The following is a 120,071-nucleotide window of genomic DNA, read 5'->3' as shown; positions in this document are numbered from 1 at the left end:
AGGCTGGATGATGCTACTGTGTCTGTGACAAGGCAGATCTGACTTGAAGGAAGCAATTGTTTGCCATCAAATTGCGCTTTGAAATGCTGTCAGAAACCAGAAGGTGAGTTTGGGGTTTTCATGGCGGGACTACTCGCGGGAGAAGCAGGCAAGTGATTCTCCATCACTTCGGATTAATGCAAGTAATTTGCGTTGATTGTTATAGTTTACAGGGTAAACTCTAAGGGTGTGGTGTGTGTTACAGGCACAGTATGTGGGTTGTCTCTCTGAAATGCTTCCAGGAGAAACTTCATTGTTTTGATCCCACAGACCTCCTGTCTGCCCGTGACCTTGCTGTTGAAGCCTCTCTGAGAAGCCTGACTAATGCACTGGGGGAAGAGGTACCACGAAACCAGACAAGCAGCCTACCCACAATTGCAGAAAGTTGCCTCTGTTCTTTTTCCATATAGCTGTTTCCCTAGCACGGACTGTTTGCCAGGAAAGTAAACGACTAGCATTTGCTATGTAGCTGTTTCAAATTCACATTTCATTGCTTTTCAGAATGTATATCGGAAATACCCTCAGCATTGTCTGTGTTTTCCTGCTCCTGGGTTCCTCTCTCTTCCAATTCTTTAATTTTTAGATTTCCTCCTGTACCCCCGTCTGAGAGAAATGATCGTTACAGAGTCGTTGGCTTTATCATACACAGACATTTCTTCTTCCTCGTGATCCTTACCTGTTTCATCTGAACTGACTTAATGACTTCTGTGTCACAGGTTTCTAACTCGCTTGGGAGGATTGGCTGTGTTGAGAATCAAAAGCTGTACAGCTGCAGGATGAGGAGGCTCCTGTCTTCAACTGTTTATTATCCAAATTTGTTTGAAAGGTGTAGAAAGGAGATGAAGACGTGATCCATAGTAGGCTACTGATGTATTTAATACTCTGCAAAGCCTCCACCACTTCCCCCGAGAGAAAACCACCCAATTCTTTCACTACTGTAGATGGTGTCAGCCACCACCCCTGGATTAACATGTCCTTCCACACTGACACCCTCTAAAAACCCTGATAAGTGGGACGTGTTTGCATGGATGGTATCTATGCTGCATTCAGGCATCTCTTGGTACAGTCCCTCCAAACATTTCCCTGTTAAATTCAGGGGGTTCCTCCAAGACTTGGAGGAGTTGGATGTTAGCTCGAACCGACCAAAGAGTGGATATTCTCAGCATGACCAGAGCCTTTGTTCTTTATTATGTCTCATGTGAACTGGCACATCTTCAACAGGGAAGGGGATTTTTTATTTTTTTATTTTTTAATTTTCCTTCCAGCATTTTCTTGCACCTTAAAAAAGGGAGTAAATTCTTTGTTCTGTAGTGCCCACATGGGTAAAAAGGCTGGGTGTCCCGTATCAATTCCTGGAAGGGCAGAGCTAGACAAAATGGTGGAAGTTGAGGATTTTACGTTAGTTAGTGCTGAGGGGCTTTCAAGCTCTTTGAAAATCAAGCCCTTTGATTTTCTTATCTCGCTTCTTCCTTTGGCAAGAAAAAGAATTATGCTTTGTGGAAAGGGACATTCAGAAAGATCACCGGAGCTGTACAAAAACACAGCCATCCATCCCTTCTTTGTCTCCTGTAACCACCTTTTTCCAAGCCTCACGTATGAATGTACATAAAGATGGCCCTTCAGTATGCCCTGCATGTCTGGTCTCTGTCCTCCAGGAGTGGGAGAAAAAGACTATGCTAGTTCCCCTCTTCACTTTATGTTTATTTACTTATTTTTTTCTTTCTTGACCCTAGCATACAGAATGTTTTTGGCAGAGAAATCTGAACCTGTGATCCAGAGCTTAGACTAGCAAGAACTGAGCAGCTACATGCTTTTGGCTTCCCTGCTTTGCAAATCAAAACATTGTATTAAGTCAGATAGAAATTAAGTTTTCCAAAGTGGCACTTGCTGTAGTTGGCACAGCAAGGGTTTGCCATCACAAAGAGGCAGCAAGTAGGTCAGCAAGATAAGCTTGATTACAAAATTTAGTCTGTGCTTAAAAGTTTGAGATGTGTAGTAGGGGAGTAGCTGCTGCTTATCGGTACTGGCTAGGGCCTCTGGCACATAAACAGCAATGTTTTGTTACAAGTTTTGGAACAACAGCGGAGATAAGTGATGCTGAGAATGACAGACCACAGTAGTATGAAGTAACAAGTTCCTGCTCACGTGCTGTATCCCAGGTAATTCACTACAAACTTCTCCAACTAACAATAAATACAGTGTGTAACACCTTGTCCGGTATATTATATATATGTATACTTTTTGTTGTTGTTGTAATGGCCTGTGTGTCTTCAAGAAATCAATATTTTCTGATAAATAAGTATTTTAAAAATATAATTAACAGTTGTGTTCTTCATTGTCATTCCACAGCTTTGTCTCCTTCAGGGATGTTTGTGTCATAAAATCACCAGCTACAAAGCTTGTTTGCCTCACAGTGGATTGAAAAGACATCAGCTAACAGCTGAGCGCTCTGAAAACAGGATTATAATGCATGCTGTGCTTGGTTTGAAAATCATTTGAATTGATGGTTTGCCCATGGCACTGATTTTCTCTGTCACAGTGAACTACACCGTACAAAGAAGAATGGTTTAGTGTCATTTTCATATAAATCAGCCAGGTCTCTGCTTGATGGGTATAAAATAATGCAGAGTATCAGAATAGCGACAGTTTCTGAAAATCAGCATATTGCTTAAACTGTTGTATATATACATATACGTATATAAACGTGTGTGTGTGTGTGTACACGGATGTATGTATGTGTATGCATGCGTGGGGGGGGGAGAGCCAATCAAACCTGGAAAAGTTGAGAAATGAATTTTATTTTGTTTTGTTTCCCTTCAAAAAGTTTAAGTTTCTCTGTTTTTCAAGTCCAAAGTGAATCGTGCGGTTTGTAAAGGTATCTCCTGGTTAACACAGCACTTGGTTTCCCAGGCAAGTTGGAAGAGCTTCTACCAAATACTTGATTAATCTACGAGAGACAGCAATTTATCTGCAGGGCGCACAGACTCTCATGAGGGAGGTGTTTGTCAGCTATCCTTGTGTAGTATTAGATACAATTTCAGTAGAAACATTGTGCAGGCTGTGTCTTTGAAATTAAGCTCACATCTGGCTTTTTGCCTTTTTATTAAATTGTTACACACGTGGTCATGGGCAAATCCTTAAGTTCCCTCACAAGTACTTACACTGAAGATGAAAATAAAATGTAGACTCTGTACGGTTAAGGGGGCTTGCCATAAATGAGAAATTTAAAGCTCTAATGTAGGGATATCAAACACTAATGACATGTAAGCGTAGACTAAGCCCCAAAATTCACTGAAGTCTGTCCTCACCTAAAAAATGTCTCCTTTTTCAGTGCCTGGAGTGTTATGCCAGTGAAGTGCTACATCAGTGCCCGATAGCTTGTGTGCTCTGTTCAGCCTAGGCATATTTCTATTCAGCAGTATTTTTGCAAGAAGCTTCTGCTTATTCACTAATACAAAGCACATAATATGCATTTAAACTGTATGAACCATTTTAATCAGGCAAGTTTAATGCCCCTTAACTTAGGGCAACTGCTGATGATTCGCTGTGGCCCACCAGAGTGCTGAGCCCATCTATTCAGAGCCGCTGGATTTAGCTGATCCTCCCGCCTCTGCCCCTCTGCGCAACTCTCTGATGATGTGGTGATTGCAGAGCCGCTGTGTTTGCTATGGCTGGGTGTTGCTAGTCCCTAAGCTACAAGTCTCAATTTCCACCACTGCTCTCTGTTGTCTCCCCGTGACCCGGGAAGGCTGTTTGTCAGCACTGCTACAGGGGCAAGACTGCAAAAACGCTCCTGGCCAATGTGGCTGAAAACACCGCATAAGGGGCCTGCCATGTGATAGCAGTGAACCTGCCAGGGTAGGCACCCGTCTTTGCACTGCCAGAAACTATTGATTGCTACAGGTCAGAGCTGGTATTTCACACTTCATCATCTTCGTACCTAAGATTAGCTTGTCTCGAGGTGCTCTTCTGCAGTTGTGATACTAATCCACAGCAGCGGGTCCCAAATTGTTATCCCTGATCCATTTGTGGTCAAGGATATTGGGGTAAATTACCCTGAAACCTCACCTGCCTTGCCAGTTCGGTTAAAACCTCAGAGCTTTCTGGTAAGGAGAGCCTTTGCTTCATGCTTGAGCACAGAGTAATCATACTGGGAAGAAAAAACAGTATCAGGCAACTGTTTGGCAGTGTGTGTTTGAAACGTGATCTTATTATTTATAAACTGGGGTTTAACCTTTTTAAATGTTTATTATTATGGCTCTAAAGATGTGCTGTAGAGTAGCATCACAGTTCTTGCAGATGTATTTGCTCTTGGCATTTAGGTTTACCTCTGACTGCTTTAATGGAAACTTGTTCGTATTTGCTTCTCCGAGGTGTCATTTGTCACACCAAAACAAGCACGCTCTAAATTACAACCTGGATTCTCTTCTGGCTTCTGCTTGCAGTCAAAAAAAAAAAAAAATGGTTAATTAGTGGCCTACCTTCAGAGCAAGCTGTGTGTATGGACTGGCTTCAAATAATGATACCGCTTCCACCTGCGCAATTGATTGTATCAGAACTGCTTTCATGCAACTCAGAGCATGGTTTGAGGTTGATGGGGTGTGACTGGAAGCAACATTGGGACTGTAAAATGCGAAACGAGTGAGAAAGAATGTAGGTTCATCACCAAACCCCAACCTGAGATCACAGAGACTGACAGTAAGTGGAAAAAAGAAAAAAGAAAACTTTGATTTAGAACCGGTAAAGAAAATTCTCAGAAGTCACTGAGACACAGGCTAAGGAACCATGTCGCTTTCAGAGTAAGATTCTAATTTTTAAAGTACTTAGGAGGTAAATTTGTCTCCCTTAGCATGATCAGAAAGTAATTTAGTAGAAACACTGTGCTAGCTTTATGCTGTAAAGCAGTTCTTAGCATCCCCTGAATGCCAAGACCTTGACGTGTTTGGTGCATTGCACCCCAAACAAATGCACGAATAAATAAAGCAGTGATCATGGAGAAGAACATAGTTATATGCTCTTACAATCTCTGAAAATCTCTGAAATCAGTGCCGACCCCCGGTCCTTTTCATGGTTTAGAAAAACAGGTGGCTGTTGAGAAGCACAACAGCGATGCACCTTGATCAAAATCAAGCTCTGCTCTGCGAGAAGGGACGCGGGTATTTGGTCCGTATCTGTTGTGGTGTGTCGCATCCGCACCCGCGCGTTAGACTGGGAGGCCCTCGGTGCCTGCCTCCTGTTTTGCAGATCCCCGAAGAGCGGTAGCAACTGACAGTGCTGGCAAACAAAGAGTTCTTGATATATAGCCGAAACACAAGCGGGTGGGCTCTCAGCTCGAGGCATGGATGGGGCTGGGCAGCTGTTGCGGCATCGGACACCCAGCCGTGTTTTATTGGAGAATAAAACACACAAGCCTGGCACGTAGCGGTCGCTGCCATGGGTTATTGCTGCTGTCACATCGCAGCCCTCAGGACGCAGGCTGTGTGCTTTGGTGTTACTTTTGTAACACCAAAAGACACAACGATTGTGTCTTACAGGAAGCAACGGGGCTGTGTCATCAGCGGGAACACGGGAAAAGACATTTTATTAAGAATAAAAGCGTCGTTGATTTTAAATCTGTTTTAACTGCATTCACAATGGAAGAGATTGGATGCTCCCCTCAGCAGCCAGCTTGGGACAAGGCAGTTGGCTACAGTAAGTCTGTTTTGACCCCAAAATGCCTCTCTTCCTACTCAGAAATTCAGTGGGTTCCCAAAAAACAATACCTTGCCACGAGAGGGGAGAAATAGAAAAGTTTCAGCAGAAAAGGAAAACAGGAAAATCACTAAAAAAGGACATAGAATTTGAAAAAAAAATAAATAAATATGGAAGATCTGCCCTATTATTCCAAATGAGAATTCAAGCAATGAAATCTGGGAGCAGTCCTAATACCAACCCTCAGTTTTATGAACATATTTTTGTTACCATTTTCTGCAACAATCAAAATCTCATATAATTATTCTTCTATAATTGCCTGCTTAACAGGTCCACTCGCAGACCCTTTGTCCACACCTCCTTCTCCCAGTGCCTCTCCCTCAACCAACTTCCCCCTTAAGCTTCTCTGCAACCTCAGTCTACTGAAAAGAGATTGTGACGAGTTCACTTTTCCCATGATAAGTCTGAAGTTCATGGAGCAACAGCAAAGATTGTCTCTCTGCTGTTTCTATGTACTATACGGCACAAAAGTCTGCACCAGAATTAGAGCTTTAATGGCTTGGAAAATAAGCCTAAAAATCCTTCCTCTCACCAGCATTGATGGATATGCTCATTGCAGCTTTTTGTTGCCATCACAACTCACCTGCACAGAATACATTTCCTGTGTGGATTCTAAGTGAAGACTTTTTCATGCAAACATAAAATCACTGTGCTGCTCAGGAAAGGAGAGTAAAATTCCTGTAGTCTACATTGCTTACATCATGGCATGCTTAAAGCAACACTAAAGCTCCTCAGGTCTTTGCCCCCACTGCCCCAAGGTGTCCCTGCACAGCTGATGTGCCATCATCGTCACTGGAGCAGTGCCCCAGTCCACCTCTGGCATCCCTAGCGCTGTTCTCTAACTCAGTTACAGCCCCCACCATGCACTAGCACCTATTTATCTAAATCTTCCCCAGCCAATCAGTTTCCCATTGCTAGGCGATAACCCAAGTTTCCCATTTTTATTCATCTTTTGTCCAAGCTGGCTTCCCTGTGAACTGAGATAACAAATTCGAGTACCAGGGAAGATCTTGTCCCTCATTCACTACAGGGTGATGCCTTTGACACCTGGCTGAGCTGATCCAGAGTTCAAGCAGGGTCAGCCCTCTTTGGGACATTACTTTTGCTTGTTTAGGTAAAGAGCTAAACCCTTCTCAAGGTGGAGGAGACTCCAGATCTCCTTGCAGATTTCTGAGCACCCCTGGAACCTCTTCCCTCAGAGCACCTGTGCTGCATCATATGCAAGGGAGCAAACCAAAAGGAACAAAGCACTTGGAAAATGCCACAGGAGCTGTAGTCTCATAGTAGGGTCTGTATTGGCAAAGCTGACATCCAAGATGACAGTTTTGAAGGATAGGAGATCCAAAATAGGGACCTATTTTTCCAAGATACTTGTCTGCAAGTGCAGAAAGACACTTGCTGGGATATTCAAGAGCTTTCGGCTGTAGAAGTCCCATGAGGATGCTGTGGTGCTGGGGCAGTACAGCAGGCACCAAACACTAAGGCAATCAGTGTAAGCACTGTGAATGTGTGAAAGCAAGGTGAAAAGAGCAAACAGTTCCTCTGCAAAAAGCACTGGGACCAACAAGGCAAAATTAAGTTTGATTTCTGCCAGAACAGCTCCGTAAATTTAGTGATGAGTTTACTACAGAGGATCAAGAAATAAAAGACATCTGCCCAAACTGCACGGGGTGTGATAGGAAGACGAGCCCAAGCCCCGTGTATAATGGCAGTTGCTGTACCCCACGGGTGGCACAGAGCACTTTCTGCCTTTATGCTGCTGTCAGGCTTGCTGCCCTGTGTAGGCACACATAAGCAGCCAAACCAGTCCCCTTGCTCCAGTCATGTTTAACAGGTCTCTTTAAGTGCACTTTTAAATTTAGTTGTGGCTGTGCAGGCTAATCAAATGCCAGCACTCACCTTCTCAGCTGCTTCCTCTGAACATGACTGTGAGCTGTTTAATGGAGCTAGGTGATCTTTAAGGTCCCTTCCAACCCAAACCATTCAGCGATGCTGTGATAACGCAACCTGACAATGATCGTTTTTGCCTGGAGCCCAGGGGAAACGCATTCACCAGTCAGTGGTTTACTTACAGCCAGGGCATTTCGCTACAGGCATTCAATGGACAGAACATCCTTCTTTTCTCTTGAGATTAGAAATTATGCGAAATACACGTGAGTTAATATATTTTAGTTTAAAATCCATATGCCGTGACTTTCTAGAGATTAACTTCAGGGTCAGAGAAGAATGTTTTCAGGTGAGCCTGATTGGGGTTCAGCTAGCTGTGACAGATGCAGTTCATCTGGGGGTGGGAGGAGGAATTGTGGAGAGGATAAAAGAGGCTTTGGAAGGCAGTGCAGGGTTCTTTCTCTCAGGGAAGCTTTCCAGTCTTTGTGCAAGTAACCTCCTGCTGTGCTCTGCACCGTATTATGCCCTCACCTATTCCTTTTAATCACTTTCTTCCTTTGGAGCTCTCCCCATCTGTGGACTTGAGGCCCTGCAGCAGCCCCCTAGTTATCCCCGGCAAAGAGGGGAAGGCCTTTTTGGGAGGAACCCCCTCGCCCAGGGTCCGCCGCCTGCCTCCGCGCCTGGCCTGGTGCTCCATCGACTGGGACCAGCTCTGCCTCCTGCAGCCCCTGGGCTCTGGGGGCTTTGGGTCTGTCTACAAAGCCACCTACCATGGTGCGACTGTGGCTGTGAAGCAGGTGAAGAAGAGCAGCAAAAACCGGCTGGCATCGCGGCAGAGCTTTTGGGCCGAGCTGAACGTCGCCTGGCTGCAGCACGAGAATGTGGTGCGTGTGGTGGCTGCCAGCACGTGTGCCCCTGCCAGCCAGAATAGCCTGGGCACCATCATCATGGAGTACGTGGGCAACATCACCTTGCACCATGTTATTTACGGCACCAGCAAGGCGTGGAGGCAGGGGGAGGACGAGGAAGGAGGGTGCGGCAGGAAGGCTCTGAGCATGGAGGAGGCCGTGGGCTATGCCTGCGACATCGCCACGGGCCTGGCCTTCCTCCACGCGCAGGGCATCGTGCACTTGGACCTGAAGCCTGCCAACGTCTTCATCACGGAGCAGGGGGTGTGCAAGATTGGAGACTTCGGCTGCTCCCAGAAACTGGAGGACGGCTTGTCCCACAGCCCCCACGTTTCCCAGCACGGGGGCACCTACACGCACCGTGCCCCTGAGCTCCTCAAGGGCGAGAGGGTGACGGCCAAGGCGGACATCTACTCCTTCGCCATCACCCTCTGGCAGATGGTCATGCGGGAGCAGCCCTACCTGGGCGAGCGGCAGCACGTGCTCTACGCCGTGGTGGCCTACAACCTGCGCCCTTCTCTGGCTGCTGCTGTTTTCCACGAGTTGCCCGTGGGCCGAAGTCTGCGGAGCATTATTAGCTGCTGCTGGAAGGCCAACGTGGAGCAGCGCCTCAGTGCTGCCCAGCTGCTGCCCAGCCTCAGGGCCCTTAAGGGGAGCCTCTAGGAAAAAAATGAAGATGACTCTTTTTTTATTGGCATCTCGTCTTTCCCTCCACCTTCCCTGCAAGCGTGATGGGTTTAGCCCCTCTGTGATCCAAAGACTTTGTTGCTCTTTTTATATTTAAAAAAAAAAAAAAAGGTTTGTTATAAGAAGATTACAAATAAAGACATTTAACTAGACTTTGGGGTTTTTTAAACCATGGAGGGGAATAGAGAGGCAAGGATCAAGATATTGGTGAATATGACTCTTTCTGGTTGCTCTCCGGTGCACTGCCTCATTTAGGGGGAAAAAATGGGGAATGGGACAAGCAAAAGAAATAGTTGTTTTGAAATAATAATAATTAAAAAAAAAAAAAAGACTGCTTTTGGGAGGTTTTGTACCTAATGTTTTTTGGTGTTTCCAAATATGAAATATGAATTGTTCTTTAGACTAATTCAGTTTTTGTATTTAAACTTTTCATAAATGAATGCAGAGTGTCAATGTGTGTGTGTGTGTTTTTTTTTCCTGTTCTTAGAAGTAGTTTTGTTGTTTTTGAATTGGAACATGGAACCTACCTGATCTCCCTGTTGACACAAGAGACCTTCCTGTCATTCTAAGACTGCTGAGTGTAAGTTGATAGACACATTAACAACCTGTGCTTTTATAAACTCTCCATGCTACCAGGTGTTTGTTGCGACTTGCTAGTTGGTATTTTGTAAACTGCAGTATCTGAAATATTACAAGAACATCTTGTGTGGAATAGAAACATCTTAGATCTTGGAGGTAAAATGGGAATTAAAAATACATATGTATGAGTTGTAAGGGAGATACATAGATACAAAAAAAAAAAAAAAAAAAACACGGATGAGGGGAAAAATTATGCTCCCTTCTTAATGGGTCAGTACCAGGTAAGACACTGAAAGCAGTGAAAAGGAAGACTTCTTAAAGCAGTGATAATGATACTTTGCCAGTGCTTGAAGTGTACATCATTGAACAATTCTCTGCTCGTGACTGCACTGTTTGTCTTATCTACTGTCTTTCCTAATCTGGTTGTAACATGTCTGGGAGAGGAAGTGCTCTAGGCAATGCTAGAGACAGAGAGCTCTGATCCTTAATTTATCAAAACCAATAATTATAGATCTGTCTAGATCTCAGCCCTTGTCTGGAACTATGAAGACCTGACTGCTGTAGCTAATGTTGTCATTCTGCTCAAAAACTCTACTGCTTTTTAAGACGGAGCAAGAGTGATGTTTCGGTCAAATTGTTTTTCTTCTTTCCCCTTCCTCCCCCTTGCTTCCATTCTGGAAAAAAATCCCAAAGGAATTGAGCCAGTTTCCTGGTTTCTGACACACATCTGTTCTCAGCCCCGTGAAATCCTGGAAATGAGCAACTATGTGAATTTGAGATGATTCTGTAGGTCTTTATGGTATTTGGGTTGTTCATTCATTGAAATTAATGTTTTATAAAGCATATCTAAGCTTAACTGTTTCTTGCTCTTCTGTCCCTCTTTAGTGGAACTATAAAATGCCTGCTTGAATTGAGGAAAAAAAAAAAGGTAAATGTTGGAATAATGGAATAACCTTCCTTTGTATTTTCTTTGTCAAAATGATTATGCTATAAAACCAGAACTTGTTTTTCATGTTGCATAGCTTTTTTTAATAAGCAGTAAATCTTATAAAAGTTATCATAATAAGCCAGTTACCTTTTAAAATGATTAGCTGAGGGCACATAAGATAAACTGTCAGATAAAGCCATTGGCATGCCTCACGTTAATATCAGACCTTAGAGGTTTTTGAGAGAATACCAGGTTTTTGGAGAATACCATTAAATTAAAAAAAAAAAAAAAAAGTTTTTAGTAGTTCCTAGATGCTCACAAGTGTTGTGTTTATTTTGCCAGTCTAGATAACATATTGATTAAGCTGATAGAAACTTGGTGCTTTGTGCTTATTGATACCACTGAGTCTGTGAAAAACACAGTGCCCTTCAAATTGTCTCTTATTCTTGATAGAAGAGTATTGGATGGCCAAGACCCACTCTTGAAGCATAATCAGCAATCAGCAGTGCAGATGTCTCTGTCAATTTTACTGGATTCTTTTTCAAGCTGGAGTAACAACTCTGCAAGGTACTCAAGGTGTAGGAACATCAGAAGCTCCAGTCACAACAATGTTCTCTCTTTTTTTTTTTTTTTATAGGCTTCACTCAGAAGGAATATAGAGTCACTGTCAAAACATACAGAGATGGGCTTAGAGAAGCCAAAGCCCATCTCAACGGAATCTGGTGAGAGATGTGAAGAGCAACAGGAAAGTTTTACAGGAATATCAGCAGCAAAAGGAAGACCAGGCCAAATCTGGGCCCACTGATGAGTTGGGCAAGAGAGCTGGTGACAAAACCTGTGGAGAAGACCAAGGTCTATTGTTTCTTCAACTCAGTCTTTAATGGTGAGATTTGCATTCAGGAATCTTGGGCCCATTGAGACCAATGGGAAGTTTGGAGCGAGGATAACTTACCTTTGGTAGAGGAAGGAAGAGGTTAGGGAACACCCAAACAAACAGGACACACACAACAAGTTCATGGGACCTGGTGGAGTGCACCCACAAACGCTGAGGGACCTGGCCGATGTCACTGTGAGGTCATGGTAATATCTGAAAGTTGTGGCTAGTGAGGGAAGCTTCCGAGGAGTGGAGGAAAGCAAATGTCTCTGCTATCTGCAAGATCATCATAGAGGAGGATCTGGGAAACTACAAGGCAGTCAACTTCACCTCAGCCCCTTGGGAAGTGGTGGAATGAATAACCCTGGAAATGAATCCAAGTGCATGAAGGACAAGAAGGTAATTGGGTGTAGTCAGCATGGATTTAAGAAGGGGAAATCATGCTCAGCCAACCTGGTAGGCTTCTCTGATGACATTATGGGCTTGTTAAATGAGGGGAGAGCAGCAGTTGTTCCTTATCTTGACTTCAGAGAGGCTATTGGCACTGTTTCCCATTACATCCTTAGGTAAAATGATGTCCAGCTGGGGGCCAGTCATCAGTGGTGCACCCCAGGCATCAATTATTGGGGCTGGTACAGTTGATTGTCTCTGTTAACGACCTGGATGATGGGACAGAGGGGATTATCAGCAAGTTTGCAGGTGATACTGGTGATACGCCAGGTTGCTGTGCGGTTATTCAGTGGGACCTTGCCAGGCTGGAGAAATCCGCTGATGGCAATCCTTGCAAGGACCTGCAAAGCCTGGCAAGTGGGACAGGAGAACCCCAAGCACCCGCAGTGGGGGCCAGGAGACTGGAAATCAGGTCTGTAGGACGGGCCCCGAGCTGACCGTGAGCCAGCGATGCGCCCTGGTGGTAGAGGAGGCCAACAGCAGCCGAGGATCTTCGTGGCAGCCAAGGGCAGCCCCAGCTCCTCCAGGGCATCCCCAGGAAGGGTGTCCCCGCTGCTCAGCCCTGCAGGGACGGGTCTGGGGGGCTGCTTTGGCACCTCGGGACTCCGCTGGAGCAAGGAGGGCATTGGGGGACTGGAAGGAGTGCAGCAAGGGGCCGCTGAGATGGGGAAGGGCCTCGGGGAGATGCTGGGGCTGCTCAGCACAAAAATGAGAGGGTTCAGAGGGATTTACCTGCTTGTGTAAAGGCTTGGGAGGGAATAAAGATGGAGCCAGGCACTTCTCAGCAGCACCCAGTGACAGGTCAAGAGGCGCAAACTGATGTACAGAAAATTCTACTAAAAATTAAGCAAAACTTTTCTTCCTGTGAGGATGGTCGAATGCTGGAATGGGTCACCCAGAGAGGTTGGGGAATCAACCTGGGAGACCTTGTTCAGAGCAAATGGACATGGCACTGAGCAGGGGGGTAGGCTAGGCAATCTCCGGAGGTCCCTTCCAACCTCAATAAGTCTGCAATTATAATAACACTTAGAGATGGCTGAGCTCCTGAGACCTCCTACAAAAATACTTCTAGCAAAAACCTATACTCTTTCCTCTAGGGACATCATAAATGCAAGGCACATTTTGATTCTTAGCAATGGCTTTGTTGTCTTGGGGGGTCAGGTTGGAATTTTGTGCTTTTTCTTTTCTTCACGCGTTAATATCAGTAGACCTACCAGAAAGTTTTGGCAGATTTCTCATTCTTGATATTCTGAAAACTATGAATTATTACATATTAATTATAAAATGATAATTCATAAAAAAAAAAAGTTAATTCCGTGAAGATCTTTTTTCCATCTATTCTTATATTTTTGTATTTAATCCACCGGAGTCTTATCCTCTGTTTTCTTCGTTTCAGGTTTCTAGAATATGCCAGATTTAGAAGCAAGAAGGCATTAAAACCAACAAGAGGAGCTGCACATTGCACTTTGCTCTCTCTCACACTTGCATATATCCGTATAAAATGCTAGAAGAGGACACATGATGCTAGCAGAGCGCTGCTTCAGACAATTGTGTTATAGCTCCTGTGGAATTCTGTTCATCTGAATTTTCCCCCAAGCCTGGAAGCTGATTTTTTTTTCTTTCTTTCCTTCCCCATATGTATGTATGCAACACGTGATGTTTCAGATGCTTAGTAAGTCACAGTTACAAGTAAAGGTAATCTTTAAGGGATAAAAACTCCAGGGATATCTTATTTGTTCTCCTCATTCCTGAAAGTGATCACCTGCAGCTTATCAACCATAACAAAGGATTTACTGAAGGCCTGGAGAAAGTGCTACAACCATTTAATTGTAGTTTACCAACGTCTTTCTGTACTTTCTGAGCATGAAATACTCATGAAGCCAGTGCACAGCTCATTTGTCCACTTCCAGTTTGGGTTGCAGAGGTCAAAGGAGGGAGGAATTTTTTTTATTACTGCTTGTGGTGGAAGCAGAGTGTTGACATCAGTATCACCTTGTCCTGACATAAAACATAAAAAGGGACATTGCTTTTTCTGTCTGTGGACTAGATGCCTCAGCAGGCTATATAAAGGCATAATGAGCTTGAAAGGCTGAACTAGCATTCTCATCCTGATCACCTCTGGGAAGCCTGGGACCCCACATTGCACGGATTCAGCCAGTGCAGCATCACTGGCACTGCAGTGCATCCAGAGGCTGTGCCCTCCAGCCTCCTGCCAGCCAGGTACGCCCTGTTGGGTTTAGCATAGGTCTCCTCAAATGAGTGTGACCACATCATCCCGACTGTGACTAGGAAGGAACAAAGCCTCAGTTGTCCTGATGGGTAAGTGTCAGGTGTCTCATGTCAGACCATTAACTAAGTTCCACAGCATGATAACCAATTTGTGGGAAGGATGAGAAGGGAGGAGAGAAAAAAAAATGGAAATATAACTTTACTATTCTGTATTACTTTCATCTTACAGTCATATAAGCTATTACTGAAGGTTTAGGACCTTTAGTTTCCAAGTAGATGTATCTACAGATATTTCATAACTTTTTTTTCTTTTTTTTTTCTTTTTTTTTTTTTTTTAAGAGGCATAAACTGCAGTTCCTATAGTACTCTTTTAGGGTGGTGTGGGAGCATTACTGTTAGACAAATTTGCTAATTAAGCAGGCAATGGTTATCTATTTCACTGTTACATAGCTTCTGGCTTCCCATCATCAGGAAGCCCCTGTAGCCCTGCTCTTGGCATGTTCTGTTTGCTTCTCTTTCCTTAGAGGCTTCTTCTGTGTCCACTTATTTCATATTCCTTTTTTGTTTTGTGTTGTTTTTCTGCTGTGATACTGTATCTCAGCCCAGAAAGCAAGAGGTAACAACACTATCTTCATGTAATAAAAACACTATATAATTAGGAAGTGGGGGCATCATTAATACAAGATGGGAAGCATGAAGATTGTTGGATTGCTTTTGTATTCAATGGTAAGAAATTCTGGACCTTTCTGAGCTGGACCACATTTCATATCATTTACCACAGACTCCAAATGCAAATAATTTCAGCAATCACAATCCAGAGTTATTTTTACACTCCCTATTTTTACCTTCATGTATTTTATGATTATAATCTAAACATAGGCATCTAGTTTTATTCTCTGCAGCAAAGCAAAGAAAAAATGTTTTTACAGAATACCACAAATATTTGTAAAATCAATGGGGGCTTAAGTGGATGCTTAATATTTGTATTGGTGTGGGTTTTTTGCATTATTAGCATCTGTGTTTATAAATGCCAGGACTAGAACAAAGATATAAATAGGGGTAGAAAATTAATGATTACTTTTAACATGAACTATATGCTGAATATTTTACTTGTACTTTATTTTAGTCATTCATCTGCTGCAAATATCTCATACAGCGTTCAAAGAGCCTCTTTCTATGCTTCACTTAACCCAGCTGCCAAATATTTGTCTGCCTGTCAAACGAACAGCCTTTAAACCAGTTAAAGACAGAAAATGGAACAACAGCAACAAAAGTCCACTGGCTTCTGTCCCAGTACGCCGTCAGCTCAGGATGCCATGGGACAATTTGATAGCAGAGGCACCATCCGACCTGGATTTGTCGGCGCACGAGGCTGAGTTGTTGCGCTCCCTACCCAGCCCGGCGTTCAATAGCCCGAGTGTTCGGCAGAGCAGGGAGGTGACTGCATTCGCCTTTGCAGGGCACCTGGGATAATAGGGTAATTCATAACTTAATAAATATTCTACTGCACATGTGCCAGGCTACAAAGAGCAAAGTAGGCTGCGTATTGGAAATGTAAATGTCCAGCCCTTTTTAAGTTATTCCCCCCCAAATGGGGCGGAAGGAAAAGCCAGTTTTATTTTCAGGCCATGTGTTTTGCTCAGCCACTTCAAAAATGGTGAAAGAGTTTTGATTCACATATGCCACCAGTGAAAGTGGCCCCAGAGACCAATATGGAAAGTTGCACCTTAACAGCGGTATTAAAAAAGCTGAGTGTTCACGTGGGAATTCACACACCGGGGAGGCTGTGTTTTCTTAATAGTAGTTAATAGTAGATATTGCGTAATACAATAAGTTTAGACAGATAGCTATCATATACTTTGGCCACAACCTTGTTTCTCTTATCCAATAGTTTCATTAACGGGATTTGCAGACAGCACAAAAGCCACACACGCAGTTTTTAAAGGGCTGTATCACTGTGTTGACAAGTCACCTGAATTTCTCTTTGCATATAAAGCAACAGAACCTCTCCAAGCACTTAAAATTCTACAAGCTTATATAGCTTTTGGGAATTAAATTATTAGATATTTTCTGATTTAAAGGGAAAAAATGGATGTTCTTTACTTCTAATATCTCCTTCATTTCAGAGGCTGCCGTTCAGAGGCAAACAATTTCTTTGATTTTTTTTTTTTTGTTCAACTTGATTATTTTCATATCGCATGTCTTATTTTATCAAGTTGTATGTTGAAGTACAAACTGTGCTTAGAAAAAGTGTCCTAACCATAAAAATTAGCGGTACCTGACAAAATCATAGCAAGGATAGCATGAAAGAGCCATTATTTGTGCAGGCAGACAAGGGGTGGCTGGAGGAGGCAATGAGGCAAACCCAAAACTCAAAAAAAAAAAAAAAAAAAAGCAATTTGATGCAAGTTTTTCAGTGACATTCCCCTTTGAAGAATCATCTTATGATGGTGTTTGAATTTCTGTCCCATATGCTAGAGGTACCTGCTCACTGGGCTGTCAGTGAAAGAAACAAAATTTCTATAATTTATAATACATTATGTACACTACGATTTAAATAGTAAAAAGCTCAATTTTCCATATCAAAGGTGTTTTTTTTCTTTTTCTTTTTTTTTTTCCAGGAAATGGGAGAAGTAGTCGCATATACATTTGTGCCAGCCAGAACAAAGTGGCTGGCTCTACCTCACACCAGGAATATTTCACAAGAGCGTGTTTGAAGCAGTTCTTCCTCTGAATGCATCAGGGACTCTCAGAAAGGAAATGTACCTGCTGCAAGTTGGCAGAAAGGAGGCCACTGATAGAGCAAAGTACAGGCTGGGTGGTCTTAGAAACATCTTCAAACAAACGAAACTATTGAAAGATGATGTAATATAAGTATTTTGTGCTTGAAAGAAAAACCTGAGATCATAATGCCGAAAAAAACTACAGGTATTGGTATTTATTTTTTCAGGGGGCATTGCTACCATACTCAAAAACACCAATGTATATTACAAAAATTAACTTGCCTAAAAATTGAATATTCTTGACCACCACCTTCTTTTGTCCTAATGCTATTTTTACCTCGGTTTTAAACAAGTAGGTGATCCTGCTCCCCTTGGAAAACCTCTTGCCAGAGTTTTCTCTGTGCATGGAGGTGGAGATGTTTGGGATGGAAGAGTGATCATGTGCACTCAGGTAGAGTTGTTCTTGCTACAATTTAAGTGATTGATGCAGGGGGAGATGTATTTTCTGCTTTTTAGTATTTTTATAATACATTTCCTGGGATAATAAAGAAGCAATATTCTGTAACAGTGATGTTTTACAGGCTGGTGTGAAAGGAAAAGTACAAGCCATGTTTTCATTACAAGGCAAATAGGAACTTTGGCTGTGTATTTAGGTCAAAGACAAGCTTTAATAGACTTGCTCTCGTGTAAGTTCCCCTAAACAGGATGGTCGAGTCTGCTGTGAAACGACACGAGAAACTCTACAGTTGTTGTTCCTGCCCCCCAACCACAACCTCATAATTTCCAAGTAGTAGGCTGCAGCTGCCGCTTTGCCACGTTAGCTTTATAAGAAGTCAGCAAGGCCTTTGAAACCCAAACTTCTTAATATTTGATGCCTCTTGGATCGCTTTCATGTTACAGCGTGGATCTGTCCAGCTGCTCTGAACCATCAGTGTAATGATTTCCTCAGCAGCTATTAATTCCTGTTGCTAAAGCACATCTTTAACACCAAAGGTATCTCATTTAGTTCCAGGTTCTAAGTTTTACATTATTCCTCTTTCTGTCGGTTTTTGAGTAATTATACTTCACTAGTTCACGCAGGGTCAGGTCACAACAGGAGACACATTACTGAATTTGGCTTTAGTTTTTCCTTTACAGATGGTAGGGTTGGGAAGGGCAGCTCTTCACAAGCCACACAGAAGTCAGCCTGATGCTGGGATGTAATCTAAATAAAACTGTGAGATGCAACCACTCTCCTTCTCTAATAGTCCTGGACAATCATGATGCCGATTCCCTCCTTGCTTTATATCCCCTCTTCATCTGTAGAAAGCATTTCCTAAAATTTTTCCAGTGCTTGCAAACATTCATCATCCGAAAAACAGATGATTCAGGAATATCGCAAGGAGGAAATGCACCTTGAAGGGATGAATAAAAACTTCAGGGAAAAAAAAAAAAAGTGATGCATTCTATGCCAAGAGGCGAGCTCGTCAGTCATAAGGCAGTGTGAGGTCCGAATCATTCCTGAAATTATCCCTGCTCCATAACAGAGGCAGCACAAGCTCTGTGAAACTATTCCCTTCTACTCCGTCTCACTAAAGAATTAGATTAAATTAAACTGGTCTTTCAGAGAAAAAAAAAAAAAAAGTGATTAGTGATTTCATAACAGGGCTCCAAAACAGTAGGCATCATGAACAGGATATACGTACTGCATGTATTGCTAAACATAATTACTGCAGCAGTATCAACCTTTTCTTCCTAAGGACAGACACCCGACCTTGCAAACACCCTGCTGCTGGTAGCTTGCCACAAAGTCTTCGCAGGAGCCAGACCTTGGAGAGAAAGACAGCTCCTAAAGCCTGTGTTAGCCCAAAACGTGTTGTGAGACTTTATACAATCGGTGCGTGCTGCTGATCCCTCGATGCTCTGAGAAGCCAGTGAGGTGAGTGTAGCAGCCAACACTTGGCCTGGAAGCTGCTTCCAGTTGCTGTGCTCAGACAGCCACGTGGATATTGGGAGATGGATGCAGCTTTTCAACACATGCTTTAAGCTATTGCATCTTCTTGAACTATTTTTTTTTTTCCCCAGGTAAATCACCCATTGTGACAAACAGCACCTAGTGGTACATCTGAAGTGGCAAAAACTGGACTGAAGAAGTAGTTTGGAATATGTTTTTGTACTTGGTTCACCTTTCCACGCATGAAGTCTTCCCAGGTGATTTCTAAAGTGGAAACTGGTTGTAGAAATACCATTTTGTTTCTGTTCCCACGAGGTCTGCTTTTACAGGGCTGCCGTAGGGGTTTTCTGCACAGGAATTGCACGCCCCCCCTTGGTAGCGTGGCCTCGATACTGACAGATGACACGGGAGGAATGGGAGTGTAAATGGTGCGTGTGAGCTGAATGCCCAAACCTGACTGTTTTCAGGGGGTGTTCGCCTAAAAGCTGATAATGCCAAGAGGAATCTAACATTAACAAAGTTTGCTTAATGCAATGATCACCCAGATTAAACAGCAAGAGCCTTTTGAGGAAAGAAGATAGCCTGAAAAGAGCTGTCCTCCCCCCCGCATTCGGCAAGCAACTGCCACCCACAAGGGGACCCTCAGCCACCAGCCGGGACCCCACTCTCTGGGGAGCAGGTGGGAACCCGGGGTACATTTTTGGCAGCACTTGGGGTGGCTACATGAGAACACGTGCCCACATCTCCAGCTAGCATTTAGGAACAGGGGGACCCGCACTCCCCACAGTGGGGAGTAAACCACACTTGTGGCCAGAGGCTGGGAGATGTGTGAATGTGTACATGGGACTAGAATTTGGGGAATTTGGCACAGCAGGATATTGAGGAAATTTGTAGGTTCTTGTTAGCACTTTGAAAGATTCTCGTACTGTCGTTTCTGTTGTACTGCTGACACTGATCCACAAAACAGTTCACTGATTACTGACAAATTACGTGTACTCTCTTATTTCAGTCCTCAGTGTTCAAAGGTATGTCCCAGTGATGTACCAGATTAAGCATCAACAGAAATGCTGTAGTATATTAGCTGTTAACTACCTTTCTTACTGTTATTCCTGTCAGAAGAACAAGGCAACAGGCTCTGACCAGGTCAATGATACTAGTAGCCAACTGCATTATCTGTATCTGTACTAAAGTATATGTATGCGAGGAAAGTGCTTGTGATGACTATGAAGATTGTGCTGCCCATTTCAAAAAGCCTCTTTATCATCAATATTTGTGGCTACATTTATCAACTATAAAGGACTCCCTCAAAGCACAATTGCTCTTTTTCTGAGCCACAGATCAAGTTCACTTTCTCCTCAATTACATAATAAATTAAAGAAAGCCTAATACGTTATTTTTTTTTTTAATATATTTTATATGGTGGAAGTGGCAGAAAATTTTTTTAAATTTAAATGGACAGGCTAGGTGCAGTATTAGAATTCCAGCTATGGGCCGGTGCTGATGCATTCTGTCCATCTGCCACCTGCAAAGGCTGTTAAGTCACCAACTACAGAAATCAGCCTTCAGAGAGGGTCTGCTTTCAGTTCTGGCAGCGTTTCTGGAAGAGCTTCAGTAGCTGAGGACAGAGTAAATACAGATATTCAGAATCTACAGAAGGATATTAACAGGTTCTACCTAAGCACTGAGCAAAGAACTTGTTGGAGATTTCTGAGATATGAGACAACTGAATAACTTCAAGTCAATACAAGAGGATCTGCAGATACTTGCAATTAAGACCAAGCAAACGCTGAAGCCTTTCCGAAAATGCTTGAAAATAGTTTTTATTGGATTGCTGCTGACTGGTTTAAGTACTCCGCTGCCTACTGATGATTTCCTGAGAAGCCGTGACTACGATCCTGCTTCACAGATATTTTATGACCAGAAGTTCAAATAAAATCTCGGTGTTCAAAGAACTTGGAGAAGGAAGTAATTTTCAAAGTAAAGAGGAATGTATTTCAGCAATATGTTAAAGCAAAGAGCTACAGGCTTAACCTGGCGTAACCCTGGCCCCAATTCCAGTGAGATGCCAGCATTGAATAATCACTATCAAAAATGACAAAGCAAGTTTAAGAAGGCTACTGTGAGCCCTGTCCAAACCATTCACAAGCCTTGACTTCGGGACTGGTTACTGTAGTACTTCAGAAGACGCTGAGTGCCAGCAGGCACATGCTCGTTCAGTTAGTCCTTCATCCACATGCTCGTAGCAGAATCTGCTCTTGATTCATGACCACCCCAGCACTAGGGGGAACCTAGGAGATCTCAGAGATGTGTTTGTCACATGAGCAAAGGAGGACAGAGGGTTAGACTGACAATAGACTTAATGGATTTAGATTTGTAGAATATCGGAATATTTTGGGGATAACTTGAATGTTAGCCTCAGTCACAGGGGGAAAAAAATCTTCCCAGGCAAAACTTGGCAAGATTAAATTCAATGGCAATAAATAGATAAAGAATCCGACGAGCATTCATTTATCAGAAAGTAAAGATGTTCAAGCTAAAATTAAGCAAAGAACCACAAATGATTACAAGAACCTAACTCCCAACACATGCATAGTTAATTAACAGGATGAAGTGAGTAATTAATTTGGAAGCATAAATTGCATCAAATTGGTTTTACTATAATCTGGTGGAAAATAGCTGGATAACAAAATATTCAGATCACTACTCAGGCTATTTCTGAAGGACAAGCTGGTCAAAGGAAAGAACAGTGATCTATGTATTAAAAAAAAAAAGTCATGAATAGACATGGGAAAATATTCTGATTGACAAATCATGAAATTAGGTATTAAATAGCTTCTGCTACAGGCTATTTGGTCATGTTAAAAGGAAGGCTTGCTTCTTAATCTTTTACCTTCTTAGTTATGTGATATAAGGAGAGCACCGTATTTATTACATGTACTAACTCAAAATTTCATAGCTAAACTGAAGTGGGCACTGGCTGGGAGAAAAACCTGTATTAAAACAAATATGTAACCAAAGGGAAAACAGGCATAAAACAAAACAGGTATTACATGCTAAAAGCTGTAGAATATTCAGAAGGTAAGCTGTAAATTACATTGATGTTGGATATTTACCCATGTGAAAAGCAGAAAGGAGTAATTAAAAATATATATATCAGAGAAAGCAGAAAGTTTAGGTAAATTTCTGTTCTGGATTTCTGGCAAAAAAAAACAATGTATTAGTATCAGAAAATTCTAACAATAACTAAGGAAAGCCTTAAACATAGGAATTGAAGTAAGGCATTTTTTAAATCAGCAGCTCCAGATAGCTTGCATCCAAGAATTTTAAGAGCTGGCAAAGGAGACTTGTGTGCTGTTAATGTGGATTTTCCATAAGCTTTGAGAAATCTGGGGAAGCTCAGAAAAAAAAAAAAGTCTCACAGAAGGCTGAGGTGGCGCCAATATTAGAAAAACATAAGAAAGGAACAAAATCAGAAGTTTACTGTCAACCCTGCATTAATCCCAAAGGGAAAAAAATAAAACAAAAGAACAACTGAATCCTTGGTAGAGGAACAAAAAATAAATGACAACACTTAAATAACACAGATCAAATACATGAAACACACTTTTTGACTTTATTTCTCTTACCATTAGGGCATATGTTTGGTAGACAGTAGGAACAGTGTTGATCTAACAAATTTGTACATGGGCTTATTCAGTATAGCACCTAGAAACTGGCTTAGCTGTTCGCATGTAATTCAAGGTAAGTAAATAAAATTTAAGGTTACAGGTGTGTGTCATCAGTGAGGAATTGCTCAGGTGTCTTTCTAATTGAATCCCACTGGAATTAGTACTTGACAACCAAGCTACTTAACATTTTATTGGAAATAAAGTTTACTAATAATATTCAAAAAGCTCTAAGTAAATAGCGTAGCAAGACATCTGATTTGGAATCATCTGGATTACTGGAAAAATCAAGTGCTTTAGCATGATCGATGTGAGGTTATGTATTTAAGAATGATGAATATAAAACACTTCCAGAATGGAAAACTTCCTCAGGAAGTAGTTGGAACAGCTGATAACAGCGTAAACATGGATTCCTTATGGATAATTGAGTTCAAAGTTGTTAATGTAATTGTTAATCAGATCAGAAAACAAACTACCAGAAACAAAAGCTGCTTTCACTGCAGGGAGGAAGAGGCCGGAGAAGCAGGACTATCACCAAACAGATTTTCCAAGTACGGATTGCAATTGGCAAGGGAAGTTGTAACAGGATGACTACTTCTGTATTCATGTTTATTGAAGCTGCTTTATCAGAACACGCCATCAAATTCAGAAACAATGCATTAGCAAATAAGGGACTACAAAGAGCAAGTACAAGCGACCCCACTGCAAAACAAATCCAGAACTGAGCGATGCGGTAAGTGGCATATAAAAGTTATGCATCTCATGGGAAATTTAAGGACCATTTGAAGAACCATGAGGTATTTGATCAGGGAAAAAAAATATATATATATATATATATTAATAACAGTGTGATAGGTGAAACGAAATTTGGATTAAAACACCAAGCAGGCTTTTTTTGAACAGATGCAGTAATTACACAGCTTCCAAAGGTGGCGGTAGTTTTGCTAACGTTACGCACGTCTGCGATTACTGGACAAAATGCCCACAAATAGGATTGATATGCTGTTTTTAAGAGCTGATTGCTATGATCTTACTATCACCCATTGTTTCCTAAGTTATGATAGCCGTTTCTCCATCAGGTAAGTAGCAACACATGCAAGACAGGTATACTTTGAGCAAGCAGCTTTGCAGCTGCACTTATCGACGTCCAGGCCACACCAACGAGTCCTCCCATCAGGAAAACATCCCTCTGGAGCAGAACCTGAAGGAAGGGAGTTCAACAAACAAAATTAATTAAGCTCCTGGACCCGGGGGGGTGAGGAACGAAAGCAATATTTTTGCTTAACCCCCCTCAAAGCTTCATCTGCCTCTCCTCCCGGGGGGCAGCAGAGGCGGGGGGGCCGCGCTGACACCCCATTGAGCACCCCAGGACCCATCCCTATCCCCCAGCACCACCACCACCGAGCTCCCCGCCGGTTCCGGGCGCTGCAGCGGGGTGAAAGGTCCCGCAGCTCCCGGATGGAGGCGGCGCAGCCCTGCACGCCGGCGCCCCGCCCGCTATATAAGCGCAGCCCCGCGGCCGGGCCTTCCTCTCGCCGCCGCTCCGCTGCCTCCTCCTGGCTCACCGCTGTTCGCTGGGCCCCGCACAGCCCCGCCCGGGAATAAGTCGGCCAGGAAGGCCCCGCTGCCGCCATGGTGAGGCGGGGAGGGGGACGGAGCCCGGCGGGGCCGGGCGGCGGGGGCACGGCGCTGCCCTCCCCGCACCGCGTGGCCGGGGCTGGGCTGGGAGGGCGCCGCGGTGCCAGCGCCTGATTTTCAGCCTCTTTTTTTTCCTTCAACTCGGTCTCCTCAGTTGCTAGGGTTATGAAATCCTAAAGGTGTTTTATTTTGAGCCCAAGGGGGTTCAGTGCCTGGGCGGTGGGTGGTGCTGGCCGTAGGGTTTGATGCTTCCACCCTTTGACCTTTTAGGCGTTTAAGGACACCGGCAAGGCACCCGTGGAGCAGGAGGTGGCCATCCACCGCATCAGGATCACGCTGACGAGTCGCAACGTGAAGTCACTCGAGAAGGGTGAGCGAGGCCTTCTTCTGATTTAACTGGGCTAGCTTTTTAAGCAACACCTGATATACACGATATATCGCAAAATGCAGTGTGTCGAAACTAGTTGGAATTGGATCTTAGCATCCGCCTGTTTGTACGTGACTGCAGCTAACGAGGTTAGTTGCAAGGATCTAATCTGTTTTTTAAGTGAAATTAGTTTTAGGGTTTTTGCATTGTACTGAAAATGCACGTCCTCGGCGTTAATGTAAGAGCGCCCGTAGTTATAATGTAATGTCCCGCAGTTCTTCTGGGGATTTCAGATCTTACTGGTGGAAAGTAAGAGCCAAAAGGCACGGGTTTCCTGGCTGATATTCTGTCATTCTCATTGTTAAGCGGTCAGGTACAAGTTTAACATTCAACCAGGAATTACTTTGTCTTGTTTAGGAACTGACTTTGCCAGTATGCTGTAAATATTGCAGAATCAGTGTTTGCTGCCGGCTCCTTGGGCTGCTAACAGCTTAAATCTAGCTGGATGTGTGCAGTGAGAGCTGCTGGCTGCTGTTCCAGTGTGGTTCTGTGCACCTGGGGTCAGCCTCCCGCTTCCATGCAGTTGGCTATGAAGAGAACTCCTAGACGTGAATCACAGTGATCACTCTATACGCTATTCCGAGCCAACGTAGCTTTTCTAAATCTTCACTTAAAACAAACAAACAAAAAAAAACACCTGAAACTCTTTTTTTTTTGTATTTTTCAGTCTGTGCCGACTTGATCAGAGGTGCTAAGGAGAAAAACCTCAAGGTGAAAGGACCTGTTCGCATGCCCACCAAGGTGAGGAAACTTCAAAGATGGGGAAAATCACTTTTTTTTTTCTGTAAATGAGCACTTTTTTTTTTTCTGTAAACGAGCACTGACAACAAATTTTAGAGAAAAAGTTATGATGAAAAGCAGTACTACTAAATGAGGGCGATATTGTGTGACTTGACAAGGTGCTTTGACACTGGGGACAGCTGTGTAGTAGTGCCATAAATGTTGAAAAGGGAAAGGGGCTTCTGCGTGCCTCAGCCTGATACCCCGTGTTTGTGGTCTCGCTGCAGACTCTGCGCATCACCACCAGGAAGACCCCTTGTGGGGAGGGTTCGAAGACCTGGGACCGTTTCCAGATGCGCATCCACAAGCGGCTCATCGACTTGCACAGCCCTTCCGAGATCGTGAAGCAGATCACTTCCATCAGCATCGAACCGGGTGTAGAAGTCGAAGTCACTATTGCCGATGCCTAAAAGATGGTCATCTACTTTGAATAAAGCCGACTTACAAATTTTATTGGCAGTGCGTTTTTATGCTTGAGCCCAGAGTCCTTGGTAGTCCTCTGATTTTCGTGAAGAAAGGCAGCAGGAATCATAATCAGTGTGCTTTGGAGGAGGACTGCGTTTTGTTGGTCCTTGATGAACACATCAGTTGCAACATGAGGAAGATGAAACTGGGGCGTCACAATTTCTTTAGAGTTTGGTGACTATGTGGACATGCACAGCACTTGAATCCTTTATGGGAAAAAAAAAACATTTTTCAGTAATTTAATTTTGGCTGAAATCACAGACAAGCAATAGCATTAAAACTGATCCCTAGGTAAACTACAGAGTCTTGATTTTTTAATTTTTTTTTTTTTTGCTATGAAAGGCTGAACTAAAGCAGCACTTTTTCCCCCACACTTTTCACAGTTCAATAGTTGGGACTGTTAAAAAAAATCATTTGTGGTGATTATGTTGAATTTAGCAAGTTATTTCTAGACTTGTTCATAGAACCACAGTCAAGATGAAGCCGTGGAACTCTAATTTTTTTGAGGTTTAGATTTTTCATAGATTGAATATTAACAAAGTACAGTTTACATTTTACATTGCTTTTATGTAAAGCAACAAAATACCTATTTGTTGCTACTTGGGGCTCTCAGGTGCGTGGTTGTGTGAGCTTGGGTTTATTTATTCTGCAAACTAAATTGTGATTCTTCAATGTACAAGAGGGAAAGCCCTGAGTCAGGTAATGCCCTTCATGCATTTAAGATGAGGCTGCCATTCTGGCTTCTGCCCTGAGCACATGGGAGAACTTTAATTAAAGAAGCAGCAATGAGGACACAAGTTTGTGTGGAGAGCCTCATGTTTCATTTACATTCACCAAGACCAAAACGGAGGCCAAAGCTTCAGCTTTCTTTGCCAAGGGATGCAGGAGACCACTTGTCTTAATTTCATTAAATTTAAAGCCTTCCTTAGAAGGGCTCTGTTTTAGCAGGCTCAAGAGCTGTGGTGAACTGAGGAGGTGAGAAATCTTGTCATGTTTATGTGTTGCTAGCCTGCTTCCTTGGGAAGAGCTGTTCAAAGAAATGTGTCAAGAGAGGGCAAAAAAACCCAGTGTCTTCCTGAAGGTCCATCTCTGGTAATGTTTCACAAATGAGCTGCCTGACAAATATTTTTAGTCTCATTTTTAAAGTCAGTTGTGCCTTACAGGGTGCTCCAAAGAGCGTGGTTAGGACGTCATGACTTGGGTCAGGTTAGAGGGGATAAGCAGGCAGGCAGCAGACTAACAGGGAGCATTACTGGATGACTTCTGTGTGTGATTATAACTATATTGCACCCAACTCTTCCTCACTCTGCCTAACCCAGTACCCTGCTGTCCTAACGCACCGGGAGGGATGCGGAGGGCTCACCCGGGCACCTCACTGGGTGCCTCAGCCCCACAGCGGCCGGAGCCGCCTCACGATCGCGTCACGCGCTGCCCCCCCCCCCCCTTCCCGCCCCCCCAACGCCTCACGCCGCGCGGCGGGCGCCCCCTGCCGCCCGCACCTCTGGCCCCGCCTCCTCCCCGCCAGCCAATCAGCGCCCGCCTCCCCCCCGCCCAAAACGCTCCCCGCGCGCGTTCAGGGGGGGATGCTTCTGGCGCGCGCGCGGCGAGGTAGCGGCGGTTGGCGCCCGTTGGGCGCGCGCGGTGCTGCAGCTTCCCGCCCTCGCGGCTTCCCGCCCTGCGCGCGCCCCCTGTCATGGCGGGCGGGGGGGGGCTCGGGGCTGAGCCCCTCACGGTGTGGGGCGAGCCTGAGGGGAAAGGGGCCGGGGTCCGGGGCCGTCCGTGTGCCACAGCCCCTGGGTTCCCCGGTACAGCCCCGGTGTGTGCAGGGCTCCCCCCAGCCTTGCTCTGGGCACTTGGTTTTCCTCAGAAGGGGCCGGTTTTACGCGTACCGCCCTGCTCCCTGGTCTTTTTCCTGCGTGTTTTGGCTTGTTCTGTGAAAAAAAAAAATGATATTTTTTGTTGATTATATGCACGCTACCCTGCTCTCTTTTTTATTCCTATGTATTTTGGCTTGTTATGTGGAAAAAATATATATATATATATTATATATCTTTCTTACAAGTTCCTTTGTACAGAGCCATGGATGACGAGGGGAAAAGCTGCATCCCTGCAGAATTATCTGATATGTTGGAATCAGTTTCTTTTCTGGACCTGGTGGGTAAACCCTCACCTATGGAGTCAACAGTACTGTGCAACCCAGAGGAGCAGGAGGTGCGGGTTGGTTTTGTAATGTGCCCTCCTACCCTCTCTTTAATTCATTTTTCAGGCTTTAGTTCAGGCAAATATTTCTGCAGTAAGAAGTGCTCTGTCCCCAAGATGTGTTTGATTATTCTGCTTGCTCCTCATCACTTACAAATAGGTTATAACCTGTAGCAAGTGCAGGTGGTCGGTACTCAGTGGTGCATGCTAAGTTTTTGAGGAAGAAGTAAAGGACTTCAGTAATTGCACTGAATGTAATGTGACCCTGCTGTTCCTATTAATAACCTAAAAAAGGATACAGATCCTTGTTGAAAGTTTCTTAGGTGCTTGGGAATAAGAAGCTTCAGTGCTCTGCTGTAGCTCATCTTTGAAGATGGTATAACCACAGCTGCTTTTAGGGTAGCAGGTTCCCTAATTGACTGCACTCAGGTGGCTTAACCTGGTACACTGAGTGTTGTGCTGGTCATGGGAAGGCTGTGGGGAATTGGTGAGACTTTGGTGAATCACATAGCCAAAAAAAAAGCAGGGCCTTTGAATATTGGTGTGAAAGGAGGGAGTGTTGGGGTCCCTCAAAATCTTCCTGTCACTGTCGCTTCACTTGGGTGGGGGACCTTTGTATGAGGAGCAGTGTGGAAAAGCCTGTATTAGCAAGTGAATGTTGTTACTGTGAGGAAGGTGGTGGCAAAGAGAAGTGTGGCAAACTGCCACACTCTCACTTCTGGAAGGTGAGTGTGGCAGTTTGTTACCTGAACACGCTCCATGCAACATGGAAGTGCAGAAATATGGAGCAGCAATTAAAAACTGCAGCTTGAATTCAATACTGAGGGAGGCCAGAAGGTGGAGACAGTGCATTTTGCACCTCCCATAGCTTCCTTTTTTTTAAAAAAAAAAAAAAAAAATAGTATCTGCTTCATCATAGAAAAGAACACAGAGTTGTGGGGTGACGTGGAGAAATGGGGTAACTTCAGGGCATTAGGAGGTCAAGAAGCAAGTGACAGCTCAGGGTGTGAACCTCACAAGGAAGGAGAAAGGGAGGCTACAAGATAAAATAGGAAACAGTGCACCAGAGATGTGTGCTGGTATGGTTTGGGGCTGTTTTATTTAAAAAGAGGCCGTTATAACAATGCATCTTGTTTGTTTTTTTTATGAATAGGCATACCAACCTTTGAAAGTTTTCTTGAGGGTGAGGCCCTTTTCTGTAGCAGAACTGGAAAACCACGAATCTCAGGTTGGTTGCAGAGCTAAGAAATATTTTTTTTTCTTCTCCCCCAAATAGATCTGGTATTGTAAGCTGTGACTTTTTTTTTTTAAAGCCATGTACTTCTTCTGAATAGAATTAGTGGACACCTGCATAAATATGACTATCACAATTTTAATTAATTAATTAACCATACCTCTATCTCTTGTGAAACCCCATTGGTATCTTATTTAAAAGTTGTGGTCACTCTTAGCTCTGTATGTGGTTCAAGAAATGAAAGTTTTCATGCAAGGTATCATGTACTTCTAGGAATAATACATGTGTTTGACCCTTGAGTTTCTTGGGAATGTCCAAAATGCCTGGTCTTGGTTGATTTCCCAGTCTTCTTCCTGTCACTTTTTTTCTGTGACTGTTACAGTTACAGATCTTACAGTTTATTCTGTCATTTTTAGATGCTTTGGTGTTTTACACACACATGTGCACATGCAAACACAGGAGTTCTCCTCATTCCCCACTCCCCCTTGTAGACACTGCTGCACACAGCTGCCCTGGGAGGATGAGGTCTCTGCAGTGTGTCTGTCAGCCCTGATCTTTGCAAGGCCCCATGGGCTTTATAATTTGTACCTGACCTGTTTGAAGAAGGATCTAATACTTGTTCTGATTTGCTTCTTGAGATTTGCTGTTTCCTTTTTTCCTGCGTGCTCTAGCGTTTAATCTGCCAGAGGTGAAACCTTTCAGTTTTTTTCCAGTAGGATTTTTTCCCCAATTTCAATGTAGTTTTCCCTAGTCAGTTCTCGTTGACTAATATGCAGTGCCACAGTATTTCCTATTTGGTGTCATTCAGCCATCTGAGCTGTATGTAAAGATAAATTGTTTTACAAAATCAAATTGTTTTACAAGTTATCTCTTAACCTTCTTTGGAATGGGAAACTTCTGAATGCCTGACCATCAGTGAAACTACTTACATGCTTTTAAAAGCAGTGAGGGAGGAGAAAAGTAAGTGCTGAAAACTATTATTTTAGAGCTTTTGTCTTCATGTAGATAACAAAATTGTTCATCTTCCAAGATATTAGCTGTACAGTCCATTCTGAATGGTTTGAAGGCTTTCTCAGCCCCCCAAAACTATGAATGTTCGCAAAACCTCAGGTTAACTGATCACCTGTTGCTTATAGATATAACAATATATGCAAGCAAGGCATAAGAGCACAGGATGAAATTCTGTTCTTGGTACAACTGGCAGTGATCCTACTCTCCTATCGGTGACTCTGGAGGAAGTTGTGCTGCAGATACGGACATAGATCAGATGGTAGGAAGAAATTATTTACTGTGAAGGTGGTGAGGCGCTGGCACAAAGAAGCTGTGGGTGCCCCATCCCTGGGGGTGCTCAAGGCCAGGCTGGATGGGGCTTTGGGCAACCTGGTCTGGTGGGAGGTGTCCCTGCCCATGGAATGGGGTTGGAATCAGGGGATCCTTAAGGTCACTTCCAACCCAAACCATTTTATGATGCAGTTGGTATGTACACTGCCAGAAACGGTCCAACTCATGCCAACGTAGCTATGGGGTTAGCTGGGGTAGACAAAAACAGGGCATGTTACCAGCTGGATTTCAGCTCTGCAGTTCTGACTGCTTCAGGGCCTCTACTCACTATTTCTGTGAAGCTGATGGCACGTGCTGCTGAGGTGGGATCCTTCTGTAGCTCATTAGGATTTAGCACAGCTAACCTGCGTTCCTCATCCTGCAATGTGGAGGGGATGCTAGAGAGCACAGGGGCTTAGAGCCTGGTGCAGTGAGTAAATGAGTGGTCTAAATTCAGTACCCAGCCTCTCAGAGCTGCTAAACGAGTTGTCAGACTGACTTGTTATGGAGACTGCTAGGCAAAGCAGTCCCCCCTGTACTCCGTGCTGCACATGGATTATTAGTGTGGCCAACTCTGCACACAGATGTCAGATTTAGCTACAATTGATGATCATTGCTGCTGATGCTTCAAAACACCGTCAAGCTATACTGACAGTTCAGTTTGTGGTTTTGGTAGCCTGGCTGGTGTAAAATCCATTTTCCTGTCATATTGTATTCCACATTTATCTACTTATGTGAGTGCCAGGTAACTGTATCCTGCCTTTTACTTAGTTGGGAAAAAGCAATCAAACTAGACTTGAAACTAATTCAGGTTCCTTCACTACTGATAGCACCATCTATCAATCAAAGGGTATGCTTCAAATTTCCTGTACTTCATTTATGCTATTCATAACTTGTTTCACGTTGCCGTTTTTCCACTTCAATCATTTTAAGGTTCCCTGTAGCTTTGTTTTCATAGCTTTTATACTGCCAGCCCCAGTCACAAAATAGTAGGGTTTGGAAAGGGCTGCTTGGGGTGGGAGGTGGGTAGGGAGGAGGGAGAGGAAGGGAAAAAGGAGAGGGGTGTGAGAGAAGAGGGAGGGAGGAAAGGAAGAGTGGGGGAAGGAAAGGAGGTAGATAGAAAGGGAAAGTGAGGAAAAGTTGGTGGAAGGGAGTCCAAGAAAAAGATTAAAGCTCTTAGAAGGCTCCAGATGATTGCCTTAACTTTATCTGCACCCTGGTTTTCATGTGAAATGACTATCTCCACCTCAAAAGATTATCTATAAACTTTGCAGGTGTTCATTACTGTGGTAAATGGATGAAAACACTAGCTTTATTTACATAGGTTTTTACCTAAATAATTTTGTGATGTTTTGGTTTATCTTGTCTTGATTTCTAAGGGTTGTGTGACTATTGAAGATCCCCAGACAGTAATTCTTCATGCACCCAAAGAGTCTGCTGCAATGAAAAACAGCGAAAGAGGGATTGGTCAGTCTGTGCACAGGTTCACCTTTTCTCATGTAAGTGAGCTTTTCTTGGTTTTACTTTAGTTTTAGTTAGTTATCTACTCCAATGATAAAAATTGGAGCCTTTCTCCTACATCGTGCAATTTGATTTTTTGTTTTTTGGTACTGTGGCATTAAAAACCCAGCAGACTGCTTATTATTTGCTTACAGGCTGTCAAGAGAGCTGTATTACAATGAAGTTTCTTATTAGATGAGACAAGGAAGCTTCTTTGGCAGCTCTGTTGTTTTCTTTGATTAGATGCCACAGGCGCTTCTTATAGGCACAAACTTACTGTGTTTCTGCTGTTCCTGCAGATGTCCTCATCTGGGAAGTGTTACAGGAAATTACATGTTTAAAGGGACTTCTGTAAGCTTGGGTTTAGGGACTTACTTCTGAAAGAACAGCAGCCTAACAGCTTAAACCTTCTATAATGGTGATAAATTTCTTAATTCTGTTACCTACTTCAAAAACTTCTGCTCCTACCATATCAGTAGAGAAACAATTCCAGGTTTTGAGTCATTTAGACCACCCTAACTAATAATCTTCTCATCAATTGTTGGTGGCTGGTGCAGAGGAGGAGGGAGCTGTGCATCACTAGCAGAGCTGTTGAAGGTATCCATTAAACAGTATGTGCTGAGTAGTATTCTGAGCAGTTTATTTTAGAAGTAGGATTTTATTTTTTTTTTTAATCTGAGTATCTCCAAGAATTTAACAGACATTCTGCAGAAAACCAAGCTGATATCACCTACTCAGCATGCTCTGAAAAACTAGTTGCTGCTATTCAGTGTTCAGTGCTCTGGTATGTTAAACTTCTGTGTGCACATAGCACTCATTTATTCCATTCTCTTCTCCCTTCCCCAAGGTGTTTGGACCAGAAACTACCCAAAGTGAATTTTTTGAAGGCTCAACAAAAGAGATAGTAAGAGCGTGTGTTAATGGAGTGAATGGACTGGTGTTTACTTATGGGGTTACAAATGCAGGCAAGACATTCACTATCCAAGGTATAATGTGTTTGCCAAAAAGCACCTGCATCAACCAAGTCAAAATTCAACGAGAAGCTTGTACAAATATCTAAACTTTGATCTTTCCTTATTTTAAGGAACTTCAAAAGATTTGGGTATTTTGCCTCGATCACTTGACATGATTTTTAACCACATAAGGGGAAGACAGTATCTGAAGATGAACTTTAAGCCATATTTGAGCAATGATGTTAAGAAACTAGAAGATGCACAAGTTAAACAAGAGGAAGCCATTAAAGCTGCTCTTCTTGCATCGCTGAAAGAGGTCGGTGACCAAATACTTCCTTATCACTGTATGAAGCTTCTTAAATACTTGATATCAGGCTAGTCTTCACTGATCTGTTTCCCTATTGATTCTTTAGATTTCTCTTAATCTACAGTATGGATTCTTTATGAACTTTGGAATAATAAAGCAGCTGGTGGTTTTGGGACTCGGGGTAAACTGCAAGAACTTCCCGCAGCAGCACACAGTTCAAAACAAAATCTGTTGCAAAGCCAAAGCCTGGACTTCCACAGAGGGGCAGTTCTCCAAGTGGTGGCACAAAGCCCTTGAAAAGTCTCTGGAAGAACTGACCTTAAAACCTGCTTCTTGTTGTTGCTAACTGAATCTTCTTTGGGGTCAGGTCCTCAGACAGCTTCTCTGGGCAGTTGCTCAAATTCCAGTGCTAGTTCAGAGGAGGTGATGGCAACTCTTCAGCAGGAGCAGCAAAGAGGAGGAGTCTTTTCTGGTGGAATATGATATTAAGGCAGATTAAAAACTTGTAAACCTGTGGTTTAAATATGCAGTTTCATATAGAAAATTCTCTGTGGCATTTCATTTTACTTGCTGTTATCAAAATGATTTTCCTAAAAAGGATTGCAGCCTGCTTTAGGGGATTTTCAGTATCTTACTGATCTCTGAGTCAATCACAGGATGGCTTGGGTTGGAAAGGACCCTTAAGGATCATCTAGTTCAACACCAAGACTGTAGGTATAACAGCTCCAATAGCAGAGACCTGTCTATACCTAGTGAGTTCTGTTACTTGCAGGGTAAGAAACGGCTCTCACCCAAAAATGGGCACCCTTGTATGCTTGACTGTTCTATACCTGGAAGTCTGCAAATTTGCACAGGATGTCTGGCTTTTTTTTCCCTTATTCACTGATCATTTACTTCTGGTAAATCAGAAGTAGGATTCCATGTATTTAATGCCAAAATCTAGTAGGTTCAGCTGATTATGATTCAGCAAATCTGAATGAATTCTGGGAAGTATAGAAGTAACAATTGCCTGGGTTTTCTTTTTTCTATGGCCTTTAATACCAACATTCTTATTCAAGCACTCGGTTAGCTCTGAAAGAATATCCCTCTTTGACTCTAATTCATATATAAAGTTCCACTCTAAATTCTATTGGTTAATTTAAATTCTGCAAACCGAACTGGGTCAGGCTGATTAACTCTTGAGGGAAGACCTCAGATGAAAAATGTAGAGGGTCTGAAAATTGCGTATTTATTCTGTGAGTCTTAAAAGCTCGCTGGTACTTTGTGTGTGTTCCTCTGCAGGAGGTGAGTTGTCTTGTTGAGGGTCTTAAAGAAAAATTGAGATGACTAGGTGAAATAGTGGGTAAAGATTATTATTTTTTTTAAATCTTTATGCAACCTACCAGCTTACAAGAAGGAAGAAGCAGGAACTCAGGATCTAGAACAGGAGGTCGCATGCTGTATTTTGAAGATAACACCATACTTCACAAACATTCCTTTCTGTTAAATCACTCTCTGACTTTGCTAATAGTTTAGTTACAGTAGGTGATCTAGATGCTGATGTGCTACAGTGAAAAGCAAGCAGGACTCCACCATCAGGAAAAAAAGGTAAAAATGCACCTGGAAAATAACGCGTACCAAGAATTTGCTTACATGTTACAGTGCTTCCATACTGATAACTCAGCTGTCCCCCGTCCTGAAGGCGTGCTTCGTGATAGCTTGTGAATAGCATCACTGTTCGGATGCTCGCTCAGGCTTGTAATCTGAGAGCAGATATGGTTTGGTGGGCTTGGTTTTGGTTTACAGGGATTTCTGTAGGCCCTTTTCCCAGGCTCAGTTTACAAGTCATGCAGAAAGAATCTGCTGTTCCTTTCGTTCTGTTTAAACTGCTCTGAATTACCGTAATACCCTTGTATTTAATGTTCTGCTGTTTGTTTGCTATACAGTACTGCTGCAAAAACTTGCTTGGTATACTTTGCACCCTGTTTCTTTCCCTTTTACTTGTCCTTTTTACTGGGTTAAATATCGCTTTTTTGCGGTATTAAAAGCTTCTTTACTGACACTCCTATTCCCACCTGTCCTCGTACTTGCTATTAAATGTCAGCCTCTGTCACTGGCAAACAAAGTCAGTTCCTGTTCCCACTTGTTTTCAGTCAGTTGTAGTATCCTTCCCTGTAATCTTATGGTTTGAAGAATAGTACAGAATCATGGCTAATTCACTCAGGTTTAAAATCTCATTACAAAAACTTTGTTGTTATCACGTGCACAAATATTTTTTACATTCAGTTTTTCATGGGTGTACACATGCCATACATGTCTCTCCCTGCTGTAGAATTTCTTTGTACTTTACAAAGGGAATGAATAGAGTCCCTGCTTGTGGTTGTACTTGTAGCTACTCAAGCAACATAAACATCCTGACAGTGCAGTCTTTGTAAAATGAACGCTTCTAAATCAATGGCAATGAAATTGCATGCTAGTTGCCTTTTAAAAAAGGCAAGATCTGGTTTTGTACTTAAGATTTTAGATATACCAAGTGGGTACCATAGGCATCAGTAGGCAATCCCTAGTAAACATATCCCTGCACTCTAATAGTTAGACTATGGTGTGATTTTTTTTTAACTGCTTTTTTGAATCTGTTCCTCTCTTCTGCTGTTGGATAACATCCATTTAGCTGTGGGTTTGGGGAAATGCATGTGAATGCCCTAACAAGAACTTACACAGGTGTATAAAATATGGGGTGGCAGGGAGGGAAGTGCTACCTGGAGATGCAGGAATCTCTAAATAGTAGCAGATGCTATTTCTGTTATACTTGTTGTCCTAGAGATAATTTGAAGCCTATGCTTTGACAAGTCTTGGCAGGTCTTTTTTTTAATAATTTTCTTGATGTGAAGAAACTTAGCAAAGGTATACACCACCTAAAATGTGCTGTTATCTATATGGAATTTTTTTGGCCTTTTTGTTTTGTCACAGGCTGTTGGTTTACCAGATCTTTAAGTCCTTTAGGAATCCATCACTTCCATTTGGTGTGAGGTCTTAAAGTAAGCTTGACACATGCTCACAGACTTGGCACAAGCCTATGACTTCTATTTGTGAAGTGCTGCTTTTGCCTGTCCTTTGCTCCCTACCCAGCCATCTATCCCTGGAAGAGGCTTATTTCTCCAATTTGGTTGACCCAAAATACTGTTCAGACTTCTCCACTAGTTCATAAAGGTGCTCTGGGCAGCCACAACCTGACAGATGTCCTTGTTTCTCCCTAAACTATAAGGTGTCTCCTATAATAGCGGCAAGTGGCCTCCAAGACACATTGCTTTGAGCAGCAGAGGGCGATAATTCTTGTGAGGAGGGAAAGAATGTTTGCTGATGTGAGTTCAGTATTGTTAGAAACATTTCTATCACAGCTGGAGTAAGGGTGGCTTAACAGTTTATGCTAGTTCAATATTTAAATCTCAAATACTAGAATGACTGTCCTGTTTCACTTCTGCTGGTCTAGTAACCTGTTCATTTGGATGTAACAGTCTCTTGTTTCCTCCAGGAGACGGAAAATGTCTCAGGTGCTGTTACAAATATGTGTCATGTGGAGCTGACTCCTTCCAACTATCCTTCAAAAAATCAGCCTTCTGATCCACTAGGTAAAGTGGAAAATGTTTTTTTTGGGGGAAAAAAAATGAATAGAAACCCTGGAATTTAGGAATATAAGTGGGTATCTGTTGGTGGATTTAAAAATCTGTGCTGCGCTACAAATTAAATAAAGGTATCCCTTTACCAAACTTAAATAGCTGAATTCAGGAGAAAGAGTAACAATGTAAAATGTGTTGTGATAGCTTTGCTCCTTTTTCTGGGGGGAGAGGGAGATCCCATTCTGCAAAGTTAAAGGATAATATGCTGAGAGCTTGCAGTAGAAGGCGAATAGCTTAGAACTTGTGCATGTTCTGGGTACATGCTGTGAAGTATGAAGGTTTTTGGGTAAACTCAGTTATCCAGTACTTGTATCTCATTGTAAAATGCATATACACAAACCTCGTTTTAGAAGGTTCTATGTATTGCCTCAACATGAGAAACTAGTGAAACTCTTAAGACTTATTAATATGTCACTTGACCACTAAACTCGTTTTCTTTTTTGGCCAGCAGAGAAGAACTTTGTTCCACTTGACACACATAGGACCAATACAGAGCAAAGAACACAAGCATCTGTGTGGATTTCCTTTTGTGAGATTTATAATGAATATGTGTATGATCTATTGAGTGTATTATCTACATCTAAAAACCAGAAGCGTAGAGTCTTAAGGATTTGTGAGGATCAAGGAGGCAATTCTTATATTAAAGGTAACAGTACTGCTTATGACCTCAGCAATTTCACAGAATGTCTTTGGAGATCAGAAGTGTAAAAGGTCTCTCTCTTCACAGACCTAAAGTGGATTAACACTCAGAGCACTGAAGAAGCCTGCAAGATACTAAAAATAGGAAACAAGAACCGAAGTTTTGCTTGTACTAGAATGAATGAGCAATCAAGTAGGAGGTTTGTTCCTCTCTTTATAAGAATATTCTCTTTTTTTTTTCTTTCAAGGGCAGGAGGAGGGGAAAGGAGGAGAAAACTTCAGAGTATCTGTGAAATTAACCACTATTCAACATTAGCTTAAGACTTTCATTGATTCTGGTTTTATTATGAAATTCTTTCTGGAAGAAAGCTTGGACAAGTGTAGAGAAGCCCTATGACTTCAACAATATCTGGACTTGGGTTGCCATTCGTGGCTTTGGACAACCAAAAAGATCAAATCTCATCTATTTTTGAGTACTATCAGGGCTATAGATTTTAACAAGTGTTAATGACTGATTGGGGAGGGATACACAAGGACTTTAAAGGAAAAGCTAGATAATTCTGCCAAGAATTATACTGCCAGCATGAAACCTGGAGCCTGTCAGTAGGGAATGTAGGAAGGAGAGTCTTGCAGTGCCTTTTGGTGCTGCTAGATTGTTGTTCTGTAGCTGAGTTTTCTTGGGATCTTAAGATTTAAGACCCTAGCTCTTAGCCAGCTTTGGGTGGGAAGTTAGGGAGAGCCTCGTTTGATCAAATGGGAAGAAGTTAATAAAATAAGGTGGTATACTTTATGTTGAAACTGCCTTCCTAATGGCTTTTAGAAGTCCTCTTACTAATTTAAATGTGGAGGGGCTTGCTGCATATTCAACAAATACAACCATAGTGTTACTAAGGCTGCTTTTTCTCTAAAAGCAATAGTTATACATTTTGTGTTAGTTAATGAAAGCTTCCATCAAATTTCAAGCTATACTTCCACATGAATTTCACTAAAGATTATAGTGCAGAAAAGAATTGTGTGCTTTTCTGGCAGAGTTTTGAGCTTAGCATATAGTATTTATTTGCTCAAGGGAATACACAAACTTCGGCTTAGCTTGTTTCCGAACTGTGCTGTCTTTTTTTTTTTTTTTTTAAAAAGAAACTTCACTCTTTAATTGTGGGTTGGTGTTGAGGGCTAAAATACCACTTTAAATCTTTACTCGATCATTTTTTTTCCTATCGTACGTGCTTCCTGATTTACTGGATTTTTCTTTTGGTTTCACTCAGCATATGTCCATTGTCTTGCCTTTGTACCTCTCTGTCTGAAACAGAGTAACTATGGCATTTCAAGTATTAAAAATTCAACCTGGAAAATTATTCTTAATTTTGAAACCAAACAAATAATTGTGTATGTTGAGTACTAGAAAGAATTACAGGATTGTCAAATCTTAACTTATACCCTGACCTATTCATTTTTAAGAAGTTAATGCTTCAGATTCACTGAGTTAAGATACCATCTAAATTTTGTATACCAAGTGGCTACCTGAGTACTCACTTTCTGATCAGTAGACTTCAGGGAACTAGCTTTTTTTTTTTTTTTCAAGACAGCTTCCAGGTTTCATGCAATATTTTTCCTTCCCCTGTATAGAAAGAAATGAAAAGTTCCGAAACTTATTAACTTAATAAGTTAAAACTTATTTCTGCTTTTTGCTGCTGGATGAATGCGTTGCAAAAGTAACTACTGTAAATCAGTGAATTCTTGTTCTTTCGCACTGAATTTTCTGTAGTATACACATTTTACTTTGCTTCAGTGGCTGCTTAATTGTCATAATTCTAGTTACTAAAAAGAGCTTCTTTCCATTCCAGTCACAGTATATTCTCAATCCGGCTACTAAAGCTAACTGATGAACATCAACCACATGTTCTTGGAGTTTCAGAGTAAGTTAATGCTTCAGTTGATTACCAGAACATAAATGTTTCAGCATGCTTATACCTTATCAGATTTTCTAAACTGGTGAACTGTGTTAATACAAAAAATGATTAATATGATTGCTGAGAAGGAAATCAGAATTGCACTGGCTGCATAAAACAGACTGGACACGATAGGGCAACACTTCTACTCCTGGCCCTCTTATTCTGTGAAGGCTTGGCTGAGGGAACCTGTTAAAACTGTCAGTAATACATATATTTAGGGGAATATCTTATGTAATGTGGGGGGGGGGGGGACAAAGCACTACTCAGTAATACCACATGAAAATACTCAGGTCAGCAAAATTCAGATGTTTGGCTGATAGAAGCCAACCTCTCAAGTCAGGGAGCAGCAGCTAACACTGAAGACCCAAGGTGCAAGCCGTACCGGTTTAGGGGTTGAATAATTGTGGCTGCTCATTTGGTGTACACCTGGAACACAAATTCAAGTCCATTTTCATTCAAATGAATGTGGGTGACATGCTCTGGGTCTGCTCTGTGGTGTAGACTGCAGTAGGAGGGGATCAAGTGATTTGCTTTGAAACTGTTCTCATCTAGAATGCTACTGTAGGTGCACCTGGTGAGAGCAATTACTAAGTCCTTACACTTCTGATTTAGAGAATGTGGCCTAATATTTTGGCTGCTTAAATGGATGCTCATTTTTTTTTCCCCCTGATTAATTATCCATTTAGTTTGACATGGAGGAATGAGGGCAGTCCTGCAACGGAATGTATTAGTTCATTCATAGCTCCTACTGATCCGTCTCTGCTGAGCAGAGATAGTAACAAATACACCGCACCATGCAACAACACCTTTTAGTATCAGATGTTGCTGTGATTAAAAACTCTTAAAATCACCTGAGGAAATGACTGCTGCCGCATTCCCAACCACTTCCTGTCTGGCCTATTCTGCTGTCAAAGCTTGTAGCAGCTGTTAAATGAATGACAGTTTGTATGTTGCTTAAGCTTTTTTTCTAAAAGCTGTTAATCTTGTACTGAAAAGGATAGAGATCATAAGATACTTGAACTGTGTGTAAGGCTACAATGTGACTTTACTAGTATGTGTAGTACTAATGTGCACTTCAAATGTGTCAAAGGCTACTATCTTATGAAGTTATTATAAAAATAAATGTATAAGTGAGCACTAGTTGGGTTATGTAAATTATCGAAGTTCCAGATCTTCCTGAATTAAAGGAGCTCTCTCTGTAGTAAGTAAAAGTGAAATTCCTTCATTATCCAGGCTAACTTTCTGATTGTAGCCTGCTGTGTCACAAGGGACGATTCAGTGGCCTGACTTTAGAAGCACGTAATTGCTATAGCCAAGCAAACAGCTCTGAGGTATTCTGGGAAAGGCTTCTGGTAGCTTATTTGCTGAAAACCACTTGTTCTGCATCCAAAAGAGGCAGACTGCATTTTTTTGAAGCATACTAGTATCTTCTGTCCTTGTGTTGCTTGAACTGTGGAAGATGGACAAAGTGCAAAACTGCTGCATTTCTCTCGTCTTCTCTGGAAGAACTTACGTTGTTATTGCCACAAAATTTAAGCTCCTGAAGTGATTTTTTTTTTGTAATGTAAGAATGCCTCCAAAGTTTTAAATGAAGCTTACAAGCAGTCTTCCTTAAGGATGCTGAATAGACCTTCTCAGGAGCAGCAATTTTATTCAAGTATCTTTATATACGATGGGAAAATAGTTCAGTGCTGTCACCCTGAATACCTCGCGTAGTGCCTTCTAGACAAGGTACATATTAATAAGTACAACTTATTCCATGATCTAGGTAGGCTGACATGAGTTACATTTATAACTTAGATGTATAAAGAAATAAAAGACCCAAATTCTATTTTTATACTGTTTAGAAACATGTTTGTGTGTTCTGGATAATTCTTGCATGCAGGTTGTCTTTCTGTGACTTGGCTGGATCAGAGAGGTGTAATAAAACACAAGCCTTTGGAGACAGACTAAAAGAAGCAGGAAATATTAATAATTCTCTTCATATCCTTGGAAAATGCATTGCAGCACTGAAGCAGAATCAAAATCCAAAGTAGGTAAAGAGTTGTAAACAGCACACTGAGGGTTAGGTTGAAACCCTAAGCATCCCTTTATGCTTCTATGAGGGATTCATGTGGTAAGAGGAAAACGCCAATCTGTAAAATCTTGTTGAGCCTTCTTTATTGCAGATGTCACTGGAATACCTGAATTTAACATTTTCTTTAAAACTGTGGAGAACAAAAAAAAAAGAGGGGAGGATTAGTAGTAGCAAGACTACCAAGCTTTTTCTTAGTGTTTTCATATAAGCAATATACTTCCTGTAATTTTTTTGAGGTGGAAGGGAATAAGACAAAACAAATCATACAGGTGGACTCATCAGACAATTGTACAGATGTTCTGTACTTAGATACTGGTACCAGCCAAAGTGGTTTTCTAACATGAGGGAACAGTGATGCAGTGCAGACACTTTACTTCTCAGCTTTAAATACTGTAATTTGTTGGAGAGCTTATGAGAAAGGAAAGACCTTGATCTTTAAGACAAAGTGGTTTACGTTCAAATATGAGCATCTTACTTGATCTCTTTCCTGAAAGAAAAACGGAATTAAGCCAAATTACAGTATCGCACAAGCCTTTTCACATTTTTTTTCACATTTTCATTATTCTTTTTTTCTGTGAGGATGAAGCCAAGCTATATTCCATTCAGAGAGAGCAAATTGACTCGTCTGTTTCAGCCGTTCTTTTGTGGAAAAGGCAAAGCTTGTATGATTGTAAACATCAATCAGCATGCTTCCACATATGACGAAACACTGCATGTAATGAAATTTTCAGCTATAGCCAAACAGGTAAGGGTGCATCTAATTTCTTTGCTATTCTGCAGTCTGCACTGCTAGCATTTTGTGGAATGATCACATAGTATGGACTTCAGTGTGATTAGGATTGCATGTGTGTCGTATTAGTTCTTGTCCATACAGTTTCTCTCTAGAAGGCTTCCAGTAGTCTGGCCTGTCCTGCAACCTGTTTGTGGTAGCAAGACAAGACAGCTGCAGCTGTCTGTGGCTTGTTGAGGACTACACCACAGACACTGTGGAAAGTAGTCTGGGCAGTTTCAGATATGACTGGTTATGCTGTGCATCTGAGGAAGTGCAAGATTAAATTTAAAGCTTTTGATGAATTGTTTAATTTGTGTGCACTTAAGCATCTGTTTGCACAAGCTGACAATTGTTCAGAAATTTTCTAGATGGCTAGTGGTGGTAGTAAAAGAAGTGTAGCTTCACATTTTGCAGTTCAGTCTAGTCAAGGTCTCTTGTGCCTGTGTTGCTTCTGTTTGACTAAATGCCTTCCTCTTTGTTATTACTTGCTTTTTTTTTTTTGTAAGTTAAGTCTTGAAGGTAGTGTGTTCTGTTCCTTCTGCAGGCCTTTTAACAACAACAACTACAACAGAACTTCCTTTGAATTTGCATACTTCCATGCTTTCTGCTAGCTCTGCTCCCATTCAATTCAGGACTTGGAGCTAGTGTCTGGCCTTAAGTTCACTCAGTTTCCATAGAAGCGGCTTCTTTTAGGTTGTAGGATGGTGGGTGATTCTGTTTCATGGAAAAAAGTCCATCTCTAGTCCATGGACTAGTTATACCTCTCAAGTCTGTAATAGCATGTCTAATATCATCTCAGATTTTTCTAATTATCTTTGGCTACAACTCTTATCATAAGATATGAGGATGCACTGAGGAGACAAGCTTCTTTAATATGCTGTCCTATGAGATAATTACTTATCATATTTCCCTAACTAGGATGAATTGCTGGATCCTGGTTGTAGAATTTCAGGAAAGCAGCAAATGCATTAGGGATTTGCTTTCAATTTTTCATCAGCTTTCCGGGAAACTATGCTAAGCTCTCTCTACTTCAGGGGGAAAGGGAACACCTTTCTAGACAACCACACCAAGCTTGCTAGTAGATAATCTTTCCCATTTTCACTTTGCTACAGGACTGAAGTTTTATGTTTCTATAAATGATTGACTGCTAAAAGCCATGTAAAATGTTGTTAGTGTGCTTGCAATCATTATTGTAAGTACAACATGTTCATGCTACTTCCTAGCATTCTGATTTCTGCAATGTTGAGAGTGCTGATGTTGTGTTCAACTCTGGATTTTTCAGGTAATCCAGACAATCCTGCCCAAAAGTTTAGGTTACTTCCCACCAAAGTTAGTCGGAGGCGATGGCAAACCTATTGTACGCTTTGATGTGAACGCATCTTTAGATGACCTTCCTGACTGTACTGAAGCCTCCTCAGAAGAGGAAGTGGACATCACCATTCTGAGTCACGAGGTAGATAAACATCTACTCAAAACTGAACCTAGGAAAGCCGTTGCTATTAGCTGTGATATTAGAAACTTGCTGTAAAAGGTGTGCTGGCAGCTGTATCAAATGAGAACTGCTCAGTGTTGAGTAAACCTAGACCTAAAGTGGTCTAGCTCTGAGGAAACAAATGTTGTGGGAGGTCTTCTGTGGCTTTGCAGAGAAGCCAAGTGCTAAAATTTAACTGATGTCACAATGAGACAGGTAAGGAAGCGGTACATCTGTTTAAAACACAGTGGTGTTTAGTTGCTTGTGCTCTTTTGGAAATGGCAGGAGCAAGTTAAGATGTGGCATTTTAAAAAACAAAGTTGTACAATCAAGTGGTAATTAACTGATTAATATTTACTGATAAATATTTAAATTACTGATTCAAATTACTGATTAATATTTAAATGCCAAAATGTACCAAACCAAAAATATTATTGATAGCATAAACCGTCAAGATGGAGGGAGACTGGCTTTGCAACAGAAGAAAATAAAATTTGAAAATATTTAATCCTTGGTGCAGCCCCCTTGAAAAGAGGCTTACAGAAATGCCCGTTGTGAATGTTCATCTGTATTAACACATCTTTTTATTTGATGTGCATATTGATATGGACTTCTAGTTTTTCTGAACTGAAATATGTTAAATTTAGGATCTGTTGAAAACTACAGAGAGCCTAAAAGAGAAGCTAGTTGCAGAAAGGCAAAGTAAACTCCTTCTGGAGGTGAAGATACGTAAAGAGATGGCAGAAGAAATGTTCCGACAGCTGCTGGAAACGGAGGAAGCCTGGAGGCAAGTCATGCTACAATCCTATTCAAAACTGAATTCCACATATATAAAGGCATACACTTACATACATGCAAGACATGCATGCTCATACTGTTCAGAGAAGTTAAGGCTGACTAGTTTCAAAGATTCAGATGAAAAGAGAAGAGGAACATTAAAATGAACTTTTACAGATCCGCCTCTTCCTATGTACAGGGAGAAAGTAACGCTGCTTTCTGATGAACTTTGTAACTTGCAATTACTGCAGGCTGTCCTGCCTTGTTATTAATATTTGGTAAATACAGAAGACTGTAGGTACCAGACTGAGGCTTGTGATTGCTCTAAGGCAAGCACTTGGTCACCACATGTTAATATACATGCGTGTGCTTCAGGTGGTTTGAATTGTATCTCTTTGAACTCTCCTTCTGCCTTCTTGATGACTTTTGAACTTATCTTACTGTCTTATAAGTTACTGTGGCTGTCTGCATTAATGTTACTAACTCGGGGATTTCTTCAAGTGTATCCAGATTGTTCAAGCTGAATTTACTTCCTATTAACTCATCTCTTCCTGAAAATGTTTTTTTGCTGTTTGAGTTGCTAACAAACACTAGCCCAGAGTTAAGTTGCCAGATGAACACTATGCTTTAACACCTGTACTGCCTTCAAGATTGCTTGGGTGCCTTTGGCCAAACACATGAAGCTATTAGTGATACTTATCTGTTGGGCTGATGTTCAGTCTCTGCTGGGACAGATTTTAAATTGTGACAAGGCTAACATGTATTTTCTATAACTTGAAATAATAAAATAAAGCATTTTTTTTTTGCTTTTTCATTAACATAAAAAAACCTGCCCACATCCCCAGAAATAGGCTTCAAATATCAGGTCTGAGTGTAATCATAGCTACCATTACATGTTGGTGGATTTTTTTAGTAAAACTTCTGCTTCACAGGTCTTTCAAGACGGTCTAAACCCCATACTTGAAAATATTATGCAGACATCTGGCTTCTTAATAGTCATGCTAACAGCAGTCTTCTGAAAGTGATGTAGGAGGTTTTCAATGCCTCAACTGAAACTGAAGCAAGGACTGTGCTTGCACTCAGAATTAGATTTCAGGTTGAGCTTTTTTTTAACCTTGTTAAAAAAAAAAACTTGAGCATTTGGGATTCTAACTGGTTGTAGTTCCTGGGTGCCTGCTGAGTGGTGTCTGTGTGATGAGAAAGGGTTTGCAACTAGGCTTGGTGAGTTAGTTGACACAGGTGTGTCATGGTGATAGAGTATTTTAATTCCTCCTACGCATCGATTTCCACTTGTTTGAGTGCTTATGTCCCACTGAAGTAAGCTTGACACTGGCTTACCACTTCTGCAGCTGTAAAATACCAAGTTCAATGTCACCGGAGATTCAGGCACTTGAGCTGTGAAGTGCTTACGTCGTATAATGTGGTAGACCAACGAAGTACCACACAGATATTTTTACTATTAGCCACTACTATTATGACCTTCAGCTTCTAAACAAGAGCGATGTAGTTTGTGCTGAGATCTGTAGCTGTGTTTAATAGTTCTCATGGAAGAGAGAAAAAGATCAGAATAACCACAGCAAGTCTGAGATCAAGGGTTGAATACATACTCTTCTATAGCATTCTGTTTGGTATTAACTAGAAGTTATGCCTTGATGCAGGTCTGTAAGATTATTGAGAATAAAAAGGAGACAAGGGAGGAGAGTACTTCTGTCTTCTATGTTTACTATTTATTATTAAATAAATAACTTTGGTGTTGCAAGTTGAACATGTTTATCCAAACTGTAATAGCTGTATAATTCGAATATGCTAAATAAACAAACATATCCTTCTCAGCAACCGCTTGGAAGATCTGAAAGACAGTTATGAAGAAACACTGGAGAGCAAATTTGAAATGTATAAAGAGGCCATCAAGAAACACGCGTACATGTGCGCAATGGAACAAATTGAAGACCATTATGTTCCCATAGAAGAATTTATAGCTGAACAAGAGAAAGTTGAGGTATGACTTGATGGCTGCTAACAACTGTGTGCTGATAAGCTAGCCTCGTAACTGTAAATAGTGCTTTTTCAGACTCATTCAGGAGTTCTAAATGCAACACTGAACATTCAAAATAACTGTAGCAGTTCAGCCTACCTATTCTGATGCCTAAATCTGTCCATGGGGATAGAGATGTTTCGTCTAAAATTACTGATAGTGTATACCTAAACTTCCTACTCTATGAAAGCCCAGTTTGCTTAAATCTTTCTCTGTAATGCACTGACTGCAACACCTAGAGGGGTAGTGTATGCAGCAGTCCGGCTGTGTGAATATCCTTGGAATTGCAGAGTGTAGAGTAAAAAGTTGGTCTGAAAGGGCAGATGGGCAATTTAGTATAGGATTGCTATTTCAAAGATAATGGATTTTCTGCTCTGAAGGTCTGTAAGGGAGGATTATGGAAAACGAAGCAGTGATGAGAAATAAAACTTTACACAGGAGAGAGCTTACTCTGAATGTGCTCCCAACTAGGGCTGCTCAGTAGTTGGTGTCAGGAAGTTACTGTTCGTTTGCACAATGTAAAGAGTGTGCAGCTTCTCAGAACTGCATGAGTATGCTACCTGAGTGATACTTCTTTGTAAAATCTTTCATACTTATCTGGTATGCAAGTGTTATTTTTGCACGTAATGGCTATTCTCCTCAGATGGTTGCATACCTAATTTTCCTACCAAAACATTACCAGATCAAACTCTGTGTAGGTCTCCTTGGAAACAATTGTCGATAATTCTCTAGATCAGTCCTGTGTGACTTCTGATTTCTTTTGTTCTAAAACAATAGTGGATTAAATGTGTTTGTTTCTTTTTGTTGCTGTTTCCGTTTGTGTTTTTGTTGATGTTTGGCTTTTGTAAAATAAATGGAGATAAGTCGTGCTGCTGCTAAAAGATAAGATGTAGTTTACCCTTACATGCTTAATTCAGGCTGGCAGATAATTAAAAAATGGGCAAGCAAAATAACTGACTCTTACCTCCAGTTCAGACTGGAATTGAGGGTGGACATGATGACTCAGTTACCAGAACACTTTTTGTCTACTGAGACTGTTTATATGTCTGCCTAAGCCATAGCTATACACCATTTTGGGGGGAGAAGTTTTTAATAGTGTTCTCTGTAGTTATATCTGCCTCTTATGCAGCTGCATGGCCATTATAAAGGAAGATACAAAGCCCAAGGTGGTCTTGGTAGAAAATTAGGTAAGGTTAAGTGGAAGTTTAGACAAATTCTACCATGTCCCTTTCTTTTTTCAGGATAGAGAGAGTAAAATATTGCAATTGGAAAGACAACTTGATGAACAGTCACAGAAATTGTTGGCTTTGGGAAGTCCGAATTCAGATATACTGACTACTGAAAATGGCACGGAACTCGGTAGGAACCTAATCTGGATATTTGTTGTTCCAGCTATTTTTGGTTTTGGGTATAAAATCAAACTTATTTTTGTCTATAGATCTTGCAAACAAGATGATGAAGAGAGCCAATGAAGGACTGCAGAAACAATGCACAGAGAAAGATGAGGTAGCTCTTGCTTAATATTTAACAAATCTGGGAATAACAGTCCTAAATTCTGGCATGGCTTCAATGCTTTAAGACCCTTGAGAATCCTGCAAATGAGTGTCAAGTTTAGAAAAGAGTTCTTACCCGGTTGTGGATGCCTCTTGTCAAAGGTTGGCTATGTTCTGGCATTACTGTGGCTTGTAGAGGTGTCTGCTACTCTGGCAAGTCATGTGGCAAACATAATATGAAGTGGAAGTAGGGGAATATATGGGCTTGTACTGTAATGTGTTGTAAACACTGCTACTGTGGCCTTGGTGCTTTCCTTCTGGAAAAGGTGCCTGCTCGTACACAGGGGAACACTTTAAAAGAATCTGGTAGATGTTTAGATCTAGAGCCAAAATAGTGCCTTAAACCCATCCTTGCTGTGAGTACTGAATTCTACCATCTACCTGAATAAGGGGTGAGGTCTCAGTTCTTTAAACAAACAAGATTCCTCGGCTCTGAATGGCCTGTAGAGGTGGAAATATGAGCTTCAGGCTGTGTTATGGAAAACAAAATACTAATCATTTTTAGGTAGGCATTTTTAGTCCACACCTCAAACAAACTTATTGTAAGGCCTGTGTTTAAAGAAGATGGGGGAGGAGGGAAGAGATGAACCTTGCTCCTTTCACTAATAGCAAATAAGAGTAGGGGTTGGAGAAACAGTTCCAGCTGGTTCTAATAAGGCGTGTAAATGGAAAGTGAACTTAAATCCCTTTCTATTGAAAAAGTATAATCCAAAAATAACTTTTTCCTTACCAAGTTTAATGTCTCGTTTTATGGCCCTGGCATTTGTTTTCCACTCCCATCCTCAAAAGCTCTGCAACATTTTCCATTTCCTATGTCAATTTCAAATTGTGATGCTAGAAAGCAAGTTCGTCTTCTATGCTTGATTTGAGGATTCAATATTGATTCTTTTGCGAGGCTGGAAAATGTCAGTCATGGGATTGCTGCCTGGCAGTAACTGAAGTGAGCATAGTTTAATGCAGCTGCTTTCATCAATGCCCTTCCACTGCTTTGCTTCACAGTATCTGTGCATGTGTTAGTGACTACTCGTTTTCCCTCCCACTCAGCTGTTAAATACAGGGCAAAGGTTTTCTGATTTAGCAATGTAGATGTTTCCCCTACAACCACGTAGAATTAAATCATTGATATAATATTGCTGGTTCTGACTCTTTTCCCTCTCAAGACTTCATCTACCAATATAAGAATCCATCTTCTTAGCAGAAAGGTGAAGCCTTCTGCTGTAACTGTACTCCAGGTCAGAGCACAAATAATATTAATGAGATGAAAGCATTATAACAACTACCCTTATGGAAAAGGAGCAGACAGTTCCAGAATTCTGTACTGCTGTTCTTTGATTGCCAGGTCTGTGCAATCAATGTGCAATTTCATCACAATGGCCCTTGAATACTCCAGCTATATTTTTACTAGAAATGATGGGTTGGGACATGACAGGTTGGAAGTAGCAGTCTTTATCTTTGCTGCTTTGATCTCACAGTTTGCACTGCTCAGTATTAATCAGAAATGCTTACAGTGTCTGTATGAGTTCTAGTCAGAAACCAAATGCTAATAAAATGTGGTGTTGAACTGCAGTGTGTATGGGTTTTATTTTCAGCTTATAAAGTCTCTGAAGCTGAAAATACAGAAATTAAATGAGACTCTGCTAGAAGCTAATGAAGGCTACAGAAAAATGGCAGAAGAGAACAGCAGACTGAAGCATACAATCATGCTCAAGGTTTGACAGCCATTTAAAAACAACTTTACCATGTTTCTGCAGTTACATTCAATGTTTCTGCATCTTTGTACATGTAAAAACACTATTCAGTCTCACTAACTGCTTTTGATTTTAGCATAATGATTTTGCTTATTTCTTTGTTTTGCATTGTTCCATTCTGAAATTCCTGAACTTACAACCCTCAAGTTTCACTTCTTGGCTTTGTAGCTTGTAACACAAGGCTCCTAAGACTCCTTTTTCAATTTAAGTAATAGGCTCAGCTGATAGGGAAACAGTGCTGACACTTCTTACTAATCTAAAGATGCCCCAATTGGTTGTCAAGCACAGAAACTACTGCTTGGAACACTTGTGGAATCTTCTCCCCTGTCTAGTCATGAAATGTTCTCCTGAGGGAGGGCAAGCAAGCTAGTACACTAATGTTAGCACAACAAAACCTAAAAATTTTTGGCTTGAAAGCTGTACTGGCACTCCTGCAGAAGTGCCCAAGCTGGATAAGAGCTGTGGGCAGGTAAAATGCTTAATATTTCAAAAGCTTCATAAAGCTGACAGCATCTCACCTCAGGCACCAACTAGACTCCTAAATAAAAAATGAAAAACTTGACCTTTTGACATTTTGCACCAATGCCTCATATGTAACTTCCAAATGAAATAAGACAGGTATCAGACTAAGTGTTTATTTGAACATTAAATTACTTTCTGCATAGTCCCAAGTCTGAGCCTGAAAATAGTTCATATTGAATTTCATTTTTCTTGATTGGTTCTAAGGCTTAGAAAGGTGTGTCTTTCTAGCCACAAGGACTAGAGAGCATCTTGAAGACTGTGCTCTGCCCACTCAATGGATTTATTCAGTCCTGGTTAGCAGACTTATAACTGAGTTTTGATCTGACTGGTTTTGCTTTAGTAATTATTTTGTGGCTTAAGACTGGAAAGTCTTCTTTATTTTTGGTTCCTTGAACAACTGAAATTCTTTGCATGGTGTGGCTAAGCATTTTACTGTAAGCTTCATCAGTCAGGCTTAGTCTCTAGATCTGATGGTCCAATAGTTTGCTGTTCTCTTAATTACATAAAAGTAATTCAGAAGAAATGGCTATGGAATAGCCACTTAGCATAGTAATCACATGGGTGTTTGAAAATAGTAAAATAGAAATATAGAAAAAAATAGAGAATAAAGTTATATGAAAGACTTTGGAGTGTTCATGCACCTAACACAGCTGTATGCTCATAGGATCAAGAAATGAATAATCTTCAGAACTGGGCTAAACGTGTTCTTGAGCTTGAAGAAACAGTGTCTTCCCTGCAAAAAGAACTCGAACGCAAAAAGCATTTCTCTGCTGAGGAACCAAAACAACAAAAACCCCGGAGAGGTTTGTTGGCTAACCTGAAATCCACGGTAGCAGGCGCTGCTAGTACACCTCTTGGTAAAGGCTGGGGCAAGGGTGAAGACGTTTCAACCCCTTCAAGAAAACACGTACTGTTTGCTCATAAACCAAAAGAATAATACTTGATTAATGAAACATGCGATTACTGGGCTGCTTCATCAGTCTTTAACCAGTTGTTAACCCAAACTGTTGTTAGCTGCTTTTTTCTACCCTGAGATGCCATCCTTACAGTAACATTAACTAACAAATGTTTAATGCAAGCCTTTTTAAATCATGTTGGGTCAAATTTAGAGCTATGTAACTGTAGACCTAAACTTCTGCTTTTACTGTTGATATGGGGATGGGATTTGAGATGTATATCAATATATGAAAGTGTATATATAACTTTAATTCTTGAGTAACTGCTACTGAGGCCTTCTGTACTTACAAATGTGATTGCGAAGTGGGATGTTCCTCCTCTGATTATTACCTTTTAAAATTAGATAGATTTTTATTTAGATAGATTAGATAGATTTTTGTTTTTGTTGCTGATTCCTACAAATCAGATAGCTTGTATTTTTATAAATTAGCTTGATTCTTCAGAAAATACTGTGGCTTTGACCTGAGAACTACCCTCCTGGGACTAAACTGACCAGATTGTTTAACATTTGACCTCATAAGAGATAAAATGAGGTCTTATCTGGCTTCTTGCTATTTTGTGGCTAACTTGACTTTGTAAAGGAACTTGTTTTAATATTGTTTGACTTCCCACTAAGGACATGTATTAAACTCTGAAAAATCTATTTATAATAAAACTTTCAATTATTAGATTAAGCTCTGACTGTTCATTTTATAAAGGTGAGAAAATCAATGAAACCAAAGAAAAGGTAAAATCATGAACTCTGAGGCAGAGCTTTCATAGCGATTGACGAGTGGTGATGATGAGCTGAAAGAATCACAGCTCTGCTTGTTACCTACCTGTAACTACAAACTCAATGTAAGAGCAAGACTGGGGCATGATAAAACTTGAAGTAGCTTCCTCATGGCGATTTCAGTCAGTGAGTGTGAGGTTTTCATTAACTACAGTGAAAATACTATGTCTTTAAGGACAAAAATACTATGTCTTTTAGGACAAAGCAGAACCTGTAAATAAATCAAATTCATCAGTTCCTGATGCTTATTGGTAGAAGAGAACCCAGTTTGGAGAGAGTCTTCCCCTCATGTGGAGTCGCTAGGTGGTGCAGCCTTCCTGTGTGATACTGCAACAGCCCTTTGCATGTGAGTGCTCTTACCAACCAGTTGCTTGAGTTGGTCTGCTTGAATGCAGTGATAAGTAATCACTCTGGTATGCCCTTAACCCGTCTGAAGAGGTAGGACTTGAGCCAGTGCAGGTCTTGTGTTTTTGAACTGTTTCCCTTAAATATGGGTTATCTCCAGGGTAGAATTTCTAAAATATTATTCTATTTCCACACAAACTATTCCAACTATTAAAAAATGTTTTGGTGTAGTGCTACAAAACACTGAGTGCTGATCCCTTGAACAAGAAGGCTACTTAGTACAAATTGCTCTGGACCAGCAATGGTCAAACAATAGGCTAACACTAGAAACTTACTGTAATATCACTTCAAATGATTTCATGCTGTGCTTTGATGCTCTGTCGTTTGTCTGAGATTGTATACTAGCACGTTTGCAGCACGCTATCTGTAATCTCTTATTCTCTGAGCAAATGGCATTTCCATGCACCTTCCTGCTTCCTGGATCACTTCTGTTGGCTTCAGGTTATTGGCTTCAGGAAATGGTTTGAAAAACAAAGTTCTAGTATCTCTTAAGCTTTTTTCCTTAAGCTAAAACACAACCTGTAGTGAAACACTTACCAAGCTTTAGCTGTAATCTTTTTCAAAGGGTTGCAATGGACTGGTACGTTAAAGAATTTTGAGAAGCTGTTTTAAAGGGTATTTTAGAACTAAACCTTTTCTTCCTGCCTGCTCAAAAGAAACCCAAAAAGGGCTGCAGAAATGGGTGGTTCAACCTGCTTCAGCTTCCCAAGACTGAATAGATATAACACATGCAGAGTCCATCAATATTTACCATTCTAAGTTACCCTTCTGAGTGGTAATAAGCAGAGGCTCTTATCTTCCATGTGCAGCTACTGCTATGGACAGAGTATGAGGCATTTTTCCCCAAATTACTGCTGTACGACTCATTTCAGACTAAGCGTTTATTAAAATTAAAAATCACCATACAATAGAAACAATATTTACATATTTATCTGATAGTCTGCTTAACCAGCGTAGTTTGGCTGAAGGAGGCCAATGGAAAACAAAAGCAATGATTGTTTATGCTGCTGAACGTTAGCTGCAGGCACACCGAAGCAAAGTACCACTTGCCTAAATAATTGGGGTGAGAGGTGGCAAAGATGTGCTGGGTTTCAGTGGTAGGAACAGTGTCACCAAGGAAAAAAGCCCACTTATACTGTAGTTGCATTGTAATTGCACTAGCTCAGCTGTTTTGGTAACTCATTCAGGTAGAACAATTTGATACAGAGAGCTTAGCAAACTGCGTTTCATTTTTATGAATTACAGATTTAGATACTGAGCAACGATGTTATAGTGTTACTGCCATATAACTGAATATCCTACTGCGTATTTGACAAATTGGTTTTGACTGTGCTAGAGCTAGTTTTAGCTTTAAAACAGCTTTTATGTTAGTCGATTAAAGCAGCAAAAATACAAGGAATACTCGAATAATCACAGACCATTAGAAATTACGATTAAAATATTTTCACGGGTAACATTCTCAGTGACTGCAATAAAAGTATGAACTTCTTCAAATTCCTGTGCTTTCCCCTTGATGATGACTTTGGCCTTGTGGGAAACCGAAGGTCGGACACAGAGCTGGATATGCTGCTGCTTCTGCTGTCGTGTACGCGCTTCTGCATCTGAGAGGGCTGTTGCGTTGCTTTGAAAATTATTTTAAACTTAATACGAGTGACAGAGCAGTAAAACAGAATCATCTTCAATGTAAAGAATTACATACATAACCCTTCCTTAAAGGAAATCATGACAACATTTAGAAAGTCTTACAAGAGGTGCCAGTACTCCCACTGCGACTGCGAAATAACAAGGATACAAAAATAATTTTCACACTGCTGCATTTCAAAAAAGGTGATTTAAGAGCAACACCATGTCTTAAATCTGTAAGGTCTCCTTCGTGCCTTTTTCTTTCGAAGACAGCTGTTCATGCATCCCTTTTATAAAGGCCTCCTTGTAATGTATTCCATGACTGATCCTGAGAAGGATTTGTCAGACTGTACAGGTGCATGGTCGCTTTCCTTTTGCCTCCCTTCCCACCCCAAAAAGCTGACTCGGTTTGGTATGTTTCTGCAGCTGCAAAACACAGAGCACTTAAGAGAACTTCAACCTCTAGAGGAATTCTTTTAACCAAAGAAAAGCGTGATTATTTCGCTGCAGAATTTGTCTTTCCGTCAGCATCTCAGCTTCCACACTTGGTTAAGACATCCAAGCTCACAGAGTAATTGGTTACAGCAGTCTGTCCAGGTAAGTCTGTGACAATGCTCCATGTCAGCAGGAAAAGTGTTCTTTGTTCTATGGCTGCTGTTGGTACTGCCCTTCTGTTGCTGTGTAGAAGTCATCGAGCACGCTCTGTAGATAATCAAACGTCGGTCTCTCTTCTGCCTTGTCTTTCCAGCACGTTTTCATGATGTCGTAAAGCTCAGCTGGACAGGTTTCCATACGTGGCATCCGGTACCCACGCTGGAGAGCAACCATCACATCTGAATTGCTCATACCTTTAATAATAATAATAATAAAGGTTTCAATGAATAGATCTCTTAACTCCTTATGAAACTATTTGACTTGATTCTGTTCCCCGGATCCCTCCTGTTTTTCCTGCTTTCAGAGGTGGTGAGATCCACAGCCAAAATCCCACCCTGGCCAACTGTGTCACTCTTCCCTCTTTGGCTGCAGAGCTTCAAACCTGCTTGTTCCACACCGATGGAGAGCAGCACGCCTGCTTCACCACACTGCCAGTGCCCCACGCCCATGCACCCTTCAGTGTAGTTACACACTCAGATTTTTCTCCTACATCAACTATTGTGCATCTGCTGCTGATTGCAAGATAGTGCACATCACCGACACCGTTAGATGCAACAGGCAATTTCCTCTCCCTCTTGCTCATGCTATTCCTGTTGTGCAAAACCATCTCATCGCTGAGATGGGCTTTGCTTTGTTTCCCTGTTGTTGCTCTCTTTCTGAGAAAAAGAACAGTAACAACCAGCAGCGCATCCCGAGCCTCACATGCCTCTCTCACGGACCAGCCCCAGACTGCACCCTCCTGTTTTTTTATCTTCTTTTTTTCCTCCTTTATGTCCTTGAGAGCTGGGTTCACAGAAGGATTGCAACACCTGCTCTCAGAAGGCAGCCGTGCATGCGAGGTCAGCTATGCCAGGGCCGACAAGAAAACCACTTCCTACCCCAAAGCCTGCCTTTCAGCTCGCCCCTTCCTCTGCATATCTTACACAACTCCATGGGCTAACTATGCCAGCTTTACCTTCTCCCAAGCCAGCCTTTAAGCTTTTTGTACCTCAGACAGGGCATGCAGGAAGCACCTGTGTTTCAGCCTGGACACTTGCCATCAGTGAGGACTTTATCTCTACCCAGAAGGGTATCCTGACCCCACAGCTGCTGGCTGCTCCTCTGAATAAGTTCCCCAAATGGTGCAGCTCTGCCTAAGACTACCATGTGGTGTGTTTTTTTTTTAACCTCTGGTTAGGTGAATGTGTGACATGCAGTGCTCTGACCGACACCAAGGCTTGCAGCGGAGGTGCAGGTGTGCTGCTGCCCTGGGCACGCGGTGATCGTGCAGCTCCACCACTGCAGAGCACCACACGCATTGCCGGAGCACCAAGGCTATGATTTAAGCCACTTGGCGGCTAAGGACACATTTGAATCACAACCAAATGACAAATTAATTCAGTATAACTCCTTTGATTATTCAGGATGACTTGAATTAAGGGGATTTTCCTTAATACACATGGAAGTTCTGCCAATCACAATATGCACACCGTAAGACCAAGCCAATTTTTCCTCATTTAGAAGAGCAGGCACCACTACAACAGAACATAGTGGATCCTTGGATCCTCTTTCCCTTCATTTCAAGAGATCTGTGCAGGGTAGGATTAATTTCCCCAAATAATTTGACATTAACTATAGGACACTGCTCCAAATTCCCAAAGGCTGGAGTTCCTTCAGTTCAAGCCTTTTGGCTTTAACCTCTAGAAAAAACATCAGCCATGAAATCTGGGTCTGAATCAGAGCAGTTACTTTGGGCCCATCTTTTGTATTTTCAAAGTTTTGCTTTGGAAGGAGGAGTGAAGTTTTCCTAGCACTGTACATGCTATAGCAAAAGAGTATTTTGAAGGTAGCAGTGGAATAGGATGTTTTCACAGAATAAGGAATTACTGCTATATAAAGTAAAGCCAAAATAAATATAGAAAGAAAGCCAATGAAGTATTTTTACAAGGAACAATGATCTGACTGCTTGGGTTTAAGTACTTTATAGGCTTGTGCTTAGATCTAGTGTCTTTAGGATTGTTACTGTATTCTGAATGCTGCGCACTGTGTTTCAGCTAACTTGCAGAAAAAATACCTGTTAAATAACCATTTAAGTTCATAAGACCAAAATGAAGAGCCTTTTATCAGTATTGCATACCAGGTACAGCATCATGAACATCCTTATGTATTTAAAAAAAACAAACAGAGAGGTTTATCTGTCTACCCAACACATGATGTAGTACCCTCAGAATAGCTACTTGTTTAACTTCTCCACGTTATTTTTTTTCTTTCAGCTAGAGAGTCACCTGTTTCACCAAAACTATGTCCTAGTTAGTAAAAGACATCCCGCATGCATATTCGTTACACCTTATATGCTAGCAAAGGATTAACTCTGAAGATTTGGTACATGTGTGTTAATTTACACTGTGGTATCTGTTAAGGTTCACAGATAAAAGATTTCCTTATGTTACAGCCCGGGAAATGATGTAAGCACAGCAATGTGAAGGAAAAATCCCAGTGTACCGAAAGTGACACATGTTGTGAAGAACAGCTGATATAACTGGAATGCAAACATGGCTCGTTCCAATAAATTACATATTGTGTAATCACCTGGAAATTAGGTTTTTACAACCAATTCGACCTACTTGCCTACAGAATCAGACACTTGTTTCGTATTTCAGAGGTAGTTCCTGAAACTGTAGTCCCACTAATTGCTTTGAATTTCTCAGGAAGAGAAACAGCTGTTGGAATTTAGGAACAAAGATCACAGAAGTTCCAAGTTTCTTGGCTGGAAATGCTTCCTACCAAGCTGCCTGCCTAGATTTTCTTTGCTAGCATTAACTACTTGTCAGCTACAACTCAAACCGTTTTGTATGCAGCTTTATGCTGAAAGCTTACTAGATGCTGAAGCTGGTTAATACCTGAAAATAATATTTTGAAGTGTTCCCATTAGAACCGAAAAATCAATTTACTGTTTCTACTCCAGCGGCTGCTACTCACAACCTATCACTGGGCTATTCTTGCCACGCTGGGGTAATTTGCCCAAACCTGTCACATTTCTTCATGTGAAGTAAATTGGTCATCCACTTATTTTGCTGTCCTGCTGGTTCTCCAGTATCAGCTTTCTGCCTATTAGGCTACTTCAGTTTAGACTTTTATTTAAAATAGACATACATCCCTCTTGCAGTTGAATGCAAACTATTACAAGCAGTATGCAGTGAAGAGGCTTCCCCTTCTAATCGCTGGCTGACAAATTAATTCACGGTGTATGGCTTATTTATGATACTCATAAAAAAACACTTCCACATTAAAAAAAAAAACACTATTGCCCAGGCTTCCCCTAGAAGAGATGTTTTCCCACAGTAGTACAGTGTTTGCTGCACCGACTGATTTTGTTCTTAAAATAAAAATATGATGTGTTTTATGGAGGTAAAGAGACAGCAGACTTAGCTACAGAATTAAGTATTGGTTGGGGTTTTGTATTTTTGTAGTGCTGGTTTCCAGGTGAGCTTGTAGGTCTGCTTGGGGAACAACAATTTTTGAGGCATCCAGAAATAACCTTGTGGGGCCACTTCAGCATGGGCTAGTGTCTGGATGCACGGGCACGTGCTAATGGGAAATAAAGTCTTGCAACTGTGGGAAGAGCCATGAATTACCCTGCTGCTGACAGCTTCCATCTGATCTTTCCTTGGGGACCTGAACAGCTTTTTTAGACTAAGACTGGGAGGACCAGCTGCTCAGTCACATATTTTATAGCCCTTACCTAAAAAATGTTTAAACATTTAGCTATGCAAGCAGCCCTATCACCTCCTGAAGTTTAAGGGGGCTGCTCTTGAGCTTAAGTGCTTCCCTGGACTGAAGCCTTGAGGAGAGATAAGAACGTCTGCTTTGGCTCTGCCTCCTGCACAGAAAGGTGATGTGTTCTCCCCTCACATAACATCAAGCTGGCTGCCATCAACCTTTCTCCGTCTGCTTGAGCCTCATGGGAAGTCTGGTCTCCTGTTCCCACAGGTGTTAAGCCTACTGTCACGGCAGGGTTTGGGACTCAGGTCACTCAGTTCTGTCGCTTCAACATCTCTGGTGTTTCAGGATGCAGTTTCAGCTGCTCGTGAAGTGGTGGTAAAAATGGTTTCACCATTTAAACAGCAAGAGCTGCTGCACTGGAAGTGCTGGGAAAGCATTGCTTGAATATATAACATCTGCTCTCCCTTTCCTGCCTGTAAACTGCCGGATCCGAAGGCTTTATCTCAGGAGTTACTCCGTCTGTTAAATGGAGGTGAGCAGGCCAGGTGAATACAGCTGCACTTTCTCCATTCACCCACAAGATAAGAGAATTTAGGTTAATTTTTCACAACCTCAGCACGCTTACGTGAATGCACCCTGCTGCCCTGAGTTAATCAGCTATGCCTGAGATGTGACAGATTCATACACACAAATATCTTTTATACGAGCTATTTCTATGCATTGGAAACATCACTATGTATTTTGTCTAACAAAAAGAAAAAGGAAACATGAAGCACATCGCCATTTCACAGCTACCTTTATAGCCACTATTGATGTACTCCCCTGCAGTCTCCGATCTGAACCATGGGAACAAAGAGAAACTATGCCAAGTGGTACAGCAGCACTGCTTTAGGCTCTGTTTCTTGTTTGTTCAGATTAGCTCATGATGACAAAGTATTAGTGCCTGCTTGCTTGTGAAAACACACTTTAGTACTTTCACATATTATGGTATTAAAAAAAGAAGCCAGTAGCTTACACGGTACCATTAAAACTTGTACTGTGTCCTCCTCGTGACAATGCTTTAGCCTGTGAAGTGGAGATCTCTGGCAATTACCACTATTCAGCTGTAAATTCTTTTAAATATATAAAAATGAGTCCTCATTCATGGTGCTGTTAGTCCATTTACTAAAATTTATCCCCACAAGGCACATGGCTTACGCATATGGTGATGGTAGCTTTCCAAAACACTGCCATTACCTGCAAGACATTTCCCAAATCACCGGTGTTGCTACTGTCAGATGCCAGCTCTTTCCCTGGGTAATTTCTTTGCCTTTTAACACTGCAGCATAACTACAGAGCAATGGTATAATCATGTGTCCATACCTGGATAAGGAATCTTTCCATATGTGACGATTTCATACAGGAGAATCCCAAATGACCACACGTCAGACTTAATTGTGAAAGATCCATAGTTAATTGCCTCCGGTGCTGTCCATTTAATAGGGAATTTTGCACCTAAAAGACAAAACAGTCTCAGTCAGTCAAAGGCAAATTTAAACACTGTATCAGGCCACTGGAAGGATTTAAGAGACTTGTCTATGGTACTCCTAGAACAGCAAAGTTACCAGCAACTCCTTCTATGCAGGAATTACCAGAAGAGAAGTGCTGGAAGACACATGTTGCCATGCTGCATGTCCTGCATTAAAGGTGCAAATGAAATGCTGAAAGTTACATAGCACCATAGCCTCTCGGGTATTGTGAACTTTTGCTAAAATGGCAGCAAACATTTTACCTTCTACCAGTGGTCAGGGAAAAATCCTACAAATTCTGTTTGTTGGGCTTTATCCTGGCAGGAGCTCAGCACCACATTCACTCCCCCCAACCCCGAGCAGGATGGGGGGGAGAATTGGGGTGAAATTAAAAAAAAATTCCAAGCCAGACCATGAGCAGCACAACTCCCCCCTTTTTATCATTCCTTATGATGCCCTATGGTATGGGACATCCCTTTTGCCAGCCTAGGCCAGCTGCCCTGGCTGTGTCCCCTCGCAGCTCCTGGTGCACCCCCGGCCTCCTTGCTGGTTGGGCAGCACCAGGAGCTGGTAAGACCTTGGTTCTGTGTAAGCACTGCTCTGAAACAGCTAAGACATCAGTGTGTTATCAGCATTATGCTCATCCTAAATCCAAAACACAGCACCACGCCAGCTACCAGGAAGAAAATTATCTCTATTCCAGCTGAAACCAGGAAACCATCAGCTGGAACTTCACAAGACTTAGCTAACTTCTACCATTTTAAAGAAAGTCCATCTAACTTCAACATGCACTTTAACATACACCACACTCAGTTATTTCTAAACAGCCATAGATGCAAAAGGAGTAGCAAGTCATATATTAATATATGTCTTTTGTGTCTAAATAACTGATTCCAAAAAATCCCATATAAATGCAGACTCAATCTAGTTAGAAAAGAAACCCTTAAGCAGCCATTGCTGGGGAATATTACTTTAGCTCTTCAGGCAAAGAAGAGTAATGCAAACAGATCCTGGTTATGCCCTTTCTACCCTGCTCTGTCCTGCTGGCACAAAATACCAGGTAAGCTAGATAACTACTGAATGCCAGGAAACTGATCAAAGAAACCCAGCATAAGGAATTTATAACATGAAAGGATCATTTAATCAATATACAATGTCCAGAGCTGGCTAAAAAAACACAGGTATGGGTTCTGTTCCTCTGAAAGCTGTTTAATCATATCCTTCCCTCTGAGCTCCCATTGAATTAGTCACTGGTTACCTAGTGACTTCTGAGTAGTCCTTTAATCGTCTCCCTTTAATCTCAACTGTAATGCATTGTTCTCTTTCTTCCGCATACCTTGGTTCTTAAACTCTCATCCTACATTACCACAGTTTCCACCCAGCCAGTGTGAAAACATGAGGTAGTGTCCTTAAAACGAGAGCAGGACAGCCACCCAACAGGAATGCTCAGAGAAGCTTTAGGGCATTTACTCTAATGCAGTTTGTGCATGGGAACATTAAAAAAAAAAACACGGAACTTTTCACTACAGCTAATAGACTACGCCCTTCTTAAAACATTCTGTGACAATATTAGCAAAACACATATAGCAAAATACAGACAAATCTTTAATAGCATGCTTTCCTCTCTCACCAGTCCTGCCCCTGCTGCAGCATTACCTCCTGGCCGTGTGCTGAACAGGGGGCAAAAAAGGAGCATCCCTATGCACAGGAGTGATGCTGCTGAACACACAAATCAATGCTGCAGCTCCTAAAGCAGCTTCAAAAGATAACCAGTTTTGCAAAAGTTTCCCCCAACAACTACAACTACCAGGGCTGCTTCCTTTCTGTAAGGGAAGGGAGGTGCACGTGGCACTTAGGATGTGAACAGAAAATAATTTTCATAATTTCTCAGCATTTAATTCAGTGGGATGGAAGCTGCGGGTCATTTTAAAAGTTGTTGGCATTAGAACACTAGTTAGTTTTTATGGCATTTTCTGTCCTTGGTGATCATATTAATTTTAAATACAGCCTCAATGCCTCCCAGAGACTGAATTTTTAAAGACAAAACAAAACAAAACAACAAAAGAACATACCTTCTCTTGCTGTATATTCATTGTCTTCAATAACTCTAGCTAGTCCAAAATCAGCAATTTTGCACATCAGTAAGTCCGAAACCAGAACATTAGCTGCTCTCAAGTCTCGATGGATGTAATTTTTCCTTTCTATGTATGCCATTCCTTCTGCAATCTGTAACAAACGAAACAACTGTTTTGGTATTTCAGCACAATACAATGCCATCGGCAGGCCAGGCCTCCCTGTTCTTTCAGTGTACCAGCAAAGTCATGTTCACTGATTCATTAACAGCAACTTTGGAGCATTTTGTACGTGGAAATTAGGAGAGGTTGACTGCCATGCAAAATGTACGTGTAGATCCAGTCCTGCAAAACGGTACTTACAGTGGCAGCTTCAAAAGAATAGTTTGGATGAATAACAGCCAGTAGGATAAGATACCCAAATCAAAAATTTAAATGAAATGTTCATAAGATTTCTACTACAATATTCTCTTTCCTAATTTACTAACCAGTTTATTTTTAAAATAATAAGAAAATGGAAGAAATTAGTAAGTTAAATGAGGGACATGTTCTTTTAAGTTTCATTAAGCAACAATGCAGAAAGTTTTTTAAAAGAAAAGGAGACAAAACAAAAGCAAACAAGCAAACAAACAAACAACCCACCAGCTTTCTAATTACCTGAAATTGCCTGGGAAATTACTAAGACAGGTCAAATAACTTTATGCACGTTTTCACCTCCGACAACATCTACCTGCTCATACATGAGGAGCATTTGGCAACAGCAAGTAGTCAGATACTATCACAAGTAAATTTAACTCGCATTTCAGCAACCAAAATTAATTTCCAAATCAAATTGAAGGTGATTAATGCTCTCAAAATACACACTGGGGATGATTACCTCAGCATTTGTCCAGACTGCCCTATTTCCCACCCAAAGAAAAACATACTACTTTTCAAAAAAAAAAAAAAAAAAGTTTCTCAACTCAGAGCAGTAAAAATTTTGTGTCATTAGTATGCTATCCAAAAGTTTAATAGGAGCTAGGAAAAAAATAACACCAGACCAGTGCTTGGGAGCTGTCAGTATTTCTTTTCCCTGTGAGATTGCTGGTGCCATTCCCATTTAAGTCCCACAGGATAACTGTGCCAGAGACACTACTCCAGAATTTCTGCAGGTGACATGTCTTTGCCATGCACATTATTTGGGGAACACAAGCTCCCAGATTTGTCAATGAAGCAGCAGTGAAACGTAAGGGCCCTTTTCACCCCAGTTCCTACCACACTCATACACAAGCTCTTTCCCCTCCATCTCAGGAGAAGACGAGCACACAGACACCTTCCCCATGCCAGAGCTGCACATTTCAGCTGTGCAGTAAAGCAGACACGAGCACCTGACAAAACTTTAAGAAAACATTCACACCACTTCTGCTTATCAGTTTTTAAAAAGTCCCCAAGGGATACACCACACGCACGCAGCACTGCCCCTTACAGCAGTGAAACCCCGTTACCTTCGTTCCTCTTTTGTTGTTCAGGCAGTGGAACACACAGCCACTTTCCCTCCCACCTCCTGCCACTAAAAAACTCTTCTTACAAACCAATATATTGCCACTTCTTCAGGGCAGTCTTAAATTTCACTTACACAACACAAGGGGGTTCTTACACTAAACAAGAAAGAAAATCTGTGATGATGAAGAAAGTGAAGAACTTCTGCATTTCATATTTTCTAGAAATAAGTAAAAGGTATTTTAAATAATGAAGGAAGCAGCTACTAGTGAATAGTCACCACAGAGTCTTACTAGAGGCTTAAAGGCTACTCACAAAATAGAAGGGTAGCATTTAAATCTCTCCTCCACATGTGATGATTTGGGTTTGGGGAAGAAGGAGAACTGAAAGCGAAAGCTTTGCTCTAAGATCAGTGCTGAAATGGGACCGGCCAGCTTGGCAGATGCGACTGAAACGCAGACAGGTGCACTAATGCCACTGTGAAAACGCAGCAACAATCAAGAAGGAATCAACTTTCCTCTTACTTCCCTGCACAGATCCAACAGTTGGACTAACTGCTGGCTGGTGAATGACAAACCATTTCATGGAAGAGAAGTTTGTGGCCGTGATTCTCAGTTTGCAAGCCCAGCCAAGCAAAGCCATTGGAAAGACCTTTCTATTTCCTGTTCTTTGTGCCAGATCCACTGAACTTATCATCTGTTAGTCACAAACTAAGAATGTGACAGCAAACAATTCACTGTGTTTTCAGCAAATACAAATTACGTTTCCATGCAATTCCAGGGCAATGGTTTTGACCGAATTGAATCAGAGAAATTCAAAGAAGCCATGTATGTACAAACGTTTGGGCATGCAAAAAAATTCCCAAAAATGAGTGGGCAAGGAATTCTGATTAACAGGAGGGGAAACACAGAAAATCAACAACCGAATTCATATATCCAGTTCATGTTAAGCCCTTGTGATCAACAAACAAACAAACAAACAAAAAAAAAAGGAAAGAAAAAAAAAAAACACACCCCAAAAAAAACCCACAACAAAACAACCCACACAAAAGGATTTTTTGATGAAGGAAATGTGTGCCAGAGCCCATGCAATAACTCTTTCTGATAATTGTTGGGTTTTCATTGCCAAATAGTATGTTAGATGTAGAGAGATCCACGGGAACAAAAGCAAAAGAAAGCACTCTTTCCCTCTCTTTTAATGATCATTTGTACCTGTCAAGGCTGTTCGGTGACATGCTAGTGAGGAGCAGGAAAGGAAAGATTATTTGGGCTCACAGGATAGTTTTCATGGCCTTTAAGAGAGGATCCTGCCTACACTGCACTGCTGCTACTCAAAAAGAAACCGGTTTTCTCATAACCTGTAATGAACTACTGGCATGCTTCTAGAATTACCTAAGCTAAATTATTTAACAATAACAATAATAGAAAGCAATCACTAAATAGTAGGAATTATGTACACAATGTAAGAATGACAAGGAACCAACTAACTCCTGGAAGGAATAAATCAGCCCGTAAGACAGCCTCCAGACTGTAAATCCTTAGCTGAAAGTCAGACGATAAATAAATGACTCGGAGCCAACGTTTTGCATACGGCTCTGTCACTGACGTGGTGATTTCAGCTAGCTGTGCTCTTTTCTCTCAGTTTCTGTTCTTTCTGCCTGTAAAGCATGGTGATTACTTATCTTTCCAGAATGCTTGTGGGTCATCTCACAAACAACACTAAAACTCTTTCAAAATATTTGAAGAAAATGGTAGGAAAAGCAGGGAGCAAGCAATGACGCTAAAAGAAGCATTACATGTGTTCTGCCCAGTCCTTCACATCTTCTGAAGGGAGAGGGGAGAACCTAATAAACCACCATCTCAGGAGAGGAGACTGCTCTCACAGCAAAGCTACACTTTCTGAAAATGAAAACCTCTTGGTCACAACTCCGAGGCTGCATTGATGAAGTGCCACAGCTGAAGCTAAACAGCACATACAGAGATGGGCAGTTATGTTCTCTCTCTCTTTTTTTTTTTTTCCCCAAAGTGTGAAGCTCTGCCAATCATTTTATTTTAAATTTTTCCCTACAAAACTGAAGAACTTCTGGATTCCTTCACAGCTCAGCTTTTCAATTGAAAGACATGTTTCATTTCAACTTTCATTCCAAGGCCTGTGATTCATTTTTGCAAGAGTTATTTCAAACGAGACATGTTTTACATATTGTTTGCAATGCTGTTTATTAATGCAGAGAGAGGATTGCAGTAACATCTGTAACAGATTCCACTTGTGCATTTGTAAGCCGTGTGTAAAAATGTGGAATACTAAAAAGGCCAGATGGGCTTGTTCGGGGTTAACCTGATAGGATGTTTTTATATCATGCTGAGAATATATATCAAGTTGAGAACGAAAACTGGGTGATGGGGATCATGAAACAGATGGGAATGAAAATGAAACATAATGAAAGAATGGCAATATGAAGACTTCTGTTTATCCTAGGAAAGCAAACTTTAAACAACTTGGAGAGTTGGCAGGTGCAACCTTATGGGAAAACAGTCTCAGGAACAACCATGCCAGCAAGGAAACAACAATTACAAGTGCAAGGGCAAACCACACATTGTAAAGGAAGTGCTCAACAAGAAAAGGTTGGCCAAGTTTTACATGGCTTGAAACCCCTGAAAATGATACAGTCAAATTATAAATTGTAAAAGAATACCCAAATGTGACAAAAATCAGAAGAACTCACCCACAAAACATTCTGCAAATAGAAAGTGTAAGCAGGGAAAAATTCTAGAGGTGCATTTGTAACAAGATGTGCAACAAAAATATTTACATTAAACAGATGGGGAAGGCTACATGCAAATGACACAGAGAAGTTTTTAAATGCCTGCTTTTGCTTCAGTCTTCACTAAAAGCATCAAGGATGCACGCATGGCTGACATGAATAACAAAGGGGTAAGAACTCAGGGTGTAAAAAGGAAACTGGGCTAGAACAGTTTTGAAGGATATGAGTGTTTATGAAACACCTGAACACTGTCAGTAAATCCAAAGTCAAAGAGCGTCTACTCACCTGTAAAACAGGGAAGTAAAATACGGAAAAAGAATAAATAAATTAAAGTGATGAATCAGTATTCAAGGTTGCACCTAGTTTGTATTTGGTTACAAATTAAATCAATTCTGGGGGGAAAAAGAAAAAGAAGAAGAAGGAAAAAAAAGGAAAAAAAAAAAAAAAGAAAAAAATAGATACGACCTATGATGTTATGATGTCCAAAAGACTAAGAAACACCATGCTAAATCATCCCCACTCTCCAGACCTATTTCATCTATAATTTTTAAACCAAAATCATCTAGAAACAGTTACTTTGGGGATCATTTAGGTACTTTTAAAAGGCTTTCCTTTGCATGGACAGATGGGGCTTTTTTGTCCGTTCAGGATCTGTACGTGTGAAAGCTACAGGTGAAAATGCAACCCATAGACGCCAGGGATTTGTGAATAAAGGCGTCTTCAATGATCCCTCTGAATTGCTGCTGCCTGCTACACAAGTGATTCTCACTCCCCGGGGCTGCTCTACCACTGAGGCTGCATCTGAGGGCTCAGCAGTGAGCAGGACATCCTGGCCACATCCCTTTTCCTTTGCTGGGCTGGGCGGAGGGTGGCTGCAGAGCTGCTCTCACTGCAACCCAGCCCAGGCCCGTGGCCCTGTGGGAAGCTCCTGCTAAAGCAGGTGAAGCAGCCTATGTAAGCCAGAGTACATAGGAAATCAGTGAAAAGCGGCTACAATGTGAGGGACTATCCTGATTAGGTTTAAGAAGAGGAAGTAATGTAGCATCTGCTGAGGTTCACACTGCTTTAAATTTGGTAATTCCCAGTTCTTAGGGAAGAGTGTCAGAAAAAACAGCCTGCGGTTTTGGAAGGTTTAAGCAAACACATGCTATTGACCTGGATAAGACTTTATTTGGTCTAGGGTTAACCAAAACCAGATTCCTTTCAATGATAGCCAGACATGTAATAAAATACAACACACTTGAAGAATTTGAAAAAAGAATTCATCCTCACATCATTAGGGTACGTGCCTATGAAGAGGGTATAGACCCTCTGAATATGAAAGCTGTTGAGAAACAGAAACATTTTAATTCTTCAAATGATAATTAATGTAATACCTATTTTCCATTTGCAGCAGAGTTTATCCTAAAGGTGGGTCAGGAAAGGCTGCAAAAATGTACTCCACTTTCTCCAGTCAAACAGCTAAGTAGGTAAAGCAGACCCACATGGAAAAAAAAAGAGTAATTATGTACTGGAATACTAGAGGGAATCATTATTATAATTTCAATATTATTATTAGTCTAATGGCATTGTAGCCTTAAAAGGCAGAAAGAAGAGGATAAGAGTTGCTAACAAAGTTGTAGGTCATGGAAGGATTAATGGAAGTATCAGTGCTGCATGGAAAAGACTGTTTTTGTGATACAACTGACCAGTTTGAAAAGTATGACATGAGTATGTTCATTAATAATCGATATAATTTTCCTAAACACAGCCATTATGCACGTGTATGCTAAGCAGCAGATAACAGATTCGCAGAAGAAGTAGGAAGAGTTTATACATGCAAAAAGTTCACTGAATTTGCATCATACATTCTTAGCTGACCTCATAAAAGCCTGAGTTCAATAACTGGAAACAAAGAATTGGAAGCTCTTTGGGTAAATTAGCTGTGGGGCAAGACAGGAAACAACTACTAAGATCCAGTTTGCCAGTCACCCTGGTGATGCAACAGCCAGGCTACTGCCTGTAAATGACAGAGGGGAATACGAGCAGCCTGCACGCTGTGTGTTTTGGTCTGCTGCCTTAGCAAGATCTGGCAGCAGAAGTTGTGGACAAAGCAATGAAATTCGCTCACGCCCAAGCCTGTAACTGGGAACCGACAGCCAGCAGCACCTTTGCATTTCCTCAGCCTGCTTGCTGAGCTGAGAAGCAGAAGTACCAGGAACTGCTCGTAAGTTGTGTCAGCTCGTGACTGCCAGACCAAGGAAGTTACAGGACCAGACGGTGAGGGTGCTGGGCTACTTAACGCTTACCAAGCAGTGGTCTCATAGGCTCTACGTACAGGGAAACAGGCTCAGATGGTGGTTGCTCCGTGTACCTGACTTTGTTCCTGGCATATATTAAAAATTCACAATTCTGCTGAATTCTACAGGGGATGCCTCCAGTCTATTTTGTATTATAGCAGGCAGTACGTGCTGAAGATATGTTTGCAAAACTCAGCTTCTTTTAAAACACTCTCATTACAGAGACTGCTAGCATTCATCTCTAGTGGCCAAAATTATCTTTGCCAGGGCATAACCAACCCTAGATTTCCCTAGCCCCTACTCATACACACTAATTAAAACACAAAAGAGAAACCTCAGCTCTTCCAGAGGGCGGATTGTTTGAGAAACAGAGCTGGATTGCCTTCCTAGCAAGCATTTTCTTACCATGTTTTCCAAAGACCTAATTTCACAAATTGGGACTGCTAGTACAGCAAAATACAGAAATTAAAAACAAAACAAAACAAAACAAACAAACAACAAACAAACAAACAAACAAACAAACAAAAAAAAAAAACAGAGTCCACAGCTATACACTGAAGTCACCAGCAGACTTAGGTCCACCTAAATCCTCCTCCATTGCTGTTAACAACAGCAATTGATGCGTGCAGATGCTCAGATAACAAAACAGCAGAATCAGTACAGCAGAGTAGTAGTATATTCAATTACTTGCTAAAAAATGCTATCTTTTTACAAGATGTTTATTTCACCCATGGGAGCACTCCTAACTTTTTTTTTTTCCAAAAGCAGAATATTTTATCCACTGTAAATACAGATTTCTTTCAAGACTGTTCAAGGCAAAGACTTCATGAATTCAGAGAGTGAAGCACTGAGTAGCCATCTGGCAATGCAAACGCCAGCTCACAGCAGTCTTTAATAGTGAAAAAATCAACTCCATAAGCGGGTTCATGTTTAAGGGCATTACATTTTTCAGCTATCTGTTAGTCACACAGCCACAGCCTCCCCTCCCTTTCTCTCACTCCCAGTCCTTCCCTATCAGACAAGGCCAAAGGTGACAAAGGCCATTTCTCTACATAAAAAGGCAATGTATTAAGTGGAAACACTTCCTGACCATTTTCATGACGCTGAATCACAAGTCCATTGCTAATGTATTGTTCCGCAATGGGTAAAGTTTCAGAACTTTTTGTTGCAACATAATTATTGTGTGGACACATGCGTGCAGGCACACCAGCTGTGCAGCGTGGCTGTGAGCAGCTCAGCCTTGGGAAACATCACAGGCATACAAGGGGAAAAAAGAAGACAATCCTCAGCTACCACTCGTTGCATTTTCAGTCTTCCTGAGAAGCTTGGATAGGCAGGTAAACTGCCTTACCAGAACAGTGTGATTAAAAAGAAATGCAGAGCTCAACAGTGCATCAACCAAGGCCAAAAAAAATATTCCTGATCTTATTTTAGTTCACCGTGAGTTTTCTCCCTGGACATTTATAGTGTATAACTGTCAGAGGCAGAACACTGCACTATAGGCACCTTTGATACAGTCCTTGACACGTAAATCACTTTGGGGTTTCTCTCTAAATTTTTTCTTATGATGTGGAATAACTTGTATATTTTGAGACTATCTCCATGGTTTCACAACCAATGATATTTCGTAATAAATACCAAATGATATTTCACAAGAAATATTGATTAGATTTTATTTACTTCACAGGAATTTACATATGAATTTGAAACTAACATTACTCTGTGGAAGTTAACATAGAAGTTTGACTAATTGATCTAACCTAGGAAATTAAGACGACACCACCAATGAATGCTGCTTGGAGGCATCTCATAAGCACTCACTCTACAGAACTTGTACACTTTCACTTCACTTCTGTTGGAAATGAAAACAGCCTTTCCACAAAGGAAAGTGACTGTGTACCACTGCCATCTGAGTAGATCACCAGCAGTATCGAAGAGGGAGGCCTAACTTCACAAGTTCCCTTTGAAACACTTTGTTCCTCTATTCCTTCCTTTCAAGTAACCATATTTACTCAGACAAAAACATCTGAAAACTAAATTCTCCTTTAATGCGACAAAGTTTAGGATAGTTTCCCATTCTGAGTTTCAGACCTGGAGAGAAATAGAACCCCTTAATTTTGAGCATATTTCTTATAACATACCTGAGCAGAGAAGTCAATTAGCTTTGGAAGCAACAATTTACTTCCTTCATCACTCTTCAGAAAATCCAGCAAACTTCCTGTTACAACAGAGAAAGATTAAGTCAGCATAGCTTATTTTCAGAATAAAGTTCCCACTAGGTCCCCGATTTTCTGAGTCACGGACGTTTTGCAGTGAATGGTTTTCATGTATTTTCAAGCCAACTACAGTAAGCCCATCTCTTTACATGACCTAATAAGAGTAACATTCAAGACAGCATGGCAGGTATCCAAGTTTTGTAATTTCCCTGGGTGTAGAAAACTCACATCAGAGCATACCTTAGTTCAGTGGTGCTGAATTGGATAATTACCCTAATCTACAGGCTAGTGGGAAAGTTCTCTAGGAGAATCTCACTCATTAATTCTTTCAAGGTGGTAAAGAATAAATTGCTGAATGGTAGCTAGCATTTATGAAGTCATCAGCAGAACTGCTTGAAAACAGAACAAAACAAACAAAAACCCTACTAAGACAATCTGAGAAGGAAACCTCACTTATTTTGTGTAGTGATAATCTAATACAGTTTGTTCCTTTCTAGTAGTGCAGCAATCTTTTCAGGAACACTCATCACTCCCCTTATTAAACAAGTATTTATCAATTCAAGAGCTATATAAGACAATTTCTAAGGTTTTAATTATTGTCTTGTTATGACACCAAAGTTAAGTATTAGAACCCAAAGGAACCAGAGCTATTTTGAGGGTTGTGCTCTGCAACTTGAATAATTTTAAAAAGTTACATTTAAGAAATCTGTTTTAAAAAAAAAAAAAGGTTATTTCAAAAATGCAATAATGAATCAGAAAATCAAACCCTTATGCCTCCTCTAAGCTCCCTCACTTTATATCAGAGCATACAAAAGAAAAATGTTAAAATCCCAAATTTTCCTTTTCTGCTGCTTCCTTTTTAAAGGATGGGCACTGACTGATGAACGATTAATAAACACAAGTGTTTACTAAAACCCCACTTGCAGATCCTCTGTCATTCTCACCTTTTGCCATGAATTCTGTTATAATATAAATAGGTTCTTCTTTGGTCACTACAGCATAAAGCCTAACTAGCTTGTCATGCTGAAGTGTTTTCATGAGGTTGGCTTCCTCCAGAAAGGCTTGCACAGACATCGTTCCCGGCTTCAGAGTCTTCACAGCCACTTTTGTACTGTTATGATAATAACCTAAAAGGAGGAAATACGTTCAGTGCACTTGTAGTCACCCTGCACTGCGCAGCACCCGAACTAGCAGGAACCCATAAAGCCGGTGAGGTTAGATTCCATTAACAGCTAGGACCCTGACAACAAGCAATCACATGTAGCACAAATATTTATGCTAAAATTCCTTTATGTTTTGCCAGTGATACACTGCAGTCAATTATAATCAATTATAATCAATTATCATCAATTTTCTACTTTTTATGAATGGTTTATCTGAAAAAATAAAGAAAGCAAGCTTTCATTTATAAGTAGGCCAGGAGAAAATAATAAAACAGTCAAGAGACGTTTTAATAAACATCCACATAAACTGTCTCAAAAACTAAGAGAGCCTATGGATTGCAGAGCGTCTTTAAATGCAATGGTTAGAACCATTTTATGCATGCCAGTCTCATGCTTATAATCTTTTCTTTAATCCTCAGTACACAAAATGGAACTCTTCAGAAAAGTGCAACCAAATGAGCATTCTCGTGACCATCAGAGATATGCTGGCAGGACTGCAATCCTGCAGTGTTCAGAGCAAGATTTAAAACACGATAATTCCTTTCCACATAGCACATGCCAAGAGTAGAACGAATCACGGCTGTTTCATTTCTCTGTTTATCAAACCTTGTAATGTAATACTCTGACTATATAAAATGCAATTATCAGTATATATAGATTAAAATAGCATTAGATAAAATCAAGAGAATAGCAAGAACTGATCCTAAAGTTTATCTTGTAAATTTTTTTTTGTTTGTTTGTTTTTTAAATTTGAAAAGGAAATGAAATAGGAAAGAAAATAAATAAATAAATAGAAAAAGAGAAGGATATAAATGCAACATCTTCACTCCAGATTTAAAGATAGCTCCAGTAATATCAAACTGCAGCCTTTTGTCCCCCTTACTATACACATTTCAACACTGCAAGAACACTTCTTGGAGAGGTAAAGCTTTTGTGATTCAAGAGAAATAACCTCGGTTACACATTCAGTAACAATCCAGACAGCACTACCACAGTGGATGTACCTCTAAATTGGAGCCTGCAATTTCTGTATATTACTTATTGCCTTAATACAGAAGCTCAGTGGCAAAGCAGGGAAATAATTTCCAGGTCCTAAGTAATTGCTCTAATCATTGCACATTTTATCACCTTTTTTAAAAGAAAGATCATCATCTGAGAAAAGACACAATAACTGTGAGCAAATATTCAATTGCATGATTACTAAATATATTTTTTCCAAGCACAGTATGATCAGAGCATAACACAGATATGCCTCTAGATGGTCTAATGAGAAGAAATGACAATAACAAGTCAAATTCTGCCATTAAAACTCAGGAATACAATTTCTATCCATGAAAAAAGGACATTTATTAAATACATCTTTCTGCTTAAAAAGCAGAAGGCTCATATCTGTAGTTTGTAATATTCTACACCATACCCTGAATGAGAGCACCAGTTCCACTCCCCATTTGTTGAATACTCTGTTAAACATACTAATTAATACCTTTACTTCTGTGGGACAATTCTATCTACACTCTTAACATTGACTATATAACAGTATCTTACATTCACTAGAGATTCATCAGACTAGGTTTCTGCTTACAGAAAATTTGCATTACGAACAACAAAAGCCTCACCCAATACTGATGTTTTCTGCAGGAAAATAGTCTATCCTCGTCCTCTGGTGGTAACATACAAAACAAAGTAGCATGAGAGCATTAGAGACATTTGATCCTGATCTGTCTCTCACTCATTTATTTCATCAGGTTTTGGGGGAGGTGGCGGGAACGATACACCACCAGTGAGGAAAGGTGGTTGTGAACTCTAGGGATTCTTCAGCAAATGTTATGATGTCTATAAAAAATGGACCCTTGACAGCTCAGAAAAACTGGAATTTGTTTTACCTCTTTCCCCCACCCATTACACGTAAAGCCTTCACAGAGCATGAGGCCCTACCTCTTCAGCTAAGCTGGTGTCACCTAGCCACCTGAAAGAAAACTCCCATCATCTGTGAGCCAGAAGTGTCAGAGCACGAATAACACATGAAGAGGAACATTATGTTAGAATATCGAGCTAGACAGACACGGAGCAGGCAACATCTTTTCAGTATGCATCTGTACTACCAAAGCTTAATGTCTTAGTCCTCAGGTCACGTCACTTATGATTACTAAGAGGACCCCACACTCGGTTTGTCATGGTATTCCTTGGCATGTGATATGAATGAACTGATGCTCACTTTGCCACCTAAACATGAACTCAAAAGGACAGATAGATAAACAATGAAATTCTTGCTTACATCTAGGTCAGCTGACATAAAATTCAGATTCTTTGTAACTAATATTCAGCTCCTGTACGTACTGTAAAAATACATCTGTGATGCTGATGAGATGTACTAGCCAGTTTTCTTGGTTCATTTTAGATGTCTTCATGAAAATAATAGTATTTCTGAGGTATGGTTTACTCTGATTTTAATAACAGCTGCATAAGAAAATACACCCCAAAATGTTTGTTACTTATATTCTAAATTGGGGTTTACAAAATGAGAGAATCTTTTACACCTGAGATGCAAGCAAAATGAGTCTCATTAATAAAATACACCGTAATGGCTCCATTTGGCTTGTTAACTTTTCTCTTGTCCCTACTTGAGAATTCTATTCATGGATTATTAATGTCACAGAGCATTATGGTTCACATCATATCAATGCACACTAGGAACAAAAATGCATAAAACATAGACCCTACTCTTACAGTGCTACCCTGGTTCATCAGTTTACTAAAGAAGATGCCCAAATAAACTAAACTCCATAGACGAAAACCCTTTCATACCATGGCAGGAAGCAAGTCCCTCAGCAGTTTAGGCTTTTGTTAAAAATTAGATATGATGCGAGGAATAATAGGCAAATCTGAGGAATCTGACAATTGTTTACAGAGAGCTATGCTCTTCTTACATGTATGAATAGAACCCCTCAAAAATTGTGTTTTGCCCATTTCTTTTGGAGTTAAATATGGTATTTTCACAGGCAGGTTGCCAGATTTTCACATGGGCTTATTCAGGCCAAGCTGTGATACAAACTCATAATAGGCAATAAGTTGAGCCTACCAAAAGCATTTCTGAACAGATCTCCAGGACTGAAGATGGACGGCTTTGTGAACAAGTCTACAAGAGGCAGCTTTCTCCTTCACACTAATTCCCTATAAGGTTATACTGGAAACAACCTGAGCTAATGAAGTGTGATACTGTTAGAAGTCAGACAATGTCTCAGGCTATTGCAGCTGCAGGAGGTACAGTATTTCCAGGATGCTGTCTGGAAAGAGTCAGAATGATGGCAGCTTCTCTGCATCCTATGGCACATCAGCACATCACTCTTCCTTCACCATCTACACCATAGAACGGTTTGGGTTGGAAGGGCCCTTAAAGATCACCCAGTTCCAACCCCTGCCATGGGTTCCCACCCACCAGACCAGGTTGCCAAAGCCCCATCCAGCCTGGTATTGAACACCTCCACGGATGGAGCATCCACAGCTTCTCTGGGGAGCATGTGCCAGTGCCTCACCACCCTCTGAGTAAACAATTAGTTATGTCTAGTATAAATCTCCCCTCTTTAAGTTTAAAACTATTACCCCTTGTCCTATCACTACAGGCCCTGGTAGGAAGTCTTTCTCCATCTTTCTTATAAGCCCCCTCTAAGTATTGGAAGGCCACAATAAAGCCTTCCTTGGGCCTTCTCCAGGCTAAACAATACCAATTCTCTCAGTCGGTCTTCACAGGAAAGGTGTGCCAGGCATTTGCAGACCCTCTTATGGACCTGCTCTAACAGATCCATGTCCTTCTCGTGCTGGGGACCCCAGAACTGTGTGCAGGACTTGAGTAGGCACAAAGGAGTAGGCATGCAGATGTTCTGAGTGATGGCATTTGTCTTCCCAAGAAACTGTCACATGTGAAGATGTCTGAACAACCGCCTGACATTGGGAAGTGGCAAATAAATTCCTTATTTGTCTTTGCTTGTGCAGCAGCTTTTGCTTTACCTTGTAAACTACCCATATCTCAGACCATGAGTTCTCACACGTTTACCTTTCTGAATCTTTCCTGCATCCCCCCCGGGGGCAATAGACTGAGTGGTCTAAAACATACATGTGTTATCAGCATTATTCTCATCCTAAATCCAAAACACAGCTCCATACCAGCTACTAGGAAGAAAGTTATCTCTATTCCAGCTGAAACCAAGACAATCTTCTCTAACATATGCTAGCTTTCTCCAAAACCCAAAAGTACACGTGCAGGAGCAGGATGTCAGCTTGGAAGCTCAAAAAATACTTATTGTTGAACTAAAAAGACTATAAGAGATTCTGGCAAATCTTCACATTGCAGTAACAATATTGTCTCTATCTTCCCATATACTACAGAGTGGTTAAGGTTGGGAAGGACCTCTGGAGACCATCTGCCGAACCCCCTGCTCAAGCAGGGGCACCCAGAGCAGGCTGCCCAGCACCACGCCCAGGTGGCTTCTGAAGATCTCCAAGGAGGAGACTTCACAGCCTCTCTGGACATCCCGTGCTTGGTCAACTATCATAGTAAAGAATTACTTCCTGATGTTCACATGGAACCTCTTGTATTTCATTCTGTGCCCACTGCTTCTTGTCCTGGCACTGGGCACCACTGAAATGAGACTTGCTCTATTCTCTTTCTACCTTCCCTTCAGGTATTTCTAGATGCGGATAAGACTGAACCCGTGCCTTCTCTTTTCTGGGTGAAAGGGTCCCAGTCTTCTCAGCTCTTCCTCAGAGGAAGAGATGTTCAGGTCCCTTCAACTTCTTCAGGGCCCTTTGTTGGTCTCTCTCCGTATCTGTCTTGTTCTGGGAAGCCCAGAACTGGACAAAGTTCTTCTGAACCAAACACTGTTCCCTCTGAAATCAAAATCCTTTAGCAAGCAGAAGTGTATTTGGTATTGAAGCTATGGAATAGTATTTCTCATTCGTACTATTACCTAAACATAATTTTACTCCAGATGAGGTAAGTAATCAGTCAAGTCTAACAAGTAGCTTATTTCTCAGTATCTCTGTTTAACTCCTGATGCCTCTGGTTAGTCATCACTACAATCAACACTGTTTGTTTATATCCTGCACAGGTGACCTGATAAGTGTTTTTCAGCCTGAACCTCCTTGGCTTTAATATTAACCACGCTCCTGATTTGAAAGGATCTGTACTGAGCAAATCAGCTTCTCTCGCTTCAGAAATGAAGCAGAGAAGAGGAAACACAGTGATCACTTCACAGTACATTAATTTTTCTCACAGTGCGACAATTCAGATAAAAGGGTTAGGCCCAATTTAGATGTCAAAATAACGACACAAATAAGAGGAAGCATCTTGAACCAGAAACACCCTTTTAAAGTTTTACGCCTTTGTGTGTGTATGCAGAAGTAGTCACTTCCCATAATGATCTACATTTTCAAGCAGGTGATAACATTCTGCCATGAAGTCTTCCACAGCGTTTCAATGTCAGTTAATTATTTCTTGGCCTGGTTTATCAGGAAGAGAAAAACTGTACAATGGCTGACACCTGTCTCAACTGGCAAGTAAATTGTCATTTACGTATAACACAGCCAAAGGCTTTCTTAAGCCTTTTGTTGTGAAGGCAGATGAAAGGCTGAATTTGTCTTATGTTGCATCATGGAGATGTGTCGCTGACATTTTTGCATAATTTGTATCAGCAGATTGTACCTATTAGAAAACATCTCTTCAAAACAACGAAATATCAAGTGTGTTCCTGTTAGACTGCTGCACTCCTGTGGGTCATTAGAGTACCCTTTGCATCTGTTAATAAGCTTAGGGATATGCTTCTAAGTTTCTTAAAAATGCCCCGCTTGTAGAATCATAATAATACCAATAATAAAAAAATGTTGTAATAGTATTAAAAAGATTTTATTGCTATCCAAATATAACCTCCAAAAAGGAGACTCAGGGAGGGGTTAGACAATGATTTGACCTGAAGAAACATCATGGTGAAGACTTTGGAAGGAAGATATAGTTTATCTCAATTAAGTCAAGTAAGATGGTAACTGTTAACATGTGTGTAACCAATGAATTACACACAGAACACATAATATGCTTCCCAAAAGAATACTCAGACCCCTGAATAGGCAGCACTTCAAAAGCAAGAGAATTAAAACATTTTTGCAGAACACGATTAGACAGTGGTCGTAGCCAGGGGAAGCCATTGAGGCTGAGAAAATAAAAATGTTTTTAAACAAGCAAGGTTAATTATGATTATAATAATTAACACTATCAGTTTTAGCTGGTTATATATTAAAATTTACTACTTGTAAGTCTTACAACGCTCTCATTATTGGGGACCTGCATGATAGTTCAAGGCTGGGGGTGATCAGTCTCTTATCTTCTACCTACATCAGCCACCTGCTTCCTGAGTAGCAAGCTCCAACAATAATCTTGTATTAAATATCTCCTTTTTTAACCAGGTTATGGTAGTCCCATCCATTATATTTCAGTCTCTTCTTTTCCAACAGATGTTAAAAACTTTACACATAATTTGCTATAAGGCAATTTGTTCCATGTCTGTGTCAGGTGCCTTATCTTTCACAGATACTCTCTCCTATTATTTTTCCTCATGAGAAGGTGTATTCTGAGCCTGACTGTTCTGTTTTTACAAGTATATCAGACAAGGCTTGCGTCCACCATTATTCTGAGTGATTCTTAAACTGTACTTCTTTCAGCAGATTTTAATATTATTTTCAAAGAAATAAACTTACCCATCCAGACTTCTCCAAACTGACCAGCTCCAAGTTTCTTCACTAATTTAATTGATTCCCGTGGAATTTCCCATGCATCTTTATCCCATGGTTTTTGTGGCTTAGGACAAATACAAGCTTTTTCCAACCTTCTACACAAGCCATCTGATTGCTCTGTTTTTTCGAAGGAAAAACAAAATATAAAATCCATTTCAATCCATTGAGTCAAAGACCATTTGATTTAGGTGTGCATTAACCAGCTCAAAATAATTTTCAAACAAGTCAGTGCCTATGAAAATGTAATCTTTTTAGTGCTTTCACACAACTTTAAGTGCTTCTACAGTTTGAAATTCAGGGACAGATTTAATAGAGAAGTGCCACACACATCAGGTTATTTTGTTTTAATACAGTTTGTACCAAATAACTATAAGATCTGATTGCTAACAGAAAGTACGAAGACGCACATTGGTGTCAGGCTTGAAATCTTTATTCTGAATCTGTCCTTAAGTTTTCTTATGCTGTGTCGTTTTAGATGTGTGCACACATAAGAATGCAAGCATAAGTAGGTCACAATTATTTCTTCTCCAGTCACTTACCACCTATAACTTTAATACAAATGTAAAATAATTCCCAGGTTTATAAACTGTGCAGAAGAATTACCACGCATATCTAACAACTCAGAGAAATGTCATGGCCAAGTCTTTGGCGTGGCTTTGAAAAATGAATGTGATTTCCTGTCTCACATCTTTCTTATTCTATGTCTTCCCAGTGACAAGACAAAAAATATATATTTTGGAGTTACCCACCATGAGGTTATACAGAAAAAAAGGTCACTTTTGTAGCTAAAATATAGGTGGAAACTTGTTCCTATCCCCCTCCTTTTGTTAATAATAAATGTGTACATTCTCTGTAGGTGTAATTTTCTTTTACAGCCTTCAAAACTCCATTGATGAAATAAATAAATAAATCTGTAGGGAAAAAAAACTTCAACTCTCAACATCAAATATAAGAAGACAGTTAGAAGTCTATACCTATTTCTGCTAATCGTGATTACAAATTTAATCTCAAATACAGAATTTGTTTCCAATGCAGTCAATTCTTACTATAGTTTCACATCATCATCACTATGGTGAGATGTTTCAGAAAACTATTCTTTATTTTACAATGGTATGCAACAGAGCAAGGAGTGTTAGGTCTGATTATATAACAACCTTACTTGGGTTCCAACAAGTTTTACTTTATCTTCAATAACATGCACGTCTGAGTTATTTAGAAAAAAAAGATGAAAAGGTCTGAAACAAAACAAGAAAGCATTTATTTTCCTTCACAGGAAATAACGACTGTATTCTATTAAGTAATCCACTAATGGATTTAACTTACTTTGATAATGTTTGATCATATCATTGATGCTGGGAAAAGTTATTCTTGGAGAGATATAAAACCCTCCATTGTCTAGACTCCTAATTTTGTAGTGCTTAATGACATCACCATGTTGCGGATCATAGTCTCTTATGGACAAGGAATAGCTGCCTGTGGATAAAGAAAGAAAGAATATTAACAGATAACAAGTCTGTACTGTCCGCACGCACAGCTGAGCTCAACAAAGTTACCTTGTCTACTTTTTTTTTCCCACTCTTCTATTTCCTCAAATAACATTTTGCAATCAACATGAGGAAGTTAGCCAACAGCTGGTTCTGAACCAGTTACCAAAATGCTTACAGTCAGACTTTCTTTTTCAATCTTATTCAGTAAACTTTAGAGTTCCATAATTCAGACAGCTCCATGATTAACACACACTTCTGCATAAAGTCCCACTTTTTGAGTGGAACCACCTGGGAAAGGAACTCCACAGTTGTCACACTAATGAGACAGGAGCTAAAATTTGGAGATCAGCATCTTGGAAAAGGAACACACTGGGGGCCATGGGCCAAGTAGCAAAAGGATTGTTTAGAAATGGCTCGAGGCATTGAGGAGAGAAAGAAGACCTCTTAATACTTGGGATCCTAACCTCAGCTAGGATTTAAGATGGAGCAGCATAATATCTGTCCTAAACTACAAAATTCTTGATTTCTTCCACTTATACAATTCTTGTCATCCATTTTGAAAGGACAAGAAACTGCCTCAGTTCCTTCTCTTTCTCCACATGCAGATCCAGTGACAGAAGAAGCCAGAAAGAAATATTTTATGGGTACTTTGCATTACTCCCATCACTCTCTGCTGAATTTAGACCTCTGTCTTCATTTGAGACTAAAGAAAGAGTGATGTGGGCCCATTACAAAGAGCTACCTAGTCAAGAATTATTGAATTATGTTGGAAAAGACTTTTCAGATCATAAAGTCCAGCTGTTAACCTGACTTACAGAGTCCCATCACTAAACCAAGTCCTAACATGCCATGTCCTAACACCTCTTATTTACCTCCAGGAGTGGGGGACTGTTCTACTTCCTTGGGCAGCCCATTCCAGTGCTTGATCTGCAATGTTAGGGCCAAAAAACTACCCATGTGGAGAGGAAAGACATATGATCAATTGAAGGGATTAGCATGTCTTCCTCTGGAGGGTCCAATGTTAGAGTATCCAACTGAAGCATCCAACTAGGACCCTGTTAGAATCAAGATACTGGAGGAGAACCATCTTATGTTCTCTGTCTCAGCTGAAAAGTCTGGAGCTTTTATTAAGCATTTCAGTACAAAGAGCTGTGTAGAAATATTTATCAAAAAGGTTTTTTGCTTATTTATTTTAAAACATACTACAAGGCAGAAGAGTCTCATTATGCACTAACTATATTTTAAAACTTGGAGTGATGGATACAGACCCAATAATGAAAGACTTTATTGTAAAATGCAGCTTAGGATATTTACAACTAAAATTGTCCTTTAATAAAAGAATCACAAACATTAGGAAGGAAAAGGATCTTTTCATGCACTCCTGCTTTTTCTCAGTGTAATAAGCCATATATATACAAAACCACCACTGCCACCATGCCCCATCTCAACTCAGTAATTTGTAACTCTCCTATCTTTCTCTGGTGATTTTCTCATCCTTCTTATTCCTAAGTAACTACAGTAAATTCAAACAAGACACACTGGAGTAACTCATTACCAAGTGCCACTTGATGCAATTTTTTGTGAAGCCAGATCACGTGTTTTTAACTCTTCTATCAATTCCAAAATCACCCATCCCAAAGCCTACCTTTTAATGTTTCACTTTCTCTGATAAGGAATGCTCCAGGAGCATTTCCAGGAGCCAGGAGTTGCCTTTCAGCATCTTTTCGGGTTATGTCCTTGAAGAACCACCTGGAAAGTATGTCAAAGAGTTAGAACCTTTTCCCCTCACCCACAAAGGATGCAACACCAGGGTGAAAAATAAATTTGCCCCTACTGAGAGGACAGAGAACTTACTCTTCTGTTTCCAAGGTGTTTACTTTTGCTACATAGTTGCTGGGAATGAAACCTTCTTTTTTTGTTATGAGAGATTTAGCTTTCCACCATTCTCCCAGCCTAGAAAACAAACAAACAAAAAAGATAGTACTAAAAGGAAAGCAGAGTCATAAAGGGTTGTTAAGGTTCCACTGTGCTGAGAGCTTTGCCTGTGCCAGAAAGCACAAAATCACCATTTCTCTGTACTCAAGCTCCTCTTAGAAGCCATTGGTTCCATCAGATCAAAGTTTGGTCATTGTCACCAAGGACAGCTGTCAGGCCCTATCAAAACTACACATACTTTTATATTTTGACTTATAAGGGATCTTCCTTAACATTCATAATCTCATGTTATGAGCAGGATATAAAAAAATTAAAAAGGGATTTAGATAAGTCCAAAGAAAAACTACCATATAATCAGTACTATCATACTTACTCCTCAATAACTTTTAGTTTTTCTCCTTTTTTGAACGACAAGTCATCTTCATGAAGGCCATCATAAGGATAAAGAGCTACAACAATGACTCCATGCTCTTCCGTATCTACAAAGGTAGAAGGCCAAAGGAATGGTCTCATTATCTCACAGGCTGACAAAGCATAGCACACAGGCAGTAACATTTGTAGGAAAACATACCTTCATTGGCAAATATCTGTCCTGGTAAAAGGTGTGCCTCTGTATGTGCCTACAATGAAATATGCCTTTAATTAAGCAGTTTTACATTTTTGTGACAAGTCTACATTACAATCATACATTATTCAGTTACTTTAGTATTATCCTCTATGTCTTAGATTAAAAGGAAGCATTTTGCAATCATTTCTGACCATTCTTCAAAAGCAAATTAGTGTGGAAAAATATAGCAAGTCCCAACTAGATTCAGAATTGAACTGCTCAGACCTCATGAAAGTGCAAAACTAAGCTGTGGGGAAGTTCACATTTTGTGACTTCTGCTAAACAGGCTTAATGCAAGGGAACTTAACAGGACAGTATCACGTTGCCAGTATGAGGAGCTGTCATGCTAAAGAACTACAAGCACATCTACACTTCTTAGGTTCTGCAGGATGAAAATTGTAATTAAGAATAAGTGCAAATGGCAATTGTGATTCATGCACATTGATCCAGAGTCCACTGTGCCAGCTGGTGACATGCACAAAAAGGGTGTTAGTCACACTCACAGAGAATTAGGTCCCTGAATAAGGACAATTAGGAAATACCATTTCCTCAGCACAGTAGAGAGGGTGGGGGAAAGAGGAACTAGCAAATCTGAGAAACATCAAACCCCCTTAATACCCAATGGGATTCCCCTTCCCAGCACCCTTCCTTTAGCTAGTTCCTCTTACACCACAGTTCTGCACACTTTAGAACTGCATCCATTTTGCTCCCCCTCAGTTCTTACCTACACATCTTGTGCGAGGTAAAATACTGGCCTTCAGTGAATAAAAGGAAAGTTGACTAGGAATGGTAGAGGTAGAGAAATAAACAACTTCTGGATCCCACAACTATTAATATACAACACTGATAAAACACAACTAAAAAAAAAAGTTTCTAAAGTTACCTAGCATTACACTACAGACACAGCTGTATCTAGATCAAAGGTCTCCAAGGATTAATGTTTTCATGCAGAAATTATGATACGTGACGAAGTAATTAATCAATTTTTTTTAAAGTGTTAATTCTTTGAGGGTGAACTGCACAAAGCCAAATTGTAGACTAATGATTAATTTGGATCTCTTCATGCATATGTTTTGGATTGAAATTTAAGCTATGCCAGTCATGCTTTGATCTTGCTACTGGAATTCTCCCCTGAGACTATCTACTTACTGGCCTTTGCTGTTTATTGGACGTTGGATCCCTCACATAAATAGTTCGTTCAGTTTTACGTACTGGTTGATTCTTCAAATCTAGCCCATCTCCATGCAGATTGTCTTTCCTTTTTGATTTTATACATCCCATATTTCCTGTTGGAATAAAAAATGTATTAAACAAAAACATTATGCCATAAGCCAAGCAGTTTCCCATCCAGTCACCTGGTTTATGTAGCAAAAATTTACTTCCTTTCCATACACAACAGTTTACTGGGAGAACAACTTAATGTTAGGAACACATGCTGAAAGTTTTATTTCTAATGCAAAGGAAATAAATGATTTCTTGTCTCAGTCCACAGTTGAAGTAAATATATCAAAATATTCATTTCCCATTCTAACACTTTTATATTTATCATATTTTCTCCTCAAACACCCCCCAAACCCTTTCAGTTTTTCTGATTTTTCTGTGAACTTCCAAATAAATGTAAGAGCAAATGTAATTACTGTAGTGAAAACTTGTTTCGGTGTTTTAGAGAGAAGGATGCTTCGTAAAATGTAGGAAATATTGCAGAGTCTCTAGTGTAGCAGATCTTCAGGAAAAATATTAAATAAAAAAAATCCACTCCAAATGATGAGAACCACACCTGAAGTTAGCAGTTCCTGTGTCTCCCCACTTTATTTTGTGTATGCCAGTCTAACAGGGAGCTCAGTGTGATTCAAATCTCAGGTGAGCATGGATGATTTGTGCAGTCCCAGCTCCCTGGCAGATATGCTGCTGCTGTGCCTTTCAGCAGTGAATTTCCTTGTTCAGATGAGCCTGTTACAAAGGTCTGAAATTGACCATAGGTGTGTCAGTGATGATAAACCACCACACAAATATTTATCCTCCAATATAATTTAGAAGAATAATCCTCCTCTCAGGCTGTGCATCCATGCTAAATCAGATGAGATACAGCTGCTAGCATGTACACGACTGGAACCTGACTGCTAATCCCATGACGTAATTACACTGTACTTCAGCAAGCACATATACAATGTTATCTCCATGCTCCTCCCTCAGAGGATAGTAATTATACTTACTCTTGAAAGAATCCACTATGAATGCTTTACAAACCTCTTTTTCCTTCGTCTCTCCCTCCTTTCAGGTCAGTGCTCTAATGCTAGGTTTACAGACATATTTTCTCTTGCAGGCACACACTCTCACTCCCCCTGCCCTAATTAATCTTTAAAGCCAGTTCTTTGAAGAACAATGTAAAACTTAAAAAAGGGCTCAGTGCATATGCAGGCTCAAGCAAACCAGCAGTAAATGAAATACACCTGGAGAAGCTAAAGCAGATTGCTATGCCCTACACATCTCACTTTTACCTCCATCGTTGTGAAGAAAAGGTTATCACAGCTAACAGTTATAGTAGAGGTGCCTACTTGTAGACTGTTTCAGCAGAATGGCACCTTAAGCACCCTATCCCTGTAGGCAGAATTAGCTGTATTGGTCTGGGTCTATATTAAGACTTGTACTTTTGTAACAATACTGGCAATAGTCATGACACTAACTGACATTGCTATAATAAAACAAAGCCCAGATGCAGCACTCCCACGTGGCACCTTCCCACATCACCTTCATTTCGATCTCCCCTCCTGCTGTTGAGGAAGCACCACATAATGACAGATGCACTGTCCTGTTCGTGGGCTGAATGTTTTCTTCTAAAAATAAGAGGAAGGCATTTGCTGTCCCCTCCAATTTTGCAAATTATGTTACCTATTGTCAACAAATTTTGGCTGTCCGTATAATTTCAACAGGGATCTAGTGAACTGTGATACTGGTTTACAAGAAGCATGAGAACTCATTGCTCCCCTTTTTTTCTCTTGAAGTAAAAGGAACCACACAGAAAATCAATAGGCACTGACCAGGCACCACCACCCCACACATGCAGAGCATACGGTTTCCTCTTCCTGTCTGTCAGCACTTCATTCTTCCTCTACTTGCTTGAAGGCCCTGCGGGGCACCTTCAGCCAGAAGCTGCCCTTAGAAGCCAAAATCTTTAATGCGTAATATTGGATTGTGAAAATGCCCATTGGGAGATTTTCCAAATGCTCAGTTCTATGTGGGTTACGTGCTAGTCATTTTGAGGAAAATGGGAAGGATTTTAATCATTTATTTTTAATAGTTGTGGATATATGGATGACTTGTTTCATAGTAAGGGTTCATAGGAAATTTTTGTACACCCATAGGCATGCTTGTGTTTGCATGCTCTCACCAGACAACTGGAAGCCCAGTGTTTAATTACTTGCTGTATCTGCAAGATCAGGTGTATAGCCATCTAAGTGCTAACCTTTTTTGCTCTTAAATAATTCTGCTTCTACAGAACAAACAGCTAAAGTTGAGGACATAAGGTAATTTGATCTAAATTGCCTTTGCCTATTGCTGTAAGAAAGCTGAAGATATCTTTAGGGACTGCAGCTCACACAGTGCCAATGTAAACTCATAGAAAAGCATTTTCACTCTGACTTTTCTGCAGCTTAAAGCACATGAACAGTAAACCCATTGTGAGGTTCTTCTGGTAAGCTCAAGGTTAGCATTTGTTTGTGACAATGACAACAAGAGATCAGTAATACCAACGTGCAGGTGCCACATAATCCCACAGAAGTAAACTCAATGCCAAGTGAAATAGCACAAATACAGCATGTGAAATAATACATGTGATGCACCAAAGAGAGAAGATCCTGAGCCTCATCATGTAGAACTGTTTTCTTTTTTCCCCAAGGAGATGAAAACCCTTAGTCCTCACAGAATTTGGCTAACTAAAATGCTAATGTAGATACATCTTGAGACTTTTAGCTTCCTTACAAAGCAGGCCTCTCATTCTTGCAAAAGAAACATAGAAGAAAATGCAATGGCATAAAACAATGTTTAGTACTTAACATATATATATATATATATATATCATACACTTAACTGCATTGATGTAAAATATAACTTTCTGACATGCTATTTCTGAACAAGGATAGGCAGACTGTGGAGAAAACGTATAAAGAAGTTGAAAAAGTATTTCAAGCACTAGAAACCGGATCAATGAGCACATGTTCTTTTGATACTGTGAAATGAAAGATTCTTGAACTCTTCAAAGGCCACAAGATCTTATACTTCTACACATGCTAGCACTCTGTAAAGCTGCATATGCTGGGCTCCAGACTTCACATGTAAAACTCCACAAGCTCAGTCCTACAGCCAAAGCGAACTTAACTATCTTAGTTTCAAAAGCTTCTGCTCAATGACTGACTGCAGCAGTCACTGCAGTATATACACTGAAGGGTATGTACTCAGCTTGTTTCATCAGCAATGCCAGATGCAATGCCAGTACCACAATATTACACATTTTTACTGAAATCTGATCAAGTTCTTTCCCAGGGTTTTGGGAGTGGTATTAAGGATTTGTAGAGCTAGCATAAACAGCAGGCACGGATGGGAGAGTTCCCATCAACACACATTAAATAATGGATTTCAAAATACAAAATGCTATGTAATTACCAGAGCTAATCACAAAAATTCAATCCTAGCACATTACACATTCAAAAAAAAAATATCTTTGAAATATAAAACGTGTATGTAGTATACATCTTTCTTAGTCTGTAGAGTACTCATAAGGAAAATCTGAAGGGGGAAAGTTCAGTCATGCACGAATAAAATATTTTACTTAGTGTAAAATGTTTATTTGCATAGCTCTCTCTTCCTGTATCGCAATGAACATCAAGGAAGTGTTTTGAGCAGATATAAAAAGAAAGAGAGTATGGTAAGTAAGAAAACAATACAGCATCATTACAAATGACACTATGTTATTGTTCTTCAGAGATAAAAATAATTATGACACCAAAGGAAATGCTATCAGTCTCCACTCAGACATTTCCCATCCAATACTTTTTCAATACAGAAAATGCTACATCTCATCCATGCTTTTCACTTATTGTCCTGTCCCTACTTCTAGACATAAAACTCTTTATAAAAGTTAGCAGCTATGTTATATACATATGTAAAAAAAAAAAAAAAAAAAAAAAAAAGAGTAATAAGTACTCTCCTAACAAAAAGCATCATATCATATAACATTGCTGAAAGATAAAGACACATACTTGAATTAATATCTGCAGCACGGTGATAGCAATCCAAGTTCAGGCATCCTTCTAAAATCCACAAAACTATCCTTACAAACACAGCCAGGTTGTTTCACAGACTCTGTCTAGAGAGACATTTGCCTTGAATTTTTCCCACTGAATCCCTTATTATCTTCCCCTATTTCATCTTGCTACAGCAGCACTTGAGTCTTTATTCCAGAATAGATTGCTAGGGTATCAGAAACTAGCACAACGTTTCTTCAAGGTTAAAAGCTGCTGCCTATCCCAGAAGCATGGTTGTGTTATCTGCTTTCTGCTACTTCAGGCAGTCAGAGATCGTGTGACCATTGCCTGTCCATCCACCATTTTTAGCATTTGAGGTTTCATTTCCTCCCAGTGTTTATCTTCTGTATCATCTAAGAAGCCGATCTTATTTTTCATTTTGTTCATTATCACAACTATTGGTATCCTTGTGATTCTATTGCATACAATATTTACAGTGCAAATTAGAAACCATTTCCTAAAAATCAACCTGATACATCTTGGAGTTTCTCGAGTTAAGTAAATGATTTTTCCAATCTCACAGATTTTTCAATTATTTAGAGCAGCTTTAGTTTAATCTTAACAGATAGTTTTTCATAAAACACCTAAAATAGATTATACTTTGGTGATTTTTTTTTCCAATAAAAAAAAATATTTTAAGGAATTTGATCTACAACATTGACCATACAATTTTATTCAATAGGTGTCTGTTTTTCAAAAGAACAGTAATCATGTATATAAACACCAATTCTGTGGGTGGCTTAGTCCTTTAACAGATATATACATTTGTATTTTAACAGATACAAAGATGAAATGAATTTATATTCCATTATAAGGTTTATCAGCAGTCAACTCTTCATTCAAGTCACTCAACTGTATTACACATATATAGAGCATGCATATATGTGTATACGTGTGCATAGAGACAAGTGTTCCTACACAGTACAAATAAGACAGAAGTACATTAAGGAGGAAAAAAAAAAATCAAGACCCCCAAGTTATTCGAATTCTTTAGCACTGCTTTCTATATTTAAGTTCCCAAGTCAAATAACAGGAAGCAATTATTTTCATGTATATACAACATTGCTTTTAAAGCTGAAGCTTTAAAGCAGCTTGGAGAACAGAGAGGTAATCATTTTAGTTTTTAACACATCTTTCAAAAATTGAAAATAATTTATTTTCCCTCCTCTCTTCTTCTGTAGCTTAATACTATTTTGTCTTAGTGTGGCCTTTAATGTCTGCTATTTTGCTGCTACTTCACAAGTTATGAGGCCTGAAGGAAAGACTGATGCCTTCATTAGATCTCCCAAATAATAAAGATTGTGAGACTTCTTTGCATTACCTTCAAGGTTAAGGCAGAAGAGTCTTGAAAAACAAACATACAAAAACAGAGTTTGAAAAACAAACAAACTTGGATGTAAAACTGCTGGGGAGGAAGAATTGTAAATTGACCCTGTCCAAGGACACAAACACCTGCTTTCTCAGTACCCTCACCCAACTTTATCCATAACTTCATTTGACAGCTTCATTTTCACATTCTAAGTGAAAAAAAAAAAAAAAAAGAAAAGAAAAAGAAAAGTGTGGCAGGGAAGGAATCTTCAAATTTAAGGAATTCATTTATCTTAAACTTTGTTGCTGACTTCCTTTCTGTGTTGACCTGCTACCACATCAGTTGTGGTACCTGTGCTGCAATGATCTTCTTTACCTCTGTTACTGGGACTATGGGGAGGAACATCTCTGAGGGACCTGGGAAAACCACATGCATTTCTGACCCATTGTCATACAGTGCAGAGTGGCAAAGCAACCTCCAAGGCATGCAGAGGAGTTTATTTTGAGGTGGTAGAGCTCAGCAAAGGTGTACTGGCCTGTACACATTTCCATAGTGCCACTTAAGACGTGTTACTAGGCTAGAGTGAGAATAACAGCGACAAAAATAAATTAGCTGTGGTCAGGGGTGATAAAGAATTGAACTGCAGAGCAACTGAACTGAAGTGGATTCCTTATTCCTTTCCTGACCCTATGTGCTGTCTCAAAAATGATCAGTTTTGGTTCAGCTTTGTTTTTATACCTGCAATTAATCATTTCACATATACATATACATTTAAATCTTACTGTAAGTCCTGACTGCCTGGTAACTTTCATTAAAGCAGACTTGCATGTACAGAAATCCTGGGTCAGCTTTCATCTTGGGCTTGTTTCACTTCCTACGCCTTGTTTTTGCATTAGGGACCAACTACAGAGACTTAAGCAGTTTGTTCTTCCCTCACCCTTCTGCTGAAATAGTTATGTATGTCTCAGTTGCTCCTCAACTCATGTATTTTAAACTGTTTTTAATTCAGCTTATTTCTATTGGACCAGGTTACATCATCTGCATGCCTCCCAGATTGAATCAATCCCGTAGATGATACAGGGACAAAAAACCACCATATGCTCTCTGAAATGCTTATAAAGAAGGAGCACAAATAGCCTCAAGCTACCTGGTGTTTAACTATGACAGCCTTACCCGGTAGACTTTTTGTTCCTGTGAGACACTATAGTCCAGCTGGCAGAATTTCTAGAACAGGAGAAAATTTTGGCAGTTCTTAACCTACTTCAACCTTTTTCTGGCAAAAGGTGAGACAAGGACAAAATAATATTTTGACATCATATATATAAACAAGCAAAGACAATAAACAATTTAATCTCCAATGTAACCTTCAAAAAACAAATATTACTACAGTGTTTGTAGCACACTGTGAGAACTCATCAAACATTTAAGTCAAACCCTCAAATTTTCCCAGGGTACACTTTTATAAGAGCACGACAACACAGCTATCTAGTTTATCACCATGACCAGAACACAGGACCAAGAATTACTCTGTGGGAAAGGCAGATCTGTTCTGAGCAGCACGATCACATCATATAAGCTCAGTAACAAGTCTATTGAGCTCTGGTTATACAGAGCTTTGGGGGGTGGAACAAAATATTACTGCTGAAAGGATTCAGATCCTCACTACAGCTGGTTTTGAACTTGTCTCATAATTCCCAGTATTAAACAGTTTTGGGGGCCAATAATGGCATTTAGCCTAAATAGCTCTTCATCTTCTCAGGCAATTAAGAAGTCACATCTCTCAGCCTCTTTTCTAGGTTTTAAAGACCAAGCCCTCTCGGTCTTCTCCATGTGCAGTGGTCATCCCAGCAGCCCTTCCCTACATCTGTTTCAGTTTGATCTCATCCCTCTTAATGATAGGAGGCTGGACTTGGTCACGCGCTCCAAGATGACTTTCAGCAATGCCTTACAACAAATAGCACTGCTATTTCTTCCAAAGACAGAAATATGATCCCCAATAAATTTCAGCAATGAATTTATTGTTTTCAAACTTTCATTACGCTGGCTCTTTATAATCATCTTGTGATCAGTCAAGACATCCAGGTTTGTCTCATTTTTCATCATGACAAACTCTCATCATAGCAGACTGTCATCTCTCCAGCGGCACAACCTTGCACCTTGGTATTAAATTTTTCCACATTATTTTGCCAGACCATTCTTTCTGCACAGTATTCTCAGCTGCCTGTGTGCTTCTAATGCCTCCGAATGCCACAAGGGTACTCTGACTTTCTCATTGCTAATAAAAGTGTTTTTTAAAAAGTGTCAGTGTAACACTGAGGTATCATTAGGCAAGAGAGACTGGTATTACCAAGAGTTTCGGGAAGTGCAGCAGACAGGCACCACTACCCCAGTCAGCTTCTTTCTCAATTCCTTTCAAACCAATTACGTGAGCAAGACAAATTCTACTTTGCCCGCACCATCTCATACTATTTTTTTACCATTTTCCAGTATCAGTTACAGAAAATATCACCCCACACTCTATCACCTTCATACTCTTCAACAATTACATTCCCATTACAGGTCATGTTTCTATTTCCTCTGCAATGTTTGTTTTTTCAGTCCTGCACCAGTATTTCTGCTCCTCCTCTTCAGAGCCCAGATTCCCAACATTAGCACACAAATATTTGCCTTTCCACACCAATCTGGACTGACAGAATCCTTTCTTGATCTCGTTAGCATTTTTGACACTGATTCTTCTACCCTTTGGTGTCCTTTTTTCTTTCCCATATTTACCTGCAAAGTGAAATCAGGTGAAAGGCTAGGTAAAATTTATACTGTAAGTCTACTTCCTAATTCAAAGATTTTTAAAAATAAAAATTCAAGTTAGAATGGAGTGCTTCAAAAAAAAAAAAAAAAAAGCGTGCTGTTATCTGACTATAGTGGAAGTGTACTGTGTATTACAACACACAGAAAAAAAAAAAAATCCCCCAGACAGCTGATATAAGAACAGGAAACCTTGGCATGATAAAATACCTGCAGCTGCTCTATTGATGTGTTTCACTGCAGACACAGGAGAAACTTGTCCTGTCCCCCTCCCCCTTCTTCTTTTTTTTTTCTTTTATTTTAATTTGTTTTATTTTTAACTTACAAATCCAGGCATTCTAGTTATGTAATAACTAATATTAATTAACACATTGTTATGTTAAGTGAAAATCAGTGACTTAAATTATCACACCTCAAACTTCCAAGTAGGAAATGGTCAAATACAGCTATGTAGAAATTATGGGTGGTCAGAAGAGCTTTGAGGATTATGTATTTCCCTCCACAACAGCCTTTATAGAGTGCTTTGGTAAAACTAACTGTGTTAGTTCAGGTAGTTTCCTATATTCAAATCCACATTCCAACAAATCCACAGTCCAACATTCGTAGCCATTAAGCCTCCATGGTTAGGATAAACTTATCAGTGCTCAGCTCATCAGTGCTCAGCTCCTTTACCTTTATTGGAACTCAAAATGACAGGGTAACACATATAATAAGTATCAGCGTAAATGATAACCCAAAAGGTTCTGTTCCTATAACATGAATAGGGGGAGAGGGTGAAGAGGTGGGGACCAAGTGAAGACCAAGAAAGATGTTTTCTATTTCTATAATTCCTTTTTTTTTTTTAATAAATAAATTTCCTAGAAGCTTGGTTTCACATGGGAAATTTAATTTAATGGGGTAAAAATAAATAAATAAATAAATAAAATTCAAGAAGAAACACTGAAAATAAGTAATGTCATCGTGGTAGTGCAATAAGGTTATTGTGCTTATAAAAGGATGAAAATAAAATACTGAAACTAAACATTACTTTGAAATGATGCAGAATGTAATTTATACAGACTACTGATTCTTTTCCTTGTTTATTCAGTTGAATAAAAATACCAAAACACAAGAAAGTTAATCCACACAAGACTGTAATTTTGTTAACATTGCATAATAGACTTTATGTATTATGAAAATGTTCCAGATTCATGTAGTCAGTCCTTTTGGCACTGATTTTGAACCAAGTCCTACATTAAGCTAACATCTGGTTCCTGACCTTCTAACACTCACTTCATTTTATTACAATCATTTGCCTCAACTGCATCCTTGAGAATTTTGAATCAATATCAACAATGAATTAATTCATTTTGCCAGCCCTCAGGCAACTGCATCTTCTGTTTCCTCAACTTCTTTTCTATGGTACTTTATCTTTTGAAGATAGAGGAAAAGGTCAAATAACATTGTAATTTGCCACAACAGAATAAATACTTTTATCAAATTCTTCAAAAGGATCAAATGAAATGGAAAAGAATAAAAATGTGCCAACATGTTAACCAACTTAAAGAGAAGGTTTCCAAACGCTTTATGGACTTAAGTGTTGTACAAACTGTATGTAAAAAGTATCATTTTCTTTACTAGTAAAGAACCTTAGTAATGAAAACCAGCAACTCCATATAACCAAATCTCTGTTTCCAGATGAAAGTTTGGCCAAACCACTACACTGAAGAGAATTAAAATTTTTCCTAAGTGTCCGGAAGTGTTCCACTCCTTTGAACAAACTCAAAGGACTATGTCTGCATTCCAATCAGAGCATATCTGTGAATCACATACAATTTTTTCAGCTTTAAATTTACCACTCGGGCCAATAATGGCGGCATGCTAAAGGTTCAGTAGTCCAGTATTTGCCCTGAGCCTGAGAGACGTCAATGTTTACAAGTAGGAGGAGAATCCTTCTCCCCTCTCCTGCAAATGACTAGTGCAATCACTGAGCATAGGGAAAATGAGAAACTCGCAAAAATAGTCAGATCTGGGGGCAAGGTCTAGAAATCTGTGGATACCAAGGGACACACCAGAAGGACAGAGGGAGAAATTTCGGGCAACTTCTCTCAACAACATGTTTGGAGCAGTTGCAGCACAGCACATGCCTCCACGGGCTCCCCTTCAGCGTGGTGGTCTTTGCCAGGCCAGAAGCACACAAACCATCCTCCTCTCCCAGTAAGACTGCCTGAGCTCCTTGCTCCCTCCGTCTGCCTCCCACATACACACTTTGCCTCACACACAAGTGGATGAGGTGTGCAGCAAGCAGTGCTGCATCCCTCTAAAATGTCTAGTTTATATACACAGTGGTTTGACTCCGATCTTGTGGATTTCAACATTCTGGTCAATTTACTTGCAAACAAAGGCATAGCCACACAACTCACACTGAGTAACCTGCACGAGCCACTTTGCAGTACCAAATGTTTGCATTTACTATGTGATGTATGAAGGAGAAATTAGCTTCGAGCTTCAGAAGAACACATGGGACAAAGCGAGCAGCTTGCTAATATTTAGCTAACATTAATAGCTGCTGTGGCTAAGGGAGAACAGTGGTTATTTATGAACGTGGCCTTCAACTAGTTAAGGATGTTGCTGGCACTAAAGACTCCCTTTCAGACACGTTATCTTACATTGAGATGTACCTGAAATTCAAACCCTCTGCTATACTGTAAACAGATGACTAAAGATGATGACATTTTCTCAACATGCATGTGAAACCATGGTGAAGAACAGCAAATTCACAGTCAAAAATCCCACGATGAAGGTTTTAAGGGTGGCCTCATAGAAAGTCACTACTTCTCTTTTGGGTTTACCTTCTGTTTTTAGAGTGTTAAAAAAAGGGAGGGAAGAGGGGGAAGATCATTAGTGCATCTTAGCTTTTATTCTCTCAAATTCAGGCAACTTTAGCTCCATGGAATAAATCAAATTATTATCAATCTTACCTGGCTTTATACATTCTACAAACCACTTTTAACATGGATTAAGATAGTTGTGTTTAAACTAGTGCAGATTGACTGCTATGCCAATGAATCTTATCTCTTTACCAGCCTGGTCATTTTTTAACCCGTTTTACTTTGCACCATGCTGCATTTACCATCCTCGCCATTGGCCAGAGCCTTCTTAATCTGCTGCCACCTCCATGTTTAAATGCTGACACACACACTCACAACAAAACTTGCCATTTAAACACAGTATTTTTGTTATATTTTCATACAATGTCTTGGGTACCTGTCTAAAGCTGCCCGAAGCACTTATTGTCACAAATAACTCACAAAAGAAAAACAGATGTTTTTTTTCACCCTCTTGCAAGCCAAATGATTCAGTTGCAAAAAAAGAGCTACTTCTCCAGTAGACTAGTTTGTGTTTCATTAGCTATACTACCCTCATCATTTGATATACACAAATATAACCCTTCCGAAACACAGATCAGTGTAGTGGGGTATATAATTAAGATTTAAAGATGAATTCTAAACTCAGATGAGGGTTTAACTCACTTGGGGTTAAATCATTCACGCTGATGTATACTGACACTCTTACTCAAATTGCAGTTCCTCCTGGAACTTTGCAAACCTTGGACAAATTTTCTTTGGTTGCAAGAGGAAGTTGCAATAGTTCTGTAAAAATCAAACAGTGCTGAATCTGGTGTCAGTAAATCGCACTAGCAGAAATGAAGTCTCACGCTTTTTAATCTTTACAGTAATATTAGGAGAACATTTAGCCCCAGCTGTGTAAGTATTTCTGTTAGGAACCACCCAACCTTATTCTCACAGATACAACAGTAGAACCTTTCTCAGCTTCAAAGGTGCAAGATTGTACTCTATGTTCTTGCACTTCACAGAGGTCTATTTAAAATTGGGAAAAATAAATGAGTTATAAACTCTGTGTTAATTATATTCCTTCGAGAGCATGAATCTAAAACGTGCAAGATGCCTTCTTGCCCAGTTTAGTAAACTGTTCCAAACAACTGCTGTAATCTGGGGTGCGTGCAGAGGTACTAGAAGGATATTTGCTACAAATATGAAAAATACAACTAAAAGAGCTATATATCATGAGCAATTTTTGGAGTATTTTAGATGAAATTCTTGAGTTCAGGGCTTTGTGAATAGATACGACTACACAAAATCCTACCAATCAGACTTGAAGGGCTGCAAATTACTGCAGTTAGGGTCTGAAAGCCTGGCTTGTAAAGGCAGAATCACACTTCAGTAAAAATGTGGTGAAACTACATGCTCAAGCTGTGGTGACAGTAAGACCATGAAAGGAAATACATCACTGAATGAACATGGAGTAAGAATTGACACGCAAGTTTCTAAGCATTCTTTTCACATTTGTTTTGCACATGAACAAGAAGTTTCTCGAAAGTTAACCAAAATTAAATATTTGACATTCTTTCAATTTTCAGAGGGCAGTGAGAATGGGAATCTGGAAACTCTTTGTGAATCACTGGTATGTCAGTTCACTTGATTGTTCCTAGTTCAAGTGTTCTAAGAAATAGCTACAGACCTTGGATTTTAAACACATGTATGTCTTTGCAGATGACCTTTCTCAAGAGCAAGAATATGAAAAAAAAAAAAAAAGTTCTGCAAATCATTGTAGCAGCAGTTATGCAAGAATTGATTCAAGTTCTTTTATATTTGAGATGAGTTACACCAAGTGGAAGTCCTGAGTGGAGGACAACACTTTTGAGTCAGGCCTGAAGAACCATGTCACATTCGCTTAAAACGTCAATTTCTTTCATTTTCAGAATCTCATTAGTACTTTGACCACTGCTACTGTTTTGGCTATGCTTGGACACTTTTTGCTTTCTCTATCTAAAACTAAACAACATTGCTGCTTTCACAAAGTGTCATGAGTTGATTGCACAGCATTTAGTATCTTCTGTTGCTTAATGCTCAAGAGACTAGCAATTGATTGCAGATGCAGACCTAGCTATTGTGACCACAGCCAGCTCCACTGAATCAGGCTGTGATCCCGTAATTGACTGCATGCCTCTTGCAGGAGCTCTACAGACGGTCAGAGACCCAGGCCAGGCTATTCTAAACAAAGTGCAGGACGTGCACCTTAAAGAGCATGGAAGCATGTGTGATAATTTTAGCAGATTTAGACTCACAGCAAACTCTAGGTCCAAGACAAAAGATATTTTCACATTCATACTGCAGACTGCAAGTATTTTATTGCTCTCTTAATTATGACCACGCCGGCTGCTCATTAGAATTCATAACTTTTGTAATTGCAAATATGAAGTACGGAGCTCATAAGTAAGCCACATTATTATACCTTACCAAGCAAAAACACAACAGACAGTGCATGATCCCCATGGCTTATATGTAATTTTAGCACTCACGGCGACTTTAGCACGCAGTAAACTTCTCGAGCAAGAACTAAGAATAAATCAGTGTTCACAATTGCTACCTACATGTAAGTCCTGTTGAGGAAAACTGTAATGACTCCACAGTGAACTTACATTTGAATCCCATAGAATTAAGTGCTGTGCAATGAAGACACTTTAATAAATAGTAAGAATGCTTCATTGTTGAGAGTGCACATGAAGTTCTCGGGACAACACAAACCATATGAGAAAAGGTGTAGGGAAGGACGTTGAAATCTCTGAGAGGTCAGAAATGGGGTTGATGCTGGGAAATGAATGAAGAGGGAAGACCAGAGCAACAAAGAGATAAAAGGAGAATGAAATATCAAATAAGAATGCAGAGGATAACTAATGGGGTAGAGAGAATTACAGTCCCTAGAAAAGCACATTTTCTTAATGAGTGCGACAAGACACAGAGCACGTAATCAACACAACAGTCACGCCACTGAACCTGTACTTTGCGCTCAAATGAGTGCTCAAACACTTTTCTGTGTCTTACTGTACCAAACATTTTGATATTTTTGCTTTTACAACAGGAGTGAGGAAAACGTAGCAGGAAAAGACTTCAGCTGTAAATAGTCAAATACATTACAGGAAAGAAGGAAAGAATAACGTTCAGATCTCCGAGTCAAACAAGCTATTCAAATGATGATTTTTTAATTTTCTAACACATGCATCCAATGCTCTCAGACTTGCTTAAGTACTTCATCTAGAGCAGAAATATCTCACTTGAAGGGCCTTTTTCCCAGTTGTCCACTCCACCAGCCAAATCAATTTTCTCTTGATGCCTGCACCACAGAAGTTGGTTCTTCAAAACTCGTACTGCCTTCTCACCGCTCAAGTTTCACTTTCTGAAGGGACAGAACGTACAGGGCATGTCGACACCAAGGAGTTCAGCATAGAAATCCTGGAACTAGAGTGGTTGCCTTAGCACCACAGGCACACAATACAAAGCCTTGGTTTCTTCATCATATGCTGATAAATCCACATTCAGCTGCACTACACCAATTGGATATTCAACAAGGGTCAACGTTGGCTCAAAAACCCTTCAAACATGACACTGTACACCACAGAAAAGCCTCCTGTGTACAAAAGAAAAAAAACTTGACCCAGGAGAGACAGAAGCAACATCACAGACAGATGATAGCAGACAATGAGGTAGGAGACAATTCACACTGATTATTTTCAAGATAGAAACTAACCTTTCTTCAAGTAAGGTTGAGGACACTGTTTTAAACCAAAGGCAGTTAGCAGTGACAGCTGGCTCTCAAGATAGATTGTATCTACACATAATACACGTTCTAGATAGAAGAGTCTTGCTGGCCAACTAGAAAAGTACAGAGCTGCACTTTAAGGAGGCTTATTAAAACAACCTGAGTAATGCCGGGCTGGTACGCTATGGGACTTTACACCACTCCAAGAGGCTGGAGGTACATATTTCTGGGCACACATTCCCTGATAAGGTAGCATAGACAGATTACAAAAGCTTATGCTCCAAATGCCTGTTTTGTGGAAAGAGAAAAAGAAAAAGTTGCTGCAGAGAGATCTAAATCAAGCGGTGAAATAAATGACTTAAACCACTGACAGTCCTGATGGCAAAGCTGGAGAGCAACAACAGAATAATGTTGGAATAAAAGAAGAAAAAAGGAAGCTGCAGTAGGAAGACAGTAGTACTGCAGCAAGAAAAAGATTGATGTTGCTTTTCCCGGGAAATAGGGGCAAAAAAGAAAAAGGAAGACAGCACATTATTACTAATGGAAACATTCAAAGCAGTGTGACTCTAAGACTTCAGACACACAGGTAAATGTCACAGCAGAGTGACTGGAATTGTTACCAAGCAAATTAAGAGGGAGATTTCTAAAGGAGGCAAGCTCCCCTGATCGGGCCTAGTTGGAGTAGTGCTGTCTGCTGCCTGCTTTGTAGGAGCTATCCATCAGGTTGTCTACATGCCAAGAGAAATGGGCTTAGCATCCACCTTATCATGGCCCAGAGCTCCTTCACCAATGTCAGGAGAGCTGCTTCGGTATCTCTCCCAGCTAATGCAAGCACAGCTAGAAAGCGGAGACAGCACAAAGACCTTGCAGGACAGAAAAAGGAAGACAAAGTGCCACGCTAGCAATAAAGTGGGACAGTTGCTTAAAAGGCAAGTTCTCCTACAACCCTGCCAGGCTGTAATGCTTCTATCCAGCCTTTGCATAAACTAGTAGATCTCTGGCACTGGTAGGTCTGTAGTTGTAGAAATGTACTTCAAATGCCATTTGCACACTTCGCTACCCCACAGCTACACACTGAAATGACTCTCGCAATGTATTTTGAACAAACTGAACCCAGGACATCCAACATAGGATATCCTCTTTCTCCTGCCCATCCCCTTCCTGTGTGTTTACCAAAAAATTTCACTTCCTCAGGGGAGCTGACAGTAGTGCTGGCAATCATTTTAACTGTGTCCTCCAGCCATCTGCTACACCTAAATCACGGGTATCATTCAGCACTAACTGAAGAGGTTCTGAAATCACATCAAAACACAATGTAGGGTTGGGGTTGCCCTGGAGGAAACCAGTTTCTGTCCACTGGATCTAATGAATAAAAGCCTCAGGATGCTGCTAAAGGATACCTGAATAAGCAGTTTCAGTAAGTGCAATAGATGCACTACTTCTCAGAACTTTTCCCACTCTGGTGATACTACTTGGATTTTTTTTTTTTTATTTATAATTTTTTATCTGGAGAGAGTAAAACTTAGTCATAGGTCAGACCTACTAACTTACAGATATGTTAGCATTATGTAGGAATTCACTCAAGCATACTCTTACCTTTTAATATTAATTCTGTTATAATACCCTAATAGAGTCATATACAGGAAGAACAAAACTGTTTATTAGCCAAATATACTTCTGCACTACCTCTTGGGCATAGTCTGAAACAGGCTATGCCCAAGAAAAAAGCTTTAATGTAAGATATCATCATCATTAAAAAAAAAAAAAAAAAAAAAAAAAAAAGTAGTTTGTGTGCACTTATCTGTACAAACTAAAAAAGCAAATGTAAAATAAGGCAGTATGTTAGGGAAACCACATCAGTAAACCCACTTAACAGGCTACATTTTTGTTGACGAACTTCCCGAAATGGCTTTCTGTTACACCAACAAAGGAGCAGTTGAAAACACATCTCAGAGAGGGCCCATTCCTTCCAAGCTTTCATCACGTACAGACTTTCAGTAGCCTGCTAAAACAGAGAAAATTCCAAAACCCACCATTCCAGAAGAGTAGCTGTATCCCACACTTCACCTTCAGTAGCTTACCCTATGGTAAGCTACTTTACCCTATGGTAAGCTACTGAATTTTTTAGTTTTAAGACCTCATGGTTTGCTATTACAGGCAGTTTAAAGAAAAGGCTTGGTCAGAAGAACGTGCAAAGTAAAATGCAGGCCCTTGCAAATTAAGTAACAAATTTTTTGACATACCAACCACAATTTAGACAGGAAGAACTAGCCTCATGCTACATGCAAAAATGTTCAGACTGTTTATCATTTTAGTACTTTGAACTGAGTGGGTAAGATAGTAAGCTGTGCAAACACAGGAACCAATTGGAGATACTTAAGATGCCAGCAGTTGGAGAAAGATAGACACTGCTCCCCCAGGGTACAGCAAACATTGGCTGAGTAGTGCCAATTTTCCATTTTTCCCCCACAGAAATGGGATCTACCCATACACCCTTCACCTTTCCTTCATGTCCTCCTCCCCCCCCTCAGATAAGCGCTACTGTCAGAATACCATCCCTCTCCCGATGTCCAGTTGGCAGAAATAACCAATCTGTTCACCTTGAGGAACAGTTCTTTAGGATACACTACAAACGCAACCATTTCATAAGTATTTGGAGAAGACTCTTCCAACACAAGATGAAATTCTGCCTTTACATTTTGTCCCATCAGCCCACATTTTCAGGAAAGATGCCAAACCCTACCATGACAGATTCATCTTTAGAAATTATACCATATCATGACAACGTCAACAGGAAATGTATTTGCATCAGACAATAACAAATAAGAAAGCACAGACCTTTCCACCCTTCCCTGATGGACGACTGCCATTTAAACTAGGAACATACACAATAAGGACAGCTACACTGTATTTGCTTTTTATTAGTAGGAACTAATTTCTTTGAGAAGGTACTATTACTGTTTATAGTACGATGGTCTCCTCCTATTTGTATGCTTCACGAAAGGCTGTTTCCATACAAATGTAATTTTGTATTGTTTATCTACATAGTTTCCTGTGACATGGCTTCGTAAGTCGGGAAGTCTTTCCCTCTACGCTATCTTTAGCGCTCTTACACTTGCATGAAAGAGGTGACACAAGTTATTAAGCAGTAGGTAATTGACAGAAGTAGGAATATGATCTGGAAGAAAAAAATAAATCTAATTGTTAGCTGGCAACAATTTGCAGAATGAAACCGCTGCTTAGAGATGGAAATGCTTTAAGGGTAAAATAATGAGTACTACTTAGCGGATTGGCATGATTTTGTGCAAGTATGTACATATCCAGCACCATAGCTCTATAAGGAGGTATCACCACTCCACACAACCCTGAAGATTCCCAGCCAACACATTCGCCTCTTGTCCCTTGCATTACTGCATTACATTTTACATGCTTTAGGGATCACTGGTACCATGGAAAGGCAACTCTATGCACATGCATGCTACCACAGTCAGAGTGCTAAGGATCCTATTCTATACCTACTGCCCCCTGCCTCTTAATTTCTTTAAACCTTCACATTGTTCCTCATCTGCTCGTTTTCTGGATTCAACCTGTTTTGCAAAGAGCTGCCTTCAGAAAGAACTCCCTAACCCCAAGAGTAAAACTGGCTTTACTTTTCCCTGAACACAAGAAATAAAGTCACTACTGCCCTATACTCAGCATATGCATATATGGAAAGGAAAGACCTTGTTCCCTCCTCAGATCACCTAGCCCTTTGACAAAAATAAAAATTGGCTCATGGTCAGTAAGTTTCCATTCAAAAACCTCAAAGACGTTCATTCAGATTCCAAATAACATGCAAAGTACAGATAGGAAAACATCTTTTCGTGACGGAAATGGAATCGCATCTGAGATTAAACACTGCAGTTCTTAAACTTTCCTGAATAGCTACAGATAGGTCAAATGCTACTGGCACGCAACACAAGAAAGGCCAGGCATAGCATCTCGGGTCTTGTGAGACACCACACTGAAGCTCAGCTACTGAGCTGAGCCTGGAGGGCCTTGGACTATTTTCTTTGCATGTTTTAGGAATTTCTTCCCAGAATGCCTGCTGCTGCGTGATGCTATTTATCTTACCAGAACCAACAAGGTCACAGGAAGACAGCTCACTCCAATGATATAGATAAAACAGAGGGAAACAGTATATGAAAGAGCTTCTTATACATTCCTAAATATATGCAAGAAAAAAAAATCACATTTATGGAAACTCCCTTGAAAGGGTAACATTAAAAGCCAGGGATATTAAATAATTACATGACAATAAGGTTTAACTTCATATGCGAAAGTTTCGTAACTCATTGCACTGTCAGTAAAAGTCATTGTGCAAACTGGTCAAGGAACTTACAAGGAAAGGCGTAAGCCTTACTTTGTTCTCTGTACAGTCGTATAGAGAAGGGAAAAGAGGAAAAAAAAAGAAACAAACAAACCTTATTTACTCAACAAACTACAGGAGAAAAGCAGAATAACTTCAAGTCCACCAGCTACAGTACTGGGAAAAAAAGTTCATTCTACACCATTACGGTTTTAAAAAGTATCTCAACAGCATACAATTAAAATAGAACTTCATGTTATTAAAGCAAGAATTCATTTCTAGTCTGTAGCTCACAAAGCTGAAACGGAGAAAGAAAAATGCTACAAATCTGGACGGAGAGAAACAGAATGAGAAAGCTGTAGATACCAGAATTCTCTAATTTTTCATCCTTGCCCAAGACTTCATAACATCCTATTACGGGTATCTAACTGATTTCTAGCTGGTTGCTACTTTTTCAGAGAAAACTGTATGATTTTTCTCATCCACACTCTCGGTGTTGATGGCAGTACACATTATAAAGATATGAAGTCCTGTCATAAGATGTAAGCAACACCTATTGTGTATTCAGTACTGGGCTGAAAGCAATTCACACAGTTTGGCTACCCCTTGGAGAAAACCAAGCCATGTTTCCCCAACATAACTTTGTAACTGCCCAACATTTTAATTTATTTATTTATTTTTTAAGGAAAATAAAATCTAAGTCTTTAGTAATAGGCTGATCAGTATAGAATTATTTACCGTATTTTACAGATATTGCAACTAACATCAAGATATCTAAACTATGAAGGTCTTTCAGGTCATTTCCAACTCTGGTTTTAGCATGCTGTAATAAGACTGGTCAGATTGGGCTTTTTTCAGAGGTGGGAAAGAGATGAGGCATTGATTTCGGGTTTCAAATTAAACAATAGAACAAGAACCTTTGTGCTCCCTGTGTATATCCAAATGATCTGGGTAAACAAGTTTAAAGTGTTAATCTCTTCGGTCTTTAGTGCCAACAGAGGTCAGTGAAGCAGCGAGGTGAGTTCTTGCAAACCCATTTACTGCAGACACCAAGATGCAATTTCAACAGAAATCCCGAATGCAGGGGCTTTACTGAAGGTGTGGCATCCACTACGGAGATCCAGCCTGGCTTTTAGACCCTCCTAATGAAACTTAGGAGGAAACCCCTCACGACCATTCCTTGGGCATACAGCATCATTATGGCAACACCACGAGGCCGTTTGCTCTTTCGTTTAAGCCGAAGCACATCGGAGCACCCAGTTAGGAGGAAGCAGCTTTAACTTGGAAGATGCTCCGGGAGCTATTCCCCTAGGAAAAGCAGTTAACGAGGAGCACCCAGTAAACCAAGGCTGCTCCCTTGGCTTGAGACACCGACTGCAGCCTCGGACCAGCTAATTTGACACAGCACAGCACACTCAGAAGCCCTGAAGATCCCAACGCAAGCCGGGCAAGAGCAGTAAGAGGTGAATCATTCATTTTAAGGACGATAACCGCGGGTTTCTTTCTTTCTCTTTTTTCTAATGCCGCGTTTCCCGTGAAGACCCCCTCCAGTGCCCCCTGCTCGGCGGGGGGAGCCGCCCGCAGCGCGCCCCGTACCCCCTGTATGGGGTCGGGCATCCCCCGATAGGGTCGGGCAGCCCCTTTACGGGACCGAACACCCCCTGTACGGTGCCGGGCACCCCCTGTATGGGGTCGGGCACCTCCCGGGCGGGGACCAGGCATCCCCCAGCGCTCCCAATTTCTCCCCCACCGCCGCAGCCCCTTACCACGACCGACCCCCGGAGCCTGCCCGGCGCCCATGAGCCACCTTCTTCCTCCTCCTCCTCCTCCTCCGTGCGGGACGGGCCGGCTCAGGGCGGCGCTGCGGGGGGCTGCGGGGTGGGGGCGGCAAGGGAGGGGGCTCTCAGACGGGACGGACAGACGGACGGAGGGACGGACGGACGCCGAAAGCACTTACTTCGCCGTGTGCGGGGGCTCGGTGGGCGGCGGGTGAAGTCGCCGGGGGTCTTGCGGGGGGGCTCCGCGGGCCGGGGGCCGGGGGCGGGGGGCTGCGGAGCGCGGCGCTGCTGCCCCGCCGGCCGGGACACGGGCGCTGAAGCCGGCGGAGGGAACTTGGCCCCGGTGCCGGCGCTTGGCCGGGAGCCCGCCAGCCTACTTCCTGCTGCGGGGTGCGATTTGCATAGGGACGGAGAGAGGAAAGGGCTCCCGGGGAGCAGCGGCCGCCCCCGCGGCGGGGGAAGGAGCTGAGGGGGGGCCCGACCCACGGCCGGGGGTCGTCAGGGGCCGGGGAGCTGCGAAAGGTGCGAGGGGAGGGACGGGGTGGGAGGGGGGCTCTGCCCGCTGCCTCCTCCGGTAAGGGGCAGCCGGGGAGTGCGGCCGATGGAGGGGGTACGGCGGGGCTGAGGAGGGTGTCCTGGCCGTAAAAAAAAGGAGTCAGCTTCTCTGGAACCTAGCTGGGGAACTTGTAGGGTCCATGGGTTGGAAGACCCACCAAGCTGGCTTGGAAAAAGCAAAGAACCAGTAGATAGGATCAATTTATCTTTGATTAATTCATTATTATTATCATCATCATCACCATCACATCATCATCGCCACCACCATCGTCATTATTATAATCATATTAATTTTTTATTTTATTTTATTATTTTTTTTTTTTAAAGGGGGGCTTACTGGCCCGTTGGAAGGCGAACTACAACCTCACGCATCAGCAAAACTCCAAACAGGAAGCAAGAGCGTGCGGACAACGCCTAGAGGATGCAGCTGAACAGCTCGATGACAACGGGAGCCGAGGCGTCATATGTGTACCGCCAGGCCACCTGGACGCGTTCGGGTCATTGAGGTTTCAAAGGCAGAATTTCAAAATAAAAGCTTTTCAGCCTTCCACTTAAAGTATTGAAGACAGTGGGACAAGTCTGGGGAGCTGTCAAGGTGGTAATAGTTGCAAGATGCTCTGAAGTACCCCTGCATCCTTTTCTGAAGGCCACCAGTAAGAACTAATTAGCTGGGAGCTGGAGAAGACTGAGGACATGGCGAGGACTTCCATCAGAGCATCCATGTGGATGAAAATGGCTCAATGCAGCTTACAGCCTGTGAGTTTAAGAAAAGAACCTGAATCATTCCCAGGAAAACAAACTCTGCCAGTAGGACTTCGGCATTGATTAATGGCCTGTCACACAGAATGACGTACAATTGTCACAATTGTAGCATGTGCTGCAGTCTTCTCCCTAGGCTGTGGCTTGAGCACACAGGCCACTGCCTTGATCCCATAGAAGACTCCATCTGTAGAAGCACTAAGAACACGATTTGCCACATTTCTGAATCAGGTCCACATGTCCATGTGTAGCTGTAGAGCTCTGAAAGGTGGAGGGCAACAGCTGCTTATCTTCTTTGAATTATACCATCAAAGATTAAACCAGTGTCTTGTAGATCTGTTACTAAAAATTTGGTAAAGATTTTCTCCCTTCCCCCAAGACACTTAAAAATAAAAAAAAAATAATAAAACAACCTTTTTTCCTATGGAAAGTTGATATGAAAAGGAAATGTTTGGTTTAATTTACATTGTCTTTGGGTTTGGGGTATTTTTTAGGCTGGAAATTTGAATTCCAAAAGTTTGTGCAAAATAAGCTACTTCTGCTTATTTTGCTCTTGCTGTTGCAGAGGCTCAAGAGAATGTACTGCTCGGGTCTCACGCTTCCCTTTTCCTCCATAGGATAAGTTCCTTGATCTTCTGTCTTGGAGAGGAGAAGTGGTGCACAGAGCCCACATCTGTATTGACCTTCCTACTTTCCTGTCTATTTTCTCTCTCCGTTATCAAGCATTCTGCTTGGTTTAAAATCCACGTTCTCCTACTAAAGCATCAGGGTAAATAAAACAGAATTGAGTTTTATAAATGCATAACAATCTAGCAGCCTAGTAAAACACATTTTTTCCTATAGTGTGAATAATTCAGAAGAATCAAAGAAGTTCTGAACTAAACTCAGTAAGCTGCTGAGCAATATTAGATTTGGAAGGCATAGCAGAAATTCATCAGTTGTGCCCTGAAAGAGCTAATATGAAGAAAGGTTGGAGTAGAATAAATATTGCGCTTTATATGAAGAAAAAAAAAAAATGTTGTTAGTATCACATAATATAAGTCACCATTTTATGCATCTTTATTTTTCTCTGGTACAACCAATACACACCAAATCTACCTTGGACAGCATAAGCAGGAAATGAACTCTCGCTCTCTTTCTCATTATATATTCACCAAGAGGAAAAAATAAAAACCCAGTTCCAGCCTCCTCTTACATCTTTAGAGCTACAGTTAGTTACATGTTTTTAAATGTCTTTGTGTTTAGATGAAGAAAGTTGGGTGATTTGAGGAATGTAAAACAAGAGTTGAAGTTTCCTTTGAGCCTATCACTGTAGTGAAAGAAGGACAATGAGTCATGTTAGCCAGCTACAGTTTATTACTCAGCAATAGATTTTCTGCTTTGGACAGGCTTAACTCCAGACTGTGTTGCTACTGCCGGATCAAACAGGGCTGCAAGAAAGTTCTCCAGTGCTGAGGCCAACTGGCACTGTAACAGTCCATGTCCAAACTGTTAAATTCTCTTGGCATCCAGAATAAGGGATGCATGCAAACTGGTGTTTGAGTAGTCGCTGGCCTGTGTTAATTTCCAGATCAGCTCTGGAAACTTTTGGAGAGTGATAATTGGCTTGGGTCAGGGGTCTATCTCTTCTATAGACTCAAAGCTCCAAGGTCCAGGAACGTTTCCTCAGTCACTGATAACTACTGGCATATACATAGCCTATAGACTATGGAACAATCCAGGTTTTCACCCATGAGGTGAAAACAGTCACAGTCTGATCCAGTCATTATTTGGATTGTGTCCAGGCATATGAGGTGGCACAGAATTTAGGGGATAATGGCTCGGGACAGTAAATCAAATTTTGTCACAGACAATGCAAACACCATACTTCAAAAGATAATTTCTCTCACTATGCTTTTGCATATTTCTTTGTTCCAGAGTTCCTGATTACTTTCTAGAATATGCTTGAACACAAAAGCAGAGCAGAAATAAAAGAATGCTAGTTAGTCATGAAACCTAGTTAGTCATGAAACCAGAAGTAGAGCATCCAGAGCAGTCATTTGAGAGATCCCAAGGAACATCCAGGTTCACTCAATGGAAAATAAATAAATAAATAAATAAATAAATAAATAAATAAATAAATAAATGAAAAAGATCTCTTTGTTCAAAAATAGGCTTATAAAGATGTAAATTCTGCATAGAACAACAGAGAAAGAGAGATCAACGATACGTGTAAAACTAAAACATGAAATCATCTGGTTTTTCAGTCTAAGCTGGTTTTGGAAACTTGTTCTCATTTTGTTGACAGCAAAATAGCTTTTCTCTAGAGATTCCAGCATTTACGTGCTCACTGCATTGTTTTTCTGTATTTTATTTCTTCCTCTAGAGATTATCATTATGTAGCTAAAGTCCAAATTGTTAACCTGCTTTGTAATAACATAGCAATTTTTTAATAAATAGTGAAAAATGGGATATAAGAAATGAGATCCAAGTCACATTGTCATTCATTACAAAATGTTGGGGGACAAAAAGCAAACAGAAAATAAAAGCAATATGTTTTGGAATTCATTTTGCAATGCTTCATTTCTTATTATAACTCATGTTTGTAGAGAAAGTTATACTGGCCTATGTAAGAAGAACATTTTCAAACTTTATTCTAATAAATGTGCTTCTCTTGATAAAGACTTTGCTTCTCAAAGAAAAAGACTAAAAGGAAGAAATATTACTTTCAGGTATGAAGCAGCAGGTTAAAGCACTCTCTGGTGGATATTCTTCAGTTCCTATTCTCGTTTAGTTTGAAGTCTAGGAAAATAATTTTTGCCACCCTAAAGAGAAACAAAAAGAACACCAACAAAAAATATTCTTTATTGTAGTTGCATTGTGATTATTTGCAGTGTATCCTATCTTACTTAATGATTGTGACCTGCATGCTGATCTTTTTTTTTAATGATTTAACAACACTTTGGGGAATAATGCACAGATCCCTATATTGACTCAAACTGCACATGACCTGTCACTTGGATTAACACAACACATACTCAGTAGATTAAATTAGGGAAATCTGGCATCTTTCCTGTAGATGATGGTCTGCTTAATGCACAGCTTCTTACATTTTATTACACTGACATTTGCTGGCCATTAAACCTAAATTCACCCTTTTTTATTTCAACCTGTTAATTCAAATTCCCATGAATGAGCAATAATGATACAGCATACAGAAAAAGTGTTTGCCTTGAGATAATCTAATTCTGAAAATTAAGAAAAAGCTGCTTCTTTTGTGTCTTTTCTGATCTTAAGTATTTTTTCACCTGCCATTAGCTTTTTTTATACACAGGAATCCTTCCTTTTTTTTTTTTTCCCTGCTGGTTTCATGGCTGTGAGCAGAAAAATCGCTCATTAGTGAATTGAAACATGTCCAATACTGCTAGCCAGTTTGAGAAGTGGTTGCAACGAGCGAGGTTGTGAGGTTGTGCTTGTGGTGCAGCACTCATGAGTATCCTGATGGGTAATGAAAATGGCCTATGTGTATTCTGTAGGAAATCCAGATTGCCTTTCTTTAGAGATGACAGATCAAATGAAAGGTCTTCTTGGTTCTCATGGATATCATCTTATTCACAGAGCCAAGAAAAGCAGCTGAACTGATGAGTTCTTCACAGTTCATTCATGTAGGCAATAATAAGGGTGAGCTGGCAAAGAAGCAGTTCCAGGAGCCCTTTACTTCCAACAATTTGTGGCTATTTGCAGATACTTTTATTGGTCCAAAGAGTCTGCCCACACTATTAAAGAGTGGATTTCATTTATGTTTACTTCAGCACTGTGATCACTAATATAATTACCTGAAAGAACAGATCTGAGCTAATTCAAGAGCACGTTTGTGGTCATTTCAAATTAGAAAGATTACACTGCAGAGAGATTTTTGTTTGGGTGGATTTTTTTTTTTTTCCTGCCTTGAACTACGGGCATTATGCCTAGTCTCTGCAGCCTGACTGGGCATCCAGCCTGCATCTTGCCCGTCCTGTGTCACATGAAATGTTAGTTCAGAGGCAATGTGCTGTTCCTGGAGGTGGCTTCCAGAGTGGGCTGCTCTAGAAGTATAGCTTTCCCTTTCCAAGATCAGCCATTTTTCATGGAAAATTTCCTCACAGAGAGGCATTGGACTGCAATTAGCAATTCTGCTGTGCAAGAGCAGTGCAGTGTTTAAGCCACCCTTGGACAGCTGCAGTAGCAGCAGGGAGGCAGGCAGCCCTTCCCTGGTCACAGCCGCACATGAAGGATCCCTGCATGGCACAGCTTTTGTTTTCTTCTGGTGCAGCAGAGGCAATATATGTGGGCACTGAGCTAATGAGGACAACTGGTAGCATTGGTGGAAATGTTTGGTACTGACTGAAGTCATCAACTCCCTCCCCTTGTTCCCCAGGGTTTGTGAGAAGGAGCTCCTCTCTGGGACAGAAGACAGTCATCACCAGTGTCACTGAGCACCAAGAAGGTTGCCTCGGCTATAAGAAACCTGAAAACACCTGACCTTTACTGGTGTATTACCAGTCAGCCTGGGTTTGGGAAGGTGACACCTGTCACCCACAAAGTTCTCAGACTGCACCTCTGTGGCTATATTGGAAAGCTGTGCTACCTGCAGTGGCAACATGATAGGGTGATTTCTTCATTCTTTGTCTCCTGACCTGGCAAATTTTCCATCAGCAGGGATGATGAAATGAGCCGTCATGGGTTGTTGCAGATACTTTGCTGCTGTCAGCTCGGCCTGGCTGGCTTGCCAAAGCATGTGACACTCACGTCTTACATTATCTCCTGCCCATCTGATGGTGTGTAGGCATGCAAAGTACAAGCCTGCTGCTGAACCCTTTTAGATCAATGGAGTTGCCAAATCACCTTACCAGTGAATGAGCCCACTTACCCCTTCTTGCATTTAGCAGCAACCTAGTTCTCGCCACAACCTGTTGCGTTACCCCTTAGGCTTCAGAGTGGCTCTGCACGTGTCTAAGAGGAAGCTGGATGGTTCCTGAACTGCCCTTCCAAGCCAGGCTCCAGCCTGCAAGCTGCTTCCTTCACAGAAACTCAAAAGAGAGCTATTAGAGCAGATGGTGGCAGGGTAAGGGTGTAACAAGGGTGGAAGTACCACCAGTCCCTCCTCCAGCTGCAGCTTGTTCCTTTCCTGTGAAAACGGGGAGGGTCACACTGTCAGGGACAACCTGACTAATTGTTTTTCTGCTGAGTGGTTGACAGCTGTTTGCTGTAACTTGACATCATGCATATGTTGGACATGAGCAGTAAATCAGCTTTTCTCTGACTTTCCTGTTCCCAGTTGCTGATTCCCCCTGAAGCCCTTTGTATCCCATTCTTGGAGCCAGGCCCTGCTGTCTTTGAAATCCCAGCTGTGCTGTCCCATCCACTGCAGCTCTTTGCCCCAGGCTTTGAAATGTTTGAGATTTCAACCCTTAATATCTCTGATGCCACCCAGCCCTGCTATGAAAAGCTCCCAGATAAAGCTCTCAGCTGGAAACAAATCAAGAGCACAGGAAGTCACCGAAAAACAAGCGCAAAAGAAAACCAGATCTTGAACAAAACTGGACGTGGCAGCTATTTCCAGAGATCATTTGAACTGCAGGTGTGGAAGAGGGGCACTGCTTGAGTTCTCGTCCAGGATCGAGTTGTAGCAAGAATCTCATACACTGTCTGCAGCAGGCAATGCCTGCTTTTTTGGGAATAGTTCCTTAGCAGCTGCCAAGCCTTGAGTAGCTGTTTATCTGGTGTGGAGGTGTTGAGGAGAGGATATGAAGGGGGCAGAAAAGCTAAGTCTGAAGTAGAAAGACCTTCTGAGGGAGGAGGAATTACTGATGTTCCTTATGGCTATTACTGACCTCCTCTTGAGTTTATGGCAGTGCTTATGATCTCAACAGCAGCTGTGTTTGTCACCTGGCCCCACTCTTTGAATGTCCTAGGGTACTTTATTTAGTCCAGGACAGAGTCTGTTCTTTCTCATCATCACAGCCACATCTTTCTTGCAGGTGGTTGTGATGATGTCCAGTCTCCTGGCTAACATGCATGCCATGTACTTGTTCTGGTTTCTGCCACAAGTCATTAGAATTGGTTTAGTAAGAGAACCAAAGCAATCCTTGTTTTTTCCTTAGCTAGACATGTTGATAACCTGTCCAAAGGCTGTTGGAAGGCCTAAGACCAGCAACTTCTACCCTGTCTGGATCAGTTCAGTTGCTGGTAGCTTTCATTTGCAGATTCTTTGGATAGGATGCTCCTAACCCATGAAGGAGTTCATTGTAGTGCATTGGAGTCAGTAAGGGATGGAAAACCACCTACATGGAGATTAGATTTGGGGGAAAGGAGACCTCCTGGGTTGAGGGAAAGCATATACATTTCTGAAGGATGTAAGGCATGGTCTACAGCCTTTGAGCCAGAAATTACTGTGGACTTGCAGTAGGGTGGAGGGTAGCAAAGGAAAGTTTCTCCACTGGTGAGACCTTTTTTATACAAAGGTTTAACACTTGGTAATGTGGAAAGTGGCCCTTTCCAAGTGAGGGGACTGCTAGGGATAAGACAGCAAAACTGGAACACACTGGGATCACAGACCTGGAAGACTTTCATGCGTATGAAATGCAATTTGACTTGACACAAAGTATGGTGGTGCAGGGGTCAGAGGAACACTCCAGGCAGTAATGTGCACAGCTTACAGGCATGCAAGAGTTAGGGAGCAGCGTTCTTCAGATACTAGATAATCTGTCAGCAAAACACTTGGGACTGCAACGAATTACTAAAAAATGCAAATAAATTAATCCAGAAAAAAAAAAGAAAATCAAGAAAGAAAAAAAAAAGTTCTTGGAGCATTTGGGAATAGGCGTCGCTTTTGGCTGCTAAGGATATTTTATTTCTCCTTGTCTGCCTTTTCCATGTGGATAGGTTGTTGTGTTCATACTCCTTCTCTGCCTTAAGAGGAGTGACTTCAACAGTAACAAATGGGAACCTTAGTTTCTTTGCCATAGAGTCCTCTATTTTCTCTGAAAGTACATGTATATACCTGTTCAGGATGTTACATCACTGTTATGATAATAGCTGTCAGCACCATCTCACCTCTCCTTTCCTTTCCACTGTTCTTCATTTCCTACTCACCTCTCAGAACTTTTCAGAGATTTGTCTTTTGCTCTTTACTTTTCCAAGTCCCTCTGATGTCTCCACTGAATCACCTGTGGGAAGTGGTGAACTGTATCTTGGCATGTATTGCCCACAAACAGCTGCAGCATGATGTAAGGGGCAGGACTGGGATGGACAGTTTCTGAAGAACACCAGCTATTTTTATGTCCTGAATAGATTTACAGTTTGATTTAGCTTGGCTCTGAGTCAGTGACAGTGCTGCATTGTGTGAATGCTGAGGCAAAGGCAAGGGTTAAGGAAAAAAATTGATGAAGAGATTTGTTGCAAGGCAGCAATCTAGGATAAGATCTATGACAAAGAAGCCTGACTACAGTAAGTGTTCACAGATGCATCAGAGATGTCCGATGCATGTAAGATTGTAAGCTTGCCGGTGGTATCTAAGAACCATTATCTTTAAATAGGATGAACAGTGTGGAGGTAAGATGGCACTGGGGCAGACCCTTGGGATGAGTCTAGCTGTGGGAGAGCCACTGAACTTGTGTTATGGCAAAGCCAGATTAAAATCCTTTGATACAAATTTAACACTTCAGAACTTTCTACTCTAGGTATCAGGTCAGCGCATTGTGTTAGAGGGTCACTGAATTTTTGGTCCAGAAGTCTTTAAAATTAGATTTTGTATTGAACCACTGCCTTAGAAGCAAGGGTGGCAGTAGAAATACAACTCAAAATGCCAAAAGCAACTTAAGACTGAGATGTGGGGGTGTTAGGCTAGTCTTGTAGATGGCATGCATGTTAAGAGTTGTCTGATTGCCTAGATTAATTTTTACTTGTATGAAGTATAATGAAGTAAAGAAACAAAAAAAAGCCTCTATGAACAAAACAAATAGTTTAAAACTAATTCCTACAACTAGGAACCTAGTTCTAGAAACTACAACAATTCAGTTCCACACCTGTGCACACACTCTTGTCACCAAGCCAGCCTTCTTGCACACAAAGGTTTAAGTTTATTAGCTCATACTCAGAAGCAAGTCAGGTTTGCTCACAAAAACGAACAGACCTGCACAGTATAGACCCTCAACACATAAAAATGCATACTTTGCATTAAGCATGCAAATTGCCTAAAAATTAGCACAGCTAATTTGCTATTTGTACCAGCATTTCTTCAGGTACAGTTGTGAGGGTGCTTGTGAACTGTGCAATCTCACAGATAAAAGGAATGAACCCATCTTTAACGTTTTTAACCAAAATATGTAACACACATAGGATTCTAATCTAATTTGAATCTACTACATAAACATCTGTACAGACACTTTTTCCTGCCTTATAATTTTTGCTACATAATACTGGTGAAAGTAGATTAAAAAAATAATATTTGGAGCATGAATATCTGTTGAATGCTGAGAATGGTACATCTTTTCAAAATCTCTTACTCCCACAGGAACAGGAAGGCCACTAACTAGGGAGATACAAGGACAGTGGATGATATCAGAACCATTGTGTACCTGGTAAAGGACTCCCAGCACCTTGGATATCCTCTCCAAAATTGTTCTGCTGAATTCCCTCTCTTTTAGTCTCTTAAATAGGCTCAGGTGGGACAAAGCTGACCACACAGAATGACTCTGTATCTTCTACTACTACTCTGTTTCTACTCTGTTCGACTTCTGATTTTCTCTTCAGTTTAGAATTTAGACTTAAGAGTATATACTGCTGATAATATTTTAGCTCTTTCTACAAATTGACTAATGCTTTTTATTAATAACATTATTATTTCAGTAAAAGTCACAGGTTTTGATAAAAGTTAACATTTTTTTCCAGGTGATTAAGCAGGCTGATTAGTCATAAAAAAAAGATGACAAAAGTGAAAAAAGCTCACCCAGCAGAGATAGGTAGGTGCTTCAAAATTTGAAAATACAGCTGAAAATGTAGAATATCTACTTAACCAAGTAATATCCTGAATGAGAAAACAACATAAGGCAATCCTTAAAAATATATACTGGGTTAGATTTGTAGATAGTTACAGAAATGTTTTTCCTATAAAAGGCAAATGTGCCTTTTTTGGACTTGATACACAAGGTGATAGTTGTCCCATTGCTCAGTGACATTACTCAAAATGTCACTCTGCTTTGCCATCATCTTTGCATGAACACAGTGTGTTATCAAGGACTGACATTACCAGGCCTCCAAAGTAGCTTTGTGCCCCAGTGTGTCAAGTCAATGTCTGCTAAAGTATGGCGATGGGGTCATTGAGCAACAGCTACTTGATCTGTCAAGCTCATGATCAGAGGAACAGATCACAGCAGTCCCAAGGCAGTAGAAGAAATCTCTTCCTACTAGAGAGAGCTACAACCCCGACAACCATTTCAAGCAAAATCTTCCAAATGACACCTATGCCACCAAGCTGGAGAGCACCTTCTGGAAGACCGGGATGCCTCAAAACAAATGGGAAAGTGGTCGCATAGCAAGCTCATGGTCATGCTTGCTGCAATGAAGAAAATCAAGGAATCAGAGAAAAGGTGTCACTATCTGTCACCCCCACATTTGTCTCAGAGTTGTCTTACTTACATATCTGTTTGTAAAATATTAAGTCTAATGAAAAAAGAAAAAAGCCAACATCACTCACTTTTACGTGACTATCTTATGTGATTAACCTCCCATTTCATGCTGTCCATAATTTATGCACACTACTGAAAAATTAATTTTATTTTTAGTAAGCCACTTTTGAAAGAAATACATATCAACACTAACCTATAAAGGGAAACAGTAGAGCAACAGGTCTCTAAGATAAAAACATTTTGGGGCCAAATTCTTGAGATGCTCTAGTAACATAGTTACTACAGGTCACAGTGGGAATTGCTTTTTTTTTTTTTGCTTTTTTTTTTTTTCACCTTCCCATCCTCCACTTTCTTTTGCATACATTGTTCTAATTGCTGTGAGCTCTACTTTTTGCAGGTTTTCCTCCATATCCTCTTTTGTCTTGTAGCTTTTCTCCGACCCTATTATCTTTCACCTCTTCCTCACCAGGGATCAATTTGCAAATTGGAGCAGGTTCAGCAGAGTGCCGTTAAGATGATTAGGGAACTGGACTGCTTGACATATGAAGAGAAGCTGAGACCTGTGTTCATAATGGAGAAGAGATGACTTGGTGGAGGTCTAATTATAGCTTTCAACTATGTGAAGATGTGTTATAGAGAAGAATGTGCCAGATTCTTGGAGGTGCAAAGCGAAATGACAAAAGGCAATGGCCAAATTACAGCAATAAAAATTCCAGCTGGATCTGGGGAAAAATACTTTCATCTTGAGAGTGGTTAAACCCAGATCAAGTGCAGAGAGACTGTAGTATCTCTGTCCTTGGAAAAACTCAAAACTACTAGACAGGGGCGCAGCAACTTCATCTTATTTAGCCCTGATTTCAGTTGGAGTCTAACCCAAATTATTCTATGTTTCCGTCCAATTCTTTTTGGTCTACTAATCTCTGTTTTCTTAAGGCTCTCCCAAATAAGCTTCCCTTTAACTCACACACCCTCCTGCTCTACCTGGTCTTCCTTCAGCTACACTTGCCCCAAAGTGAGACCATGCTTTTGATTCACACGCATCCTTCCCTCCTCACAATTTTTCAACCTGCTCTCCCAGTACTCAGTTGCCTTTGAACAGGAAGAAGTTCCTTTAGCTCTCATACAGCATTACCTGCAGAGCAGGTAGCAGTTCAAGAAACCTATTGAACAATAAGAAAACTGCTGAGACAGTCACAGCCAGCTTGCTGTGTACAAGGTTAAGCCCACCCATCCAGACTGCATCCAGATGCAGTATCCAGTGTTTGCGCAGGACAGCACAATGTGCAGTTATTTCAATGCTTAATATTTAAAAGCTGGATTTAGAAACACAGTTCTTGATGTCCATTTTAGTATCATAACATGAAAATCGAAATCCTGATTGAAAAAAAAAATGTAACAAAGTTGTTAAGACAAATTTGTTCTCATCCAATTATGCCACTATGGGAAAGTGTGCAAAAAAAAAAAAAAAAAAAAAAAAAGACAAACAAAACAAAAAACTTTTAATGGCATAGGTTTAACATTTCCTGCTACAGCAAAATTTCTGTGCTCCATTTAAAGGCTGAATGTCATTTAAACCTCAAAGTAGCAAATATTTGATGACTGCATGGTAGATGTGTTCAGTATTAGATTGTTTCTTAAAAAGTGAGTTATAGATAGCAGTTTTGGCAAGAGTCTGGCTTGGACTGCCAACAATGTTATTAACTTGCTATTATGGCACACAAGGCAAAGCTAAGGCTATGTGCTAATTGTAAGAATGCAGTGAGACTTAGCAATCTGGTGCTTCCTGAAAGAGTTAGCTCAGAATAAATACTAGTTAAAATGATCAAAATATTAAATGATAGCACTTAGAAATGTTGTTGTCAGGTAAAATCTTCAACGACTAGGTAGCCCATTTACTTTTGTCCTCCTCATCTATGCAGTGGAGAATATGAATGACGGTAAATAGGAAACAATGGGGGCTACTTCTCTGAGAAGAGAAGCACCAAAAATTGCCATGAAGGAGTCCCTACTGCCCAAATAAACTGTCAGGCTGAATGAGACAGCCAGAGGAAAGATGCTCTCAGTGTTGTAGAGGACTTCGCTGCTGAGCAGCCACTTCCAGGCCCTGCTGCAAGATGACTTTGGTATGCTCCAGGAGGCTGCTGGCCTCCCAAGAATTTGTGAATCCTCAGATGGGCAGCGTGTGAATGTGATGAGATCTGGGGGCAAAACTGTAGCCCTACTAGGGGGGAAGTTTCTAATACAGATAGCTTTAGCCAGGTTCCCAGGACCTCTTTCCTGAATCTTGCACTTGTGCGGGAGAGTGTACCTATGACACTGTACTGCGGCAGGACGTGAAGAAAACAAAAGGCACAGGCAGATGTTCATGAGGCACAGAAATGTCTCTTGGACAGTCTGATGGCTGCCAATCAGCTGGCTGTGCTGCTGAACGGAAGACAACGCAGAGCAGGCTGTTTATATGAGAGGGGTGTTGGACCTGGCTTCAGCTCCAAGGCAGCCAGGAAGCACCTGCACAGGATGGCCACAATGTTCACCTCCTCCTGCCAGCAGCTGTCCGGAGGTTTCCGAGGCTGAACGCATCAGCCAGGATCAAACCGCTGTGCTGAGGAGTCCTGCAGCATATACAGAGCCCACAACCACAAGCCGGGGCAGGCACAGGCCGCGGCTGCTGGGAGGTGACACCACATCACCTCCATGGGCACCAGAGCTCTGGCCTGCCTCACTGAGGCAATCCATCCTTGGGATACCAGGATGAAGCCTATCCATGAAAGGGCAGCTTCCTTAGTTTCTTTGTTGTTCTGCTTAGCCTGTGAACAGTGATGAGAACCAGGAGTTTAAGGAAAGGGACTGTGATGACTGCCATACCAATTCTGTGGCGGTGGTGCTTTTCTGCTAGACTGGAATAGGTTAAATATGGGTATGCTGGCTTAGAATTATGCACTTTCGTGCAAAAACAGCATGCAACTTCTGAATGCAATTCTGTGTGTGCTTCTGCATATTCTTTGTGAGTATTATGCTTCCTGATATTAGCCAGTATGTGGGTTCCAATGAAACAGGCTTTACAGAAAAAAAATAAAAAAAATGGTAGAGGTAAAAACTAGCAGCAGCATAACACAAACTCTTCCCCCTCCAGCTTCACTATTTGTTTATTTATACAGGAAAGGCATCATTTTTTTTTTTTTTTTTTTTTTTTTGCAAACTGTCTCAACTGCTTCAGTCCTCAAAGATAAAGAAAACATGTAAAACCCTGAACTGGTTTATTAAATACACTGTGATGACCACAGAGAAGTAAAGGATTGCAGTGACTACACCAGGCTAAGTGATGAGAACACGACAGAAAAATGATAGCACCATCACCAACAACAAGCCTTGAAAGCAGCTTAGTAAGTAAACTGAAGAGAGTTCCCAGCCATTACAGAAATAAAAATACCATCTGGAACAAAGCAACACTTTCTTTCCTGTGACATTTTTCATAGCATATTTTACTAAGCCAACTAAATCAAAGGTTTTAGAGAACAATTGTGTAAGAACAATTAGGAGAGGAAGGTAAGCTTCAGGTAATGTTTGAAGAAAAGCAGGGAAAAACAAGTTATTCAGGAAAGCTATCCCAATTAAAGGAGATAAAAAGAAAAGGCTCTACAATAGTACTGTAGAACAATGGAGGCTGCAAAACCCAGAGCCAGATGAAAGGAGAGCTCAAGGACTGCTGAGGGCCATGAAGAAATGTATACTAATCTTTACCTTTTAGTCAAGACTAGAAAATAGCATTTCGAGTAGTTCCTGGAATTAAAAGGTTAAAGCTTTTTCACCCACATCAGCACGACTTACTGTAATAAGGCTTTGAGGTTTGGAGCTGGGGCTTTTTGCGGATAAATAAACATATATGCATGTAAATCCA

General features: G+C 40.7%; 4 protein-coding genes, 3 long non-coding RNA genes and 1 other non-coding gene across 17 annotated transcripts; 6 read left to right on the top strand and 2 right to left on the bottom strand.

Annotated features, from left to right (window-relative positions):
* The first annotated feature begins 7,646 nt into the window (after positions 1-7,646).
* On the top strand, positions 7,647-9,856 carry MOS (MOS proto-oncogene, serine/threonine kinase). Its single transcript, XM_068671903.1, has one exon. It carries the CDS (start codon positions 8,199-8,201, stop codon positions 9,246-9,248), a length of 1,050 nt encoding a protein of 349 aa, XP_068528004.1. The 5' UTR covers positions 7,647-8,198; the 3' UTR covers positions 9,249-9,856.
* A 1,440-nt stretch (positions 9,857-11,296) lies between these two features.
* On the top strand, positions 11,297-22,429 carry LOC137851107 (uncharacterized). Of its 2 annotated transcripts, XR_011093003.1 has the most exons (4): positions 11,297-12,052; positions 15,459-15,809; positions 16,954-18,973; positions 19,120-22,429. It is a non-coding gene; the product is annotated as an uncharacterized lncRNA (long non-coding RNA). The 2 variants fall into 2 exon arrangements; XR_011093002.1 differs by lacking the exon at positions 11,297-12,052 and having other exon boundaries at positions 13,838-15,809.
* Positions 22,430-22,578: 149 nt separating this feature from the next.
* LOC137851105 (uncharacterized) lies at positions 22,579-24,137 on the bottom strand. 2 transcript variants are annotated; one of them, XR_011093000.1, is made up of 2 exons: positions 24,046-24,137; positions 22,579-23,854 (listed from the first exon to the last, which is right to left on the bottom strand). It is a non-coding gene; the product is annotated as an uncharacterized lncRNA (long non-coding RNA). The 2 variants fall into 2 exon arrangements; XR_011093001.1 differs by having other exon boundaries at positions 23,940-24,076.
* On the top strand, positions 24,135-25,951 carry RPS20 (ribosomal protein S20). Its single transcript, XM_068671904.1, has 4 exons — positions 24,135-24,288; positions 24,562-24,661; positions 25,386-25,459; positions 25,726-25,951. Exons 1-4 carry the CDS (start codon positions 24,286-24,288, stop codon positions 25,906-25,908), a joined length of 360 nt encoding a protein of 119 aa, XP_068528005.1. The 5' UTR covers positions 24,135-24,285; the 3' UTR covers positions 25,909-25,951.
* LOC137852850 (small nucleolar RNA U54) lies at positions 25,243-25,308 on the top strand. The gene has a single exon (XR_011094077.1). It is a non-coding gene; the product is annotated as a small nucleolar RNA U54 (small nucleolar RNA).
* Positions 25,952-27,522: 1,571 nt separating the features above from the next.
* LOC137851100 (kinesin-like protein KIF20A) lies at positions 27,523-51,971 on the top strand. 4 transcript variants are annotated; one of them, XM_068671888.1, is made up of 19 exons: positions 27,523-27,571; positions 28,026-28,174; positions 29,316-29,390; positions 32,096-32,215; positions 33,064-33,202; positions 33,301-33,485; positions 36,988-37,084; positions 37,581-37,778; positions 37,860-37,971; positions 39,613-39,684; positions 41,606-41,752; positions 42,377-42,542; positions 43,852-44,022; positions 44,688-44,827; positions 46,651-46,816; positions 48,094-48,211; positions 48,291-48,358; positions 49,995-50,114; positions 51,340-51,971. In XM_068671888.1, exons 1-19 carry the CDS (start codon positions 27,547-27,549, stop codon positions 51,610-51,612), a joined length of 2,541 nt encoding a protein of 846 aa, XP_068527989.1. In that variant the 5' UTR covers positions 27,523-27,546; the 3' UTR covers positions 51,613-51,971. The 4 variants fall into 4 exon arrangements, with proteins under 4 accessions (XP_068527989.1, XP_068527990.1, XP_068527992.1 ...); XM_068671889.1 differs by having other exon boundaries at positions 27,524-27,571; positions 37,584-37,778; XM_068671891.1 differs by lacking the exon at positions 27,523-27,571 and having other exon boundaries at positions 28,026-28,117; positions 37,584-37,778.
* A 1,704-nt stretch (positions 51,972-53,675) lies between these two features.
* LYN (LYN proto-oncogene, Src family tyrosine kinase) lies at positions 53,676-105,591 on the bottom strand. 5 transcript variants are annotated; one of them, XM_068671886.1, is made up of 13 exons: positions 105,392-105,591; positions 84,225-84,361; positions 83,040-83,088; positions 82,842-82,947; positions 82,388-82,486; positions 82,179-82,282; positions 80,370-80,519; positions 79,011-79,163; positions 72,048-72,230; positions 71,029-71,105; positions 62,369-62,522; positions 60,151-60,282; positions 53,676-55,280 (listed from the first exon to the last, which is right to left on the bottom strand). In XM_068671886.1, the coding sequence occupies exons 2-13, from the start codon at positions 84,354-84,356 to the stop codon at positions 55,078-55,080; spliced, it is 1,542 nt and encodes a 513-aa protein (XP_068527987.1). In that variant the 5' UTR covers positions 84,357-84,361; positions 105,392-105,591; the 3' UTR covers positions 53,676-55,077. The 5 variants fall into 5 exon arrangements, with proteins under 5 accessions (XP_068527987.1, XP_068527985.1, XP_068527983.1 ...); XM_068671884.1 differs by having other exon boundaries at positions 84,288-84,361; positions 105,392-105,524; XM_068671882.1 differs by lacking the exon at positions 105,392-105,591 and adding an exon at positions 105,201-105,221.
* LOC137851099 (uncharacterized) lies at positions 102,588-109,069 on the top strand. The gene is made up of 2 exons (XR_011092999.1): positions 102,588-104,897; positions 106,095-109,069. It is a non-coding gene; the product is annotated as an uncharacterized lncRNA (long non-coding RNA).
* Positions 109,070-120,071: the final 11,002 nt, after the last annotated feature.

This window comes from Anas acuta, chromosome 2 (assembly GCF_963932015.1).
Source record: "Anas acuta chromosome 2, bAnaAcu1.1, whole genome shotgun sequence".
Classification (NCBI taxonomy): domain Eukaryota; kingdom Metazoa; phylum Chordata; class Aves; order Anseriformes; family Anatidae; genus Anas; species Anas acuta.
Note: the sequence above shows the minus strand (reverse complement) of the source record. Positions and strands in the feature narration are given on the sequence as shown.

Coding starts and splice junctions, on each gene's coding strand:
- MOS (XM_068671903.1), top strand. CDS start 8,199: ATGCCCTCACCTATTCCTTTTAATCACTTTCTTCCTTTGGAGCTCTCC.
- RPS20 (XM_068671904.1), top strand. Junction 24,662..25,385: donor CGTGAAGTCACTCGAGAAGG/GTGAGCGAGGCC, acceptor TGTATTTTTCAG/TCTGTGCCGACTTGATCAGA. Junction 25,460..25,725: donor CTGTTCGCATGCCCACCAAG/GTGAGGAAACTT, acceptor GTCTCGCTGCAG/ACTCTGCGCATCACCACCAG.
- LOC137851100 (XM_068671888.1), top strand. CDS start 27,547: ATGCTTCTGGCGCGCGCGCGGCGAG. Junction 33,203..33,300: donor CAAGACATTCACTATCCAAG/GTATAATGTGTT, acceptor CCTTATTTTAAG/GAACTTCAAAAGATTTGGGT. Junction 46,817..48,093: donor CTGAACAAGAGAAAGTTGAG/GTATGACTTGAT, acceptor TTCTTTTTTCAG/GATAGAGAGAGTAAAATATT.
- LYN (XM_068671886.1), bottom strand. CDS start 84,356: ATGGGATGTATAAAATCAAAAAGGAAAGACAATCTGCATGGAGATGGG. Junction 82,283..82,387: donor AACACCTTGGAAACAGAAGA/GTAAGTTCTCTG, acceptor CATACTTTCCAG/GTGGTTCTTCAAGGACATAA. Junction 62,523..71,028: donor TAATTGACTTCTCTGCTCAG/GTATGTTATAAG, acceptor CGTTTGTTACAG/ATTGCAGAAGGAATGGCATA.